This window comes from Bombina bombina, chromosome 12 (assembly GCF_027579735.1).
Source record: "Bombina bombina isolate aBomBom1 chromosome 12, aBomBom1.pri, whole genome shotgun sequence".
Classification (NCBI taxonomy): Eukaryota; Metazoa; Chordata; class Amphibia; order Anura; family Bombinatoridae; genus Bombina; species Bombina bombina.
Window position 1 is genome coordinate 452,385 of NC_069510.1, and position 134,404 is coordinate 586,788.

At 40.0% G+C, this 134,404-nt stretch overlaps 1 protein-coding gene and 2 long non-coding RNA genes across 3 annotated transcripts; 1 reads left to right on the forward strand and 2 right to left on the reverse strand.

Moving 5' to 3' along the window:
- Window positions 1-25,817: 25,817 nt before the first annotated feature.
- On the reverse strand, window positions 25,818-30,870 carry LOC128642785 (uncharacterized). The gene is made up of 3 exons (XR_008399709.1): window positions 30,790-30,870; window positions 28,992-29,046; window positions 25,818-26,136 (listed from the first exon to the last, which is right to left on the reverse strand). It is a non-coding gene; the product is annotated as an uncharacterized LOC128642785 (long non-coding RNA).
- Window positions 30,871-44,854: 13,984 nt separating this feature from the next.
- Window positions 44,855-92,566, reverse strand: LOC128643200 (uncharacterized). The gene is made up of 5 exons (XM_053696183.1): window positions 92,474-92,566; window positions 67,037-68,331; window positions 62,309-62,363; window positions 49,553-49,607; window positions 44,855-44,912 (listed from the first exon to the last, which is right to left on the reverse strand). The coding sequence occupies exons 2-4, from the start codon at window positions 67,785-67,787 to the stop codon at window positions 49,571-49,573; spliced, it is 843 nt and encodes a 280-aa protein (XP_053552158.1). The 5' UTR covers window positions 67,788-68,331; window positions 92,474-92,566; the 3' UTR covers window positions 44,855-44,912; window positions 49,553-49,570.
- A 2,118-nt stretch (window positions 92,567-94,684) lies between these two features.
- On the forward strand, window positions 94,685-109,345 carry LOC128642831 (uncharacterized). Its single transcript, XR_008399717.1, has 3 exons — window positions 94,685-94,812; window positions 107,706-107,861; window positions 108,677-109,345. It is a non-coding gene; the product is annotated as an uncharacterized LOC128642831 (long non-coding RNA).
- The last annotated feature ends 25,059 nt before the right edge of the window (window positions 109,346-134,404 follow it).

Genomic DNA, 134,404 nt, shown 5'->3' on the forward strand with positions numbered 1-134,404 from the left:
ACAATAAGTATGAGTACACATGTACAATACCCACAGTAAGTATAATAACTACACATGTACAATACCCACAATAAGTATGACTACACATGTACAATACCCACAGTAAGTATAATAACTACACACGTACAATAAGTATAATAACTACACATGTACAATACCCACAATAAGTATAACTACACCTGTACAATACCCACAATAAATATAATAACTACACATGTACAATACCCACAATAAGTATAACTACACCTGTACAAGACCCACAATAAGTATAACTACACCTGTACAATACCCACAATAAGTATAACTATACCTGTACAATACCCACAATAAGTATAACTACACCTGTACAATACCCACAATAAGTATAACTATGCCTGTACAATACCCACAATAAGTATAACTACGCCTGTACAATACCCACAATAAGTATAACTACACCTGTACAATACCCACAATAAGTATAATAACTACACATGTACAATACCCACAAAAAGTATAATAACTACACATGTACAATAATTATAATAACTACACATGTACAATACCCACAATAAGTACAATAACTACACCTGTACAATACCCACAATAAGTACAATAACTACACCTGTACAATACCCACAGTAAGTATAATGACTACACATGTACAATACCCACAGTAAGTATAATAACTACACACGTACAATACCCACAATAAATATAATAACTACACATGTACAATACCCACAATAAGTATGACTACACATGTACAATACCCACAGTAAGTATAATAACTACACACGTACAATACCCACAATAAGTATAATAACTACACAAGTACAATACCCACAATAAGTATGAGTACACATGTACAATACCCACAGTAAGTATAATAACTACACATGTACAATACCCACAATAAGTATGACTACACATGTACAATACCCACAGTAAGTATAATAACTACACACGTACAATAAGTATAATAACTACACATGTACAATACCCACAATAAGTACAATAACTACACCTGTACAATACCCACAATAAGTATAACAACACCTGTACAATACCCACAATAAGTATAATAACTACACCTGTACAATACCCACAATAAGTATAATAACTACACCTGTACAATACCCACAATAAGTATAATAACTACACCTGTACAATACCCACAATAAGTATAATAACTACACCTGTACAATACCCACAATAAGTATAATAACTACACCTGTACAATACCCACAATAAGTATAATAACTACACCTGTACAATACCCACAATAAGTATAATAACTACACCTGTACAATACCCACAATAAGTATAATAACTACACCTGTACAATACCCACAATAAGTATAATAACTACACCTGTACAATACCCACAATAAGTATAATAACTACACCTGTACAATACCCACAATAAGTATAATAACTACACCTGTACAATACCCACAATAAGTATAATAACTACACCTGTACAATACCCACAATAAGTATAATAACTACACCTGTACAATACCCACAATAAGTATAATAACTACACCTGTACAATACCCACAATAAGTATAATAACTACACCTGTACAATACCCACAATAAGTATAATAACTACACCTGTACAATACCCACAATAAGTATAATAACTACACCTGTACAATACCCACAATAAGTATAATAACTACACCTGTACAATACCCACAATAAGTATAATAACTACACCTGTACAATACCCACAATAAGTATAATAACTACACCTGTACAATACCCACAATAATTATAATAACTACACCTGTACAATACCCACAATAAGTATAATAACTACACCTGTACAATACCCACAATAAGTATAATAACTACACCTGTACAATACCCACAATAAGTATAATAACTACACCTGTACAATACCCACAATAAGTATAACTACACCTGTACAATACCCACAATAAGTATAATAACTACACCTGTACAATACCCACAATAAGTATAATAACTATACCTGTACAATACCCACAATAAGTATAATAACTATACCTGTACAATACCCACAATAAGTATAATAACTACACCTGTACAATACCCACAATAAGTATAATAACTACACCTGTACAATACCCACAATAAGTATAATAACTACACCTGTACAATACCCACAATAAGTATAATAACTACACCTGTACAATACCCACAATAAGTATAATAACTACACCTGTACAATACCCACAATAAGTATAATAACTACACCTGTACAATACCCACAATAAGTATAATAACTACACCTGTACAATACCCACAATAAGTATAATAAATACACCTGTACAATACCCACAATAAGTATAATAACTACACCTGTACAATACCCACAATAAGTATAATAACTACACCTGTACAATACCCACAATAATTATAATAACTACACATGTACAATACCCACAATAAGTATAATAACTACGCATGTACAAAGTACACTTTTTAGGAGATGACCATATTGCTTGTAAGGAAGAGAGCAGAAAAAAACAAGTCATTTTAACTACAAACAGAAATGAATTATTTTGCTGTTAGTTGTATTCTAGGCACACAAATTGTCTGTTTTACTGGCACAGACAGTAAATGACATCTCCTACTGGCCCAAATGCTTGAAATCCATACTCTATAAGTTATTATAGACTGAAAAGGAGTAAAAAATAAATAAAAAATACTCTAGTCAAAATTAAACTTTCATGATTCAGATAGGGCCTGTACTTTTAAACAACTTTCCAATTTACTTTTATCATCACATTTACTTTGTTCTCTTGGTATCCTTTGTTGAAAGCTAAACCTAGGTAGGCTTATGTGCTAATTTCTAAGCCCTTGAAGACCGCCTCTTATCTGAATGCATTTTACAGTTTTTCACAGCTAGAGGGCATTCGTTCATATGTGCCACATAGATAACATTGTACTCAAGCCCATGGAGTTACTTATAAGACTACACTGATTGGCTAAAATGCAAGTCTGTCAAAAGAACTGAAATAAGGCGGCAGTCTGTAGAGGCTTGTATACAAGGTAATCACAGAGGTAAAAAATTGTATTATAACTGTGTTAGTTAAGCAACACTGGGGAATGGGTAATAAATGGATTATCTATCGTATTAAACAATACAACATCTGGAGTAGACTGTCCCTATAAAAGGCTTTAAATCATGGGTTTGTATTTTACTAGCAAAAAAGTGTGTAATCACTGCTAAAAAAATAATAACATACAAACATAGCAGCTAAAACCGATAAATTATTACTCTTTGTCACTGGCATATTTCAATGTTGTGCTGCCTAGGAACTCAAAATTCAGCTGCCCTCCTCCCCAAGGTTTTAGGCCTTTTGACCATAACACTTTTTAGTGAGGGAGTAATGTGATTTTCCTTTATGGCATTTCTAAAATAAAAATATTCCCCTGCTCTGTGTATAATACTATCACTCACCTAGACTATATGATTGCTTGTCTGGCAGTTAAGATGGCTATGTGATTGCTTTGTGCGTGTTAAATACTACTCACTACCCGTCCTCACGCCACCTAAGATCCAACTATAACCTGCTCCTTGCATCTTCTAACATCATCTCTTCCCACACTAGACTGTAGGACTTCTCTCGTGCAGCACCAGACCTCTGGACAGCACTTTCTTGCACTGTCAGACTTTCCCCTAATTTGTCTTCTTTTAAACTCTCCCTAAAGACACCTTTGTTCAAGGAAGCCTAACAACCAACTCAGTAACTAATGAATTCCACTTAGATAATAATTACCCTTATCTAACTCTGTATTAACGTCATTCTCATCCTTGCAGCCTCACCTTTTTCTAACCCCCTACCCTTCTAGATGGTAAATTCCAACATAAATAGGGTCCTTAATTCCTCTTGTATTTGTTTGAGATATGTTGTCTTGCCTCTTACAAGTATTGTATCATTGTTTTACATTTATCAGTTGTACCCATGGACAGCACTGCAGAATTTGTTGGCGCTGGGTCAGTGGCGTATTTAGGTTTTGTGCTGCCCTAGGCACTCACAATTCTGCTACTCCAAAGTAAATTATCAGCAGGACTTACAAAACTCTTACATACACACATAAACAAACATGCATACACATACAGTCACAGACACATACACAGTGAGTTATACAGATACACACCGACACGTGCACACACACATATATATATATATATATATATATATATATATACAGGGAGTGCAGAATTATTAGGCAAATGAGTATTTTGACCACATCATCCTCTTTATGCATGTTGTCTTACTCCAAGCTGTATAGGCTCGAAAGCCTACTACCAATTAAGCATATTAGGTGATGTGCATCTCTGTAATGAGAAGGGGTGTGGTCTAATGACATCAACACCCTATATCAGGTGTGCATAATTATTAGGCAACTTCCTTTCCTTTGGCAAAATGGGTCAAAAGAAGGACTTGACAGGCTCAGAAAAGTCAAAAATAGTGAGATATCTTGCAGAGGGATGCAGCACTCTTGAAATTGCAAAGCTTCTGAAGCGTGATCATCGAACAATCAAGCGTTTCATTCAAAATAGTCAACAGGGTCGCAAGAAGCGTGTGGAAAAACCAAGGCGCAAAATAACTGCCCATGAACTGAGAAAAGTCAAGCGTGCAGCTGCCAAGATGCCACTTGCCACCAGTTTGGCCATATTTCAGAGCTGCAACATCACTGGAGTGCCCAAAAGCACAAGGTGTGCAATACTCAGAGACATGGCCAAGGTAAGAAAGGCTGAAAGACGACCACCACTGAACAAGACACACAAGCTGAAACGTCAAGACTGGGCCAAGAAATATCTCAAGACTGATTTTTCTAAGGTTTTATGGACTGATGAAATGAGAGTGAGTCTTGATGGGCCAGATGGATGGGCCCGTGGCTGGATTGGTAAAGGGCAGAGAGCTCCAGTCCGACTCAGACGCCAGCAAGGTGGAGGTGGAGTACTAGTTTGGGCTGGTATCATCAAAGATGAGCTTGTGGGGCCTTTTCGGGTTGAGGATGGAGTCAAGCTCAACTCCCAGTCCTACTGCCAGTTTCTGGAAGACACCTTCTTCAAGCAGTGGTACAGGAAGAAGTCTGCATCCTTCAAGAAAAGCATGATTTTCATGCAGGACAATGCTCCATCACACGCGTCCAAGTACTCCACAGCGTGGCTGGCAAGAAAGGGTATAAAAGAAGAAAATCTAATGACATGGCCTCCTTGTTCACCTGATCTGAACCCCATTGAGAACCTGTGGTCCATCATCAAATGTGAGATTTACAAGGAGGGAAAACAGTACACCTCTCTGAACAGTGTCTGGGAGGCTGTGGTTGCTGCTGCACGCAATGTTGATGGTGAACAGATCAAAACACTGACAGAATCCATGGATGGCAGGCTTTTGAGTGTCCTTGCAAAGAAAGGTGGCTATATTGGTCACTGATTTGTTTTTGTTTTGTTTTTGAATGTCAGAAATGTATATTTGTGAATGTTGAGATGTTATATTGGTTTCACTGGTAAAAATAAATAATTGAAATGGGTATATATTTGTTTTTTGTTAAGTTGCCTAATAATTATGCACAGTAATAGTCACCTGCACACACAGATATCCCCCTAAAATAGCTATAACTAAAAACAAACTAAAAACTACTTCCAAAACTATTCAGCTTTGATATTAATAAGTTTTTTGGGTTCATTGAGAACATGGTTGTTGTTCAATAATAAAATTAATCCTCAAAAATACAACTTGTCTAATAATTCTGCACTCCCTGTATATATATATATATATATATATATATATATATATATATATATATATATTTATACAGTATCCCACAAAAGTGAGTACACCCCTCACATTTTTGTAAATATTTTAATTATATCTTTTCATGTGACAACACTGAAGAAATGGCACTTTGCTACAATGTAAAGTAGTGAGTGTACAGCCTGTATAACTGTAAATTTGCTGTCCCCTCAAAATAACAACACACAGCCATTATTGTCTAAACTGTTTGCAACCAAAGTGAGTACACCCCAAAGTGGAAATGTCCAAATTGGGCCCAAAGTTTCAATATTTTGTGTGACTACCATTATTTTCAAGCTCTGCCTTAGCCCTCTTGGGCATGGAGTTCACCAGAGCTTCACAGGTTGCCACTGGAGTCCTCTTCCACTCCGCCATAACGACATCACAGAGCTGGTGGATGTTAGAGACCTTCCACTCCCCCACCTTCCATTTGAGGATGCCCCACAGATGCTCAATAGGGTTTAGGTCTGGACACATGCTTGGCCAGTCCATCACCTTTACCCTCAGCTTCTTTAGCAAGGCAGTGGTTGTCTTGGAGGTGTGTTTGGGGTCGTTATCATGTTGGAATACTACCCTGCGGCCCAGTCTCTGGAGTGAGGGGTTCATGCACTGCTTCAGTATGTCACAGTACATGGTGGCATTCATGGCTCCCTCAATGAACTGTAGCTCCCTATTGCCGGCAGCACTCATGCAGGCCTAGACCATGACACTCCCACCAACATGCTTGACTGTAGGCAAGACACACTTGTCTTCACTTGTCTTTGTACTCCTCACCTGGTTGCTACCACACATGCTTGACTGTATGCAAGACACACTTGTCTTTGTACTCCTCACCTGGTTGCTGCCACACATGCTTGACTGTATGCAAGACACACTTGGCTTTGTACTCCTCACCTGGTTGCTGCCACACACGCTTGACACCATCTGAATCAAATAAGTTTATCTTTGTCTCATCGGATCACAGGACATGGTTCCAGTAATCTATGTCCTTAGGCTTCTTGTCTTCAGCAAACCGTTTTCTGGCTTTCTGGTGCATAATCTTTAGAAGAGGCTTGTAAATATTCTTTTAAACTTCCTGAAAATAGTGGCTCATAGCATTTATATTTAGTGAGCATATAGTGTTTTAAAATAGTATGTCTCAAGAGGAGATATTAGATCTCGATCTATACTTTAAATCCCAGCTAATATCTATAATGAGTAATTTTATAATACAGGATTTCTTGTAGTAATTGTGCAGTATAGAAACCATGGATGGTGTCTCAACACTTAAATATGTAAGATAGCACAAGTTTGCAAGAATACCCCGATATAAACTGCAGTAATGAGATAGCAAAAAATAGATGAACACCGTAAGATTACTGGGAGTTCACGGAATGGAAAAATTACTCTTAACCAGTGTATTATCTGGTTTGGGTGATCTCTAGGAAAAGGCCACTGAAGGGAGAGAGAGAGTAACCGGCTCCGTAGGCAGCAGCAGGAGCTGACGCTGAATGACTGTGCAACTGAAGAGGATGACGTCATAGCGAGCCAATGGGGTTGGAATCCGGACGCTGTGCACAGCTGACAGGTTAGTCTGAAGTGAGTCAAACAGGCAGATGGCGGTAGACTCCAATCCAAAACAGAGGCTTAGAGGTGGCAAAGGGAACAGGCTGCTGAAGATAGTTGAATGCAGTAGAGTCCAATTCTGTTTATAGACCGGACGTCAGTGAGTAGAAGCAGGGCAGGATGAAGCAAATTAAATTTCAATACCAAGCCAGGTATTGAGGTAGGAGGACCCTTAAATATAACAGGTAAGAGGAAGCTAACGCCTCTTAAAGGCACACAACATTACAGTATGAGAGAGTGTGAGAGCGATAACACTAAATTTAACACACCTGCTCCCCATTCATACTTGAGACCTTGTAACACCAACGACTCACATGACATCGGGGAGGGAAAATGGCTAAATGGGCCAAATTTGGACATTTCCACTTTGGGGTGTACTCACTTTTGTTGCCAACGGTTTTGACATTAATGGCTGTGTGTTGAGTTATTTTTAGGGGACAGCAAATTTACACTGTTATACAGGCTGTACACTCACTACTTTACATTGTAACAAAGTGTCATTTCTTCAGTGTTGTCACATGAAAAGATATAATAAAATATTTACACTGTTATACAGGCTGTACACTCACTACTTTACATTGTAACAAAGTGTCATTTCTTCAGTGTTGTCACATGAAAAGATATAATAAAATATTTACAAAAATGTGAGGGGTGTACTCACTTTTGTGGGATACTGTATATATATATATATATATATATATATATATATATATATATATATATATATATATATATATATATATAATATAACACTTCTCAAACACAATACTGAGTGCTGAAAGCCAACATATCTAAAGGCAGTAGCTAGCTGAATAAATTACATTTTCAGTTTACCTCTAAACTGTAAGCTCCATGGGAAATATCTTATTATACCCCCTTAGAATGTAAGCTCCCTTGGCAAAATCTCCCATTATATACTTGTTTAATACTTCTAAAATTGCTGTACACTTCATAGAAATATAGCCACAACAAATCTGATGCGTCCAGGCCAAAATACGCCCCTGCGCTGGGTTAAAAATTCTCTCATCTCTCTGTTTTTTTACACACTCAGCTGGTAAGTATGGATAAATCATGTAAGAGGGTTTATACTCTAAAGGGGCAGTCAACACCAGAATGTTTGTTGTTTTAAAAGATAGATAATCCCTTAATTACCCATTCCCCAGTTTTGCATAACCAACACAGTTATAATAATACGTTATACCTCTGTAAGTACTTTGTATCTAAGCCTCTGCAGACTGCCCCTTATTTCAGGTATTTTGACAGACTTGCATTTTAAGCAATCAGTATATGCGTTTCATATAGATAACATTGAGCTCATGCACGTGAATTTACTGAGGAGTGAGCACTAACGCCCACTAGTGGTGAAAAACGGTCAAAATGCATTTAGATTAGAGACTGCCTTCAAGGTCTAAGAAATTAGCATATGAGCCTCCTAGGTTTAACTTTCAACTAAGAATACCAAAAGAACAAAGCAAAATTGGTGATAAAAGTAAATTGGAAATTTGTTTAAAATGACATGCCCTATCTGAATCATGAAAACATTTTTTGGACTTGACTGTCCCTTTACGATCAATCCTGTATCTGTTCTGTACACAATCAGCCGGTAAATAATATGTACACCCTCTTACATGATGTATCCTTAAGCTCACTCATCTCTCTGTCCTTTACCTAATCAGCCGGTAAGTAATGTATACACCCTCTTACATGGTTTATCCTTAAGCTCACTCATCTCTCTGTTCTTTACACAATCAGTCAGTAAGTAATGTATACACCCTCTTACATGGTTTATCCTTAAGCTCACTCATCTCTCTGTTCTTTACACAATCAGTCAGTAAGTAATGTATACACCCTCTTACATGGTTTATCCTTTAGCTCACTCATCTCTCTGTTATTTACACAATCAGAAAGTAATGTATACACCCTCTAACATGGTTTATCCTTAAGCTCACTCATCTCTCTGTTCTTTACACAATCAGCCGGTAAGTAATGTATACACCCTCTTACATGGTTTATCCTTAAGCTCACTCATCTCTCTGTTCTTTACACAATCAGCCGGTAAGTAATGTATACACCCTCTTACATGGTTTATCCTTAAGCTCACTCATCTCTCAGTTTTTTACACAATCAGTCAGTAAGTAATGTATACACCCTCTTACATGGTTTATCCTTAAACTCACTCATCTCTCTATTCTTTACACAGACAGTAAGTAATGTATACACCCTCTTACATGGTTTAGCCTAAAGCTCACTCATCTCTCTGTTCTGTACACAATCAGCCGGTAAGTAATGTATACACCCTCTTACATGGTTTAGCCTAAAGCTCACTCATCTCTCTGTTGTTTACCTAATCAGCCGGTAATAATGTATACACCCTCTTACATGGTTTATCCTTAAGCTCACTCATCTCTCTGTTCTTTACACAATCAGTCAGTAAGTAATGTATACACCCTCTTACATGGTTTATCCTTAAGCTCACTCATCTCTCTGATCTTTACACAGACAGTAAGTAATGTATACACCCTCTTACATGGTTTATCCTTAAGCTCACTCATCTCTCTGTTCTTTACACAATCAGTCAGTAAATAATGTATACACCCTCTTACATGGTTTATCCTTAAGCTCACAATCTCTCTGTTCTTTACACAATCAGTCAGTAAGTAATGTATACACCCTCTTACATGGTTTATCCTTAAGCTCACTCATCTCTCTGTTCTGTACACAATCAGTCAGTAAGTAATGTATACACCCTCTTACATGGTTTATCCTTAAGCTCACTCATCTCTCTGTTCTTTACACAATCAGTCGGTAAGTAATGTATACACCCTCTTACATGGTTTAGCCTAAAGCTCACTCATCTCTCTGTTGTTTACCTAATCAGCCGGTAAGTAATGTGTACACCCTCTTACATGGTTTATCCTTAAGCTCACTCATCTCTCTGTTCTGTACACAATCAGTCAGTAAGTAATGTATACACCCTCTTACATGGTTTATCCTTAAGCTCACTCATCTCTCTGTTCTTTACACAATCAGTCAGTAAGTAATGTATACACCCTCTTACATGGTTTATCCTTAAGCTCACTCATCTCTCTGTTCTGTACACAATCAGTCTGTAAGTAATGTATACACCCTCTTACATGGTTTATCCTTAAGCTCACTCATCTCTCTGTTCTTTACACAATCAGCCGGTAAGTAATGTATACACCCTGTTACATGGTTTATCCTTAAGCTCACTCATCTCTCTGTTCTGTACACAATCAGCCGGTGAGTAATGTATATACCCTTTTACATGGTTTATCCTTAAGCTCACTCATCTCTCTGTTATTTACACAATCAGAAAGTAATGTATACACCCTCTTACATGGTTTATCCTTAAGCTCACTCATCTCTCTGTTCTTTACACAATCAGTCGGTAAGTAATGTATACACCCTCTTACATGGTTTATCCTTAAGCTCACTCATCTCTCTGGTCTTTACACAATCAGCTGGTAAGTAATGTATACACCCTCTTACATGGTTTATCTTTAAGCTCACTCATCTCTCTGTTCTTTACACAATCAGCCGGTAAGTAATGTATACACCCTCTTACATGGTTTAGCCTAAAGCTCACTCATCTCTCTGTTGTTTACCTAATCAGCCGGTAATAATGTATACACCCTCTTACATGGTTTATCCTTAAGCTCACTCATCTCTCTGTTCTTTACACAATCAGTCAGTAAGTAATGTATACACCCTCTTACATGGTTTATCCTTAAGCTCACTCATCTCTCTGATCTTTACACAGACAGTAAGTAATGTATACACCCTCTTACATGGTTTATCCTTAAGCTCACTCATCTCTCTGTTCTTTACACAATCAGCCAGTGAGTAATGTATACACCCTCTTACATGGTTTATCCTTAAGCTCACTCATCTCTCTGTTCTTTACACAATCAGCCGGTAAGTAATGTATACACCCTCTTACATGGTTTAGCCTAAAGCTCACTCATCTCTCTGTTGTTTACCTAATCAGCCGGTAATAATGTATACACCCTCTTACATGGTTTATCCTTAAGCTCACTCATCTCTCTGTTCTTTACACAATCGGTCAGTAAGTAATTTATACACCCTCTTACATGGTTTAGCCTTAAACTCACTCATCTCTCTGTTCTTTACACAATCAGCCGGTAAGTAATGTATACACCCTCTTACATGGTTTAGCCTAAAGCTCACTCATCTCTCTGTTGTTTACCTAATCAGCCGGTAATAATGTATACACCCTCTTACATGGTTTATCCTTAAGCTCACTCATCTCTCTGTTCTTTACACAATCAGTCAGTAAGTAATTTATACACCCTCTTACATGATTTAGCCTTAAACTCACTCATCTCTCTGTTCTTTACACAATCAGCCGGTAAGTAATGTATACACCCTCTTACATGGTTTATCCTAAAGCTCACTCATCGCTCTGTTTTGTACACAATCAGTCAGTAAGTAATGTATACACCCTCTTACATGGTTTATCCTAAAGCTCACTCATCTCTCTGTTCTTTACACAGTCAGTAAGTAATGTATACACCCTCTTATATGGTTTATCCTTAAGCTCACAATCTCTCTGTTCTTTACACAATCAGTCAGTAAGTAATGTATACACCCTCTTACATGGTTTATCCTTAATCTCACTCATCTCTCTGTTCTTTACACAATCAGTCAGTAAGTAATGTATACACCCTCTTACATGGTTTATCCTTAAGCTCACTTATCTCTCTGTTCTTTACACAATCAGCCGGTAAGTAATGTATACACCCTCTTACATGGTTTATCCTTAAGTTCACTCATATCTCTGTTCTTTACACAATCAGTCAGTAAGTAATGTATACACCCTCTTACATGGTTTAGCCTTAAGCACCCTCTAACATGGTTTATCCTTAAGCTCACTCATCTCTCAGTTTTTTACACAATCAGTCAGTAAGTAATGTATACACCCTCTTACATGGTTTATCCTTAATCTCACTCATCTCTCTGTTCTTTACACAATCAGCCGGTGAGTAATGTATACACCCTCTTACATGGTTTATCCTTAAGCTCACTCATCTCTCTGATCTTTACACAGACAGTAAGTAATGTATACACCCTCTTACATGGTTTATCCTTAAGCTCACTCATCTCTCTGTTCTTTACACAATCAGCCAGTGAGTAATGTATACACCCTCTTACATGGTTTATCCTTAAGCTCACTCATCTCTCTGGTCTTTACACAATCAGCTGGTAAGTAATGTATACACCCTCTTACATGGTTTATCTTTAAGCTCACTCATCTCTCTGTTCTTTACACAATCAGCCGGTAAGTAATGTATACACCCTCTTACATGGTTTAGCCTAAAGCTCACTCATCTCTCTGTTGTTTACCTAATCAGCCGGTAATAATGTATACACCCTCTTACATGGTTTATCCTTAAGCTCACTCATCTCTCTGTTCTTTACACAATCAGTCAGTAAGTAATTTATACACCCTCTTACATGGTTTAGCCTTAAACTCACTCATCTCTCTGTTCTTTACACAATCAGCCGGTAAGTAATGTATACACCCTCTTACATGGTTTAGCCTAAAGCTCACTCATCTCTCTGTTCTTTACCTAATCAGCCGGTAATAATGTATACACCCTCTTACATGGTTTATCCTTAAGCTCACTCATCTCTCTGTTCTTTACACAATCAGTCAGTAAGTAATTTATACACCCTCTTACATGGTTTAGCCTTAAACTCACTCATCTCTCTGTTCTTTACACAATCAGCCGGTAAGTAATGTATACACCCTCTTACATGGTTTATCCTAAAGCTCACTCATCGCTCTGTTTTGTACACAATCAGTCAGTAAGTAATGTATACACCCTCTTACATGGTTTATCCTAAAGCTCACTCATCTCTCTGTTCTTTACACAGTCAGTAAGTAATGTATACACCCTCTTACATGGTTTATCCTTAATCTCACTCATCTCTCTGTTCTTTACACAATCAGTCAGTAAGTAATGTATACACCCTCTTACATGGTTTATCCTTAAGCTCACTTATCTCTCTGTTCTTTACACAATCAGTCAGTAAGTAATGTATACACCCTCTTACATGGTTTATCCTTAAGCTCACAATCTCTCTGTTCTTTACACAATCAGTCAGTAAGTAATGTATACACCCTCTTACATGGTTTATCCTTAATCTCACAATCTCTCTGTTCTTTACACAATCAGTCAGTAAGTAATGTATACACCCTCTTACATGGTTTATCCTTAAGCTCACTTATCTCTCTGTTCTTTACACAATCAGCCGGTAAGTAATGTATACACCCTCTTACATGGTTTATCCTTAAGTTCACTCATATCTCTGTTCTTTACACAATCAGTCAGTAAGTAATGTATACACCCTCTTACATGGTTTAGCCTTAAGCACCCTCTAACATGGTTTATCCTTAAGCTCACTCATCTCTCAGTTTTTTACACAATCAGTCAGTAAGTAATGTATACACCCTCTTACATGGTTTATCCTTAAGCTCACTCATCTCTCTGTTCTTTACACAATCAGTCAGTAAGTAATGTATACACCCTCTTACATGGTTTATCCTTAATCTCACTCATCTCTCTGTTCTTTACACAATCAGTCAGTAAGTAATGTATACACCCTCTTACATGGTTTATCCTTAAGCTCACTTATCTCTCTGTTCTTTACACAATCAGCCGGTAAGTAATGTATACACCCTCTTACATGGTTTATCCTAAAGCTCACTCATCGCTCTGTTTTGTACACAATCAGTCAGTAAGTAATGTATACACCCTGTCAGAGTATATGAATATTATGATGAATATTACATATGTGTACATATATATATATATATATATATATATATATATGTATATTTTATACACTGTATATGTTAGATGAGAACTCAGGATTAATTAAACATGAGTTTGTTGAACACAGCTTCTAATACACGTCTATCAGGATTGACGATCAGTAGAGCCTTTTTGAAACACAAACATTTCTTTTCTAAAGGAAATAGCTCAGTGACCCTATTCATTTGACTATATATGCAGATTTTATAACCTCAGAACATTTGGTGAGGTGAGAAAAGAATGTGTTCAAGGACCCCTTTGGAATTTGACACGTGTGATACAACAGTTCTATCTCACTGAATCTCTATTTGAAGACTTACTGCAAAAACCCCTCTTGGGGGAAGGTGACACAAATAAAATCAAATACACATCTGCACTGCTGGCTAAACAGGAAATATGCTGTTTTAAAGACTCTTACAACTCCTCATGGATTGACCCCATGTGGAGCAATAAAGGCCTTGGAAAACACAGACAAATGCTAAGGTGTGACTCTGGAAGTTCACGTAAGCAGACAGCAAATAAACATTTTTTTTTTCTCTCTCTGTTTAAATACATGCCCCAGAATGTATTAAATATAGAAATTTGGGAAATTGTCTAAATTCTATATTATTATTACATGGGTATTTGCTAAGCTTGGGAGGTAACTGTTTTAGTCAGTCAAAAATGTGTAATAACCTCTGTTTTTGCTTATATTTTTCAGACAGATAAATTCAGATATACATAGAAATGATATATATGTTTTGAAAACACAAAAGATCTTACTTAGCCTCTGTGTTTTTAAGAATATAAATAAATACTTATGGACCATACACATACTAATGATTGGATCATCTCTAATAATTATTTCTATTTTTATTGCAGACAACCATTGGTCATGAGCATCAATCTTAGAAAGAGACGGAATGCCGCATGAAATGAATTAAGTCATATCATATAAACATACAAATAAATGTTTATAAAGTTTCACATACATCTTTTAAAATATAGTGAGATGAAAATATGGAAGTTACTTTGATGTGATATGACTATGAGATATATATTTGATGTGATATAACTATGAAATATAAGTTATTTTAATATAATGTTAGATATGTGATGTTTCATATCAAAATGATCAGAAAATTCATTAAGATATAACTTATCCAAAACAAATATTATGAATAGTTGTCGCAGTAAATTATGATAAAAATTAATAACCATTTCATAGAAATACTGACTTAAGCTGTTTCAAATGTTGCTGTGTCTGTTTGTGCTGCCACCTGGTGTTATGTTGCGAGAACTACAGCCAGAAGGTTCTCTCTGGCTGTTAAAAATGAAATTTCCAAGGGCCAATCCGATTTAGACTTCCCAGATAACCAATGGGAAGGTCAGCTTCCGTAGTGCCACCCACATGATGTCATCAATGATTATATAATGGGAGTGTTGAATGCACAAGAGAGAGTTGTCTGTAACTTGTTGAAAATTAGTGATCTGATTTTGGCTGCGATATACCTAAAAAAAAAAAGTTCACTTCAGCAAGGAGCTTAAAACTTATCCTTGATTTGTGCAAAAAAAAACCTTCTTTCAAATGAGATGACCTAAAGACCGCTACGAATTGGATCTGTTGCAAAACATTGGGAACCGGATTGCTGTTTATTTGGGTGATGTATACAAGGGTTTTGTAAGATAAGTTATATGCATAGTCAATTTGTATTTAATAGATTTAAAGAAATAGTGTGTTTTAATTAGCATTTCACAGCCTATATATATATTGTTTAAATCTGCGTCTGATTGACCAAGTAACTCATCTATGCAAGTTCTGATATTGTCAGTTAATTTTGTATTAGGATAAATTGCAGTTAAATAGCAGAATATATATATTATCCTATTGTTTTATAAACACTGTTTAGAATTGTATTGCTTGGATGTTAAAGGTTTTTAGTCCCATTGTGTTAAATAAATAAGGCTGAATTGTGAAGGTATATTGTTCTGGGTTTTGTAAGAAGAATAGCATATCTTAAGAGTTGGTTCTAACGCATATAAACTTTTATTTAGTTTCCTTTTATTGCAAATATAGTTCAATATGTTTATGGATATTAACTAAATAAAAGAATTCAGATATTTATATTAATTGTATGGTCTAGTAGGTGCATGGTTGATAAGGGTTTCTATTTCTTTGTATTGTGTTTATAACCCTGCCATAAACTTATATATATTATTTGGATAGCACTACTAAGATTTTCATAAATATACTGACATAATAATTGGAGGCACTTTTTCTGAGATTTATTAATATTCCATCATAATTGATATAATATATTTGTAAGTAAATAGAAATTATTATAAAAGAGAAAAAAAAAAATTCATATTTCGATATTAATATTTTAAAGATATAATTTTTTTTTGAGAAGTTGAAATATTAATTTTCATGTTTCGAGATTGACATTAATATCTTGAAATATTATTAAAGATTAATTTTGAAAAATTAATAAAAATATTAATTTTTCATATTTCAAAATTAATCAAAAATATTAATTTTTCATATTTTCAAAGTTAATCAAAAATATTAATTTCTCATATTTTGGAATATTAATTTTTCATATTTCAAAATTAATAATATTTTTTTTGAAATATAAAAATTTTCCTTCTCTCTTTTTATTGGCAAAAATTGTATTAGCGTTTTAGTTTAACTAAGTACTAAACCAATATAATAATGTCTGTAGCCAGAAGTGACTCATTTAATTCTATACATAGCAATGAAATTGGTCCCATAACCATACCTATTACTAAAGGTCAGGTCCTTAAGAAAGATATCTTAAGTTACATTAAAGGGAAGTTAAATATTGCTGGTGAATTAAATGATTTTGTGGATATGCTTGAAACTAGGGCTAAAAATATTACCGTTAATAATAATATGTGGAATGAAGAGAATGAATTCTTCCAGGAATTATTAATGATTAATCAATGCAAAGATCCCAAAAAGCGAGAAAAACTAATACTAAAATCTTGGCCCCTTTTAATATGCATAATTGACGAAATGTCGTTTTGTGTCACAGACAAACGATTGCAAATACAGGAGCTAGAAAATAGTATTCGTTCCTCGCGCAGACGCGAAGAGGGTTTAAAAATAGCCAAAAATAAAATGGATGAATTTGCCCAAAACCTAGCCACCTTAGATAAGCACAATATGGACTTAATCGCGCAGATACAAGATTTAAATAAACAGCTTGCGCAAAGCCAGAGAGAGTTAAGCGATTTAAAAAGGTCATATCGCCATAATGAAAACCCCTATATTAGCAATGAGAATAATACAGATAATGCTAACTCCTTTAGCGAACGCGTCAGGGACGAGGTACGAAAATATATAGAACAACATAGACAAATGACCCCTAACGGGTCAGAAGTAGATTTCCCAAATAGACAATCCCCTCAGGATGTAAATCCAGAGGACAGCTGTAGCGCAGCTGATGCGGGGGAGGGAAACTCTAACAGAGAATCCCAAAATAAGTCTGATAAAGTCTATGATTCCCATAAAATAATCACCTTCGTACAACGCGCAGTACCTATATTCTCCAATAAGGGAACAACATCTGTAATTGATCATTTACAGGCTTTTGAAAATGCGTTAGCTATAATGAATGTTACAAGTGAGAAATTGAAAATTGAATTTCTGCCTTGGGTATTTGACAGTAAGCATCACAAATTCTTTGCTTCACTAAAGGATATGAATATTCATTCCTGGAATGGGGTAAAACAACAATGCAGAAAAGAATTCGGGCAATATCGCACTAAAACTGCCGCGAAAATAGCGGTATATGGTTTAAAGTGTCGTGCGAATCAGAGTCCAATCGAATTCCTTTCTGTATTGAAAAATGCGTACAGTATGGCTGAAGATAATCCCAAATTTGACGGCTCAGAATTTGTAAATTTATTTTTTGAAGCACTACCTACACCCATCAAAATTAACTTAGCTAGAGATTTTGATGAGGACTGCTCATTGGAATGGCTGATCAAAGAGAGTACAAAATTATACTCTATTCAGCAATCCAGTGAACAGGGGGTTAAAAAGGAGTCAAAACCCAAAATTGTGGCAGAAACTAGGGTGTCACCTAGCCCCCTCAATTTGGAGTCTAACAAGAGGACTTATGCAGAGGTGGCCAGTCAAAACAGGCCATCTCCACAGAGGTTTAATTCTGCCCCTCCCCCTACACAGGTTGAGGCGCAGGGAGACTATAACCAAAGTGGGGGACATAATCAGGTGAATAATTACTCACAAAGAGAATACTCACCAAATAATTGGTATCCGCGCAAGGGTAGATACAATAGACGGCGAAGATATTCTCAGGGTAACCAGACACCCCAGGTATATAATGCTCCCCAAAGTACTAATGCTGAACAAGCTGAACCCCAGGGGCAACCACGCCAGAATAGAAATAGTGGCCCTGATTCTGAGGGAACCCAATGGTCCAGGAATCAGTACAATGGGGCACCAAGAGATAGGCCCAGGGGTAGAGGTAACTTGTACAATCAGGTAGATATGCTGTTTACCCAATTAAATCGGTTGAGCGAACAAATCGCTAATATGAGTCAAAAATCTACGGCTCAGCAACCGAACAATACTTTTTTAGGGGTACAGCCAGTGGTCAGCAATGGACCACAGGCACAGTCATAAATACTGCAGTATCACCTGAAGGGGAGGGGAGAGATATACAAAATGTAGTAATAAATATCAATGATACTAATCATGTTATCTCCCCACAGACCGGAAACGGACAAATTAGCTGTGACAATGAGCGACATCAGCCGGGAAAAATTAACCAAACTTTTCCTCTGCAGTGTTCTCTTAACATTATTTCCACAGATGCAGTACACAAGAACCCAGCTGAACTTGTCATAGGGGAAACAGGTAGGTATGAAATTTCCTCTGCATCGAATGACGCAGCGGATCCAGGTAAAACGTGGCGAAGCCCACAGATGTACAAGAATGCAAATTTTATGTGTGAAATGATAGAAACTGCAGGAAGATATTATGTACTAGTTGAGCTGCAAGATTCAGTCTCCAACCCTATCAGGGGATTAATTGACACTGGGTCACAGGCAACTATCTTATCCCACAGATACTACACACAGCTAAATGAGCTAACACCCCACAAACCTAAAATAAAAGAATTTGACGGTTCTCTGATAGGTGTTGGGGGTGATTCCCTAAAAGTCTACGGTATTGCCTGTTAAAATTTAAATTGGGGAACAGGGTCATAAGACACCCTGTCATTATAGTGGATCTGCCAACTGATCGTTTAATTATTGGTAGTGATCTCCTGAAACGATTAAGCACCATAATTGATTGCATAAATAATGTAATTTGGTCTCAAGTTAAACGGCCTATCAATTATGAAAAATCTGGTATATCTCACGCCCGACATAGCTGTCACGTGGTGGAAGAGAAACCAGATGCTGTGGAGATTCATTTCAGGAATAACTCTGCACCTGAAATCACTATTCTACAAATAGACGATCAGACTCCTTTTAGTGGCTCTGATGGTAATACTTTTAAAATTTCGCCTGGAAAGATAGCGAATATTTCCCTAGATGGCGATGTATTAACCATATCACTCCACAAGGGGGATCATAAAATCCCTAAGGGGGGAGGCCACACTCAATACCTCACAGGGATTGAGAGAGTTAAAGAGGATCTATTTATCCCTATACAAGTGCATGACCTTGGTAAAACCGAGTATGCTAAAATAAACTTAAAACAGGAAGCTAGCTATATAAGCGAAGGTTTATTAGCGCAGATAGCTGAACCTAAAGTGATTAAATATCTTTCTCCCCAAGACCACAGTGTCAGCAACCTGGATGACAGGTCTGAAAGCTATAACATCACAGCTAAGTGCTTATTATCTATCTCTATAGGAAATAAGTCAGTGAAGCACCTGTTTTTAGTTTTAAATACTCCCCATAATCAAATATACATTGGCAATGATATCTTACATAGATATGCCATACAAATAGATTTGATTAATTCTTGCCTCTGGAGCAGGTTAAAGGGGGACCCTGAAGTATTTCAGGATGAAAATGCAGCCCTGAAATCAAACCAGCAATTGCCATATGCTGTGAATATGCAGGTATCTAGCGATGTTATAATTCCTGCTGGGGCTGATAAATTTCTTTTACCCTTACAGGTAAAGAGAGGTCAGAAATTAAAAACTTCTGAAACACTGATTTGCCTCTCCCATAGAATACAAAATCTGGGTGTCTCAGTAACCTACACTCCTATGGTGAATATTGGAACTGTTCCAATAAATATTATTGTGCATAACATGACCCCACAGGATATAACATTATCCAAGGGAACTACCATAGGATATGCACTGGAATCAAGCTATTACACTTTTGGATTCCAGAATAATGTAATTGGGCTAATACCTGAAGGATACCTAACTGAAGAACAACTAATAGAACAATCCTTTGCATCTATGCCAGAGGGTCTATTTAATATTCAGTCTATTTATCCCTTCAGCTCAGAGGAAGGCATCTGTAAAATTGAAGAAGCCTCTCTAGTGTTTGATCAGCCAATCAAACAGCAAGATTATCCCAATACCCAGAGTCATGGGAGCAATGTAAACTATAATCAAGGGGATCTCACCTCTAGACTGGAAGAAGCCTATGAAATAGGACAGCCTGAAATCTTTCCAGGATTTCAGCAAATAGTCGAAGAGCAAATATCCTTAGCCAATGGCTGTTCTAGCGATGATGAACGCCAACAGCTGCGAGAACTCCTGATGGAGTACAAGGATATTTTCGCTAAGGATTCTTATGACTGTGGTACCACAGACTTGCACATTGCAAGAATACAAACAGATCCTAATGCGCCACCTGTATTTGTCAAACAATACAGACTTCCCTTAGCCTCATATGACTCTCTTGCAGAGATCATAAGGAATTTGGAAGAAAGAGGTATTATCAGACAGGTGCACAGCTCTTATAATAATCCTATTCTAGGTGTCCTTAAGCCCAATGGACAATGGCGTTTGTGTGCTGACTTAAGACAGCTAAACAAACGAGTATACATGTCTGGCTGGCCTGTACCATACATTGACCAGTGCCTAGCACAAATGCAGGGATCCAAAATATTCACTGCCATTGATTGTGCACAGGGATATTGGACCATAAAGGTACATGAGGAGGACCAGTATAAGCTGGCATTCTCTTTCCAAAAGGTCCAATATGCATTCCAGAGACTTCCATTTGGATACATAAATTCTGGACATGAATTTGCTGTATTCATGCATAAGGCTATGCCTGACGCACTGGAAAGGGGGACCTTATCTTATGTTGATGATGTTTTAATCAAAAGCACAGACTTTGAAAAACACATCACAGAACTTAAACACGTCCTCAGCCAACTTAAAAGGGCAGGTGTCAAATTATCCCTGCAAAAAGCTCAATGGTGCCGCACTCGTGTAAACTTCTTGGGGCATGAAGTTACCTCTGACGGATTAAATCCCCAGAAGAAAAAGGTGGAAGCTATAGTGAATTCTAAAAACCCAACTAACCTAAAGGAATTGAGATCATTCCTGGGTATGACAAATTATTCTCGCAAATTCATTGATAATTATGCGGAATTAGCTAAACCACTACTGCTTCTTCTGAAGAAAGATGTGAAATGGCACTGGAGTGAGTCTCAAGAGACAGCCATCAGAGAGCTGAAGAGAAAACTCACTCAAGCACCTTGCTTAGCGTACCCTGAAGGTGGCAAACCTTTCTTCTTAGAGACAGGTTACACAGATATAAGCATGAGTGCTGTGTTATACCAAAAGCATGATAATTTGAACAAAGCCATTGCTTATGCGAGCAAAAATCTATCCCCAGTAGAAATAAAATTTAGCGATTGCGAAAAAGCCCTCTTATCTACTGTATGGGCTCTACAAAATTTCCGCAGCTATATACAGGGCGAGAAAATTATTGTAGAAACGGCCCACCAGCCTTTGCTATATTTGCAAAGTGAGAGAATAAGAGATGGGAATTTGTCTAATAGCCGCATAACAGCGTGGACTCTTTCCTTGCAAGGCTGGCCCTTAGAAATTCGCTACAAGCAGAATAAAAAGAATACAGTCGCACAAGGGCTCGCTGAGCTCCACGACTGTACTGCTAGAGATCCTGGGGAAGAATTATCAGAAGATGATTTTCTGGAAGAACAATTGCTTTCCCCATATAAAATGTACAATGAGGACCATTGTCAAACATTACCTTGGGTATATGTTGATGGTTGTTCTTACCATGCCACTATTGATAATGAGCGCAGATTAGTCGCTGGCATTGGTATAACTGGGGCAAACGGATTCTCAAATATATCTGTAGGTTTCAACATTGGACCAAGATCCAGTCAAGTTGCAGAACTAACTGCTGTTTTCAAAACCATTGAAATGGCTATTGAACATGGTATTCATGAATTTGTGATCATAACTGACTCAAATTATGTGCGTGACAGTTTTGTTGAATACCTGCCAACTTGGAAAAGAAATGGCATGCAGAAAAGCAATAACAAACCAGTCAAGCATGGCAAATTGTTCTGCGAGATTGATAATCTGGTAGTATCCAATGATTTAACCATACACTGGAAAAAGACCAAGGGTCATTCCAGAGTTTTAGGTCCTGATAAGGAAGGCAATGACCTTGCGGACTCATTAGCCAAACAAGGAGCCATAACTGGAGAACTCCTTAATATTGACCACTTAATGGGTGCAATTCAGGTAGAAGCCATTACCAGAAACCAGGCAAAACAACAGAGTGAGCCTAATTTGGTACAATGGAGTCAGGATTCTCCTAGTGAGGACCTGATCACTAGTCAAAAAGAAGACCCCATTATAGGCATCTTCTATAAACACATAGAAGATCCTGAAAGCAACCCCATCTCAAAAGATGATTGCATTGGCAAAGAAGATCTTAGAATCTTAATGAAATCTAGATCACAATTCAAGTTACAGGATGGTTTGTTAATTAGAACCTCCAAAACTGGCATCCAGCAGTGGGTAGTACCCACCAAGTTCAGAGGTCTAATGCTTCAACATGCCCATGATGCTCCCACATCTGGTCATCGCGGTGCCAAACTCACGTACGAAATATTGCGTGACTACGCTTTTTGGCCACACATGTTGAAAGATGTTCAAACCTACTGTCAAGGGTGTTTAATCTGTCCACAGTTCCAACCCACTGCCCCAACGCATAGAGCGCCATTGCAGAAAAGGGGGATGGTAATGCCATGGTCAGATATACAAATTGATTTTATTGGTCCGGTAACAAGGTCATCAAGAGGTAACAAGTACATGTTAACAGTGACATGCCTGTTCACTAAATGGGTAGAGTGCATTAGTGCACCTAACAATAGTGCTGAAACATGTGCAGCATTGCTCATCAACCATGTATTTTCCAGATTTGGTTTGCCCCAAAGAATCGAATCAGATCGGGGGACCCACTTCACTAGCGAAGTGATGACAAAAATGTGGAAAATACTAGGGGTTAAAAGAAAGCTCCATATTGCTTATAGAGCTGCCTCAAGTGGTGGTGTAGAGCGTTACAACCAATCCATTGTTAAAATCCTCAAAAAGTTTGTGAGTGAAACAGGTAAAGACTGGGATATAAAACTACCTCTAGTCTTAATGGCATTAAGAGCAACTCCAAGTAGTGCTACCAAGATGTCACCTTTTGAGCTGATGACTGGTAGAAGAATGGTTCTACCTCAGCATCTGCTGTACCGTACATCAGACCAAAATTTGATAAACGCTGCCAATACACATCAATATGTGGAAAACCTAAGGAGACACCTGCAACATGCCTTTGCATTTGCTCAAAGGAATTTAGAAAGAGCCGCAACTGCCACTAAAACCTATTATGATCTCAAAACATCCAAAAAGGAATATGAAATAAATGATAAAGTTTATCTTTATAACTTTGGAAGAGATCAGGTTAGGGAGAAGAAATTTCTTCCCTCATGGAAAGGTCCTTTTGTCATTACTGACAAAATATCTCCAGTGGCCTATAAAATACGGATCCCCAAAAATGAAGGTTTCATAGATAAATGGGTACATATAAATCAACTGCGGGCATGTCATCCCAGGTCCCAACTACAAGTCATAGAGGGAGAATGAAGTGTCATATCCCCAAATGCATTAAAGACATACTGTAATTTAAAGATGCCTAACTGATAAACATGAAAGCTCAAAATAACAAACTTTCTTCATAAGAGACTGTCTATGAGGTATACGGTTGATCCTCATCAAATACCACTGACTTTAAGCCAATTCAAATACATGTGTCCTACATCTATTTGAAGTTGGAAGGGGGATTTATGTCAGAGTATATGAATATTATGATGAATATTACATATGTGTACATATATATATATATATATATATATATATATATATATATATATATGTATATTTTATACACTGTATATGTTAGATGAGAACTCAGGATTAATTAAACATGAGTTTGTTGAACACAGCTTCTAATACACGTCTATCAGGATTGACGATCAGTAGAGCCTTTTTGAAACACAAACATTTCTTTTCTAAAGGAAATAGCTCAGTGACCCTATTCATTTGACTATATATGCAGATTTTATAACCTCAGAACATTTGGTGAGGTGAGAAAAGAATGTGTTCAAGGACCCCTTTGGAATTTGACACGTGTGATACAACAGTTCTATCTCACTGAATCTCTATTTGAAGACTTACTGCAAAAACCCCTCTTGGGGGAAGGTGACACAAATAAAATCAAATACACATCTGCACTGCTGGCTAAACAGGAAATATGCTGTTTTAAAGACTCTTACAACTCCTCATGGATTGACCCCATGTGGAGCAATAAAGGCCTTGGAAAACACAGACAAATGCTAAGGTGTGACTCTGGAAGTTCACGTAAGCAGACAGCAAATAAACATTTTTTTTTTCTCTCTCTGTTTAAATACATGCCCCAGAATGTATTAAATATAGAAATTTGGGAAATTGTCTAAATTCTATATTATTATTACATGGGTATTTGCTAAGCTTGGGAGGTAACTGTTTTAGTCAGTCAAAAATGTGTAATAACCTCTGTTTTTGCTTATATTTTTCAGACAGATAAATTCAGATATACATAGAAATGATATATATGTTTTGAAAACACAAAAGATCTTACTTAGCCTCTGTGTTTTTAAGAATATAAATAAATACTTATGGACCATACACATACTAATGATTGGATCATCTCTAATAATTATTTCTATTTTTATTGCAGACAACCATTGGTCATGAGCATCAATCTTAGAAAGAGACGGAATGCCGCATGAAATGAATTAAGTCATATCATATAAACATACAAATAAATGTTTATAAAGTTTCACATACATCTTTTAAAATATAGTGAGATGAAAATATGGAAGTTACTTTGATGTGATATGACTATGAGATATATATTTGATGTGATATAACTATGAAATATAAGTTATTTTAATATAATGTTAGATATGTGATGTTTCATATCAAAATGATCAGAAAATTCATTAAGATATAACTTATCCAAAACAAATATTATGAATAGTTGTCGCAGTAAATTATGATAAAAATTAATAACCATTTCATAGAAATACTGACTTAAGCTGTTTCAAATGTTGCTGTGTCTGTTTGTGCTGCCACCTGGTGTTATGTTGCGAGAACTACAGCCAGAAGGTTCTCTCTGGCTGTTAAAAATGAAATTTCCAAGGGCCAATCCGATTTAGACTTCCCAGATAACCAATGGGAAGGTCAGCTTCCGTAGTGCCACCCACATGATGTCATCAATGATTATATAATGGGAGTGTTGAATGCACAAGAGAGAGTTGTCTGTAACTTGTTGAAAATTAGTGATCTGATTTTGGCTGCGATATACCTAAAAAAAAAAGTTCACTTCAGCAAGGAGCTTAAAACTTATCCTTGATTTGTGCAAAAAAAAACCTTCTTTCAAATGAGATGACCTAAAGACCGCTACGAATTGGATCTGTTGCAAAACATTGGGAACCGGATTGCTGTTTATTTGGGTGATGTATACAAGGGTTTTGTAAGATAAGTTATATGCATAGTCAATTTGTATTTAATAGATTTAAAGAAATAGTGTGTTTTAATTAGCATTTCACAGCCTATATATATATTGTTTAAATCTGCGTCTGATTGACCAAGTAACTCATCTATGCAAGTTCTGATATTGTCAGTTAATTTTGTATTAGGATAAATTGCAGTTAAATAGCAGAATATATATATTATCCTATTGTTTTATAAACACTGTTTAGAATTGTATTGCTTGGATGTTAAAGGTTTTTAGTCCCATTGTGTTAAATAAATAAGGCTGAATTGTGAAGGTATATTGTTCTGGGTTTTGTAAGAAGAATAGCATATCTTAAGAGTTGGTTCTAACGCATATAAACTTTTATTTAGTTTCCTTTTATTGCAAATATAGTTCAATATGTTTATGGATATTAACTAAATAAAAGAATTCAGATATTTATATTAATTGTATGGTCTAGTAAGTGCATGGTTGATAAGGGTTTCTATTTCTTTGTATTGTGTTTATAACCCTGCCATAAACTTATATATATTATTTGGATAGCACTACTAAGATTTTCATAAATATACTGACAACCCTCTTACATGGGTTATCCTTAAACTCACTGATCTCTCTGTTCTTTACACAATCAGTCAGTAAGTAATGTATACACCCTCTTACATGGTTTATCCTTAAACTCACTGATCTCTCTGTTCTTTACACAATCAGTCAGTAAGTAATGTATACACCCTCTTACATGGGTTATCCTTAAACTCACTGATCTCTCTGTTCTTTACACAATCAGTCAGTAAGTAATGTATACACCCTCTTACATGGTTTATCCTTAAGCTCAAACATCTCTCTGTTCTTTACACAATCAGTCAGTAAGTAATTTATACACCCTCTTACATGGTTTATCCTTAAACTCACTGATCTCTCTGTTCTTTACACAATCAGCCGGTAAGTAATGTATACACCCTCTTACATTGTTTATCCTAAATCTCACTCATCGCTCTGTTCTGTACACAATCAGTCAGTAAGTAATGTATACACCCTCTTACATGGTTTATCCTTAAAGGGACAGTATACACTCATTTTCATATAACTGCATGTAAAAGACACTACTATAAAGAATAAGATGCACAGACACTGATATAAAAAATCCAGTATAAAACTGTTTAAAAACTTACTTAGAAGCTGTCAGTTTAGCTCTGTTAAAAAGGTAGATGGAAAGCCCAATGCAAGTGGGAAATAAGACCCTCCCCCCTCCCCCTTCTTTTGCATATGAAAAGACACTTTACACAAACAGGAGCAATCTGGAGAAGGTAGCTGACGGTATTCACATAAAACTTAGGGGCTTGTTAAGGAGTCTGAAAATCAGAGCAATGTTATTTAGACAGATTAGGGGTTAATAAGTGTAAGATTAGGGGTGTTTAGACTCAGGGTTCATGTTAGGTGTAAACATAAATTTTATTTCTCCATAGGAATCAATGGGGCTGTGTTAAGCAGTTTTACGCTTCTTTTTGGCAGGTGTTAGACTTTTTTTCAGCCGGCTCTTCCGGTTGATTCCAATGGGGAAATAGTGCATGAGCACGTTACACCAGCTCACCGCTAACGTAAGCAGCGCTGGTATTGGAGTTCGGTAATGAGCAAAATTTTGCTCAACGCTCACTTCTTGTCTGGTTTGTAAAAACTAGTAATACCAGTGCTGTCTGTAAGTGAGCGGTGAGCATAAACTGCTCGTTAGCACCGCATAGCCTCTAACGCAAAACTCGTAATCTAGCCGAGAGAGAGGAGTGAGTTTTAGTGACTCTGCTGCACAGAATAAGAAAATAGCCAAAGATGCTGTAGAGGCCGATGACTCTGTAGGGGCTGTACAGAGCATTTAATGGCCTGTGCCCAGTGTGCTGCAACCATGTAAAGAAGAGATTTACTTTACAGTATAAATATAAGATCACCTAATAAATATATTGTTTTATATAAAAGGTAGTCTATTTTTTCATGTACATATTACATATGGTTATATATAGGTGTTACAGAAGCATTAGTTATTCTGTTGTGAAGAGCTTATTTCCCAGCAGCAATGCCTGAACCAGCAAGCCAGCGCCTAAGAAGGGCTCCAAGAAAACTGTAACAAGTTTCATTTCATAAAGAGTTAACTCTTTTTTTTCAGCTTTTAGAAACTATTGTCTAATCACCTCTGGAGCCAGACTGCTAATTGATAAGATGAACTTGTAAACTTGTTATCTTAAGTACTGTAATCCTATTGTGGCCTGTCAAAGGACAGTGCTCTCTATCTAAATGTGTGATGGGGGATTTTGTGCTTCCCCCCCTCTCCCCCTGGGAGTGCCCTGTGTGCATGTAACCTTAATAAAAAGCAGGCTGGGCATCCCAGTCCTGAGTTCTTGTTTGACCCTCAATCGCAGCGTTGACTCGTTTTTGTGGGCAGAAGGGTATCCTAGCTGTACTGCAGCTAAGGGAGATTATTCTATATTTGCGAGACTCATATAGAATACTATGGAAAGCAGCTTCTCCCCTCTTTAGCAATAGGGATCCAGGCTACTAAGCGGTCCATCTCTCAGCGAGACTAAGGGTAACCGTAACAATAGGGTTGCTAGGTCTCCTTCACATCAATACTGGGCAAAGTGCCTGCAACTTGGGAAGGGAAGTAGGTGGGTTACACAATAGCCGTTTCTTAAACTTACCTATGCGCAACATAGGACTCAGTATGTGGTTTTACAAGTGCATCCCCCTGTTTGCCTGTAACAGGAAAACAAATAGAAGCAGTTATTTAATGAGCTGCATTATCAGCTATAAATACAATGTTGTTATTATATCCCCAGATTAGCTACCAGTAGCAATCAAAATAAATCAATTAACCATTGTATTTAATACACAAAAAAGCAATCACATAGCTGTCTTAACTGCCAGACATACACACAATGCAATCATATAGCCCAGGTGAGTGACAGTATTATACAGAGTAATCATTAATCAATTTTAGCAGCTATGTTTGTATACGTTATTCTTTTGTAAATTAAAAATATATGACAATCAGTAACTCACAGGGCAGAGATCCTTCTCTACCAGTCATAATCAGAACAGTGATTAAACACTTTTTTCTGCTGGTGAAATACAAAGCCATGATTTAAAGCCTTTTTAAGTATTAACATATAAACCGATTACTTTTCTTTCACTCCTTTTCAGTCTATAACATGTAGAGCATGGATTTAATCAATAAGGCCAGTAGGAGATGTGATTCTACATTCTGTGCCAGTAAAACAGACCATTTGTGTCCCTATAGTGCAATTAATACAAAAATAATTTATGTTCGTAGTTCTACTTACTTGTTTTTATCTGCTCTCTTCCTTACAGGATTTCATATTATTAAAGCTTTTTTTTTTTTTTACAAATATGACCATCTCCTAAAAAATGTGCTTTGTACATGCGTAGTTTACTTATTTCTGGTACTGCTTTTAAGAATAGTTATTAATATTATTTATTATTATCATTTATTTGTTTCCATTTATTTTCTGTAGATGTTAGTAGACAGCTCCTTGAAATACATATCTGCCCAATAGAACACAGTGCTACCCTAGTTATATACTGTGCTAGTCCTTCTTTATATCATGTGTTTTATCACAATGAGTTTAACTAACTACATATGAAACTGTCTTATGCAAATACAAATTATTACGGAGCCCCTCTGGTGTCATGCTAACAAAACAAAAAGCAAACACATGTAATACAGAGTGCTCATAAATAAAGTTACTACGGATAGTAATAATAAATATTTAAAAAATATCATTTTTATTTCATAAATGTGAAATATGGAAAAGCTTCAGTTCTTCTTGAATATGTAACTCTACCACACGGTGGCGCAATTGCTTATGTACACAAACGTATCTAGATGAAAGTAAGCAGCACAAATAGCGTTTCTATATACAATAGCGCCATCGTGTGGTCAATATTAGAATATGCTCTGCACAGTTGTACAGCTGAACACCACCTGCGCACGGAACTACATAAACAAACATTACTGCGGCTAATATATATCAAAGGGCAACTGTGTATTAATATGAAAACAATTTCTTTCTGTGTCTAATTACAAAAGTATAGAACAGGAATAACAATGTAGGATAGCTTAAAATGATTTCCATTTTGTTCAAACAAGGCTTATATAAAAGCAATAATAATCAAAACTGGTTAGTTACACGTAATATAGAATTCCACCACACGGTGGCGCAATTGCTTATGTACACGAACGTATCTACATGAAAGCAGTACAAATAGCGTTTCTATATACAATGGCGCCATCGTGTGGTCGATATTAGAATATGCTCTGCACAATTGTACAGCTGAACACCACCCGCGCACGGAACTACATAAACAAACATTACTGCGGCTAACACAGGCCGTGATTTATATAGAGCTCATGCAGATGCGTAGGTATCCCAAATGTACCAAAATACACATCCCAAAAATACCAGCGCTGTGAATCACCTGACGCCTACATATCCCAGCAGCACTAGGAATAGGAACTACATAGCCCAATAGCATCTGCGATGAAATCCAGCCGAAGCCTACAATATCCCAGAAGTATTAGCGATAGGAACTACATACCCCAAGCGTCTCTGCTGCAAAATCTTCAAAGCCTACATATCCCAGCAGCACTAGGAATAGGAACTACATAGCCCAATAGCATCTGCGGTGAAATCCAGCCGAAGCCTACAATATCCCAGAAGTATTAGCGATAGGAACTACATACCCCAAGCGTCTCTGCTGCAAAATCTTCAAAGCCTACATATCCCAGCAGCACTAGGAATAGGAACTACATAGCCCAATAGCATCTGCGGTGAAATCCAGCCGAAGCCTACATATCCCAGAAGTATTAGCGATAGGAACTACATACCCCAAGCGTCTCTGCTGCAAAATCTTCAAAGCCTACATATCCCAGCAGCACTAGGAATAGGAACTACATAGCCCAATAGCATCTGCGGTGAAATCCAGCCGAAGCCTACATATCCCAGAAGTATTAGCGATAGGAACTACATACCCCAAGCGTCTCTGCTGCAAAATCTTCAAAGCCTACATATCCCAGCAGCACTAGGAATAGGAACTACATAGCCCAATAGCATCTGCGGTGAAATCCAGCCGAAGCCTACATATCCCAGAAGTATTAGCGATTGGAACTTACATACCCCAAGCGTCTCTGCTGCAAAATCTTCAAAGCCTACATATCCCAGTAGCACTAGGAATAGGAACTACATAGCCCAATAGCATCTGCGGTGAAATCCAGCCGAAGCCTACATATCCCAGAAGTATTAGCGATAGGAACTACATACCCCAAGCGTCTCTGCTGCAAAATCTTCAAAGCCTACATATCCCAGCAGCACTAGGAAAAGGAACTACATAGCCCAATAGCATCTGCGGTGAAATCCAGCCGAAGCCTACATATCCCAGAAGTATTAGCGATAGGAACTACATACCCCAAGCGTCTCTGCTGCAAAATCTTCAAAGCCTACATATCCCAGCAGCACTAGGAATAGGAACTACATAGCCCAATAGCATCTGCGGTGAAATCCAGCCGAAGCCTACATATCCCAGAAGTATTAGCGATAGGAACTACATACCCCAAGCGTCTCTGCTGCAAAATCTTCAAAGCCTACATATCCCAGTAGCACTAGGAATAGGAACTACATAGCCCAATAGCATCTGCGGTGAAATCCAGCCGAAGCCTACATATCCCAGAAGTATTAGCGATAGGAACTACATACCCCAAGCGTCTCTGCTGCAAAATCTTCAAAGCCTACATATCCCAGCAGCACTAGGAATAGGAACTACATAGCCCAATAGCATCTGCGGTGAAATCCAGCCGAAGCCTACATATCCCAGAAGTATTAGCGATAGGAACTACATACCCCAAGCGTCTCTGCTGCAAAATCTTCAAAGCCTACATATCCCAGCAGCACTAGGAAAAGGAACTACATAGGTCTCTGCGATAAAATCTCACCGAAACCTACATAGATAGGAACTATATACGCCAATAGTCTCTACGGTGAAATCCTGCTGAAGCCTACATATCCCTGGGGCACCTGCAAGTAGAACTACATATCCCAACAGAACCTAGCATTATACGTCACATAGCTTACATATATCCCAGCATCACACATGTTAGGAACTACATTAGAAGGTCAGTGTCGCCGTCTAGTGGTTGACTGTATTAGTAATATATTTTGTAATCAAATCATTATATAACGGTTTTGCTTAGACTTTAAATAGCTCCATCTAGTGGATAAATATAACTACTGCATTACTTTTATCGGTTTTGCTAATTGAAATACTATTTTTAATATACTGCAAGATTTTTTTTAACAATATTTTAGATATTAAAAATTAATTAATTTAACATAGGTAGTATGAGATGTTTAAAAGCTTTGGAAAGTCAAATAAATAGGTTAGGGTTAAAAGAAAAAAACAATATGCATAAAAGCAAGCATCTCCTAGCCTACGTATCCCAGAATCAACCACATTATGAACTACATATCCCAGTAGAGCTTGTGGTGACATCCAGCTGTAGCATACATATTCCATAAACACTTGTGTTAAGTACTACATATGTATCCCAATATAACCTACAATTACATGAGACATTTGCCTACATATCCCAGTGTCACAGATGTTAGGAACTACATTTCCCATAAACAAATAAAAACTTTCTTGGCTAATGGCTCCCTCTACTGGATAACTTATTTATTAATTTATTTTGTATTTAATGTATCAACTTCAAATACAAACTTAATATCAAATTAATTATTCATTTTAAATAATAATTAAAATGGGTTAATTAGGCTATTAGGGCACTGTTCCGTCTCAGCTGTGCGCTTGCACAGATATTATTTAGCCACCGTAAAGGTACAAAACAACTGAGATGTGTGCACTCCCCCTGTCCAGTGTTTATGGACCACGTGTTATCAGCTGTTCTAGGGCATGCTCCCCCTCCCTCATTATTATACAGTGCTCTGGGGCCACGTGCTATAAACTAATCTACACACACACACTCCCTCCCTCTACTCATTGAGTTCTCAGGGGCCACAGGCTATAAGCTACTCTATTCACACCTTCTCCCCCTGCTCATTGTTATACAGTGCTCAGGGAACACGTGCTATAAGCTATTCTACAGGTTAAGGTTTTTAGGGTTAGCATATTACAATCAGGGTGAGGGTTAACAAGAACAGAGAGAGAAGTCAGTTAAAGGGTAAATCAGGTAAGAGGTTGTATACATTATTACCGGCTGTTTGAGTAAAGAACAAAGAGGTGAGTGAGATTAAAGATAAATCACATGAGAGGATGCATAAATTAACTTACTGGCTGATTGTGTACAGACTTGAGAGGTAAGTGAGCTTAAAGGGACATTATACAATAATTTTTTCTTTGCATAAATGTTTTGTAGATGATCTTTTTATATAGCCCATAAAGTTGTTTTTTTTTTAAATGTATAGTTTTGCTTATATTTTAAATAACATTGCTCTGATTTTCAGACTCCTAGCCAAGCCCCACAGTTTTATGAGAATACCGTCAGCTACCTTCTCCAGCTTGCTCCAGTTTGTGTAAAGGGTCTTTTCATATGCAAAAGAAGGGGGAGTGTATTATTTCCCACTTGCAGTGGGCTTTCCAACTACCTTTTCAACCGAGCTAAACTGAGAGCTTCTAAGTAAGTTTTTAAACAGTTTTATACTGGATTTTTTATATCAGTATCTGTAGTAGTGTCTATTACATGCCGTTATATGAAAATGAGTGTATGCTGTCCCTTTAAGGATAAACCATGTAAGAGGATGTATACATTACTTACCGGCTGATTGTGTAAAGAACAGAGAGATGAGTGAGCTTAGGGATAAACCATGTACGAGGGTGTATACATTACTTACTGATTGTGTAAATAACACAGATATAAGTGAGCTTAAGGATAAACCATGTAAGAGGGTGTATATATTACTTACTGGCTGATTGTGTACAGAACAGAGAGATGAGTGAGCTTAAGGATAAACCATATAAGAGGGTGTATACATTACTTACCGGCTGATTAGGTAAAGAACAGAGAGATGAGTGAGCTTAAGGATAAACCATGTAAGAGGGTGTATACATTACTTACCGGCTGATTAGGTAAAGAACAGAGAGATGAGTGAGCTTAAGGATAAACCATGTAAGAGGGTGTATACATTACTTACTGGCTGATTGTGTACAGAACAGAGAGATGAGTGAGCTTAAGGATAAACCATGTAAGAGGGTGTATACATTACTTACTGACTGATTGTGTACAGAACAGAGAGATGAGTGAGTTTAAGGATAAACAATGTGAGAGGGTGTATACATTACTTACAGACTGATTGTGTACAGAACAGAGAGATGAGTGAGCTTAAGGATAAACCATGTGAGAGGGTGTATACATTACTTACTGACTGATTGTGTACAGAACAGAGAGATGAGTGAGCTTAAGAATAAACCATGTAACAGGGTGTATACATTACTTATCAGCTGATTGTGTAAAGAACAGAAAGTTGAGTGAGCTTAAGGATAAACCATGTAAGAGGGTGTATACATTACTTACTGACTGATTGTGTAAAGAACAGAGAGATGAGTGAGCGTAAGGATAAACCATCTAAGAGGTTGTATACATTACTTAATGACTAATTGTGTAAAGAACAGAGAGATGAGTCAGCTTAAAGATAAACCATAGAAGAGGGTGTATACATTACTTATTGGCTGATTGTGTAAAGAACAGAGAGATGAGTGAGCTTAAGGATAAACCATGTACGAGGTTGTATACATTACTTACTGGCTGATTGTGTAAATAACAGAGAGATGAGTGAGCTTAAGGATAACCCATATAAGAGGGTGTATACATTACTTACTGGCTGATTGTGTAAAGAACAGAGAGATGGGTGAGCTTAAGGATAAACCATATAAGAGGGTGTATACATTACTTACCAGCTGATTGTGTAAAGAACAGAGAGATGAGTGAGTTTAAGGATAAACCATGTACGAGGTTGTATACATTACTTACTGGCTGATTGTGTAAATAACAGAGAGATGAGTGAGCTTAAGGATAACCCATATAAGAGGGTGTATACATTACTTACTGGCTGATTGTGTAAAGAACAGAGAGATGGGTGAGCTTAAGGATAAACCATATAAGAGGGTGTATACATTACTTACCAGCTGATTGTGTAAATAACAGAGAGATGAGTGAGCTTAAGGATAACCCATATAAGAGGGTGTATACATTACTTACTGGCTGATTGTGTACAGAACAGAGAGATAAGTAAGCTTAAGGATAAACCATGTGAGAGGGTGTATACATTACTTACTGGCTGATTGTGTACAGAACAGAGAGATGAGTGAGCTTAAGGATAAACCATGTAAGAGGGTGTATACATTACTTACTGACTGATTGTGTAAAGAACAGAGAGATGAGTGAGTTTAAGGATAAACAATGTGAGAGGGTGTATACATTACTTATCAGCTGATTGTGTAAAGAACAGAAAGTTGAGTGAGCTTAAGGATAAACCATGTAAGAGGGTGTATACATTACTTACTGACTGATTGTGTAAAGAACAGAGAGATGAGTGAGCGTAAGGATAAACCATCTAAGAGGTTGTATACATTACTTACTGACTAATTGTGTAAAGAACAGAGAGATGAGTGAGCTTAAAGATAAACCATATAAGAGGGTGTATACATTACTTATTGGCTGATTGTGTAAAGAACAGAGAGATGAGTGAGCTTAAGGATAAACCATCTAAGAGGTTGTACACATTACTTACTCACTAATTGTGTAAAGAACAGAGAGAAGAGTGAGCTTAAGGATAAACCATGTGAGAGGGTGTATACATTACTTACTGACTGATTGTGTAAAGAACAGAGAGATGAGTGAGCTTAAGGATAACCATGTAAGAGGGTGTATACATTACCTACCGGCTGATTGTGTAAAGAACAGAGAGATGAGTAAGCTTAAGGATAAACCATGTAAGAGGGTGTATACATTACTTACCGGCTGATTGTGTAAAGAACAGAGAGATGAGTGAATTTAAGGATAAACCATGTAAGAGGGTGTATACTTACTTACAGGATGATTGTGTAAAGAACAGAGAGATGAGTGAGATTAAGAATAAACCATCTAAGAGGGTGTATACATTATTCACCGGCTGTTTGAGTAAGGAACAGAGAGATGAATGAGCTTAAGAATAAACCATCTAAGAGGGTGTATACATTACTCACCGGCTGATTGTGTAAAGAACAGAGAGATGAATGAGCTTAAAGATAAACCATGTAAGAGGGTGTATACATTACTTACCGGCTGATTGTGTACAGAACAGAGAGATGAGTGAGCTTAAGGATAAACCATGTAAGATGGTGTATACATTACTTACCGGCTGATTGTGTAAAGAACAGAGAGATGAGTGAGCTTAAGAATAAACCATGTAACAGGGTGTATATATTACTTACCGGCCGATTGTGTACTGTTATGGTATAACCCGGATATCAAGGGTTAATACCTGATGAAAGGTTCCCTGAATTACGGGATCAGCAACACACAAACCCAGTTAATTCCCCACAAACACGAGACCAAGCTCCATCTTGAGGGTAAAACAGAATGTGTTTTATTGAGGGCTATATGCTCAGTATTTATGCAGGTCTCCCACCTGGTTGACACTTCCTAGGAGACCAGATGGGGGGTTGGAAGAGTATAGTACATTAGATAGAGGGAAGACGCCCTTTGTTACGGCACCCTCACGCATAAAAGGGTTAAACTGCCGTTTAGTAGATCTTCCCTTTCAGAGGCACAGCATACAGTAAATTTCCCCTCTCCCTCCCCCCAAGCATGAGTCAAAGCTCCATGGTGAGGGTCAAACAGATATCAGCAAGAGCTGTGTGTTTATTGTTCTTAAATACACATTTTTACACATTAGTACCACCCACAGGGTTTTGTAAAACAACCAATAAACACATACAATACTGTCAGACACTCCCACACAAAATCATCCCCTCTGCCTGTGATGCAATTACCTTACACAATGGGTGATGCAATTACCTTACACAATGGGTGATGCAGTTACCTTATACAATGGTTGATGCAGTTACCTTACACAATGGTTGATGTAATTATCATAGGCAGAGAAATACAGTTTTCCCACATTATTCATAACTTTAAAAGTATACATCACACATACATAAAACTTATATAATTTTAACCAGTATAACTTGGGGACAAACATATCCAAAATTCACTTGAATAGGTTCAGGGTTTTAAAAGTTAGGTTGAAGTCCTTTGTTATCAAATGAAGCATGGTTTTTCTGCCCAAAACCAGTTCCACAGAGTCTTCTATCCAGGAGATAATTTGGGCGTTTCAACATGGGGCCATAGTCTAAAGGCAGCAGGCCAGCAATCAGGCTCCTCCAATGCAATGTGGCGAGATTGGTCTTGTCACATCTCTCCCCTTTTCCAAACAGACTAACAGGGTATCTGACCTCCTGCCGGTCAGTGCCCTGGTTAGTCCAGCAGCCCACCCACAAAACACAATCAGCAGTACAGCCCACCCACAATAAATGGTTACTACACCTGGGTAGAGGAGAAACTTGTCCATGTCTAGGTGCCTCACCACGGCTGTGTGGGGGACTGGTAGGCTGCCTTTGTGGGTTGCTGAGTGGGCAGAGACCAGCGGTACTCTGCCCTGGTGCCAGCGCTACCACAGAAGTAGCCTGGTTGGAGCCTGGTTGTGGGAGGGGGAGACCGACTGTCTCCCCTTTGGCTAAACAGCCCTGTTGCTGGGGGACAGGACCGACCTTCCCTACCCCCTGTGCAGTGAGTGCAGAGACCACGGTCCCATCTGCATGGTTGTGGGGCTTACTGTCTCCCCTCGGTATGTCAAGCTGCCACTGGGGAATGCAGCCTGGGCTCCCAATTCCCTGTACATTGCTCTGCTGCTGGGGGACAGAACTGACTGTCTCTGCCCCCTGTAACTCAGCCTGCCGCTGGGGAATGGAGTCTGGGCTCCCAATTCCCTGCATATTCCTCTGCTGCTGGGGGACAGGACCAACTGTCTCTGCCCCCTGTAACTCAGCCTGCCACTGGGGAATGGAGTCTGAGCTCCCAATTCCCTGCAATTCACTCTGCTGCTGGGGACAGGACCAACTGTCTCTGCCCCCTGTAACTCAGCCTGCCGCTGGGGAATGGAGTCTGGGCTCCCAATTCCCTGCAATTCACTCTGCTGCTGGGGGACAGGACCAACTGTCTCTGCCCCCTGTAACTCAGCCTGCCGCTGGGGAATGGAGTCTGGGCTCCCAATTCCCTGCAATTCACTCTGCTGCTGGGGGACAGGACCAACTGTGTCTGCCCCCTGTAACTCAGCCTGCCGCTGGGGAATGGAGTCTGGGCTCCCAATTCCATGCAATTCACTCTGCTGCTGGGAGACAGGACCGACTATCTCTGCCCCCTGTAACTCAGCCTGCCGCTGGGGAATGGAGTCTGGGCTCCCAATTCCCTGCAGGACTGGTGGAGAGACCTCGGTCCCATCTCCACCGGCAACCTGAGGTTCTTCCCAGTAAATCGCCACAATATCTTCCCAGCTGAATGGGTCTGGATCTGGGTCTGTCACTTTGCTGTCCTGCTGAGCCTTCCCAATGGAGTGGAAGAGATCTTGGTAGTCCTGCTCCAGTTCCCACTCCAGGGTTGCTAGATGAGCCAGGTCTGGCTCTACCTTGGGGGTCATCCCAGTCATGCCTAGCCTCCCTTTCATAGAAAATGTCCTGAAGTCTGGTCTGCGCAGGGCTCCCGAAGTCAGGCTCTGCAAAGGACTCCCATAACAAGCCAGGACCATCAAACTCCTCTCCCTCTGGCTTGTCATTCTCGGCTGTCCAGGGTATATACTGTGCCATATACCACCAGAGCGCCTGGTAGGCATCCTCCAGCCATAGCTCCTGCCATACCCGGTGCTCTAGTTCCTTCACCCATTCTTCCAGGGGCTGCTCTCCCAGGAAGGGCATCCGCAGGGCCACTTGCTTCTGCAACCGCTGCTCTTCACTGGGGAGACTCTTACCCTGCTGGTATTGTACATTATCCAGGGCCTGGTACCAGATGCCTTTCCTTAATGCATCCCGGCCATCCAGGTCCTCCTCCTCATATAACACTGCTGGTTCCATTCTGTTGCTTTTAGGGTCACTGTACTGGGACATGCGTTGCCCCCAACTTGTAAGTCCATGGAATGGTGTCTCCTGTAGCTGTCCTTCTGGCTGTGGGAACGATCCCACAGCTGCCACCAATTGTTACGGCACCCCCAAGCATAAAAGGGTTAAACCGCCGTTTAGTAGATCTTCCCTTTCAGAGGCACAGCATACAGTAAATTTCCCCTCTCCCTCCCCCCAAGCATGAGTCAAAGCTCCATGGTGAGGGTCAAACAGATATCAGCAAGAGCTGTGTGTTTATTGTTCTTAAATACACATTTTTACACATTAGTACCACCCACAGGGTTTTGTAAAACAACCAATAAACACATACAATACTCTCAGACACTCCCACACAAAATCCTCCCCTCTGCCTGATGCAATTACCTTACACAATGGGTGATGCAGTTACCTTACACAATCGTTGATTTAATTATCATAGGCAGAGAAACACAGTTTTCCCACATTATTCATAACTTTAGAAGTATACATCACACATACATAAAACTTATGTCATTTTAACCAGTATATCTTGGGGACAAACATATCCAAAATTCACTTGAATAGGTTCAGGGGTTTAAAAGTTAGGTTGAAGTCCTTTGTTACCAAATGAAGCATGGCTTTTCTGCCCAAAACCAGTTCCACAGAGTCTTCTATCCAGGAGATAATTTGGGCGTTTCAACATGGGGCCATAGTCTAAAGGCAGCAGGCCGGCAACCATGCTCCTCCAATGCAATGTGGCGAGATTGGTCTCGTCACACCCTTTTACAGGATACAATAGAATTACATTACTTAATCAAAGAAACAATTAAACACAAGAAAACAATGGATTACTCCCTGGCACCTGGCAGTCTGATCTCTGGAGGTGATTAAACAATGTGAACACTTATCACCTAAACTTAATTACAGTAACCAATAGCTGATGCCAGGAAACCTGTCTTCAGAAAATAGTTTCTCAAAACTGAACAAAGTTAACCCTTCCAGTACTGACAGAGGGGTCTGTTACATGGCTCCCTCCTGGTGGGACACTCCGGCAGACCTGGCTTGACCCTTTGGCAGGTCAACTTGGGGATGACCGGACTAGGAGGTGGTAGAAATGTCAGTTTGCCGGGACAATCCATCTGCATTCCCGTTATGAGAGAGAATTCCTGTCCGTATAAATAAGGGTTCAACTTCTTCAGTGCCCAGACCAGGGCTAAACAGTCCTTCAAGTTTTTGTTTTCAGAGATGCTTCTTTCCAGTTGGAGACAAATCTCATCGGCTTCTTTACGAGTTTTTTGTACCTGCTCTTTATAGGTATCCACAAGCCCTTCATACTGACATAGGGTGCCCTTGAGTTGCTGCACCTCACTATGAGCCAGGGTCAGCTTTTCCTCCAGTGTCGCTAAGTTTGTCTTTACGGTTTCATGTTCCACTCTGAAGCTGGTGTTTTCTGCGGTCTGTCGGTGCAGCTTGTCTAGCAGAGATTCCCGTTCTAAACACGCTTTTTCCTCTGCGCTCCTCTTCTCTCCCGCTAGCACTGTTACGTGATTGTTTAACGTGACCATTTCATCCTCTACTTGACTCTTCTCCTTCATCAGCGCGTTGTAACGGGACTTCCAGGTATAAATAGCGGATAGAGATTTACTGAGCTCAGCGTCCTGGAGCTTAGCAGCAGGTGGGTCGGTCTCGGCGGCACGGATCTGGGCACGGGTAGTCACAGGGTTAACATCGGCGGGACCCATGGGAGCGTAGGCAGAAACAAAGGGGGCCAAGTCATTTCCAAGGAGAACATCAGCTGATAAGTCCTTCATGACCCCCACATTCACATGTCTAGAGCCCACTCCCCAATCCAAATGTACCGGGGCAACAGGAAGGCTGAACACAGCGCCCCCTGCTACCCTCACAGCCCAAAGTCTCAAATGACTCAAGCACCAGTGGTATAAATTAGGTGTGCAAAGCTGGAGGAGCCACTGCTCAAAGACTCCCAAATATCCAAATCAAAGAAAGTCCAGCCGCACCACAGTAGTTTATCTTTCAAGCTTTATTAGTACCTGGAGGTAAAAACATGACGTTTCGGGATATGATTAAGGGCTACTGAGCCCGAAACGTCATGTTTTTACCTCCAGGTACTAATAAAGCTTGAAAGATAAACTACTGTGGTGCGGCTGCTACCCTCACAGCCACAGTGTCTCTGGTGTGCTGGTTCTCAGACACCAAGTTCTTTTGAAGCAAGGTCATGGTAGCACCAGTATCCAGTAGACCACTGACCTTCCCATTCACTTTAACCAGTTGCTGGTGCTGTTGCCGGTTATCCTGGTGGGCACCTTGCACGGGGTCTGCTTCATGTAGGATGCCCCAGCATTCTTCCTCCTCTATGCAATGGGCAACATGCTGAGGGTTACGTGGGTTTCCGCCAGCGGGTCTCCTCCAGGACTGTGCTTGGTTCGCTGTGTTTAGGGGACACTCTGGTCTTTTGTGCCCTAGTTGCTTACATCCAAAGCACAGAATAGGCTGTAAGTAGTCCCGTGAGTTGAACGGGGCTGTCTGCGGATAGTTTGTGGCTGGAGGCGGTGTGGTAGAGCGGTGCGCCAGGGGTTGGTAACTGGTAGCTGCTGGGGTGACTGTGGGTCGGTACTCCACTCTGGAAGGGATCTTAGTGGTAGCACTGTCCAGTGCGGGTATCCGTATACTCATCTGCCAGGCGAGCAGCTTCATGCAGGGTGGAGGGTTTACGGTCCCGAACCCACTCTCTAACTCCTGCGGATAACTTATCAAAGCAATGTTCCAACAGGAATAGCTGCAGCACCTCTTCCCCAGATACAGGTTGGCACTCCGCCATCCAGTGAGCTGCTGTGCGGTGCACCTTACACGCCCACCCGACGTAGGAATCTCCAGCTAGTTTAGCAGTGTCTCTGAACCGTCTCCTGTATGCCTCCGGTGTAATCGCATACCTGGAGAGCAGAGCCTCTTTTACAGCATTATAATCCCCGACTTCCTCATCTGGAATGGCCCAAAAGCCTCACTGGCCCAGCCGGATAATTTTCCAGATAATATTGTGACCCAGTCCTCTGCGGGTACCTTGTGTAGGGCACATTGCCTCTCAAAATCCGCAAGGTACCCATCAATCTCTCCTTCTGTTTCCATGAAGTTTTTAAAAGCTGCAAAATATACTTTTCTCTTTTACACTGGGGTTGCTGTGACTTGGGCTGCTGCAGCGCCGCTTTGGCGAAGTAGGTTGGCGTCCACAGCTGCTATGACCCGGTCGATAATTTCGGCAGTCGGGTTGAGGCCATAATGTGCCAGTCTTATTTTAACCGCCCGGTCAAAGCTTGCTTCTTCGGGAGTTCTGTCTGATATGCTGGGCTCATTGGTTCCTTCGGTCCCTGGTACTCCGTCCATTTCGGTCAGTATTGTAATAATCTCCCTCTTCCTGAGGTTACTGGCCTGTCGGCCCCGTTGTTCTAGCAGGTCTTTAAGGGTGGCTCTTTTCAGCCTTTCATACGGTATTCTCATTAGGTCTGGATGTGTACTTGCTCTTCTGGGCGATGAGGACCATCCCGTCGCTTGCCACTAATTGTTATGGTATAACCCGGATATCAAGGGTTAATACCTGATGAAAGATGCCCTGAATACGGGATCAGCAACACACGAACCCAGTTAATTCCCCCCAAACACGAGACCAAGCTCCATCTTGAGGGTAAAACAGAATGTGTTTTATTAAGGGCTATATGCCCAGTATTTATGCAGGTCTCCCACCTGGTTGACACTCCCTAGGAGACCAGATGGGGGGTTGGAAGAGTATAGTACATTAGATAGAGGGAAGACACCATTTTACAGGATACAATAGAATTACATTACTTAACCAAAGAAACAATTAAACACAAGAAAACAATGGATTCCTCCCTGGCAGTCTGATCTCTGGAGGTGATTAAAAAATGTGAATACTTATCACCTAAACTTAATTACAGTAAACAATAGCTGATGCCAGGAAACCTGTCTTCAGAAAATAGTTTCTCAAAAATGAACAAAGTTAACCCTTCCAGTACTGACAGAGGGGTCTGTCACATGTACAGAACAGAGAGATAAGTGAGCTTAAGGATAAACCATGTAAGAGGGTGTATACATTACTTACAGGCTGATTGTGTAAATAACAGAGAGATGAGTGAGCTTAAGGATAAACCATGTAAGAGGGTGTATACATTACTTACCGGCTGATTATGTAAAGAACTGAGAGAGAAATGAGCTTAAGGATAAACCATGTAAGAGGGTGTATACACTACTTACTGACTGATTGTGTAAAGAAGAGAGAGATGAGTGAGCTTAAGGCTAAACCATATAAGAGGGTGTATACATTACAGAGAGATGAGTAAGGTTAAGGATAAACCATGTAAGAGGGTGTATACATTACTTACCGGCTGTTTGAGTAAAGAACAGAGAGATGAGTGAGCTTAAGAATAAACCATCTAAGAGGGAGTATACACTACTTATTGACTGATTGTGTAAAGAACAGAGAGATGAGTGAGCTTAAGGATAAACCATGTAAGAGGGTGTATACATTACTTACCGGCTGATTGTGTAAAGACCAGAGAGATGAGTGAGCTTAAGGATAAACCATGTAAGAGGGTGTATACATTACTTACCGGCTGATTGTGTAAAGACCAGAGAGATGAGTGAGCTTAAGGATAAACCATGTAAGAGGGTGTATACATTACTTACTGATCGATTGTGTAAAGAACTGAGAGAGGAATGAGCTTAGGGATAAACCATGTAAGAGGGTGTATACATTACTTACTGACTGATTGTGTAAAGAACTGAGAGAGGAATGAGCTTAGGGATAAACCATGTAAGAGGGTGTATACATTACTTACTGACTGATTGTGTAAAGACCAGAGAGATGAGTGAGCTTAAGGATAAACCATGTAAGAGGGTGTATACATTACTTACTGGCTGATGGTGTAAAGAACTGAGAGAGGAATGAGCTTAGGGATAAACCGTGTAAGAGGGTGTATACCTTACTTACTGGCTAACTGAGTAAAAAACAGAGAGAGGACTGAGTTTTAGTGACTCTGCTGCACAGAATAAGAAAATAGCCAAAGATGCTGTAGAGGCCGATGACTCTGTAGGGGCTGTACAGAGCATTTAATGGCCTGTGCCCAGTGTGCTGCAAGAGATTTACTTTACAGTATAAATATAAGATCACCTAATAAATATATTGTTTTATATAAAAGGTAGTCTATTTTTTCATGTACATATTACATATGGTTATATATAGGGTTGCTAGGTCTCCTTCACATCAATACTGGGCAAAGTGCCTGCAACTTGGGAAGGGAAGTAGGTGGGTTACACAATAGCCGTTTCTTAAACTTACCTATGCGCAACATAGGACTCAGTATGTGGTTTTACAAGTGCATCCCCCTGTTTGCCTGTAACAGGAAAACAAATAGAAGCAGTTATTTAATGAGCTGCATTATCAGCTATAAATACAATGTTGTTATTATATCCCCAGATTAGCTACCAGTAGCAATCAAAATAAATCAATTAACCATTGTATTTAATACACAAAAAAGCAATCACATAGCTGTCTTAACTGCCAGACATACACACAATGCAATCATATAGCCCAGGTGAGTGACAGTATTATACACAGAGTAATCATTAATCAATTTTAGCAGCTATGTTTGTATACGTTATTCTTTTGTAAATTAAAAATATATGACAATCAGTAACTCACAGGGCAGAGATCCTTCTCTACCAGTCATAATCAGAACAGTGATTAAACACTTTTTTCTGCTGGTGAAATACAAAGCCATGATTTAAAGCCTTTTTAAGTATTAACATATAAACCGATTACTTTTCTTTGACTCCTTTTCAGTCTATAACATGTAGAGCATGGATTTAATCAATAAGGCCAGTAGGAGATGTGATTCTACATTCTGTGCCAGTAAAACAGACCATTTGTGTCCCTATAGTGCAATTAATACAAAAATCATTTCTGTTCGTAGTTCTACTCTGCTCTTCCTTACAGGATTTCATATTATTAAAGCATTTCTTTTTTTACAAATATGGCCATCTCCTAAAAACTGTGCTTTGTACATGCGTAGTTTACTTACTTCTGGTACTGCTTTTAAGAATAGTTATTAATATTATTTATTATTAGCATTTATTTGTTTCCATTTATTTCCTGTAGATGTTAGTAGACAGCTCCTTGAAATACATATCTGACTAGGCTTACCATAATTTTTAGAGGTGAAACTGGGACCACCTGGCGCTGTGTCAGTGGGGGTGTGGTCAGGGGCGTGGTCAAGGGGGCGTGGTAATTACCGGTCCTTTTAAAGTAGTAGCTTTTATGTGCGTAATGTTTTACATGGTTTATCCTTAAGCTCACTCATGGTTTATCCTTAAGTTTATCCTTACATGGTTTATCCTTAAGCTCACTCATCTCTCTGTTCTTTACACAATCAGTCAGTAAGTAATATATACACCCTCTTAGATGGTTTATCCTTAAGCTCACTCATCTCTCTGTTCTGTACACAATCAGTCAGTAAGTAATGTATACACCCTCTTACATGGTTTATCCTTAAGCTCACTCATCTCTCTGTTCTTTACACAATCAGTCGGTAAGTAATGTATACACCCTCTTACATGGTTTATCCTTAAGCTCACTCATCTCTCTGTTCTGTACACAATCAGTCAGTAAGTAATGTATACACCCTCTTACATGGTTTATCCTTAAGCTCACTCATCTCTCTGTTCTTTACACAATCAGTCGGTAAGTAATGTATACACCCTATTACATGGTTTATCCTTAAGCTCACTCATCTCTCTGTTCTTTACACAATCAGTCAGTAAGTAATGTATACACCCTCTTACATGGTTTATCCTTAAGCTCACTCATCTCTCTGTTATTTACACAATCAGAAAGTAATGTATACACCCTCTTACATGGTTTATCCTTAAGCACCCTCTAACATGGTTTATCCTTAAGCTCACTCATCTCTCTGTTCTTTACACAATCAGCCGGTGAGTAATGTATACACCCTCTTACATGGTTTATCCTTAAGCTCACTCATCTCTCTGTTCTTTACACAATCAGTCAGTAAGTAATGTACACACCCTCTTACATGGTTTATCCTTAAGCTCACTCATCTCTCTGTTCTTTACACAATCAGCCGGTAAGTAATGTATACACCCTCTTACATGGTTTATCCTTAAGCTCACTCATCTCTCTGTTCTTTACACAATCAGCCGGTAAGTAATGTATACACCCTCTTACATGGTTTATCCTTAAGCTCACTCATCTCTCTGTTCTTTACACAATCAGCCGGTAAGTAATGTATACACCCTCTTACATGGTTTATCCTTAAGCTCACTCATCTCTCTGTTCTTTACACATCAGTCAGTAAGTAATGTATACACCCTCTTACATGGTTTAGCCTTAAACTCACTCATCTCTCTGTTCTTTACACAATAAGTCAGTAAGTAATGTATACACCCTCTTAGATGGTTTATCCTTAAGCTCACTCATCTCTCTGGTCTTTACACAATCAGCTGGTAAGTAATGTATACACCCTCTTACATGGTTTATCTTTAAGCTCACTCATCTCTCTGTTCTTTACACAATCAGCCGGTAAGTAATGTATACACCCTCTTACATGGTTTAGCCTAAAGCTCACTCATCTCTCTGTTGTTTACCTAATCAGCCGGTAATAATGTATACACCCTCTTACATGGTTTATCCTTAAGCTCACTCATCTCTCTGTTCTTTACACAATCAGCCGGTAAGTAATGTATATACCCTCTTACATGGTTTATCCTTAATCTCACTTATCTCTCTGATCTTTACACAATCAGACGGTGAGTAATGTATACACCCTCTTACATGGTTTATCCTAAATCTCACTCATCGCTCTGTTCTTTACACAGTCAGTAAGTAATGTATATACCCTCTTACATGGTTTATCCTTAAGCTCACTCATCTCTCTGTTATTTACACAATCAGAAAGTAATGTATACACCCTCTTACATGGTTTATCCTTAAGCACCCTCTAACATGGTTTATCCTTAAGCTCACTCATCTCTCTGTTCTTTACACAATCAGCCGGTAAGTAATGTATACACCCTCTTACATGGTTTATCCTTAAGCTCACTCATCTCTCTGTTCTTTACACAATCAGTCGGTAAGTAATGTATACACCCTCTTACATGGTTTAGCCTAAAGCTCACTCATCTCTCTGTTCTTTACCTAATCAGCCGGTAATAATGTATACACCCTCTTACATGGTTTATCCTTAAGCTCACTCATCTCTCTGTTCTTTGCACAATCAGTCAGTAAGTAATTTATACACCCTCTTACATGGTTTATCCTTAAACTCACTGATCTCTCTGTTCTTTACACAATCAGCCGGTAAGTAATGTATACACCCTCTTACATGGTTTATCCTAAATCTCACTCATCGCTCTGTTCTGTACACAATCAGTCAGTAAGTAATGTATATACCCTCTTACATGGTTTATCCTAAAGCTCACTCATCTCTCTGTTATTTACACAATCAGAAAGTAATGTATACACCCTCTTACATGGTTTATCCTTAAGCACCCTCTAACATGGTTTATCCTTAAGCTCACTCATCTCTCTGTTCTTTACACAATCAGCCGGTAAGTAATGTATACACCCTCTTACATGGTTTAGCCTAAAGCTCACTCATCTCTCTGTTCTTTACCTAATCAGCCGGTAATAATGTATACACCCTCTTACATGGTTTATCCTTAAGCTCACTCATCTCTCTGTTCTTTGCACAATCAGTCAGTAAGTAATTTATACACCCTCTTACATGGTTTATCCTTAAACTCACTGATCTCTCTGTTCTTTACACAATCAGCCGGTAAGTAATGTATACACCCTCTTACATGGTTTATCCTAAATCTCACTCATCGCTCTGTTCTGTACACAATCAGTCAGTAAGTAATGTATATACCCTCTTACATGGTTTATCCTAAAGCTCACTCATCTCTCTGTTCTTTACACAATCAGTCAGTAAGTAATGTATACACCCTCTTATATGGTTTATCCTTAAGCTCACTCATCTCTCTGTTCTTTACACAATCAGCCTGTAAGTAAGTATACACCCTCTTACATGGTTTATCCTAAATCTCACTCATCGCTCTGTTCTTTACCTAATCAGCCGGTAATAATGTATACACCCTCTTACATGGTTTATCCTTAAGCTCACTGATCTCTCTGTTCTTTACACAATCAGTCAGTAAGTAATGTATACACCCTCTTACATGGTTTATCCTTAAGCTCACTCATCTCTCTGTTCTTTACACAATCAGCCGGTAAGTAATGTATACACCCTCTTACATGGTTTATCCTTAAGCTCACTCATCTCTCTGTTCTTTACACAATCATCTGATAAGTAATGTATACACCCTCTTACATGGTTTATCCTTAAAGGGACAGTATACACTCATTTTCATATAACTGCATGTAAAAGACACTACTATAAAGAATAAGATGCACAGACACTGATATAAAAAATCCAGTATAAAACTGTTTAAAAACTTACTTAGAAGCTATCAGTTTAGCTCTGTTAAAAAGGCAGCTGGAAAGCCCACTGCAAGTGGGAAATAAGACCCTCCCCCTTCTTTTGCATCTGAAAAGACACTTTACACAAACAGGAGCAAGCTGGAGAAGGTAGCTGACGGTATTCACATAAAACTTAGGGGCTTGGTAAGGAGTCTGAAAATCAGAGCAATGTTATTTAGACAGATTAGGGGTTAATAAGTGTAAGATTAGGGGTGTTTAGACTCAGGGTTCATGATAGGTGTAAACATAAATTTTATTTCAACATAGGAATTAATGGGGCTGTGTTAAGCAGTATAAATATAAGATCACCTAATAAATATATTGTTTTATATAAAAGGTAGTCTATTTTTTCATGTACATATTACATATGGTTATATATAGGGTTGCTAGGTCTCCTTCACATCAATACTGGGCAAAGTGCCTGCAACTTGGGAAGGGAAGTAGGTGGGTTACACAATAGCCGTTTCTTAAACTTACCTATGCGCAACATAGGACTCAGTATGTGGTTTTACATGTGCATCCCCCTGTTTGCCTGTAACAGGAAAACAAATAGAAGCAGTTATTTAATGAGCTGCATTATCAGCTATAAATACAATGTTGTTATTATATCCCCCAGATTAGCTACCAGTAGCAATCAAAATAAATCAATTAACCATTGTATTTAATACACAAAAAAGCAATCACATAGCTGTCTTAACTGCCAGACATACACACTAGCCCAAGTGAGTGACAGTATTATACACAGAGTAATCATTAATCAATTTTAGCAGCTATGTTTGTATACGTTATTCTTTTGTAAATTAAAAATATATGACAATCAGTAACTCACAGGGCAGTGATCCTTCTCTACCAGTCATAATCAGAACAGTGATTAAACACTTTTTTCTGCTGGTGAAATACAAAGCCATGATTTAAAGCCTTTTTAAGTATTAACATATAAACTGATTACTTTTCTTTGACTCCTTTTCAGTCTATAACATGTAGAGCATGGATTTAATCAATAAGGCCAGTAGGAGATGTGATTCTACATTCTGTGCCAGTAAAACAGACCATTTGTGTCCCTATAGTGCAATTAATACAAAAATCATTTCTGTTCGTAGTTCTACTTACTTGTTTTTATCTGCTCTCTTCCTTACAGGATTTCATATTATTAAAGCTTTTTTTTTTTTTTTTACAAATATGACCATCTCCTAAAAAATGTGCTTTGTACATGCGTAGTTTACTTATTTCTGGTACTGCTTTTAAGAATAGTTATTAATATTATTTATTATTATCATTTATTTGTTTCCATTTATTTTCTGTAGATGTTAGTAGACAGCTCCTTGAAATACATATCTGCCCAATAGAACACAGTGCTACCCTAGTTATATACTGTGCTAGTCCTTCTTTATATCATGTGTTTTATCACAATGAGTTTAACTAACTACATATGAAACTGTCTTATGCAAATACAAATTATTACGGAGCCCCTCTGGTGTCATGCTAACAAAACAAAAAGCAAACACATGTAATACAGAGTGCTCATAAATAAAGTTACTACGGATAGTAATAATAAATATTTAAAAAATATCATTTTTATTTCATAAATGTGAAATATGGAAAAGCTTCAGTTCTTCTTGAATATGTAACTCTACCACACGGTGGCGCAATTGCTTATGTACACAAACGTATCTAGATGAAAGTAAGCAGCACAAATAGCGTTTCTATATACAATAGCGCCATCGTGTGGTCAATATTAGAATATGCTCTGCACAGTTGTACAGCTGAACACCACCTGCGCACGGAACTACATAAACAAACATTACTGCGGCTAATATATATCAAAGGGCAACTGTGTATTAATATGAAAACAATTTCTTTCTGGGTCTAATTACAAAAGTATAGAACAGGAATAACAATGTAGGATAGCTTAAAATGATTTCCATTTTGTTCAAACAAGGCTTATATAAAAGCAATAATAATCAAAACTGGTTAGTTACACGTAATATAGAATTCCACCACACGGTGGCGCAATTGCTTATGTACACGAACGTATCTACATGAAAGCAGTACAAATAGCGTTTCTATATACAATGGCGCCATCGTGTGGTCGATATTAGAATATGCTCTGCACAGTTGTACAGCTGAACACCACCCGCGCACGGAACTACATAAACAAACATTACTGCGGCTAACACAGGCCGTGATTTATATAGAGCTCATGCAGATGCGTAGGTATCCCAAATGTACCAAAATACACATCCCAAAAATACCAGCGCTGTGAATCACCTGACGCCTACATATCCCAGCAGCACTAGGAATAGGAACTACATAGCCCAATAGCATCTGCGATGAAATCCAGCCGAAGCCTACAATATCCCAGAAGTATTAGCGATAGGAACTACATACCCCAAGCGTCTCTGCTGCAAAATCTTCAAAGCCTACATATCCCAGCAGCACTAGGAATAGGAACTACATAGCCCAATAGCATCTGCGGTGAAATCCAGCCGAAGCCTACAATATCCCAGAAGTATTAGCGATAGGAACTACATACCCCAAGCGTCTCTGCTGCAAAATCTTCAAAGCCTACATATCCCAGCAGCACTAGGAATAGGAACTACATAGCCCAATAGCATCTGCGGTGAAATCCAGCCGAAGCCTACATATCCCAGAAGTATTAGCGATAGGAACTACATACCCCAAGCGTCTCTGCTGCAAAATCTTCAAAGCCTACATATCCCAGCAGCACTAGGAATAGGAACTACATAGCCCAATAGCATCTGCGGTGAAATCCAGCCGAAGCCTACATATCCCAGAAGTATTAGCGATAGGAACTACATACCCAAAGCGTCTCTGCTGCAAAATCTTCAAAGCCTACATATCCCAGCAGCACTAGGAATAGGAACTACATAGCCCAATAGCATCTGCGGTGAAATCCAGCCGAAGCCTACAATATCCCAGAAGTATTAGCGATAGGAACTACATACCCCAAGCGTCTCTGCTGCAAAATCTTCAAAGCCTACATATCCCAGCAGCACTAGGAATTAGGAACTACATAGCCCAATAGCATCTGCGGTGAAATCCAGCCGAAGCCTACATATCCCAGAAGTATTAGCGATAGGAACTACATACCCCAAGCGTCTCTGCTGCAAAATCTTCAAAGCCTACATATCCCAGCAGCACTAGTAATAGGAACTACATAGCCCAATAGCATCTGCGGTGAAATCCAGCCGAAGCCTACATATCCCAGAAGTATTAGCGATAGGAACTACATACCCCAAGCGTCTCTGCTGCAAAATCTTCAAAGCCTACATATCCCAGTAGCACTAGGAATAGGAACTACATAGCCCAATAGCATCTGCGGTGAAATCCAGCCGAAGCCTACATATCCCAGAAGTATTAGCGATAGGAACTACATACCCCAAGCGTCTCTGCTGCAAAATCTTCAAAGCCTACATATCCCAGCAGCACTAGGAATAGGAACTACATAGCCCAATAGCATCTGCGGTGAAATCCAGCCGAAGCCTACATATCCCAGAAGTATTAGCGATAGGAACTACATACCCCAAGCGTCTCTGCTGCAAAATCTTCAAAGCCTACATATCCCAGCAGCACTAGGAAAAGGAACTACATAGGTCTCTGCGATAAAATCTCACCGAAACCTACATAGATAGGAACTATATACGCCTTTAGTCTCTACGGTGAAATCCTGCTGAAGCCTACATATCCCTGGGGCACCTGCAAGTAGAACTACATATCCCAACAGAACCTAGCATTATACGTCACATAGCTTACATATATCCCAGCATCACACATGTTAGGAACTACATTAGAAGGTCAGTGTCGCCGTCTAGTGGTTGACTGTATTAGTAATATATTTTGTAATCAAATCATTATATAACGGTTTTGCTTAGACTTTAAATAGCTCCATCTAGTGGATAAATATAACTACTGCATTACTTTATCGGTTTTGCTAATTGAAATACTATTTTTAATATACTGCAAGATTTTTTTTAACAATATTTTAGATATTAAAAATTAATTAATTTAACATAGGTAGTATGAGATGTTTAAAAGCTTTGGAAAGTCAAATAAATAGGTTAGGGTTAAAAGAAAAAAACAATATGCATAAAAGCAAGCATCTCCTAGCCTACGTATCCCAGAATCAACCACATTATGAACTACATATCCCAGTAGAGCTTGTGGTGACATCCAGCTGTAGCATACATATTCCATAAACACTTGTGTTAAGTACTACATATGTATCCCAATATAACCTACAATTACATGAGACATTTGCCTACATATCCCAGTGTCACAGATGTTAGGAACTACATTTCCCATAAACAAATAAAAACTTTCTTGGCTAATGGCTCCCTCTACTGGATAACTTATTTATTAATTTATTTTGTATTTAATGTATCAACTTCAAATACAAACTTAATATCAAATTAATTATTCATTTTAAATAATAATTAAAATGGGTTAATTAGGCTATTAGGGCACTGTTCCGTCTCAGCTGTGCGCTTGCACAGATATTATTTAGCCACCGTAAAGGTACAAAACAACTGAGATGTGTGCACTCCCCCTGTCCAGTGTTTATGGACCACGTGTTATCAGCTGTTCTAGGGCATGCTCCCCCTCCCTCATTATTATACAGTGCTCTGGGGCCACGTGCTATAAACTAATCTACACACACACACTCCCTCCCTCTACTCATTGAGTTCTCAGGGGCCACAGGCTATAAGCTACTCTATTCACACCTTCTCCCCCTGCTCATTGTTATACAGTGCTCAGGGAACACGTGCTATAAGCTATTCTACAGGTTAAGGTTTTTAGGGTTAGCATATTACAATCAGGGTGAGGGTTAACAAGAACAGAGAGAGAAGTCAGTTAAAGGGTAAATCAGGTAAGAGGTTGTATACATTATTACCGGCTGTTTGAGTAAAGAACAAAGAGGTGAGTGAGATTAAAGATAAATCACATGAGAGGATGCATAAATTAACTTACTGGCTGATTGTGTACAGACTTGAGAGGTAAGTGAGCTTAAAGGGACATTATACAATAATTTTTTCTTTGCATAAATGTTTTGTAGATGATCTTTTTATATAGCCCATAAAGTTTTTTTTTTTTAAATGTATAGTTTTGCTTATATTTTAAATAACATTGCTCTGATTTTCAGACTCCTAGCCAAGCCCCACAGTTTTATGAGAATACCGTCAGCTACCTTCTCCAGCTTGCTCCAGTTTGTGTAAAGGGTCTTTTCATATGCAAAAGAAGGGGGAGTGTATTATTTCCCACTTGCAGTGGGCTTTCCAACTACCTTTTCAACCGAGCTAAACTGAGAGCTTCTAAGTAAGTTTTTAAACAGTTTTATACTGGATTTTTTATATCAGTATCTGTAGTAGTGTCTATTACATGCCGTTATATGAAAATGAGTGTATGCTGTCCCTTTAAGGATAAACCATGTAAGAGGATGTATACATTACTTACCAGCTGATTGTGTAAATAACAGAGATATGAGTGAGCTTAAGGATAAACCATGTAAGAGGGTGTATATATTACTTACTGGCTGATTGTGTAAGGAACAGAGAGATGAGTGAGCTTAAGGATAAACCATATAAGAGGGTGTATACATTACTTACCGGCTGATTAGGTAAAGAACAGAGAGATGAGTGAGCTTAAGGATAAACCATGTAAGAGGGTGTATACATTACTTACTGGCTGATTGTGTACAGAACAGAGAGATGAGTGAGCTTAAGGATAAACCATCTAAGAGGGTGTATACATTACTTACTGACTGATTGTGTACAGAACAGAGAGATGAGTGAGCTTAAGGATAAACCATGTAAGAGGGTGTATACATTACTTACCAGCTGATTGTGTGAAGAACAGAAAGTTGAGTGAGCTTAAGGATAAAACCATGTAACAGGGTGTATACATTACTTACTGACTGTTTAAAGAACAGAGAGATGAGTGAGCGTAAGGATAAACCATGTAAGAGGGTATATACATTACTTACTGGCTGATTGTGTAAAGAACAGAGAGATGAGTGACCTTAAGGATAAACCATGTAACAGGGTGTATACATTACTTACTGACTGATTGTGTAAAGAACAGAGAGATGAGTGAGCTTAAGGATAAAACCATGTAACAGGGTGTATACATTACTTACTGACTGATTGTGTAAAGAACAGAGAGATGAGTGAGCGTAAGGATAAACCATCTAAGAGGTTGTATACATTACTTACTGACTAATTGTGTAAAGAACAGAGAGATGAGTGAGCTTAAAGATAAACCATATAAGAGGGTGTATACATTACTTACTGGCTGATTGTGTACAGAACAGAGAGATGAGTGGGCTTAAGGATAAACCATATAAGAGGGTGTATACATTACTTACCGGCTGATTGTGTACAGAACAGAGAGATGAGTGAGCTTTAGGATAAACCATGTAAGAGGGTGTATTCATTACTTACCGGCTGATTGTGTAAAGAACAGAGAGATGAGTGAGCTTAAGGATAAACCATCTAAGAGGTTGTATACATTACTTACTGACTAATTGTGTAAAGAACAGAGAGATGAGTGAGCTTAAGGATAAACCATGTAAGAGGGTGTACACATTACTTACTGGCTGATTGTGTAAATAACAGAGAGATGAGTGAGCTTAAGGATAAACCATGTAAGAGGGTGTATACATTACTTACCGGCTGATTGTGTAAAGAACTGAGAGAGGAATGAGCTTAAGGATAAACCATGTAAGAGGGTGTATACATTACTTACCGGCTGATTGTGTAAAGAACAGAGAGATGAGTGAGCTTAAGAATAAACCATGTAACAGGGTGCATATATTACTTACCGGCCGATTGTGTACTGTTATGGTATAACTCGGATATCAAGGGTTAATACCTGATGAAAGATGCCCTGAATACGGGATCAGCAACACACAAACCCAGTTAATTCCCCACAAACACGAGACCAAGCTCCATCTTGAGGGTAAAACAGAATGTGTTTTATTGAGGGCTATATGCTCAGTATTTATGCAGGTCTCCCACCTGGTTGACACTTCCTAGGAGGCCAGATGGGGGGTTGGAAGAGTATAGTACATTAGATAGAGGGAAGACGCCCTTTGTTACGGCACCCTCACGCATAAAAGGGTTAAACTGCCGTTTAGTAGATCTTCCCTTTCAGAGGCACAGCATACAGTAAATTTCCCCTCTCCCTCCCCCCAAGCATGAGTCAAAGCTCCATGGTGAGGGTCAAACAGATATCAGCAAGAGCTGTGTGTTTATTGTTCTCAAATACACATTTTTACACATTAGTACCACCCACAGGGTTTTGTAAAACAACCAATAAACACATACAATACTGTCAGACACTCCCACACAAAATCATCCCCTCTGCCTGTGATGCAATTACCTTACACAATGGGTGATGCAATTACCTTACACAATGGGTGATGCAATTACCTTACACAATGGGCGATGCAATTACCTTACACAATGGTTGATGCAATTACCTTACACAATGGTTGATGCAGTTACCTTACACAATGGTTGATGTAATTATCATAGGCAGAGAAATACAGTTTTCCCACATTATTCATAACTTTAAAAGTATACATCACACATACATAAAACTTATATCATTTTAACCAGTATAACTTGCGGACAAACATATCCAAAATTCACTTGAATAGGTTCAGGGTATTAAAAGTTAGGTTGAAGTCCTTTGTTATCAAATGAAGCATGGTTTTTCTGCCCAAAACCAGTTCCACAGAGTCTTCTATCCAGGAGATCATTTGGGCGTTTCAACATGGGGCCATAGTCTAAAGGCAGCAGGCCAGCAATCAGGCTCCTCCAATGCAATGTGGCGAGATTGGTCTTGTCACATCTCTCCCCTTTTCCAAACAGACTAACAGGGTATCTGACCTCCTGCCGGTCAGTGCCCTGGTTAGTCCAGCAGCCCAACCACAAAACACAATCAGCAGTACAGCCCACCCACAATAAATGGTTACTACACCTGGGTAGAGGAGAAACTTGTCCATCTCTAGGTGCCTCACCACGGCTGTGTGGGGGACTGGTAGGCTTCCTTGGTGGGTTGCTGAGTGGGCAGAGACCAGCGGTACTCTGCCCTGGTGCCAGCGCTACCACAGAAGTAGCCTGGTTGGAGCCTGGTTGTGGGAGGGGGAGACCGACTGTCTCCCCTTTGGCTAAACAGCCCTGTTGCTGGGGGACAGGACCGACCTTCCCTACCCCCTGTGCAGTGAGTGCAGAGACCACGGTCCCATCTGCATGGTTGTGGGGCTTACTGTCTCCCCTGGGTATGTCAAGCTGCCACTGGGGAATGGAGCCTGGGCTCCCAATTCCCTGTACATTGCTCTGCTGCTGGGGGACAGAACCGACTGTCTCTGCCCCCTGTAACTCAGCCTGACACTGGGGAATGGAGTCTGGGCTCCCAATTCCCTGCAATTCACTCTGCTGGTGGGGGACAGGACCAACTGTCTCTGCCCCCTGTAACTCAGCCTGCCACTGGGGAATGGAGTCTGGGCTCCCAATTCCCTGCAATTCACTCTGCTGCTGGGGGACAGGACCGACTGTCTCTGCCCCCTGTAACTCAGCCTGCCGCTGGGGAATGGAGTCTGGGCTCCCAATTCCCTGGAATTCACTCTGCTGCTGGGGGACAGGACCGACTGTCTCTGCCCCCTGTAACTCAGCCTGCCGCTGGGGAATGGAGTCTGGGCTCCCAATTCCCTGGAATTCACTCTGCTGCTGGGGGACAGGACCGACTGTCTCTGCCCCCTGTAACTCAGCCTGCCGCTGGGGAATGGAGTCTGGGCTCCCAATTCCCTGCAGGACTGGTGGAGAGAACTCTGTCCCATCTCCACCGGCAACCTGGGGTTCTTCCCAGTAAATCGCCACAATATCTTCCCAGCTGAATGGGTCTAGATCTGGGTCTGTCACTTTGCTGTCCTGCTGAGCCTTCCCAATGGAGTGGAAGAGATCTTGGTAGTCCTGCTCCAGTTCCCACTCCAGGGTTGCTAGGTGAGCCAGGTCTGGCTCTACCTTGGGGGTCATCCCAGTCATGCCTAGCCTCCCTTTCATAGAAAATGTCCTGAAGTCTGGTCTGCGCAGGGCTCCCAAAGTCAGGCTCTGCAAAGGACTCCCATAACAAGCCAGGACCATCAAACTCCTCTCCCTCTGGCTTGTCATTCTCGGCTGTCCAGGGTATATACTGTGCCATATACCACCAGAGCGCCTGGTAGGCATCCTCCAGCCATAGCTCCTGCCATACCCGGTGCTCTAGTTCCTTCACCCATTCCTCCAGGGGCTGCTCTCCCAGGAAGGGCATCCGCAGGGCCACTTGCTTCTGCAACCGCTGCTCTTCACTGGGGAGACTCTTACCCTGCTGGTATTGTACATTATCCAGGGCCTGGTACCAGATGCCTTTCCTTAATGCATCCCGGCCATCCAGGTCCTCCTCCTCATATAACACTGCTGGTTCCATTATGTTGCTTTTAGGGTCACTGTACTGGGACATGCGTTGCCCCCAACTTGTAAATCCATGGAATGGTGTCTCCTGTAGCTGTCCTTCTGGCTGTGGGAACGATCCCACCACTGCCATTAATTGTTACGGCACCCCCAAGCATAAAAGGGTTAAACCGCCGTTTAGTAGATCTTCCCTTTCAGAGGCACAGCATACAGTAAATTTCCCCTCTCCCTCCCCCCAAGCATGAGTCAAAGCTCCATGGTGAGGGTCAAACAGATATCAGCAAGAGCTGTGTGTTTATTGTTCTTAAATACACATTTTTACACATTAGTACCACCCACAGGGTTTTGTAAAACAACCAATAAACACATACAATACTCTCAGACACTCCCACACAAAATCCTCCCCTCTGCCTGATGCAATTACCTTACACAATGGGTGATGCAATTACCGTACACAATGGTTGATGCAGTTACCTTACACAATGGTTGATACAATTACCTTACACAATGGTTGATGCAGTTACCTTACACAATCGTTGATTTAATTATCATAGGCAGAGAAACACAGTTTTCCCACATTATTCATAACTTTAGAAGTATACATCACACATACATAACTTATGTCATTTTAACCAGTATATCTTGGGGACAAACATATCCAAAATTCACTTGAATAGGTTCAGGGGTTTAAAAGTTAGGTTGAAGTCCTTTGTTACCAAATGAAGCATGGCTTTTCTGCCCAAAACCAGTTCCACAGAGTCTTCTATCCAGGAGATAATTTGGGCGTTTCAACATGGGGCCATAGTCTAAAGGCAGCAGGCCGGCAACCATGCTCCTCCAATGCAATGTTGCAAGATTGGTCTCGTCACACCCTTTTACAGGATACAATAGAATTACATTACTTAATCAAAGAAACAATTAAACACAAGAAAACAATGGATTCCTCCCTGGCACCTGGCAGTCTGATCTCTGGAGGTGATTAAACAATGTGAACACTTATCACCTAAACTTAATTACAGTAACCAATAGCTGATGCCAGGAAACCTGTCTTCAGAAAATAGTTTCTCAAAACTGAACAAAGTTAACCCTTCCAGTACTGACAGAGGGGTCTGTCACATGGCTCCCTCCTGGTGGGACACTCCGGCAGACCTGGCTTGACCCTTTGGCAGGTCAACTTGGGGATGACCGGACTAGGAGGTGGTAGGAATGTCAGTTTGCCGGGACAATCCATCTGCATTCCCGTTATGAGAGAGAATTCCTGTCCGTATAAATAAGGGTTCAACTTCTTCAGTGCCCAGACCAGGGCTAAACAGTCCTTCAAGTTTTTGTTTTCAGAGACGCTTCTTTCCAGTTGGAGACAAATCTCATCGGCTTCTTTACGAGTTTTTTGTACCTGCTCTTTATAGGTATCCACAAGCCCTTCATACTGACATAGGGTGCCCTTGAGTTGCTGCACCTCACTATGAGCCAGCGTCAGCTTTTCCTCCAGTGTCGTTAAGTTTGTCTTTACGGTTTCATGTTCCACTCTGAAGCTGGTGTTTTCTGCGGTCTGTCGGTGCAGCTTGTCTAGCAGAGATTCCCGTTCTAAACACGCTTTTTCCTCTGCGCTCCTCTTCTCTCCCGCTAGCACTGTTACGTGATTGTTTAACGTGACCATTTCATCCTCTACTTGACTCTTCTCCTTCATCAGCGCGTTGTAACGGGACTTCCAGGTATAAATAGCGGATAGAGATTTACTGAGCTCAGCGTCCTGGAGCTTAGCAGCAGGTGGGTCGGTCTCGGCGGCACGGATTTGGGCACGGGTAGTCACAGTGTTAACATCAGCGGGACCCATGGGAGCGTAGGCAGAAACAAAGGGGGCCAAGTCATTTCCAAGGAGAACATCAGCTGGTAAGTCCTTCATGACCCCCACATTCACATGTCTAGAGCCCACTCCCCAATCCAAATGTACCGGGGCAACAGGTAGGCTGAACACAGCGCCCCCTGCTACCCTCACAGCCACAGTGTCTCTGGTGTGCTGGTTCTCAGACACCAAGTTCTTTTGAAGCAAGGTCATGGTAGCACCAGTATCCAGTAGACCACTGACCTTCCCATTCACTTTAACCAGTTGCCGGTGCTGTTGCCGGTTATCCTGGTGGGCACCTTACACGGGGTCTGCTTCATGTAGGATGCCCCAGCATTCTTCCTCCTCTATGCAATGGGCAGCAGGCTGAGGGTGAGTGTATACTGTCCCTTTAAGCTCACTCACATAGAAACATATATATTGACGGCAGATAAGAGCCATAGGGCCAGCAAGTCTGCCTGATATTACCTAACAGTATAAACTTATCTAGTTTGTAGGATAGCCTTATGCTTGTCCCATGCATTTTTATAGTCCCCCACAGTGTTTGTCATTACTACCTCTTGAGGAAGTTTATTCCATAAATCAATCACTCTTTCTGTAAAGAAGCTTCCTCAAATTACTCCTGAATCTACTACCCTTTAGCTTGAGCTCATGACCCCTTGTTCTTGAATTTTTCATTTTATGTAAAAATACCCACAGCCTCAGTTTTACTAAGCCCTTTAACAATAGAAACACCTATCTGTTCTTTGCACAATCAGCTGGTGAGTAATGTATACACCCTCTTACATGGTTTATCCTTAAGCTCACTCATCTCTCTGTTCTTTACACAATCAGCTGATAAGTAATGTATACACCCTCTTACATGGTTTATCCTTAAAGGGACAGTATACACTCATTTTCATATAACTGCATGTAAAAGACACTACTATAAAGAATAAGATGCACAGACACTGATATAAAAAATCCAGTATAAAACTGTTTAAAAACTTACTTAGAAGCTGTCAGTTTAGCTCTGTTAAAAAGGCAGCTGGAAAGCCCACTGCAAGTGGGAAATAAGACCCTCCCCCTTCTTTTGCATATGAAAAGACACTTTACACAAACAGGAGCAAGCTGGAGAAGGTAGCTGACGGTATTCACATAAAACTTAGGGGCTTGGTAAGGAGTCTGAAAATCAGAGCAATGTTATTTAGACAGATTAGGGGTTAATAAGTGTAAGATTAGGGGTGTTTAGACTCAGGGTTCATGTTAGGTGTAAACATAAATTTTATTTCAACATAGGAATTAATGGGGCTGTGTTAAGCAGTTTTACGCTTCTTTTTGGCAGGTGTTAGACTTTTTTTCAGCTGGCTCTTCCGGTTGATTCCAATGGGGAAATCGTGCATGAGCACGTTACACCAGCTCACCGCTAACGTAAGCAGCGCTGGTATTGGAGTGCGGTAATGAGCAAAATTTTGCTCAACGCTCACTTCTTGTCTGGTTTGTAAAAACTAGTAATACCAGTGCTGTCTGTAAGTGAGCGGTGAGCATAAACTGCTCGTTAGCACCGCATAGCCTCTAACGCAAAACTCGTAATCTAGCCGAGAGAGAGGAGTGAGTTTTAGTGACTCTGCTGCACAGAATAAGAAAATAGCCAAAGATGCTGTAGAGGCCGATGACTCTGTAGGGGCTGTACAGAGCATTTAATGGCCTGTGCCCAGTGTGCTGCAACCATGTAAAGAAGAGATTTACTTTACAGTATAAATATAAGATCACCTAATAAATATATTGTTTTATATAAAAGGTAGCCTATTTTTTCATGTACATATTACATATGGTTATATATAGGGTTGCTAGGTCTCCTTCACATCAATACTGGGCAAAGTGCCTGCAACTTGGGAAGGGAAGTAGGTGGGTTACACAATAGCCGTTTCTTAAACTTACCTATGCGCAACATAGGACTCAGTATGTGGTTTTACAAGTGCATCCCCCTGTTTGCCTGTAACAGGAAAACAAATAGAAGCAGTTATTTAATGAGCTGCATTATCAGCTATAAATACAATGTTGTTATTATATCCCCAGATTAGCTACCAGTAGCAATCAAAATAAATCAATTAACCATTGTATTTAATACACAAAAAAGCAATCACATAGCTGTCTTAACTGCCAGACATACACACAATGCAATCATATAGCCCAAGTGAGTGACAGTATTATACACAGAGTAATCATTAATCAATTTTAGCAGCTATGTTTGTATACGTTATTCTTTTGTAAATTAAAAATATATGACAATCAGTAACTCACAGGGCAGTGATCCTTCTCTACCAGTCATAATCAGAACAGTGATTAAACACTTAAGGGGTTACATTTTTTAGTTTCATTCAGTCAACCTGACACCAACCCTCCCAAATACCATCTTATCTATATAATAACGACACAACACTCAGAGTTGGGAGAAAAAACCACCTCCCCAACAGGGGGAGGGGTTGCTTTATTAAATAAATAAATAACCCTAAACCTGATTAACCACCAAGCTGGCAAGAAGATCTTGTCCTAATTAACCCTCTAAGGGGTGTGGCCGCCCTGGAAATGAGGACGCCCTCATTCCGCCTACTTCTCCGCCCAAGGAAGATCGACCAGCGAGCCGACCTATCCCTAGCCCCTCGGCGACTAGGGTCCTACACGCCCACTGTACCTTCCTTCTATGATGTTACCGGCCAATTATATTGTTATGCCACACCCCTTTCCGCCACCCCAAAGAGGACAAGGTACTCTTGCCCCACTAAACATAACTGGAAGCCAGTAACAATATTAAAATTAATTAAAACTTCTAAGCACTAAAAATACCTGCACACATCAAAATAAGATTGCACTCTGGAGGCAATCTAAATGAGAACCCAAATGATAAAAACAGAGATAGATGTGGCGCTAAAGGCAGCACGGTATATACTAAAGATACGGCAAGAAAAATACCTAATATTGATAATAACTGTTATACATAAATATGATAAAAATGATGATAAAAAACAATGATAAAAAACAAACAGCGGACTCAAAAGTTATTAATAAAATCTCAGAATCTTTATATTTGAAATTAATACTTTATGTTTGAAATTGATACTTTGTTAAAATCAATCGATAGCAAAAGTTAAAGGTACATAGGAATACACATAAAAAATGATATACAATAACACTAAATGAAATCCAACAATAATTCTAAATCAAATCCTTTTTTATTGTTGGATTTCTATATTTGACAAACATTTGCTAAGTGGACATTTCAGCCTAACCCACATTGATTTACGCTTAAGGGAAATCAGCTCCTCTTTTTTAGATAGTACCAGTTTTTTATTATTAAATTAAACCACCGGTGGTTCATTTAGTGTTATTGTATATCATTTTTTATGTGTATTCCTATGTACCTTTAACTTTTGCTATCGATTGATTTTAACAAAGTATCAATTTCAAACATAAAGTATTAATTTCAAATATAAAGATTCTGAGATTTTATTAATAACTTTTGAGTCCGCTGTTTGTTTTTTATCATCATTTTTATCATATTTATGTATAACAGTTATTATCAATATTAGGTATTTTTCTTGCCGTATCTTTAGTATATACCGTGCTGCCTTTAGCGCCACATCTATCTCTGTTTTTATAACTGGAAGCCAGGACCTGCCGAATATTTTCCAGGAACAAATCATTACCTGCATCAGATAAATGCACCTGATCCTTCCTAAACAAACCTGCATAATCAATACGAATATTGTCATGTAACACTACCTTCCCACCTGAAGCCAAAACCTCTTTGCAAACATCCCTATTTAGTTTTCTCTTTACACGAAAACCGGCCTTCCTAGTAGCCATATGCCTCCATATGTTCCTGGATATAATGTTTGACCATATAATGGTCACACCATTAAACTGTGTTCTCAGCCATCTAACATCAGAAACCATAATATCAGCAAGATCTCCCATCGGCATAGTTCCTACATCATTTCCACCTAAATGAAGTAGAATCACATGAGGTCTCCCCCATCTCCTTCTGGCTTCGCCAATCTGCTCGGGCAATTGGGACCACAGCATGCCCCTCCTGCCCAGCCACCTAATCGACACTTTGTTAGTCGGCAGTCCCAACTGCTGACCTCCCGCCCGGGATGCTGCCCGTATGGCCGCCCAATGAACATAAGAATGTCCAACTATCCAAATCCTTCGGCATCCCGTGTCCTGACCTGAAAAAACATCAACCAACAATAAGGTCCTGGCTTCCTCAAAGAAACACCAAAAAACACATCACTAACCATAGAACCACAAACCTACTGCACTTTAACCTACTACTGCTTCAGGGGCCTAATGTATTTCTTATACTGCCCGGAAGACCAACGGCCCAGGACCTTGATCTCCCTCTCAGAACAACCCCCCATGGCTGCATCAGTGGCAGACCCAATGCGAAAAGAATGAGGAGCTACCACCGCTGGATCCCACCCCAAACTACAAACTACCTTCCATAATACTGCTCTAAACTGAAACTGGGATAAAAAAGACCCGTCCTCATGTACCAAAAACAGCCCCCCTACTCTCGGCCTAATTTGCCTAAATTTCTTACAAAGCAAAACTGGGCATATTGATGGCTCCACCTGCGATAGCAAATTGAGCCATCTACCCTTTCCTACCTGATCCGTTTTTGATCTAGCCACAAAGACTAGGACCGCCTGGTCCACTAACCTAACATGTACATCCAATAAACCCAAACCCGTATTAGTTTTGGATCGCGCCACTAATTCACTAAAGCTGAGAGCAGCAAAGTACGCAAGCGAAAATGCTAATGAAAACAATAGTACCTCAAAACTAGAGTCACATACCACCTCAAGCTGTTGTATCAGCTGCGCTAGCCTCGCCCTAGTGGTAGGCTCCCTCTCATCTCTTCTCTTAACCCCTAACCTGCGTACCCCTTTCAACGCAGCCCTAGCCAAAAATTCTCTAGAAACATCCTCCACCCCATACAATTTAGAGAAAAATGCTACAGCCGCTGCTTTTCCACCTTTAGCGCCAGGAGATAAACCTGCCCGATCTAAGGAGCCCAACCACATAATAAAGAACTGTACCGAAGGTGTCCTCCATGTGGTACCAACAGACTGTAAAAATTTACCCCACTCACGCCAAGCCACGTCCTAGGAGCCAGCGAGCCCTTCAGAAGCCTTAACGCAGCACCCCAGAACACGCCACCTGTCAGAAATATGTGGGACACCCGTTACCCTAAACCTCCACGTTTGCTGCCCGTACCCAAACTTAGCCCCCCTTAAAAAACGCCCTTAAGCAATATCTATCTCAATCCGAACCCCTTAGCTATCACCCCAACAAAAACCGCAAACGCGCCTAACAACGACCCCAAGCCAAAAAACCGACTAGCAAAAAACATTCCCCCCTGGCAGAGAATTAACGTAGCGCCCGATAAGCACCCGGCGAACACCTCACCAATACCTTGTACTGATCCTCAACCCTGCAACTTTGCCAAATGGCAACTCAAAGAATTGATAGCCACTGGCATATCAACCTCATCAACTACAACTTCCCTACCAACAATATTGAACTCGACAAACCAGACCAAGTCCAAACGTTACTGATTCCCACTTGGGCACCAACAACAACTGCCCAACAGAACTTCCCAACTATAACTCAAGCTCGCCTGTAAAACTCCTGCTGCTACTTTTTTCGCAACCACCTAAGTGCCCGAAGGCATACCCCGAGGTTCCTCTGCCCAAGCATTCTTCCCAGCGGAACCCTGACCAAATTGTTGTTTTCCCGTATAACTGTCTCTCTTCCTACTGCAATCATTGCCTGGATGGGTACCACTGCAATAAATACACACATGCCTAAAAAGACATTGAGTACCCCTGTCGCATAGTTTCTCCTGGAAACGCCAGCATTCCCTGCCCCCTCTCTTTCGAAAGGGACGGTTTTGCTGACCAGGGCTAAATGATTTCACCGGCCCAGACCCCGTATTATCTAAGAGATCCAGATTGGACCATAGGTCCATCTCCTTCATCCCAAAAGTTAAAACTGAGTTTGCCTCCAACATTCTTCTAAATTGCGCATCGTACTGTCGCCACGCGGTACCTTTTCCCCTTTCATGGATGTCGTCAATGACCTCCATATACTTAAGGATGTTAACAGCCTGATCTGGATTGGCTTCTATGTAACAAGAAGCCAATACCCTAAAACACCTCATCCATTCCTGGTATGTTTCTGGCCTATGTATCTTCTTATTCCCCGTACCATCTTCCGCCATCTCCCTAACCTGATACGCAGCCCTAGACAGCTCAAAGATTTTAACGTAGCGCCCTTCCCTGATTTTTTTCGCAATCCTAGGCTTTAAATGCGAATGCAGCGAACGAACTATGCAAGGATAAGTGTCAGCTGTACTCGCTACGCCGCCTTTCTTCCCTTTCTTACCTCCCCCAGGGGCTGCAACCGCCCCAGTATCAGCTATCTCCTTATCGCCAGTTGCTGCGCCGCGCACCCCCACAGTTTTAGTTTTTTTGTCAACCAACTTCCTTATTTTTCTAAACAACTTGCGATGCCCCTCATCTCTTAGCCCCGTGGAACTGTCTGAGTCCCCTGAGCTAGATGAATCGTCCCCCCCTGAGTGTTGTGCAATAGCAGGCTCACCATTTCCTGATGTCGCAACCGTCCCGGCCTGCGTGGAACCAGAGGAACCTTCAACCACCTTCTCTCCTGCTGATGAGACTACCCCAGCTCTCTGTCCGCCTTGCGCCGCACTGCCACCAGCAACTCCAATCTCCTGCGCTTCACGAACAGCAACAGCAACCTGTGGTACAAAATGAAAAGTGGGAGCAACACAGGGAGAAACAAGCTGCCCAGGGAGCCCCCCAGTCGCACCTCCTAACCCCCCAGATCCTGCAGACTGCCCCCCTGACAGATGCCTTGATATGAGCCTTTTCCTTAAACTTGCCATTAAATCCAAATGCCCCACTTTTCTAACAGATTTCACATGTACCGGTGTACAAACTGGCCCTAATGGCCCTTTATTTGCCGCCTGAATCCTATCAGATTTCCTATAAGGCTTATTTCTGCCTTTATTATTATTCTCATTCATCCCCTTCTTGTTTCCCTTTGCCCTGCGAGTGACTGGCCCCCCGGCCCTCCCATTCCCCCCTGCGGCTCCACCTACCTGCAACAAGCCGCCCGCAGGGACCTGATGTCCCAAGGGCACAGAACCACCCGCGACCGCTCCAGCTCCCTCCATCGCCGCAATCAAACTTGACTGCGCAGGGGGTCCCAAGATGGCGAACGGACGTGCGGTGGGCGGAGCTAGAGCGGGCGCGCGCAACTGAGGATCCACTGCTGAAGAATCCCCACGAGGCTCTGGAAAACATGGCGCCTGAGGCCTACCCACCATCCCCCTCTGCCCGGAGACAAAGGGGGGGATGGCGATGCGCTCCTGCTCCCCGGGGAAAAACGCATCTCCGGGGAGTACATTAAGGCATCGGCAACAGATTGGTGAGCTACAGCCGGGTTCCGGTGAGGAACCGGCTGCCCCACCAACCCCCCAGCAAGAGAAGTGCTAGCTAGGGAAAGCGTGGCTACACTAGGGACAGAGAAAATAACGGAGGAAGGAAAAGAAACCGGAGCATGAGAGGAAGCAAGAGGGGAAGCAGAAGACACGGAAACGTTAGGGAAAAGGGTAGGAGCTGTAAAAACAGCAGAGGAAGAAACCGGTAGAGAGATAGAATATACAGGGCTAAAGGGAGTAGGAAAAGAAGAGACAACAGACACAGGCACAGAACCAGCAAGTTCAGAAACAACAGGGATTACAGACAAAGGCAGTGACATTTCACCACTATCAGTAACCACACTCTTCTTCTTCTTTGCAGGGACATCCTCTTCTTCCACCAATCTTCGCGGGACCTTCGCAGACCGCTTGGACCTCTCCATGGTGTAACCTGCAAGACAAAAAACAGGTTAGTGGTTTACTTTCAGTTCTGCAGCTCTAATTATTAGCTCTGAATCTCCACCCTCTCAAGTTCCCCCCTCCCTGCTCTGCAGGGAACACTCCCCTCTTGTAACCCTATACCTGCTTTCCTTCCTTCCAAAAAATTACCCCTTAAGCTGTTACATCCCTAATTAGGTATTCCACTTTCCTTTTTTCTGCTGGTGAAATACAAAGCCATGATTTAAAGACTTTTTAAGTATTAACATATAAACCAATTACTTTTCTTTGACTCCTTTTCAGTCTATAACATGTAGAGCATGGATTTAATCAATAAGGCCAGTAGGAGATGTGATTCTACATTCTGTGCCAGTAAAACAGACCATTTGTGTCCCTATAGTGCAATTAATACAAAAATCATTTCTGTTCGTAGTTCTACTTACTTGTTTTTATCTGCTCTCTTCCTTACAGGATTTCATATTATTAAAGCTTTTTTTTTTTTTTACAAATATGACCATCTCCTAAAAAAATGTGCTTTGTACATGCGTAGTTTACTTATTTCTGGTACTGCTTTTAAGAATAGTTATTAATATTATTTATTATTATCATTTATTTGTTTCCATTTATTTTCTGTAGATGTTAGTAGACAGCTCCTTGAAATACATATCTGCCCAATAGAACACAGTGCTACCCTAGTTATATACTGTGCTAGTCCTTCTTTATATCATGTGTTTTATCACAATGAGTTTAACTAACTACATATGAAACTGTCTTATGCAAATACAAATTATTACGGAGCCCCTCTGGTGTCATGCTAACAAAACAAAAAGCAAACACATGTAAAACAGAGTGCTCATAAATAAAGTTACTACGGATAGTAATAATAAATATTTAAAAAATATCATTTTTATTTCATAAATGTGAAATATGGAAAAGCTTCAGTTCTTCTTGAATATGTAACTCTACCACACGGTGGCGCAATTGCTTATGTACACAAACGTATCTAGATGAAAGTAAGCAGCACAAATAGCGTTTCTATATACAATAGCGCCATTGTGTGGTCAATATTAGAATATGCTCTGCACAGTTGTACAGCTGAACACCACCTGCGCACGGAACTACATAAACAAACATTACTGCGGCTAATATATATCAAAGGGCAACTGTGTATTAATATGAAAACAATTTCTTTCTGGGTCTAATTACAAAAGTATAGAACAGGAATAACAATGTAGGATAGCTTAAAATGATTTCCATTTTGTTCAAACAAGGCTTATATAAAAGCAATAATAATCAAAACTGGTTAGTTACACGTAATATAGAATTTCACCACACGGTGGCGCAATTGCTTATGTACACGAACGTATCTACATGAAAGCAGTACAAATAGCGTTTCTATATACAATGGCGCCATCGTGTGGTCGATATTAGAATATGCTCTGCACAGTTGTACAGCTGAACACCACCCGCGCACGGAACTACATAAACAAACATTACTGCGGCTAACACGAGCCGTGATCTATATAGAGCTCATGCTGATGCGTAGGTATCCCAAATGTACCAAAATACACATCCCAAAAATACCAGCGCTGTGAATCACCTGACGCCTACATATCCCAGCCGCACTTAGGAATAGGAACTACATAGCCCAATAGCATCTGCGGTGAAATCCAGCCGAAGCCTACATATCCCAGAAGTATTAGCGATAGGAACTACATACCCCAAGCGTCTCTGCTGCAAAATCTTCAAAGCCTACATATCCCAGCAGCACTAGGAATAGGAACTACATAGCCCAATAGCATATGCGGTGAAATCCAGCCGAAGCCTACATATCCCAGAGGTATTAGCGATAGGAACTACATACCCCAAGCGTCTCTGCTGCAAAATCTTCAAAGCCTACATATCCCAGCAGCACTAGGAATAGGAACTACATAAACAAACATTACTGCGGCTAACACGGGCCGTGATCTATATAGAGCTCATGCTGATGCGTAGGTATCCCAAATGTACCAAAATACACATCCCAAAAATACCAGCGCTGTGAGTCACCTGACGCCTACATATCCCAGCAGCACTAGGAATAGGAACTACATAGCCCAATAGCATCTGCGGTGAAATCCAGCCGAAGCCTACATATCCCAGAAGTATTAGCGATAGGAACTACATACCCCAAGCGTCTCTGCTGCAAAATCTTCAAAGCCTACATATCCCAGCAGCACTAGGAATAGGAACTACATAAACAAACATTACTGCGGCTAACACGGGCCGTGATTTATATAGAGCTCATGCAGATGCGTAGGTATCCCAAATGTACCAAAATACACATCCCAAAAATACCAGCGCTGTGAATCACCTGACGCCTACATATCCCAGCCGCACTTAGGAATAGGAACTACATAGCCCAATAGCATCTGCGGTGAAATCCAGCCGAAGCCTACATATCCCAGAAGTATTAGCGATAGGAACTACATACCCCAAGCGTCTCTGCTGCAAAATCTTCAAAGCCTACATATCCCAGCAGCACTAGGAATAGGAACTACCAATAGCATCTGCGGTGAAATCCAGCCGAAGCCTACATATCCCAGAAGTATTAGCGATAGGAACTACATACCCCAAGCGTCTCTGCTGCAAAATCTTTAAAGCCTACATATCCCAGCAGCACTAGGAATAGGAACTACATAGCCCAATAGCATCTGCGGTGAAATCCAGCCGAAGCCTACATATCCCAGAAGTATTAGCGATAGGAACTACATACCCCAAGCGTCTCTGCTGCAAAATCTTCAAAGCCTACATATCCCAGCAGCACTAGGAAAAGGAACTACATAGGTCTCTGCGATAAAATCTCACCGAAACCTACATAGATAGGAACTATATACGCCAATAGTCTCTACGGTGAAATCCTGCTGAAGCCTACATATCCCTGGGGCACCTGCAAGTAGAACTACATATCCCAACAGAACCTAGCATTATACGTCACATAGCTTACATATATCCCAGCATCACACATGTTAGGAACTACATTAGAAGGTCAGTGTCGCCGTCTAGTGGTTGACTGTATTAGTAATATATTTTGTAATCAAATAATTATATAACGGTTTTGCTTAGACTTTAAATAGCTCCATCTAGTGGATAAATATAACTACTGCATTACTTTATCGGTTTTGCTAATTGAAATACTATTTTTAATATACTGCAAGATTTTTTTTTTTAACAATATTTTAGATAAATATTAAACATTAATTAATTTAACATAGGTAGTATGAGATGTTTAAAAGCTTTGGAAAGTCAAATAAATAGGTTAGGGTTAAAAGAAAAAAAACAATATGCATAAAAGCAAGCATCTCCTAGCCTACATATCCCAGAATCAACCACATTATGAACTACATATCCCAGTAGAGCTTGTGGTGAGATCAGGTTGTAGTCTACACATCCCATGAGCACTTCCATTAAGTACTACACATCCCAATAGAGCTTGTGGTGACATCCAGCTGTAGCATACATATTCCATAAACACTTGTGTTAAGTACTACATATCCCAATATAACCTACAATTACATGAGACATTTGCCTACATATCCCAGTGTCACAGATGTTAGGAACTACATTTCCCATAAACAAATAAAAACTTTCTTGGCTAATGGCTCCCTCTACTGGATAACTTATTTATTAATTTATTTTGTATTTAATGTATCAACTTCAAATACAAACTTAATATTAAATTAATTATTCATTTTAAATAATAATTAAAATGGGTTAATTAGGCTATTAGGGCACTGTTCCGTCTCAGCTGTGCGCTTGCACAGATATTATTTAGCCACCGTAAAGGTACAAAACAACTGAGATGTGTGCACTCCCCCTGTCCAGTGTTTATGGACCACGTGTTATCAGCTGTTCTAGGGTATGCTCCCCCTCCCTCATTATTATACAGTGCTCTGGGGCCACGTGCTATAAACTAATCTACACACACTCCCTCCCTCTACTCATTGAGTTCTCAGGGGCCACAGGCTATAAGCTACTCTATTCACACCTTCTCCCCCTGCTCATTGTTATACAGTGCTCAGGGAACACGTGCTATAAGCTATTCTACAGGTTAAGGTTTTTAGGGTTAGCATATTACAATCAGGGTGAGGGTTAACAAGAACAGAGAGAGAAGTCAGTTAAAGGGTAAATCAGGTAAGAGGTTGTATACATTATTACCGGCTGTTTGAGTAAAGAACAAAGAGGTGAGTGAGCTTAAAGATAAATCACATGAGAGGATGCATAAATTAACTTACTGGCTGATTGTGTACAGACTTGAGAGGTAAGTGAGCTTAAAGGGACATTATACAATAATTTTTTCTTTGCATAAATGTTTTGTAGATGATCTTTTTATATAGCCCATAAAGTTGTTGTTTTTTAAATATATAGTTTTGCTTATATTTTAAATAATATTGCTCTGATTTTCAGACTCCTAGCCAAGCCCCACAGTTTTATGAGAATACCGTCAGCTACCTTCTCCAGCTTGCTCCAGTTTGTGTAAAGGGTCTTTTCATATGCAAAAGAAGGGGGAGTGTCTTATTTCCCACTTGCAGTGGGCTTTCCAACTACCTTTTCAACCGAGCTAAACTGAGAGCTTCTAAGTAAGTTTTTAAACAGTTTTATACTGGATTTTTTATATCAGTATCTGTAGTAGTGTCTATTACATGCCGTTATATGAAAATGAGTGTATACTGTCCCTTTAAGGATAAACCATGTAAGAGGATGTATACATTACTTACTGGCTGATTGTGTAAAGAACAGAGAGATGAGTGAGCTTAGGGATAAACCATGTACGAGGGTGTATACATTACTTACTGATTGTGTAAATAACACAGATATGAGTGAGCTTAAGGATAAACCATGTAAGAGGGTGTATACATTACTTACTGGCTGATTGTGTACAGAACAGAGACATGAGTGAGCTTAAGGATAAACTATGTAAGAGGGTGTATACATTACTTACCGGCTGATTGTGTAAAGAACAGAGAGATGAGTGAGCTTAGGGATAAACCATGTACGAGTGGGTATATACTTTACTTACTGATTGTGTAAATAACAGAGATATGAGTGAGCTTAAGGATAAACCATGTAAGAGGGTGTATACATTACTTACTGGCTGATTGTGTACAGAACAGAGAGATGAGTGAGCTTAAGGATAAACCATGTAACAGGGTGTATACATTACTTACCGGCTGATTGTGTACAGAACAGAGAGATGAGTGAGCTTAAGGATAACCCATATAAGAGGGTGTATACATTACTTACCGGCTGATTGTGTAAAGAACAGAGAGATGAGTGAGCTTAAGGATAAACCATATAAGAGGGTGTATACATTACTTACCTGCTGATTAGGTAAAGAACAGAGAGATGAGTGAGTTTAAGGATAAACAATGTGAGAGGGTGTATACATTACTTACTGACTGTGTAAAGAACAGAGAGATGAGTGAGCTTAAGGATAAACCATCTAAGAGGGTGTATACATTACTTACTGGCTGATTGTGTACAGAACAGAGAGATGAGTGAGCTTAAGGATAAACCATGTAAGATGGTGTATACATTACTTACTGGCTGATTGTGTAAATAACAGAGAGATGAGTGAGCTTAACGATAAACCATGTAAGAGGTTGTATACATTATTTACTGGCTGATTGTGTAAATAACAGAGAGATGAGTGAGCTTAAGGATAACCCATATAAGAGGGTGTATACATTACTTACCGGCTGATTGTGTAAAGAACAGAGAGATGGGTGAGCTTAAGGATAAACCATATAAGAGGGTGTATACATTACTTACCAGCTGATTGTGTAAAGAACAGAGAGATGAGTGAGTTTAAGGATAAACCATGTGAGAGGGTGTATACATTACTTACTGACTGATTGTGTAAAGAACAGAGAGATAAGTGAGCTTAAGGATAAACCATGTAAGAGGGTGTATACATTACTTACCGTCTGATTGTGTACAGAACAGAGAGATGAGTGAGCTTAAGGATAAACCATGTAAGAGGGTGTATACATTACTTACCGGCTGATTGTGTAAAGAACAGAGAGATGAGTGAGCTTAAGGATAAACCATGTAAGAGGGTGTATACATTACTTACCGTCTGATTGTGTACAGAACAGAGAGATAAGTGAGCTTAAGGATAAACCATGTAAGAGGGTGTATACATTACTTACTGACTGATTGTGTAAAGAACAGAGAGATGAGTGAGCTTAAGGATAAACCATGTAAGAGGGTGTATACATTACTTACTGACTGATTGTGTAAAGAACAGAGAGATAAGTGAGCTTAAGGATAAACCATGTAAGAGTTTGCATACATTACTTACTGACTGATTGTGTACAGAACAGAGAGATGAGTGAGCTTAAGGATAAACCATGTAAGAGGGTGTATACATTACTTACTGACTGATTGTGTAAAGAACAGAGAGATGAGTGAGCTTAAGGATAAACCATGTAAGTGGGTGTATACATTACTTACTGGCTGATTGTGTAAATAACAGAGAGATGAGTGAGCTTAAGGATAACCCATATAAGAGGGTGTATACATTACTTACCGGCTGATTGTGTAAAGAACAGAGAGATGGGTGAGCTTAAGGATAAACCATATAAGAGGGTGTATACATTACTTACCAGCTGATTGTGTAAAGAACAGAGAGATGAGTGAGTTTAAGGATAAACCATGTGAGAGGGTGTATACATTACTTACTGACTGATTGTGTAAAGAACAGAGAGATAAGTGAGCTTAAGGATAAACCATGTAAGAGGGTGTATACATTACTTACTGACTGATTGTGTAAAGAACCGAGAGATGAGTGAGCTTAAGGATAAACCATGTAAGAGGGTGTATACATTACTTACCGGCTGATTGTGTAAAGAACAGAGAGATGAGTGAGTTTAAGGATAAACCATGTAAGAGGGTGTATACTTACTTACAGGCTGATTGTGTAAAGAACAGAGAGAGGAATGAGCTTAAGGATAAACCATGTAAGAGGGTGTATACATTACTCACCGGCTGTTTGAGTAAGGAACAGAGAGATGAATGAGCTTAAGAATAAACCATCTAAGAGGGTGTATACATTACTTACCGGCTGATTGTGTAAAGAACAGAGAGAAGAATGAGCTTAAAGATAAACCATGTAAGAGGGTGTATACATTACTTACTGGCTGATTGTGTAAAGAACAGAGAGATGAGTGAGCTTAAGGATAAACCATCTAAGAGGTTGTATACATTACTTACTGACTAATTGTGTAAAGAACAGAGAGATGAGTGAGCTTAAAGATAAACCATGTAAGAGGGTGTACACATTACTTACTGGCTGATTGTGTAAAGAACAGAGAGATGAGTGAGATTAAGAATAAACCATCTAAGAGGGTGTATACATTACTCACCGGCTGTTTGAGTAAAGAACAGAGAGATGAATGAGCTTAAGAATAAACCATCTAAGAGGGTGTATACATTACTCACCGGCTGATTGTGTAAAGAACAGAGAGATGAGTGAGCTTAAGGATAAACCATGTAAGAGGGTGTACACATTACTCACCGTCTGATTGTGTAAAGAACAGAGAGATGAGTGAGCTTAAGGATAAACCATGTAAGAGGGTGTATATATTACTTACTGGCTGATTGTGTAAATAACAGAGAGATGAGTGAGCTTAAGGATAAACCATGTACGAGGGTGTATACATTACTTACTGATTGTGTAAATAACAGAGAGATGAGTGAGCTTAAGGATAAACCATATAAGAGGGTGTATACATTACTTAATGACTGATTGTCTAAAGAACAGAGAGATGAGTTAGCTTAAGGATAAACCATGTAAGAGGGTGTATATATTACTTACTGACTGATTGTCTAAAGAACAGAGAGATGAGTGAGCTTTAGGCTAAACCATGTAAGAGGGTGTATACATTACTTACTGACTGATTGTGTAAAGAACAGAGAGATGAGTGAGCTTAAGTATAAACCATGTAAGAGGGTGTATACATTACTTACTGACTGATTGTGTAAAGAACAGAGAGATGAGTGAGCTAAAGGATAAACCATGTAAGAGGGTGTATATATTACTTACTGACTGATTGTGTACAGAACAGAGAGATGAGTTAGCTTAAGGATAAACCATGTAAGAGGGTGTATATATTACTTACTGACTGATTGTGTACAGAACAGAGAGATGAGTGAGCTTAAGGATAAACTATGTAAGAGGGTGTATACATTACTCACCGGCTGTTTGAGTAAAGAACAGAGAGATGAATGATCTTAAGAATAAACCATCTAAGAGGGTGTATACATTACTTATCAGCTGATTGTGTAAAGAACAGAGAGTTGAGTGAGCTTAAGGATAAACCATCTAAGAGGTTGTATACATTACTTACTGACTAATTGTGTAAAGAACAGAGAGATGAGTGAGCTTAAAGATAAACCATGTTAGAGGGTGTATACATTACTTTCTGATTGTGTAAATAACAGAGAGATGAGTGAGCTAAAGGATAAACCATGTAAGAGGGTGTATACATTACTTACTGACTGATTGTGTAAAGAACAGAGAGATGAGTGAGCTTAAGGATAAACCATATAAGAGGGTGTATACATTACTTACCAGCTGATTGTGTAAAGAGCAGAGAGATGAGTGAGCTTAAGGATAAAGCATGTCATAGGGTGTATACATTACTTACCGGCTCATTGTGTAAAGAACAGAGAGATGAGTGAGCTTAAGGATAAACCATGTAAGAGGGTGTATACATTACTTACCGGCTGATTGTGTACAGAACAGAGAGATTGTGAGCTTAAGGATAAACCATGTAAGAGGGTGTATACATTACTTACCGGCTGATTGTGTAAAGAACAGAGAGATGAGTGAGCTTTAGGATAAACCATGTAAGAGGGTGTATACATTACTTACTGGCTGATTGTGTAAAGAACAGAGAGATGAGTGAGTTTAAGGATAAACCATCTAAGAGGTTGTATACATTACTTACTGACTAATTGTGTAAAGAACAGAGAGATGAGTGAGCTTAAGGATAAACCATGTAAGAGGGTGTATACATTACTTACTGATTGTGTAAATAACAGAGAGATGAGTGAGCTTAAGGATAAACCATATAAGAGGGTGTATACATTACTTACTGACTGATTGTCTAAAGAACAGAGAGATGAGTTAGCTTAAGGATAAACCATGTAAGAGGGTGTATATATTACTTACTGACTGATTGTGTAAAGAACAGAGAGATGAGTGAGCTTAAAGATAAACCATGTAAGAGGGTGTATACATTACTTACTGACTGATTGTCTAAAGAACAGAGAGATGAGTTAGCTTAAGGATAAACCATGTAAGAGGGTGTATATATTACTTACTGACTGATTGTGTACAGAACAGAGAGATGAGTTAGCTTAAGGATAAACCATGTAAGAGGGTGTATATATTACTTACTGACTGATTGTGTACAGAACAGAGAGATGAGTGAGCTTAAGGATAAACTATGTAAGAGGGTGTATACATTACTCACCGGCTGATTGTGTAAAGAACAGAGAGATGAGTGAGCTTAAGGATAAAACCATGTAAGAGGGTGTATACTTACTTACAGGCTGATTGTGTAAAGAACAGAGAGATGAGTGAGATTAAGAATAAACCATCTAAGAGGGTGTATACATTACTTACTGGCTGATTGTGTAAATAACAGAGAGATGAGTGAGCTTAAGGATAAACCATGTAAGAGGGTGTATACATTACTTACTGACTGATTGTGTACAGAACAGAGAGATGAGTGAGCTTAAGGATAAACCATGTAAGAGGGTGTATACATTACTTACTGACTAATTGTGTAAGAAACAGAGAGATTGTGATCTTAAGGATAAACCATGTAAGAGGGTGTATACATTACTTATCAGCTGATTGTGTAAAGAACAGAGAGTTGAGTGAGCTTAAGGATAAACCATGTAAGAGGGTGTATACATTACTTACTGACTAATTGTGTAAAGAACAGAGAGATGAGTGAGCTTAAAGATAAACCATGTAAGAGGGTGTACACATTACTTACTGGCTGATTGTGTAAAGAACAGAGAGATGAGTGAGCTTTAGGCTAAACCATGTAAGAGGGTGTATACATTACTTACTGGCTGATTGTGTAAAGAACAGAGAGATGAGTGAGCTTTAGGATAAACCATGTAAGAGGGTGTATACATTACTTACTGATCGATTGTGTAAAGAACTGAGAGAGGAATGAGCTTAGGGATAAACCATGTAAGAGGGTGTATACATTACTTACTGACTGATTGTGTAAAGAACAGAGAGATGAGTGAGTTTAAGGATAAACCATCTAAGAGGTTGTACACATTACTTACTGGCTGATTGTGTAAAGAACAGAGAGATGAGTGAGCTTTAGGCTAAACCATGTAAGAGGGTGTATACATTACTTACTGACTGATTGTGTAAAGAACAGAGAGATGAGTGAGCTTAAGGATAAACCATGTAAGAGGGTGTATACATTACTTACTGGCTGATTGTGTAAATAACAGAGAGATGAGTGAGCTTAAGGATAACCCATGTAAGAGGGTGTATACATTACTTACTGGCTGATTGTGTAAAGAACAGAGAGATGAGTGAGCTTTAGGCTAAACCATGTAAGAGGGTGTATACATTACTTACTGGCTGATTGTGTAAAGAACAGAGAGATGAGTGAGTTTAAGGATAAACCATCTAAGAGGTTGTATACATTACTTACTGACTAATTGTGTAAAGAACAGAGAGATGAGTGAGCTTAAAGATAAACCATGTAAGAGGGTGTACACATTACTTACTGGCTGATTGTGTAAAGAACAGAGAGATGAGTGAGCTTTAGGCTAAACCATGTAAGAGGGTGTATACATTACTTACTGACTGATTGTGTAAAGAACAGAGAGATGAGTGAGCTTAAAGATAAACCATGTAAGAGGGTGTACACATTACTTACTGGCTGATTGTGTAAAGAACAGAGAGATGAGTGAGCTTTAGGCTAAACCATGTAAGAGGGTGTATACATTACTTACTGGCTGATTGTGTAAAGAACAGAGAGATGAGTGAGCTTTAGGCTAAACCATGTAAGAGGGTGTATACATTACTTACTGGCTGATTGTGTAAAGAACAGAGAGATGAGTGAGTTTAAGGATAAACCATGTAAGAGGGTGTATACTTACTTACAGGCTGATTGTGTAAAGAACAGAGAGATGAGTGAGCTTAAGAATAAACCATGTAAGAGGGTGTATACATTACTTACCGGCTGATTGTGTAAAGAACAGAGAGATGAGTGAGCTTAAGGATAAACCATGTAAGAGGGTGTATACATTACTTACTGACTGATTGTGTAAAGAACAGAGAGATGAGTGAGCTTTAGGATAAACCATGTAAGAGGGTGTATACATTACTCACCGGCTGATTGTGTAAAGAACAGAGAGATGAGTGAACTTAAGGATAAACTATGTAAGAGGGTGTATATATTACTTACTGGCTGATTGTGTAAATAACAGAGAGATGAGTGAGCTTAAGGATAAACTATGTAAGAGGGTGTATACATTACTTACCGGCTGATTGTGTAAAGAACAGAGAGATGAGTGAGCTTAGGGATAAACCATGTACGAGGGTGTATACATTACTTACTGATTTTGTAAATAACAGAGAGATGAGTGAGCTTAAGGATAAACCATGTAAGAGGGTGTATACATTACTTACTGACTGATTGTGTAAAGAACAGAGAGATGAGTTAGCTTAAGGATAAACCATGTAAGAGGGTGTATACATTACTTACTGACTGATTGTGTAAAGAACAGAGAGATGAGTTAGCTTAAGGATAAACCATGTAAGAGGGTGTATATATTACTTACTGACTGATTGTGTACAGAACAGAGAGATGAGTGAGCTTAAGGATAAACTATGTAAGAGGGTGTATACATTACTTACCGGCTGATTGTGTAAAGAACAGAGAGATGAGTGAGCTTAGGGATAAACCATGTACGAGGGTGTATGCATTACTTACTGATTGTGTAAATAACAGAGAGATGAGTAAGCTTAAGGATAAGCCATGTAAGAGGGTGTATATATTACTTACTGACTGATTGTGTAAAGAACAGAGAGATGAGTGAGCTTAAGGATAAACCATCTAAGAGGGTGTATATATTACTTACTGACTGATTGTGTAAAGAACAGAGAGATGAGTGAGCTTAAGGATAAACCATGTAAGAGGGTGTACACATTACTTACTGACTGATTGTGTAAAGAACTGAGAGATGAGTGAGCTTAAGGATAAACCATGTAAGAGGGTGTATACATTACTTACTGAGTGATTGTGTAAAGAACAGAGAGATGAGTGAGCTTAAGGATAAACCATATAAGAGGGTGTATACATTACTTACTGGCTGATTGTGTAAAGAACAGAGAAATGAGTGAGTTTAAGGATAAACCATGTAAGAGGGTGTATACATTACTTACAGGCTGATTGTGTAAAGAACAGAGAGATGAATGAGCTTAAGAATAAACCATCTAAGAGGGTGTATACATTACTCACCGGCTGATTGTGTAAAGAACAGAGAGATGAGTGAGCTTAAGGATAAACCATGTAAGAGGGTGTACACATTACTTACTGGCTGATTGTGTAAATAACAGAGAGATGAGTGAGCTTAAGGATAAACTATGTAAGAGGGTGTATACATTACTTACCGGCTGATTGTGTAAAGAACAGAGAGATGAGTGAGCTTAGGGATAAACCATGTACGAGGGTTAAACATTACTTACTGATTGTGTATATAACAGAGAGATGAGTGAGCTTAAGGATAAACCATATAAGAGGGTGTATACATTACTTACTGACTGATTGTGTAAAGAACAGAGAGATGAGTTAGCTTAAGGATAAACCATGTAAGAGGGTGTATATATTACTTACTGACTGATTGTGTAAAGAACAGAGAGATGAGTGAGCTTAAGGATAAACCATCTAAGAGGGTGTATACATTACTCACCGGCTGATTGTGTAAAGAACAGAGAGATGAGTGAGCTTAAGGATAAACCATATAAGAGGGTGTATACATTACTTACTGACTGATTGTGTAAAGAACAGAGAGATGAGTTAGCTTAAGGATAAACCATGTAAGAGGGTGTATACATTACTTACTGACTGATTGTGTAAAGAACAGAGAGATGAGTGAGCTTAAGGATAAACCATGTAAGAGGGTGTATACATTACTTATCAGCTGATTGTGTAAAGAACAGAGAGTTGAGTGAGCTTAAGGATAAAACCATGTAACAGGGTGTATACATTACTTACTGACTGATTGTTTAAAGAACAGAGAGATGAGTGAGCGTAAGGATAAACCATGTAAGAAGGTATATACATTACTTACTGGCTGATTGTGTAAAGAACAGAGCGATTAGTGAGTTTAAGGATAAACAATGTGAGAGGGTGTATACATTACTTACTGACTGATTGTGTAAAGAACAGAGACATGAGTGAGCTTAAGGATAAACCATGTAACAGGGTGTATACATTACTTACTGGCTGATTGTGTACAGAACAGAGAGATGAGTGAGCTTAAGGATAAACCATATAAGAGAGTGTATACATTACTTACCGGCTGATTAGGTAAAGAACAGAGAGATGAGTGAGCTTAAGGATAAACCATGTAAGAGGGTGTACACATTACTTACTGGCTGATTGTGTAAATAACAGAGAGATGAGTGAGCTTAAGGATAAACCATGTAAGAGGGTGTACACATTACTTACTGGCTGATTGTGTAAATAACAGAGAGATGAGTGAGCTTAAGGATAAACCATGTAAGAGGGTGTATACATTACTTACCGGCTGATTGTGTAAAGAACTGAGAGAGGAATGAGCTTAAGGATAAACCATGTAAGAGGGTGTATACATTACTTACCGGCTGATTTTGTAAAGAACAGAGAGATGAGTGAGCTTAAGAATAAACCATGTAACAGGGTGTATATATTACTTACCGGCCGATTGTGTACTGTTATGGTATAACCCGGACATCAAGGGTTAATACCTGATGAAAGATGCCCTGAATACGGGATCAGCAACACACAAACCCAGTTAATTCCCCACAAACACGAGACCAAGCTCCATCTTGAGGGTAAAACAGAATGTGTTTTATTGAGGGCTATATGCTCAGTATTTATGCAGGTCTCCCACCTGGTTGACACTTCCTAGGAGACCAGATGGGGGGTTGGAAGAGTATAGTACATTAGATAGAGGGAAGACGCCCTTTGTTACGGCACCCTCACACATAAAAGGGTTAAACTGCCGTTTAGTAGATCTTCCCTTTCAGAGGCACAGCATACAGTAAATTTCCCCTCTCCCTCCCCCCAAGCATGAGTCAAAGCTCCATGGTGAGGGTCAAACAGATATCAGCAAGAGCTGTGTGTTTATTGTTCTTAAATACACATTTTTACACATTATTACCACCCACAGGGTTTTGTAAAACAACCAATAAACACATACAATACTGTCAGACACTCCCACACAAAATCATCCCCTCTGCCTGTGATGCAATTACCTTACACAATGGGTGATGCAATTACCTTACACAATGGGTGATGCAATTACCTTACACAATGGTTGATGCAGTTACCTTATACAATGGTTGATGCAGTTACCTTACACAATGGTTGATGTAATTATCATAGGCAGAGAAATACAGTTTTCCCACATTATTCATAACTTTAAAAGTATATGTTACAAACTGCTATTTGTAACCGGCCCTTTAAATGAAAAATTGCCCTGCTTCCATGGATCGTGGAGAAGCCTATTTGCCAGCCTCCTTCCTCATGACTATGGCCCCTGGAAGATTGTGCCCCTGAAAACATATTAACTTTTATTGGGTGTGTATGGCCCTTTAAGAACCGTCTGGGGACATATTGTGACTTTGGTGAACAATGCCCCTTTAAGACTATGTCCCCAGACCTGTAAAATAACTTGTCCCTGGCTTTCTCCCACTTGGTTCAGTAAATAGGGCTTACTGAACCAAGTACCACACAGGCAGAGTGTTCCACAGAAAGGGAGCACTGTTACAAAAGCATTCGTTTTCATTTTGTGCCATTAAGTGCTATGTGACAGACCCTTCGGTCAGAACTAAAGAGTTAAATTTTGTTCAGCTTCAAGAAACTATTCTAAATACAAGTTCGCTGGGATCAGCTCTAATTAAGTTTAGGGATAAACATTCCCATTGTCTAATCAGACTGCTAGTAGTGATAAGGTGGACTGCATTGTTTTCTTGTGTGTAATGTTATCTGCTGTTGTGGCCTGTCAAAGGGCGTTGTCTCTATCTAAATGTATCAAATGTGTGATTGGGGATTTTATGCCTCCCCCTGAGAGTGTCTTTTTTTTTGCATGTAACCTCAATAAAAAGCAGGCTGTGTGTTCCAGCACATCAGACCTTTTCTGACCCTCTAACTTGCAGCTTTGACTCATGTTTGTAGGGGACAGCTGTAATCACTACAGGGATTGCTATGCTCTATATACTCCCTTAGCTACTGAGCTCCTGTAAGAGCTCTTGTTCCTGATCCTGCTTCGCTCTAAAGAAGGAAGAGGTTCACCTACTGGAGCCTGGTCGTAGGTCCAGAGCGCAGAGCAGACGGCGAGATACCAGCCCAGCAGCGGTGGTTCGTAGAGTCTGCATTACGTATGGTGGCTACGCAGTAGTCTATAGTGTCTACGGTGCTGAAGATCCGTTGGTGAGCGCTAGGAGCATCCTTTTCTAAGGTCCAACTTCCAGCCAGCCTGGAGGCAACCGTAAGATTTGGCGGCAGCGGTGGGATGGCGTCCTAGCGCAAGGAGCAGCACCCCAACAGCACTGGTATCGTAGGAGAGTTATTGAGGGCAACGCTAGCCACTGCGCAGCGTCCCTACCTACAGCAGCATGGAGCTGGCAAGATACTGGTCAGAACCCTGTGAAGAGCACCTCAACCGGATCCGTCGCTATGAGGGCGCTGATTTCGTTCCAGAGGTAAAGAGGCGGCTAGTCCGATATGGTCCAGACCCTGTGCAGGAGGTAGTCAGTCGCATCATCCGGGAATTGAATACGGAGAACGAAGCGGCACGAGCCTTTGAGCGCCAACTGTGGAGTTTGAGGGTATGGACACCTGGTCTCTCTCCTCAGCCGCAGCATGTTCCACAGGGAGAGGAGAGCAGCGACCTCCCTCCCCAACGGCAGTATACAGTGCAGAGGGAAGAGACAACCGGTCTCCTTCCCCAACCAGAGATACCAGAGGCAGCAGGCCTCATAGACTGGTCCTGGGAGGACCCCCAGCAGGCAGATGGAGATGGGACCGCAGTCTCTCTACCGGCCCTACAGGGATGCTGGGCAGGCGGCCCAGATCCCCAGCGACAGACCCAGCTACAGGGAGGGGAGAGCATCGACCTCCCTCCCCAGCCGGAGTATGCCTTCCAGGGAGAGGAGACAACCGGTCTCTCTGCCCAGCCGCAGCATGTTCCACAGGGAGCGGAGAGCATCGACCTCCCTTCCCAACGGCCGCTGGAGTATCAGGAGGAAGAGGTAAGCCAATCTCCCCCTCCCCAGCTAACTCCTAACTTGGGCCCAGGGTTAACAGTGGAGATGTTAACCCCCACTGACCCCCACGTTCCCTTTGCCACCGGGCAGGACTATGCCCCAATTCCCCCAGCAGAAGAGCTGGCATCAGGACAGAGCGCTGCTGGCCTCTGCCCTACAGACCCCCTTGTTACAGGACTGGCCTGCAAACCCCTCACCCCAGCAGAAGCGCTGGCACCAGGGCAGAGTGCCGCTGGCCTCTGCCCCCCAAGTACCACCAGCTATTTGCCCAGCTGCGCCAGGAAGGCCGAGGATGCTACACTTTCATCCTACAACCTAGAACCTACAGGCCAGTACTACTTATTGTGGGGGGGCTACTTTGCTGTTAATGTTTATTTGTGGGTGGGTTGCGAGACTAACTTAGGCACTGACCGACAGAAGGACAGGTGCCTGATTAGTCTCCCTCCAAAAGGGGAGATATGTTACAAACTGCTATTTGTAACTGGCCCTTTAAATGAAAAATTGCCCTGCTTCCATGGATCGTGGAGAAGCCTATTTGCCAGCCTCCTTCCTCATGACTATGGCCCCTGGAAGATTGTGCCCCTGAAAACCTATTAACTTTTATTGGGTGTGTATGGCCCTTTAAGAACCGTCTGGGGACATATTGTGACTTTGGTGAACAATGCCCCTTTAAGACTATGTCCCCAGACCTGTAAAATAACTTGTCCCTGGCGTTCTCCCACTTGGTTCAGTAAATAGGGCTTACTGAACCAAGTACCACACAGGCAGAGTGTTCCACAGAAAGGGAGCACTGTTACAAAAGCATTCGTTTTCATTTTGTGCCATTAAGTGCTATGTGACAGATCCTTCGGTCAGAACTAAAGAGTTAAATTTTGTTCAGCTTCAAGAAACTATTCTAAATACAAGTTTGCTGGGATCAGCTCTAATTAAGTTTAGGGATAAACATTCCCATTGTCTAATCAGACTGCTAGTAGTGATAAGGTGGACTGCATTGTTTTCTTGTGTGTAATGTTATCTGCTGTTGTGGCCTGTCAAAGGGCGTTGTCTCTATCTAAATGTATCAAATGTGTGATTGGGGATTTTATGCCTCCCCCTGAGAGTGTCTTTTTTTTGCATGTAACCTCAATAAAAAGCAGGCTGTGTGTTCCAGCACATCAGACCTTTTCTGACCCTCTAACTTGCAGCTTTGACTCATGTTTGTAGGGGACAGCTGTAATCACTACAGGGAATGCTATGCTCTATATACTCCCTTAGCTACTGAGCTCCTGTAAGAGCTCTTGTTCCTGATCCTGCTTCGCTCTAAAGAAGGAAGAGGTTCACCTACTGGAGCCTGGTCGTAGGTCCAGGGCGCAGAGCAGACGGCGAGATACCAGCCCAGCAGCGGTGGTTCGTAGAGTCTGCATTACATATGGTGGCTACGCAGTAGTCTATAGTGTCTAAGGTGCTGAAGATCCGTTGGTGAGCGCTAGGAGCATCCTTTTCTACGGTCCAACTTCCAGCCAGCCTGGAGGCAACCGTAACAGTATACATCACACATACATAAAACATATAATTTTAACCAGTATAACTTGGGGACAAACATATCCAAAATTCACTTGAATAGGTTCAGGGTTTTAAAGGTTAGGTTGAAGTCCTTTGTTATCAAATGAAGCATGGTTTTTCTGCCCAAAACCAGTTCCACAGAGTCTTCTATCCAGGAGATAATTTGGGCGTTTCAACATGGGGCCATAGTCTAAAGGCAGCAGGCCAGCAATCAGGCTCCTCCAATGCAATGTGGCGAGATTGGTCTTGTCACATCTCTCCCCTTTTCCAAACAGACTAACAGGGTATCTGACCTCCTGCCGGTCAGTGCCCTGGTTAGTCCAGCAGCCCACCCACAAAACACAATCAGCAGTACAGCCCACCCACAATAAATGGTTACTACACCTGGGTAGAGGAGAAACTTGTCCATGTCTAGGTGCCTCACCACGGCTGTGTGGGGGACTGGTAGGCTGCCTTGGTGGGTTGCTGAGTGGGCAGAGACCAGCGGTACTCTGCCCTGGTGCCAGCGCTACCACAGAAGTAGCCTGGTTGGAGCCTGGTTGTGGGAGGGGGGAGACCGACTGTCTCCCCTTTGGCTAAACAGCCCTGTTGCTGGGGGACAGGACCGAACTTCCCTACCCCCTGTGCAGTGAGTGCAGAAACCACGGTCCCATCTGCATGGTTGTGGGGCTTACTGTCTCCCCTGGGTATGTCAAGCTGCCACTGGGGAATGGAGCCTGGGCTCCCAATTCCCTGTACATTGCTCTGCTGCTGGGGGACAGAACCCCTGTAACTCAGCCTGACACTGGGGAATGGAGTCTGGGCTCCCAATTCCCTGCAATTCACTCTGCTGGTGGGGGACAGGACCAACTGTCTCTGCCCCCTGTAACTCAGCCTGCCACTGGGGAATGGAGTCTGGGCTCCCAATTCCCTGCAATTCACTCTGCTGCTGGGGGACAGGACCGACTGTCTCTGCCCCCTGTAACTCAGCCTGCCGCTGGGGAATGGAGTCTGGGCTCCCAATTCCCTGCATTTTCCTCTGCTGCTGGGGGACAGGACCAACTGTCTCTGCCCCCTGTAACTCAGCCTGCCACTGGGGAATGGAGTCTGGGCTCCCAATTCCCTGCAATTCACTCTGCTGCTGGGGACAGGACCAACTGTCTCTGCCCCCTGTAACTCAGCCTGCCGCTGGGGAATGGAGTCTGGGCTCCCAATTCCCTGCAATTCACTCTGCTGCTGGGGACAGGACCAACTGTCTCTGCCCCCTGTAACTCAGCCTGCCGCTGGGGAATGGAGTCTGGGCTCCCAATTCCCTGCAATTCACTCTGCTGCTGGGGGACAGGACCAACTGTCTCTGCCCCCTGTAACTCAGCCTGCCGCTGGGGAATGGAGTCTGGGCTCCCAATTCCCTGCAATTCACTCTGCTGCTGGGGGACAGGACCAACTGTCTCTGCCCCCTGTAACTCACCCTGCCGCTGGGGAATGGAGTCTGGGCTCCCAATTCCCTGCAATTCACTCTGCTGCTGGGGGACAGGACCAACTGTCTCTGCCCCCTGTAACTCAGCCTGCCGCTGGGGAATGGAGTCTGGGCTCCCAATTCCCTGCAATTCACTCTGCTGCTGAGGGACAGGACCGACTGTCTCTGCCCCCTGTAACTCAGCCTGCTGCTGGGGAATGGGGTCTGGGCTCCAAATTCCCTGCAGGACTGGTGGAGAGACCTCGGTCCCATCTCCACCGGAAACCTGGGGTTCTTCCCAGTAAATCGCCACAATATCTTCCCAGCTGAATGGGTCTGGATCTGGGTCTGTCACTTTGCTGTCCTGCTGAGCCTTCCCAATGGAGTTGAAGAGATCTTGGTAGTCCTGCTCCAGTTCCCACTCCAGGGTAGCTACCTTGGGGGTCATCCCAGTCATGCCTAGCCTCCCTTTCATAGAAAATGTCCTGAAGTCTGGTCTGCGCAGGGCTCCAGAAGTCAGGCTCTGCAAAGGACTCCCATAACAAGCCAGGACCATCAAACTCCTCTCCCTCTGGCTTGTCATTTTCGGCTGTCCAGGGTATATACTGTGCCATATACCACCCGAGCGCCTGGTAGGCATCCTCCAGCCATAGCTCCTGCCATACCCGGTGCTCTAGTTCCTTCACCCATTCCTCTAGGGGCTGCTCTCCCAGGAAGGGCATCCGCAGGGCCACTTGCTTCTGCAACCGCTGCTCTTCACTGGGGAGACTCTTACCCTGCTGGTATTGTACATTATCCAGGGCCTGGTACCAGATGCCTTTCCTTAATGCATCCCGGCCATCCAGGTCCTCCTCCTCATATAACACTGCTGGTTCCATTCTGTTGCTTTTAGGGTCACTGTACTGGGACATGCGTTGCCCCCAATTTGTAAATCCATGGAATGGTGTCTCCTGTAGCTGTCCTTCTGGCTGTGGGAACGATCCCACCACTGCCACCAATTGTTACGGCACCCCCAAGCATAAAAGGGTTAAACCGCCGTTTAGTAGATCTTCCCTTTCAGAGGCACAGCATACAGTAAATTTCCCCTCTCCCTCCCCCCAAGCATGAGTCAAAGCTCCATGGTGAGGGTCAAACAGATATCAGCAAGAGCTGTGTGTTTATTGTTCTTAAATACACATTTTTACACATTAGTACCACCCACAGGGTTTTGTAAAACAACCAATAAACACATACAATACTCCCAGACACTCCCACACAAAATCCTCCCCTCTGCCTGATGCAATTACCTTACACAATGGGTGATGCAATTACCGTACACAATGGTTGATGCAGTTACCTTACACAATGGTTGATACAATTACCTTACACAATGGTTGATGCAGTTACCTTACACAATCGTTGATGTAATTATCATAGGCAGAGAAACACAGTTTTCCCACATTATTCATAACTTTAGAAGTATACATCACACATACATAACTTATGTCATTTTAACCAGTATATCTTGGGGACAAACATATCCAAAATTCACTTGAATAGGTTCAGGGGTTTAAAAGTTAGGTTGAAGTCCTTTGTTACCAAATGAAGCATGGCTTTTCTGCCCAAAACCAGTTCCACAGAGTCTTCTATCCAGGAGATAATTTGGGCGTTTCAACATGGGGCCATAGTCTAAAGGCAGCAGGCCGGCAACCATGCTCCTCCAATGCAATGTTGCAAGATTGGTCTCGTCACACCCTTTTACAGGATACAATAGAATTACATTACTTAATCAAAGAAACAATTAAACACAAGAAAACAATGGATTCCTCCCTGGCACCTGGCAGTCTGATCTCTGGAGGTGATTAAACAATGTGAACACTTATCACCTAAACTTAATTACAGTAACCAATAGCTGATGCCAGGAAACCTGTCTTCAGAAAATAGTTTCTCAAAACTGAACAAAGTTAACCCTTCCAGTACTGACAGAGGGGTCTGTCACATGGCTCCCTCCTGGTGGGACACTCCGGCAGACCTGGCTTGACCCTTTGGCAGGTCAACTTGGGGAGGTGGTAGGAATGTCAGTTTGCCGGGACAATCCATCTGTATTCCCGTTATGAGAGAGAATTCCTGTCCGTATAAATAAGGGTTCAACTTCTTCAGTGCCCAGACCAGGGCTAAATAGTCCTTCAAGTTTTTGTTTTCAGAGACGCTTCTTTCCAGTTGGAGACAAATCTCATCGGCTTCTTTACGAGTTTTTTGTACCTGCTCTTTATAGGTATCCACAAGCCCTTCATACTGACATAGGGTGCCCTTGAGTTGCTGCACCTCACTATGAGCCAGCGTCAGCTTTTCCTCCAGTGTCGCTAAGTTTGTCTTTACGGTTTCATGTTCCACTCTGAAGCTGGTGTTTTCTGCGGTCTGTCGGTGCAGCTTGTCTAGCAGAGATTCCCGTTCTAAACACGCTTTTTCCTCTGCGCTCCTCTTCTCTCCCGCTAGCACTGTTACGTGATTGTTTAACGTGACCATTTCATCCTCTACTTGACTCTTCTCCATCAGCGCGTTGTAACGAGACTTCCACGTATAAATAGCGGATAGAGATTTACTGAGCTCAGCGTCCTGGAGCTTAGCAGCAGGTGGGTCGGTCTCGGCGGCACGGATCTGGGCACGGGTAGTCACAGGGTTAACATCGGCGGGACCCATGGGAGCGTAGGCAGAAACAAAGGGGGCCAAGTCATTTCCAAGGAGAACATCAGCTGGTAAGTCCTTCATGACCCCCACATTCACATGTCTAGAGCCCACTCCCCAATCCAAATGTACCGGGGCAACAGGTAGGCTGAACACAGCGCCCCCTGCTACCCTCACAGCCACAGTGTCTCTGGTGTGCTGGTTCTCAGACACCAAGTTCTTTTGAAGCAAGGTCATGGTAGCACCAGTATCCAGTAGACCACTGACCTTCCCATTCACTTTAACCAGTTGCCGGTGCTGTTGCCGGTTATCCTGGTGGGCACCTTGCACGGGGTCTGCTTCATGTAGGATGCCCCAGCATTCTTCCTCCTCTATGCAATGGGCAGCAGGCTGAGGGTCAGTGTATACTGTCCCTTTAAGCTTACTCACATAGAAACATATATATTGACGGCAGATAAGAGCCATAGGGCCAGCAAGTCTGCCTGATATTACCTAATAGTATAAACTTATCTAGTTTGTAGGATAGCCTTATGCTTGTCCCATGCATTTTTATAGTCCCCCACAGTGTTTGTCATTACTACCTCTTGAGGAAGTTTATTCCATAAATCAATCACTCTTTCTGTAAAGAAGCAACCTCAAATTACTCCTGAATCTACTACCCTTTAGCTTGAGCTCATGACCCCTTGTTCTTGAATTTTTCATTTTATGTAAAATACTCACTGTCTCAGTTTTACTAAGCCCTTTAACAATAGAAACACCTCTCTGTTCTTTGCACAATCAGCTGGTGAGTAATGTATACACCCTCTTACATGGTTTATCCTTAAGCTCACTCATCTCTCTGTTCTTTACACAATCAGCTGATAAGTAATGTATACACCCTCTTACATGGTTTATCCTTAAAGGGACAGTATACACTCATTTTCATATAACTGCATGTAAAAGACACTACTATAAAGAATAAGATGCACAGACACTGATATAAAAAATCCAGTATAAAACTGTTTAAAAACTTACTTAGAAGCTATCAGTTTAGCTCTGTTAAAAAGGCAAGTGGAAAGCCCACTGCAAGTGGGAAATAAGACCCTCCCCCCTCCCCCTTCTTTTGCATATGAAAAGACACTTTACACAAACAGGAGCAAGCTGATGAAGGTAGCTGACGGTATTCACATAAAACTTAGGGGCTTGGTAAGGAGTCTGAAAATCAGAGCAATGTTATTTAGACAGATTAGGGGTTAATAAGTGTAAGATTAGGGGTGTTTAGACTCAGGGTTCATGTTAGGTGTAAACATAAATTTTATTTCTCCATAGGAATCAATGGGGCTGTGTTAAGCAGTTTTACGCTTGTTTTTGGCAGGTGTTAGACTTTTTTTCAGCCGGCTCTTCCGGTTGATTCCAATGGGGAAATCGTGCATGAGCACGTTACACCAGCTCACCGCTAACGTAAGCAGCGCTGGTATTGGAGTGCGGTAATGAGCAAAATTTTGCTCAACGCTCACTTCTTGTCTGGTTTGTAAAAACTAGTAATACCAGTGCTGTCTGTAAGTGAGCGGTGAGCATAAACTGCTTGTTAGCACCGCATAGCCTCTAACGCAAAACTCGTAATCTAGCCGAGAGAGAGGAGTGAGTTTTAGTGACTCTGCTGCACAGAATAAGAAAATAGCCAAAGATGCTGGAGAGGCCGATGACTCTGTAGGGGCTGTACAGAGCATTTAATGGCCTGTGCCCAGTGTGCTGCAACCATGTAAAGAAGAGATTTACTTTACAGTATAAATATAAGATCACCTAATAAATATATTGTTTTATATAAAAGGTAGTCTATTTTTTCATGTACATATTACATATGGTTATATATAGGGTTGCTAGGTCTCCTTCACATCAATACTGGGCAAAGTGCCTGCAACTTGGGAAGGGAAGTAGGTGGGTTACACAATAGCCGTTTCTTAAACTTACCTATGCGCAACATAGGACTCAGTATGTGGTTTTACAAGTGCATCCCCCTGTTTGCCTGTAACAGGAAAACAAATAGAAGCAGTTATTTAATGAGCTGCATTATCAGCTATAAATACAATGTTGTTATTATATCCCCAGATTAGCTACCAGTAGCAATCAAAATAAATCAATTAACCATTGTATTTCATACACCAAAAAGCAATCACATAGCTGTCTTAACTGCCAGACATACACACAATGCAATCATATAGCCCAAATGAGTGACAGTATTATACACAGAGTAATCATTAATCAATTTTAGCAGCTATGTTTGTATACGTTATTCTTTTGTAAATTAAAAATATATGACAATCAGTAACTCACAGGGCAGTGATCCTTCTCTACCAGTCATAATCAGAACAGTGATTAAACACCTTTTACTGCTGGTGAAATACAAAGCCATGATTTAAAGCCTTTTTAAGTATTAACATATAAACTGATTACTTTTCTTTGACTCCTTTTCAGTCTATAACATGTAGAGCATGGATTTAATCAATAAGGCCAGTAGGAGATGTGATTCTACATTCTGTGCCAGTAAAACAGACCATTTGTGTCCCTATAGTGCAATTAATACAAAAATCATTTCTGTTCGTAGTTCTACTTACTTGTTTTTATCTGCTCTCTTCCTTACAGGATTTCATATTATTAAAGCTTTTTTTTTTTTTTACAAATATGGCCATCTCCTAAAAAAAATGTGCTTTGTACATTCATAGTTTACTTATTTCTGGTACTGCTTTTAAGAATAGTTATTAATATTATTTATTATTATCATTTATTTGTTTCCATTTATTTTCTGTAGATGTTAGTAGACAGCTCCTTGAAATACATATCTGCCCAATAGAACACAGTGCTACCCTAGTTATATACTGTGCTAGTCCTTCTTTATATCATGTGTTTTATCACAATGAGTTTAACTAACTACATATGAAACTGTCTTATGCAAATACAAATTATTACGGAGCCCCTCTGGTGTCATGCTAACAAAACAAAAAGCAAACACATGTAATACAGAGTGCTCATAAATAAAGTTACTACGGATAGTAATAATAAATATTTAAAAAATATCATTTTTATTTCATAAATGTGAAATATGGAAAAGCTTCAGTTCTTCTTGAATATGTAACTCTACCACACGGTGGCGCAATTGCTTATGTACACAAACGTATCTAGATGAAAGTAAGCAGCACAAATAGCGTTTCTATATACAATAGCGCCATCGTGTGGTCAATATTAGAATATGCTCTGCACAGTTGTACAGCTGAACACCACCTGCGCACGGAACTACATAAACAAACATTACTGCGGCTAATATATATCAAAGGGCAACTGTGTATTAATATGAAAACAATTTCTTTCTGGGTCTAATTACAAAAGTATAGAACAGGAATAACGATGTAGGATAGCTTAAAATGATTTCCATTTTGTTCAAACAAGGCTTATATAAAAGCAATAATAATCAAAACTGGTTAGTTACACGTAATATAGAATTTCACCACACGGTGGCGCAATTGCTTATGTACACGAACGTATCTACATGAAAGTAAGCAGTACAAATAGCGTTTCTATATACAATGGCGCCATCGTGTGGTCGATATTAGAATATGCTCTGCACAGTTGTACAGCTGAACACCACCCGCGCACGGAACTACATAAACAAACATTACTGCGGCTAACACGGGCCGTGATCTATATAGAGCTCATGCTGATGCGTAGGTATCCCAAATGTACCAAAATATACATCCCAAAAATACCAGCGCTGAGTCACCTGACGCCTACATATCCCAGCAGCACTAGGAATAGGAACTACATAGCCCAATAGCATCTGCGGTGAAATCCAGCCGAAGCCTACATATCCCAGAAGTATTAGCGATAGGAACTACATACCCCAAGCGTCTCTGCTGCAAAATCTTCAAAGCCTACATATCCCAGCAGCACTAGGAATAGGAACTACATAGCCCAATAGCATCTGCGGTGAAATCCAGCCGAAGCCTACATATCCCAGAAGTATTAGCGATAGGAACTACATACCCCAAGCGTCTCTGCTGCAAAATCTTCAAAGCCTACATATCCCAGCAGCACTAGGAAAAGGAACTACATAGGTCTCTGCGATAAAATCTCACCGAAACCTACATAGATAGGAACTATATACGCCTTTAGTCTCTACGGTGAAATCCTGCTGAAGCCTACATATCCCTGGGGCACCTGCAAGTAGAACTACATATCCCAACAGAACCTAGCATTATACGTCACATAGCTTACATATATCCCAGCATCACACATGTTAGGAACTACATTAGAAGGTCAGTGTCGCCGTCTAGTGGTTGACTGTATTAGTAATATATTTTGTAATCAAATCATTATATAACGGTTTTGCTTAGACTTTAAATAGCTCCATCTAGTGGATAAATATAACTACTGCATTACTTTATCGGTTTTGCTAATTGAAATACTATTTTTAATATACTGCAAGATTTTTTTTTAACAATATTTTAGATAAATATTAAAAATTAATTAATTTAACATAGGTAGTATGAGATGTTTAAAAGCTTTGGAAAGTCAAATAAATAGGTTAGGGTTAAAAGAAAAAAACAATATGCATAAAAGCAAGCATCTCCTAGCCTACATATCCCAGAATCAACCACATTATGAACTACATATCCCAGTAGAGCTTGTGGTGAGATCAGGTTGTAGTCTACACATCCCATGAGCACTTCCATTAAGTACTACACATCCCAATAGAGCTTGTGGTGACATCCAGCTGTAGCATACATATTCCATAAACACTTGTGTTAAGTACTACATATCCCAATATAACCTACAATTACATGAGACATTTGCCTACATATCCCAGTGTCACAGATGTTAGGAACTACATTTCCCATAAACAAATAAAAACTTTCTTGGCTAATGGCTCCCTCTACTGGATAACTTATTTATTAATTTATTTTGTATTTAATGTATCAACTTCAAATACAAACTTAATATCAAATTAATTATTCATTTTAAATAATAATTAAAATGGGTTAATTAGGCTATTAGGGCACTGTTCCGTCTCAGCTGTGCGCTTGCACAGATATTATTTAGCCACCGTAAAGGTACAAAACAACTGAGATGTGTGCACTCCCCCTGTCCAGTGTTTATGGACCACGTGTTATCAGCTGTTCTAGGGCATGCTCCCCCTCCCTCATTATTATACAGTGCTCTGGGGCCACGTGCTATAAACTAATCTACACACACTCCCTCCCTCTACTCATTGAGTTCTCAGGGGCCACAGGCTATAAGCTACTCTATTCACACCTTCTCCCCCTGCTCATTGTTATACAGTGCTCAGGGAACACGTGCTATAAGCTATTCTACAGGTTAAGGTTTTTAGGGTTAGCATATTACAATCAGGGTGAGGGTTAACAAGAACAGAGAGAGAAGTCAGTTAAAGGGTAAATCAGGTAAGAGGTTGTATACATTATTACCGGCTGTTTGAGTAAAGAACAAAGAGGTGAGTGAGCTTAAAGATAAATCACATGAGAGGATGTATAAATTACTTACTGGCTGATTGTGTACAGACTTGAGAGGTAAGTGAGCTTAAAGGGACATTATACACTCATTTTTTCTTTGCATAAATGTGTTGTAGATGATCTTTTTATATAGCCCATAAAGTTTTTTTTTTTTTATAAATGTATAGTTTTGCTTATATTTTAAATAACATTGCTCTGATTTTCAGACTCCTAGCCAAGCCCCACAGTTTTATGAGAATACCGTCAGCTACCTTCTCCAGCTTGCTCCAGTTTGTGTAAAGGGTCTTTTCATATGCAAAAGAAGGGGGAGTGTCTTATTTCCCACTTGCAGTGGGCTTTCCAACTACCTTTTCAACCGAGCTAAACTGAGAGCTTCTAAGTAAGTTTTTAAACAGTTTTATACTGGATTTTTTATATCAGTATCTGTAGTAGTGTCTATTACATGCCGTTATATGAAAATGAGTGTATACTGTCCCTTTAAGGATAAACCATGTAAGAGGATGTATACATTACTTACTGGCTGATTGTGTACAGAACAGATAGATGAGTGAGCTTAAGGATAAACTATGTAAGAGGGTGTATACATTACTTACCGGCTGATTGTGTAAAGAACAGAGAGATGAGTGAGCTTAGGGATAAACCATGTAAGAGGGTGTATACATTACTTACTGATTGTGTAAATAACAGAGATATGAGTGAGCTTAAGGATAAACCATGTAAGAGGGTGTATACATTACTTACCTGCTGATTGTGTACAGAACAGAGAGATGAGTGAGCTTTAGGATAAACCATGTAAGAGGGTGTATACATTACTTACTGGCTGATTGTGTAAAGAACAGAGAGATGAGTGAGCTTAAGGATAAACCATCTAAGATGTTGTATACATTACTTACTGACTAATTGTGTAAAGAACAGAGAGATGAGTGAGCTTAAAGATAAACCATGTGAGAGGGTGTATACATTACTTACTGACTGATTGTGTAAAGAAGAGAGATGAATGAGCTTAAGAATAAACCATCTAAGAGGGTGTATACATTACTCACCGGCTGATTGTGTAAAGAACAGAGAGATGAATGAGCTTAAAGATAAACCATGTAAGAGGGTGTATACATTACTTACCGGCTGATTGTGTAAAGAACAGAGAGATGAGTGAGCTTAAGGATAAACCATCTAAGAGGTTGTATACATTACTTACTGACTGATTGTGTACAGAACAGAGAGATGAGTGAGCTTAAGGATAAACCATGTAAGAGGGTGTACACATTACTTACTGGCTGATTGTGTAAATAACAGAGAGATGAGTGAGCTTAAGGATAAACCATGTAAGAGGGTGTATACATTACTTATCGGCTGATTGTGTAAAGAACTGAGAGAGGAATGAGCTTAAGGATAAACCTTGTAAGAGGGTGTATACATTACTTACCGGCTGATTGTGTAATGAACAGAGAGATGAGTGAGCTTAAGAATAAACCATGTAACAGGGTGTATATATTACTTACCGGCTGATTGTTTACTGTTATGGTATAACCCGGATATCAAGGGTTAATACCTGATGAAAGATACCCTGAATATGGGATCAGCAACACACAAACCCAGTTAATTCCCCACAAACACGAGACCAAGCTCCATCTTGAGGGTAAAACAGAATGTGTTTTATTGAGGGCTATATGCTCAGTATTTATGCAGGTCTCCCACCCGGTTGACACTTCCTAGGAGACCAGATGGGGGGTTGGAAGAGTATAGTACATTAGATAGAGGGAAGACGCCCTTTGTTACGGCACCCTCACGCATAAAAGGGTTAAATTGCCGTTTAGTAGATCTTCCCTTTCAGAGGCACAGCATACAGTAAATTTCCCCTCTCCCTCCCCCCAAGCATGAGTCAAAGCTCCATGGTGAGGGTCAAACAGATATCAGCAAGAGCTGTGTGTTTATTGTTCTTAAATACACATTTTTACACATTATTACCACCCACAGGGTTTTGTAAAACAACCAATAAACACATACAATACTGTCAGACACTCCCACACAAAATCATTCCCTCTGCCTGTGATGCAATTACCTTACACAATGGGTGATGCAATTACCTTACACAATGGGTGATGCAATTACCTTACACAATGGTTTATGCAGTTACCTTATACAATGGTTGATGCAGTTACCTTACACAATGGTTGATGCAATTATCATAGGCAGAGAAATACAGTTTTACCACATTATTCATAACTTTAAAAGTATACATCACACATACATAAAACTTATATCATTTTAACCAGTATAACTTGGGGACAAACATATCCAAAATTCACTTGAATAGGTTCAGGGTTTTAAAAGTTAGGTTGAAGTCCTTTGTTATCAAATGAAGCATGGTTTTTCTGCCCAAAACCAGTTCCACAGAGTCTTCTATCCAGGAGATAATTTGGGCGTTTCAACATGGGGCCATAGTCTAAAGGCAGCAGGCCAGCAATCAGGCTCCTCCAATGCAATGTGGCGAGATTGGTCTTGTCACATCTCTCCCCTTTTCCAAACAGACTAACAGGGTATCTGACCTCCTGCCAGTCAGTGCCCTGGTTAGTCCAGCAGCCCACCCACAAAACACAATCAGCAGTACAGCCCACCCACAATAAATGGTTACTACACCTGGGTAGAGGAGAAACTTGTCCATGTCTAGGTGCCTCACCACGGCTGTGTGGGGGACTGGTAGGCTGCCTTTGTGGGTTGCTGAGTGGGCAGAGACCAGCGGTACTCTGCCCTGGTGCCAGCGCTACCACAGAAGTAGCCTGGTTGGAGCCTGGTTGTGGGAGGGGGAGACCAAATGTCTCCCCTTTGGCTAAACAGCCCTGTTGCTGGGGGACAGGACCGACCTTCCCTACCCCCTGTGCAGTGAGTGCAGAGACCACGGTCCCATCTGCATGGTTGTGGGGCTTACTGTCTCCCCTGGGTATGTCAAGCTGCCACTGGGGAATGGAGCCTGGGCTCCCAATTCCCTGTACATTGCTTTGCTGCTGGGGGACAGAACCGACTGTCTCTGCCCCCTGTAACTCAGCCTGACACTGGGGAATGGAGTCTGGGCTAGAACTCTCATATACACAAAAATATATTGATTCTAAAATGGTCCCTAGAGGACTCAGATTAAAAAAAAAAAGATTGCACTTTTGAACTTAGTGAGGAATTGTCCACAGAATGGTATAGCATTTTAGAAAATGCATCACTAGGTCTACTTAAAGTATTAATTAAATCTAGAGATTGCTCACTGATTAAAATAAAAAACGAAATCGAGGTATTCAAAGAAAAATTGAAACCATTTAATAATGACAAAGAATTCAAAACTAAACAACAAATTATGATGAAAAATATCACTGAATTTAAACAGATGTTATTAGAAGGTAAAAATAATAAACTCAATAGAGATATAGAAGACTACAAAAACATAAATGTAAATGAGAATATCCCTAAACCTATATCTACTATTGAGGATGACAATGATATCATCCCTTGTTCTTCTTCTACAATAGTTACAACTGAAAAAACTAATACCAATACTATGGTATCTATTTTCAGCAAACACAAAATAGGGAAAGAAAATAAACCTGTGTACAATAAAGAACAAAATAATGCACATACTGCCTATAGCTCTAACAAAATAAGAACTACTAATTATTCAAACAGACCCTATATTTACAATAATCGACCAACATTTGATCATACTCCAAATAGGAGACAAACAAATAGAAACTTTCAACACTCCAGTCATAATAGGAGATTTTATAATGATAGAAATGACTATGACTATAGAGTACAAAACCAACACCATGGTCACACATATAGAAATAATGATCGCAATGATAGACACAATGGAAATAGATTCAATGAGGACACATATTTCAGACCACAGTACAACAGACGGAACAATATGGAACCAAATACATCACACTACACAAATTCTAATTATAGAGATAGAACTAATACTAACAATTGGAGGATCCCCTCTCCAATAATTTTGAACCACTAAGAGACATTCAAGAATGGTCAGAAAATGGTCAGACACACATACAAATAATGGTCATTTTTTAGGCACAACCCCACAACACACAGGACATCAAAAAAATATTTCCATTTGGGGAACACCAAAATGGAAAAGAGAAAGAGAGAGCGAAGAGGGAGAAAATCCACAAAAAAGACTCAGATAAACAATTCACATACCAATCAGAATACAGGGATATTTAACCTTAGTAAACACACACTAAGTGTAGAAGAAGAATCTGTTTTAAAAAAGGGTCTCACATTTGCACCAACTTGTAAAATGAACAAGTTTGAAACTCTCATAAATGTTAATCAATATGTCTGCAAATTAACTCTTAAAAAGTACTTTCTATCTACTCCCCTCACCAGAACAATTAACAAACCAAGTAATTATCTACATTCCAATTTGAAGGAAAAGTCCACTTTTTACCCAACGCATGATAAGGGAGATTTCATTAAAAGTTTTGAATGTAAAGTCAAAGAGGATCTAGATAAATTAGATACTAATATTAAAGTTAAAGAAAATTTGAAACCTGAAGAACGCAAGACATTAAAATTATTACAAGAAAATAAGGAAATTATAATCAAACAAGCAGACAAGGGTGGAGGTATTGTAATTATGGATGTACAATATTATCTGGAAGAAGCCTACAGACTTCTGCTTGACAATACCACATATGCTAAACTCAAACATAACCCAATTGATTCTCAAAAAAAGAAGTTAAATACTCTATTAGATAAAGCAAAAACATTAGGAGTTCTAACAGATTCAGAATTCAATTTTTTTACAAATCAACCATCCTAAAAATCCCACATTTTATTTTTTGCCCAAAATTCACAAACACCTTAATAAACCTCCTGGACGTCCTATTGGAATTGATTCAATATCTTCAAATCTTTCACAATATGTAGATTACTTTCTTCAAAATTACGTTATACAGTTACCGTCATACCTAAAAGATTCCACCCATTTTTTAAACATACTGAACGAGATTGAATGGAAAAACAATTACACTATGGTAACGTGTGACGTTAATTCTTTATATACCAATATTGATCATCATTTAGGATTAAAAGCTATTGCCCACTATTTAGATAAAGATGAAAACTTACTGTATGAACAAAATAAATTCATTTTAGATAGCATAGAATTTATTCTCAAGAATAATAGTTTCATGTTCAACAATGAATTCTTCCTCCAGACCAGGGGGACAGCAATGGGCACAAGGTTCGCTCCCAGCTATGCCAATTTATTTATGGGGTTTTTTGAAGAGTCTTTTTTATCCAGTGGCCAATGGGGAGCGAACCTTGTGCTCTATAAAAGATATATTGACGATATCTTCCTGGTCTGGAGAGGAGACCATGAAATTCTAGAAATATTCCTGGAAGATATCAATACCAATAATTTAGGTCTCACTTTCTCATATGAATACAGTATGAAATCACTTCATTTTCTGGATATTGAGGTGGAGATTGTGGAAAATATGATCAAAACTAAAACATATTTTAAAACCATTGATTCGAATAATTTTATTCAGCAAAACAGTTGCCACCTCAATAAGTGGAAGGAAAATATTCCCAAAAGTCAGCTACTCAGGATCAGAAAAACTGTTCAGATTTAGAATCATATGATTTACAATCAAATATCCTATTAAACAGATTTACTGAGAAAGGTTATAACCAGAAAAAAATCAAAAACACTATGTTATCGATTAGAGAAATTGATAGATCCAGTTTATTAAAAAACAATACTAACAAAAATAGAAACAAAAATAAAAATTCATATGAGACAAATACTACTTCCACTAGTCAAATTTTTGTTCCATTTATCACAGAATATAATGCTCAACATAACGAGATTAGAGCCATTTTAAACAAACACTGGCACTATATTGAAAAAGATCCTATATTAGGTACAAAAGTTAAAAAGCATCCTGACCTTGTATTCAAAAAGGCAAGAAATCTAAAGAGTTATTTGGCACCTAGTGAATTCAAAGGAACTAATACCAATTACATTGATAGAGATTTAAGAAAAGAAAAAATATATTTGGCTTTTTTCCTTGCATTAAATGCAAATCCTGCAAACATAGTAATAAAACTAAAAAGATCACATCTACTGAGAAACTATTCACTTTTCATATAAAGGATACTATTAAATGCAGTGACTCTAATGTAATTTACTGTATAAAATGTTCTTGTGATTTATTTTACATCGGCCAAACTAGCAGAATATTAAGGGATCGTATGCGAGAACACATTTTGAACATAGAGCATGCAAATACCAAAACAATACTCTACAAACACTTTGCTGAAGTCCACCATGGGGATTTAAACTGTTTTCATTTTTGGGGTATAAAAAAAGTAAAAATGAATCATAGAGGTGGCAATATGGAAAAGATGCTTCTCAAAAAAGAAGCAGAGTTAATTTTTAAATTCAAAACAATATATCCACTAGGATTAAATAGCTCATTTGATTTAAACTCAATTATATAAACATAAACATTACATTTAACATCTAACATGTAAAATTAATCTTATCACTAATTACATTTTTTTAGAAATACGTAATAAACAATTATGTTTTTTCTGACCACTTCTAGTTAATCTTGAATTATCATCACTTCAATCATTTTTACAAAATTATTACACTTCCTTTATTATTAAATTGTCCCCTCTAATCAAAGATGTTGAATATATGACATTATGTAGTAAATTTCTCCTAAAGTTTAACCAATTCTATATAAACAGGTAAACTATACCTAATAGAGTATAAGTCAAGTATTTAATGTATATTTTTTCGCTTGATTTTTTAGCCATTCAAAACATACACATTTGGGTATGTTTATACAGATATAATAATCTTTTATATATTGTGCTTTTTTTTATATATTGTGCATTTTTATAAACCACAACTTATATAACTGAAAAATACTATACAATATATCCACTTATGATTCTATTTATATTCATATCTATGTGTATATATATGCGTTAAATATCTCATATCCTAATTGATACACCCACAAACTCTCCCTATATAAGGCTCCTTGTCACATCCTGTAAGCATCTTGATAAAGGCAGGTAACTCTGCCGAAACGCGTAGATTTGCTTACAGTCACTAAGAGAAACATACCTATTCTCTCACCCTGCACATCACAGGTTCATTTTGAGCTCTACAATTCAAGCAGAGCAAGATATATGAATAATTCCTGTGTGCGGCGTTCACAAGTTTAAATAGCCACAGAGCTTCATTTTACCTCACCTGGTTCTACGGCGGCACAAACAACAGGTTCATTTCTAGCTCATACACAATACCTGAGCTTGATATATGAATAATCCCTGTGTGCTTGCAGGTTACCTCTGGTTCTAGCTATAACATCACTATCTACCTAAAGGACTGCTGAATAAAGAGCACCTTACAAAGAATTTCTATCCACTTGGAGTTCAGAAAGAAAAAGACGGACACTTGTCTTTATTTCATCTACATTGTTGCTTTTTAAAAATCAGCCGAATTGCTTTTCTCCCACGGGAGAGATTGGAGGACAGCGATCTGTTACTTGCAAGTATCTTTTTATACTGTTACGAAAAATATTTGACACTTTGTCTTTTCCTTTTTGATATACCGGTATACACATTTTTTCAAATATAACGCTACACTATAATCGTTGGATACGATTGGATCAGTACAACTAGTCACATGACGTGACGTCATCATCCACGGATCACACGCTTCATAGCCTCTAACGGACACAAACATAAGCTGCTGGTTTGTTGTTATTCATCACTGATTTATCATTTTATTTCCTACTTTTCACTCTCATAAAGTGCCCTTAAGATTGGTCTGCTATATATTAGCACATTTATTGCAAAATCAAGTTTCTGTGTATTGTTGTTTTTAACTTAGCAACCGCTATTTTTAAATGTTATGAATTTCTTATAGGTCAATATTTTATTTCCTTGATGCCGGCATCTTAGACTTATATGAGTCTCCTGAATTTGATTTTATCATATGTTATATGTTTATTTTGTACACCTTGTTGACATTTATTTATTTTATATTAAATTGACATTTTTTTCGTCACTATCAGTATCTTTTTTCACATATATATATTCAACATCTTGATTAATTTTGTTATCAATTTTGTTATTATATTATTATAACAATCTATTAACTATAGGTTTGCTCCTCCCAGAGCGCTTATCCCACACCTCCCCACTTTCTATTTTAACTCCAATTAGATTCTCCAAGCAGACTGATGTTTCACAGTCAAAAAAGTTTTTTTTTTTTTTAAATTTACACTACTGTTACACCAGATATGAGTGGTGGCACTGGGCAAGTGGGCCTGGCACACAGGCTGGCAGGCAGGCAACTGCAATTAGATTACACAAGCAGACTGATGTTTCACAGTCAAAAAAGTTTTTTTTTTAAAATTTACACTACTGTTACAACAGATATGAGTGGTGGCACTGGGCAAGTGGGCCTGGCACACACGCTGGCAGGCAGGCAACTGCAATTAGATTACACAAGCAGACTGATGTTTCACAGTCAAAAAAGTTTTTTTTTTAAAATTTACACTACTGTTACAACAGATATGAGTGGTGGCACTGGGCAAGTGGGCCTGGCACACACGCTGGCAGGCAGGCAACTGCAATTAGATTACACAAGCAGACTGATGTTTCACAGTCAAAAAAAGATTTTTTTTTTAAATTTACACTACTGTTACAACAGATATGAGTGGTGGCACTGGGCAAGTGGGCACAGTATACGCTGTGAGCCTTGCACACACTCTGGCAGGCAGGCAACTGCAATTAGATTACACTAGCAGACTGATGTTTCACAGTCAAAAAAGTTTTTTTTTTTTTTTTAAATTTACACTACTGTTACACCAGATATGAGTGGTGGCACTGGGCAAGTGGGCATGGCACACATGCTGGCAGGCAGGCAACTGCAATTAGATTACACAAGCAGACTGATGTTTCACAGTCAAAAAAGTTTTTTGTTTTTTTTTAATTTACACTACTGGTACACCAGATATGAGTGGTGGCACTGGGCAAGTGGGCCTGGCACACACGCTGGCAGGCAGGCAGGCAACTGCAATTAGATTACACTGGCAGACTGATGCTTCACAGTCAAAAAAGTTTTTTTTTTTTAATTTACACTACTGTTACACCAGATATGAGTGGTGGCACTGGGCAAGTGGGCCTGGCACACACGCTGGCAGGCAGGCAGGCAGGCAACTGCAATTAGATTACACAAGCAGACTGATGTTTCACAGTCAAAAAAGTTTTTTTTTTTTAATTTACACTACTGTTACAACAGATATGAGTGGTGGCACTGGGCAAGTGGGCACAGTATACGCTATGAGCCTGGCACACACGCTGGCAGGCAGGCAACTGCAATTAGATTACACTAGCAGACTGATGTTTCACAGTCAAAAAATTTTTTTTTTTTAAATTTACACTACTGTTACAACAGATATGAGTGTTGGCACTGGGCAAGTGGCTTGGCAGGCAAGCAACTGCAATTAGATTACACAGGAAAAAAATTATGTTCTAGCCCTAAAAAGGGCTTTTTGGGGTGCTGTCCTTATAGCAGAGACCATATGAGACTTTCAGGACTGTAGTGGACACTGAATACACTAGCCTAGCTATCAATTTCCCTATAAAATCACCAGCAGCTACACTGTCCCTCCTCTCACTAACAATGCAGCTTCCGAATGAATCTAAAATGGCTGCTGTCCAGGAGCTGGGAGGGTCTGGGAGGGAGTGTCTGCTGCTGATTGGCTGGAATGTGTCTGCAGACTGTGAGATACAGGGTCAAAGTTTACTCAATGATGACGAATAGGGGGCGGATTGAACATTGCATATGTTCGCCCGCCACGGCGAACGCGAACAAGCTATGTTCGCGACATCACTAGTGTTGGTATCACTTCACTGTAGACATCCCCTAAGCTACTATTTTTAGAAAGGTTGTATATTCCTGACATGCAAGTTCTGATTGTCACATTGTTGTTGTTGAAATGAGGCATTAGCTCACTGTATAATTTTTGAACTGTCTTGATCTATCAATACCATTTGTCTCCATTTTATGTGTCAATGTATAAAAAAAAAACCTCAATAAAAAATGTTTAAAAAATAAATAAAAGATATTTGTATTAATATTAAATATTAAAATATATTTATTTGACAATGTTACTGTTAATGAATTGTCTAGTCCATATGTTGATGTAATGAATGGGATAGAGCATGCAATTACAATCAAATATATAATTTCATGCTATCATCATCAAGAATCTTTAATTATCCTTCTCTCTTAAAGGGACATGAAATTCCAAATGTGTAATTGGATTCATTTCCATGATTCAAATCCAGACTGTGATTTTAAAAACCTTTCAAATATACTTATTTTAGCTAATTTGCTTCATTGTCTTAGAATCTTTTTTTAAAGGAGCAACTATGCACTACTGGGAGTTATCTAAAGACATCTGTTGAACCAATGAAATCAGGCAATTTTGTGCATCAACCAATTAGCAGGTTACTCCCAGTAATGCACTGCTGCTCCTGAGCCTACCTAGATATGCTTTTCAACTAAGGATACCAATAGACTGAAGCAATTTAGATAATAGAAGCAAATTGGAAAGTTGTTTAAAATCACATGTTGTGTCTAAATCATAAAATAAAAATGTTGTGTTTCATGTCCCTTTAACGATAAGAATCAAATATCAAAGCATATGAGATATTTATAAAATCTGCACATATGTAAAAATGTGTTAGTGTTGTCTAAATGTAGCCAAAAAATGTCAAGCACTACCCAGGGGCAGAATACAAAATGGCCATGACCCTAAGATTACATTAAAATGAAGATATCAAGAATCGAAGGAATATCTTAAAATACTCATAAATTGAGATTTGTATTACAATGGAATCCCAACTCTGATTTGTGATTCTTATTTTAAAATAACAAGAAAATAGAATTATAGTATCCATATTAATATAGATCAATGTGAATGGATTAGGTAATATTATGTCCAAGTTTGTAAGACAAAGGTAAATTAAAATGAGACATACTACACTCTGACGAACACGGGCTTGAGGTTCCAGCACCAACATCCATATCTGTAAAATATTCAATCAGGATTGGATATCATTAATACAAATCAGGCCATGCACACGAACAATCAGATCTCTTTTTTCTAATTGACAAAGTAAAATTATATTTGTATTCACGTGAGTTCATTGTTTTCAAAATTAATTTATAAATAAAGAGATCATGTATCATGTTATAGCCTTTCTAATGTAGAAGATTGTAAATAAGGCTATTGTATTCTTCACATATATACTAATTAACGTATACATTTGACCAACATGTCAAAAGTAATGCCACTATTACAGCAAACACATGTTCACGCCTCTGCACAATTATATCTTTCGTGATCATTGCGCAATGATTCAAAGCGTAATTGCTCATCCGTGATTCAGAATTGATTTGGATATAGTAGTGTGATGAGTATAATTTCTAAAGACTTCAAATATATTTGCAATTGGGTGTATTATGATATTCCAATCTGATATTTGTAAACATTGAATGATAACAATTAATATTTATAACTTTCGTATGACTCATATTTACCTGGTTCAGCCTCTCTACTTCCTTCTCCCAGGTCACCGATTGGAGAAGCAGCTGCACTGGGCTCCGGTTCTTGAGTGTCATATCCAGCAACTGGGGAAGGAGAAGAAGTTGAGGAGCGTGCGGATGCAAATATGCTGGGGAAACGGAGATTGAGGAGGGTGCATAAAGTCTCCTCATAAGTTTGCAGGTATAGTTTCCGTGGGGGTGGATCCTGCTTTCCATCCCTCTGTCAGGGCACAGGTAAAAACATATTTATATATATATGTATGTCAATAGGACAGGGAAATGTGTTTATGTATGAAACCATATTTTTATCAGATATTACTGGAATAAGGTTTAAATTCTGATGTCAGGATTTGACTCAGAAACCCCCACAAATTGAATATACATCTCCAGGCTGAACTACAGACAGCATGTCCCAAGAAACAAAAGGGAAACATTTGCTTCTTAATTAGGAAGTGCAAAACTCTGTACCCCATGCTATGAGTAAGGATGAGGTGTCTGGAATACCCTCTTGAAGCTGGTCAAAATCATAGGGAAACAGTTTTTATGCACATAAGTGTTAATTGCTCCTAAACATCAAATACACGTCTGCATTGCTAGCTAAACAGAAAATATGTTGTATTGTGACTTTTACAACTACTCATGGATTGACCCCATGATATGTGGGTGGGGCAGTGAAGGCCTTAGCCAACAAACAAATGCTATGGTGTGAACTTAAAATTACTGAAAGCAGTGTGGGTTGAAGAATTAACATTTACAACCCCTGTATAACACAGATAAAAAAAAATTAAATACATTTTACAAAGGAAATAATACCAATAGCTTCATGTATGTTTGGAATGATTCAAATAGCCCATATATGTATATATATATATTGAAATAGTAAGTTTTATATTAAATAAATAATTGCTGCAGTTAATAGATATATGAAAAATAGATTCAAACTGTAATAATCCCATGGTCTAATCATATATATAACATAATTTTTCTATTTTTCAGATGGAGTGCCTGCATGGGATACCTGAATCATGTTATATGATTATATACTAGATGGTTATGAAAGTTTAAATACGGCTCTGAAAACATATTAGATATATAAATGCCATAAATTTCAGAATAGTTGACAGTATTAAATTGCTTTAATATGGTATGATGCTTGGTGCACATGATATTTGATATCAAAATGATCAGAGAGGTGATACAAAATTGCCTCATCTATGATTGATATTATGAGGGGTTCATGCAAGAAATTATGACAGATATTACATAGTTTAAAGAACTATTTTTTTTTTTACTGTCTAGAAATATTGCATGTATTGCTGTGCTGTGCTGTCTGCTGCCACCCAGTGTTATGATGCGAGAATTGCAGCCATTAGATGATTGGATGTTGCAAGGATACATTTCCTTGACAACATATATTCCCAAATGAACCAATCCATGTTCAGTTGCAAAGAACCAATCCGAGACAAGGCTTCCGTGGGGCATTTCCAATACTCACCAATGATAGAGAACGATCAAAAAAGGGGAGGGGTGAAATCAGATGATTTAACCCCAAGCATAGAGACTGAGAGGGAGGCTGCTGGCTAATCCTGGAGGAATAACTACTGTGGTTATTATTAAAGCACACGGCTACTCTTGGACTCCATATGCAATATCCCTAATTTTGAAATTCTGAGGTGAAATTGAATCTGTTGAGAAACATTGGAAACTGGACATCGATTGGTTTATTTGGTAATGTATACAAGGTTATTGGTAAGATAAGTTATATGCATAGTCACTACAGTTAAATTATAATAAGCAGATTTAAGGAAATAGTTTATATTTCAAGTTAGCATTTCATAGCCTATGTATTGTTAAACTAATCCCAATCTTAAATTGTTTATCTATGCACATATATAATAATAATTCAGAAGTGTATATTGTATTATTGTTTAAATTTGTATCTGGTAGACTAAGTAACTTATCTGTGAAAGTTCTGATGTTTTAAATCAATATTGTATTAGGATTGTATTGCTTGGATGTTAAAAGTTAAAGGTTTTAGCCCCATTGTGTTAACTGAATGAAAGGCTATGTAAATAAGGCTGATTTTTAAGGTACATTTTTCTGGGTTTTGTAAGAAGGATAGCATATCTTAACAGTTGTTTTTAACGTGTATAATAGTGTTTCATATTATGGTATTGCAAATATATTTCAAAATGTTCATGGATATTAACTAAATAAAAGAATTCAGGTATTTATATTAATTGTATGGTTTCTAGTAGATGCATGTTGGTTAAGGGTTCTATTTTTAAGGATAATTATTAAATGTATTGTGTTATAACCCTGCCATAAGCTGATATATTATTTGGAGAGCACTACTTAGATTTTCATAAATATACTGACACCTCCGACTGCTTTTACCCACTCCCTCATGAGGTGGACTTTCTTGCGAAGCCGCAACCTCATATTCCCGAATCTCTGCATGATTTGATGTCTGGATGTCACACACCGCATTAACATCTTGGGTGATAGACAACCAGAGGGCCCTCATAATTTTTGGCTTCGTCGACTTCTTCTTGTTCCCAAACAGCTGCGGATAAAACTCCTCGACCGTGTTGACCAATGAAGCACTTTCTGCCCGTGTGAACCTGGGAGATGTCATGCCTGCTAGTACTTATAACAATAAATATAATATATAAATATATATCTGCCAGCAGGCATTAGATAACTGACAAAAATGTCAACGTGTAATGGACATTTATATGGTGAAGTAAACATGATATGCACCATGGGACATGGTATCTGTACATCTGATTGGATAAAATATTGAAATTTTGTTATCATGTCTGTGAGGCCATACTGACTCAAGTTATGTTTGTGTGATAAACTCTGATTGGCCAATCATTAATGTTTCATGGATTCATATCTTTATAACTTCCATACACATACCTCCTGGGGGTGCTGTTACTACATTTGGCAGGTAGACTTATTTGTAATTTATGGGACTGTTATGCATATATGTGTAAAGAGAGAAGCATATATGTAATCCCAAAAGCACTCCAAGTCGATCATGGATAAAATAATTTCTTTATTGATAAAGTCCAATAAAAGAGTATAAGAGCCCAAGGGAAACAGTGCAACATGAAAGTAAAAACAAAATGTGCGTGACACCCACGGCTTACATGTTTCGGCCCAGAGCCGTAATCATAGCCTCAGGTGTTATACAAATGTGTGCCATTTAAAAAAGGTAACATAAGATCTGATAGGCTGTACAACCTAGAAAAAAACAACACGCCTACTTCGACTATTTAGTCAATAAGAATTTAACTCTATGTCTGCCTGCTGAGTAAAGGATGTGAACACAGACATACATAAATGAATAAATATGCAGACTCAAACATGATTAAAGATGTATCAGGGCATATAGACCAATAACCTCAAAGAGCACATTTTGAACAACAAATGTATGGTCGTTATAACCAAATGACAAAAGTATATATATATAGATACATATATGGGTTTACACTAATACCTAAGTTTATATAAAGAGTGTAGCATAGGGCACATATACAATATGAGAAGCATTTAAAGGAGAATATATAGATGTTTTGAACTGTTTCCCTTATTGGACTTTATCAATAAAGGAATTGTTTTATCCATGATTGACTTGAAATGCTTTTGGGATTACATATATGCTTCTCTCTTTGCTTGTATCCAGTTTTTGTATCCCACTCTCCTTTTCTCCTCAACAACTGCAAGTACCGGGTGAAGATTGCCTTGGAGACACCCCCCCCACACACACTACGCTCAACGCATTGTCCTGTCAATCACACAGCCTCTGGCCGAGAACCGCGGATAGAGGCGGAAGGATAGGAGATCAGCAGGGAACGCTGCTGTCAGATGTTGTTCCGGTTTGCTCAAATGAGCTCCTCCAACCTTCGATGCATTCTAGTACACCTCTGACCGCTGCAAGGACTTTGAGTCTTCAGGAAGGGGGTGAGTGTGTCTGCCACTAAAGTCCTGGCTACCGGAGATGGTTATTATTACGCTCTACATATAGGGGTTTACCACACTCTGTTTTCTCTATGCGTATATGTGTGACACAGATTTAATATACGTGATCCGTTAAATATTAATACATTAAATTTACATTTGATCTCGATTTGTTTTTTTACTCACGATAGTAAATATAATCCAGTCACATTAGTAAATGTTTTACACATTTGATGTTTAATATTGATTAGCTTATTTAATATAAATATAATATAAACATTGTATGCATTCATTGTTTAGTAAAGAAATATCGTGACTCATTGGGGAGTATTGACTTAGCTCTATTAAATGTCTTTAGAATCCCAACAATGCACACCGATTGCGTGCTAGTGCGTGACATTAGAATCAAATTTTTAAAGATGCGAATCTCGTGTTGCAAGATACGTTTACCACGCTTTATTTCTGAAATGCGTAATTTGTATTTATAATGGACGTAACTTTGATAAAGATGTTTAAAAATATTAAAATCAAGGTTTGTTCATTATTCGTAAATAAAAATCGATCTTGTATTGGTCTGAACTGCTCACATATATTTTTTTTTTTGGCATCGGCGTCTTTATTTTTAAAGGGACATTACCCACAAATATTTTCTTTCATGATCCAGATAGAGAATACAGTTTTAAACATTAAAATGTAACTCAATCTATTTAGCTTATTCTTTACATATCCTTTACAGAAGAAATAGCAATGTACATGGTTGAGCCAATCTCAACAAGGCATCTCTGTGCAGCCACCAATCTTCAACTACTGAGCATATCTAGATATGGTTGTAAAGGAAAGTATATCAAAAGAATGAAGGTAATTAGATAATAGAAGTACATTTTAATGGTTAAAATTATATTTTCTATAGGAATCATGGAAAAAACGCTTTTTAATTAATGTCCCTTTAATGAGCTGATATGCAATATTTAAATTTATCTAAAGACATCTGTCTAAACATTGTAAATATGCATTGTTGCCCACCCACAAATAAGTAGATATTTCACAGTATTGCTTTGCTGATCATAAGCCTATGCATCTCGTTTGTGAAAACTTAGGATAACATGAGAATAAACCATATATTATTATTAAAGTCCTTTTTTTTTCTATGTCTGAATCATGGAAGATTAGATTATTTTGTCATTTCCCTTTCAATAAAAATGAAATAGCCATCACAAGCTAAAAACTACAACTAAGTTCTTTTTCAAAAATATGCAGTCATGTGTGAATATTAAAAAATATATTTAAATATATGTTTTTAGATACATATAAAAGGGACATTAAAGACAAAAACATAATTTATGCTTACCTGATAAATTTATTTCTCTTGTGGTGTATCCAGTCCACGGGTCATCCATTACTTGTGGGATATTCTCCTTCCCAACAGGAAGCTGCAAGAGGATCACCCACAGCAGAGCTGTCTATATAGCTCCTCCCCTAACTGCCACTACCAGTCATTCGACCGAAGACAAGCAAGAGAAAGGAGAAACTATAGGGTGCAGTGGTGACTGTAGTTTAAAAATAAAAAACACCTGCCTTAAAATGACAGGGCGGGCCGTGGACTGGATACACCACAAGAGAAATAAATTTATCAGGTAAGCATAAATTATGTTTTCTCTTGTAAGGAGTATCCAGTCCACGGATCATCCATTACTTGTGGGATACCAATACCAAAGCTATAGGACACGGATGAAGGGAGGGACAAGGCAGGCGCTTAAACGGAAGGCACCACTGCCTGCAAGACCTTTCTCCCAAAAATAGCCTCCGAAGAAGCTACCGCTCTAGTAGAATGAGCTGTAATCCTTTCAGGAGGCTGCTGGCCAGCAGTCTCATAAGCTAAGCGTATTATACTCCTTAGCCAAAAGAAAGAGAGGTTGCCGAAGCCTTTTGGCCTCTCCTCTGTCCAGAGTAGACAACAAACAATGCAGATGTTTGACGAAAATCTTTAGTAGCTTGTAAATATAACTTTAAAGCACGAACCATGTCAAGATTGTGTAAAAGACGTTCCTTCTTTGAAGAAGGATTAGGACACAGTGACGGTACAACAATCTCCTGATTGATATTTTTATTAGATACCACCTTAGGTAAAAAAACAGGTTTGGTACGTAACACTACCTTATCTGCATGAAAAATGAGATAAGGGGAATCACATTGTAAAGCAGATAACTCCGAAACTCTTCGAGCCGAGGAGATAGCTACTAAAAACAGAACCTTCCAGGATAAGAGCTTAATATCTATGGAATGCAAAGGTTCAAACGGAACCCCTTGAAGAACCTTAAGAACTAAATTTAAACTCCAAGGCGGAGCAACAGGTTTAAACACAGGCTTGATTCTGACTAAAGCCTGACAAAACGCCTGCACGTCTGGAACCTCAGCCAGACGTTTGTGCAAAAGAATAGACAGAGCAGAAATCTGTCCTTTTAAGGAACTAGCTGACAAACCCTTCTCCAATCCTTCTTGGAGAAAATATAATATCCTAGGAATCCTGACCTTACTCCATGAGTAACCCTTGGATTCACACCTATGAAGATATTTACACCATATCTTATGATAGATTTTCCTGGTGACAGGCTTTCGCGCCTGTATTAAGGTATCAATGACCGACTCAGAGAAACCACGCTTTGATCAAATCAAGCATTCAATCTCCAAGCAGTCAGCCGCAGAGAAATTAGTAAAATCAGTACATTTGGTACATATTCTAAGAGGGGGTTCCACAATGGCTTCTAAACATAATGAACAAGGAGTTTCCTCTATGTCAGACATGTTTAAACAGACTAGCAATGAGACCAGCAAGCTTGGAAAACACTTTGATAAATGTAAACAAGCAAAAAATAAAAACGGTACTGTGCCTTTAAGAGAAACAAATTTTGTCAGAAATTGAAAAACAGTGATAAAAAGCAGTAAATCTTACGATTCATCTCTTCTTCAACTTTCTGCCTGAGGCTAAAACAGTACAACTCCTGTACCATTTGAAAATAATAATAAACTTTTGATTGAAGATAAACTACATAACTTCACCACATCTCTCTAGCTACTTCCTATCGTGTCGAGAGCTGCAAGAGAATGACTGGTAGTGGCAGTTAGGGGAGGAGCTATATAGACAGCTCTGCTGTGGGTGATCCTCTTGCAGCTTCCTGTTGGGAAGGAGAATATCCCACAAGTAATGGATGATCCGTGGACTGGATACACCTTACAAGAGAAAGATATTTAACCCTTTGAGTGCTAATGATGGCTCTGAGCCGTCACAGAGTTTCCCACTCTGGTGCTAATGACGGCTCAGAGCCGTCACTAGCACTCTCCCAACTTGAGGGAGATATGGGGGCTGCCATCCGCTCCTACCCCGGCGATCGGTGCTGCATAATGAAAGCATCGCCGGGGCTTCCGTTTTGCGTGGTGACGTCACGCGCAATAAACGTGATGCGCAACATTATTTAACATTAACAATGTTAAATATAGGAGCAGGGGGCATGCTGCTTAGAAGCCTGTATCTCAGGCATCTAAGCAGATACAGACCCCCAAGACCCACTGTTGGAAAGGTAATCGTCTAACCTTTCCAATGGTGTAAGTCTTGGGGATCTGAAATAAATAAAAAACAAGTTTAAATTTTTTTTAAAAATATTAAATAAAAAACCCTTTAAGAAAACCTTAGCACCCAGGTTGGAAAGTGCTTAGCACTCAAAGGGTTAATTTTATACACTACTAATTATTGCATATTCGATCCCGTTATATGAATATACGTTTGAAATGTGTGAGAACCTTGTTTGTAAAATGTCCACTTATCTCCATCCTTTCATGGAGCTTTTAAATGATTCAGTGCATACTCTTAAAGGGACAGTATACTATAATATTTAGAGGAATTAATGTGTTTAAAATTCATTATTAATTTTATTATATATATAATGCATGAAATTAAATGGTTCATGTTGGTCTATGAATTATTATTGTGAAGCGAAAAACACAAATATGTGTATTAGCTTGGATAGAGTGGCATCTATTTATCAAGCCATCAACCGCAAATATGCTGGAATTCCACAGCGTATTTGTGGCAAGCCTGATTCCCCTTAGTTATCAACGCCTACAGACCAGCAAAAGTAGAATTTTGTGACGTAATATACGATCCGCCGAACTCAGTCCGACACAGATTGATGCTTACGTCATTACAGATGTTGCAAATGCAAATTCAGCACAATCTGACTACTTTTGCTAGTTATCAAATTTCTACCAGGTACACTCGCCACTATTCCGGCCCAGTGTACCTGGTTTTCAAACCGCTGCCCTGGAGGCGGCGGATGCCATAGGAATCAATGGGAGTCTGAAAGCAGCGAAAGCTCATGTTCGCTGCTGCCCGATATCCCATTGATTCCTATGATAACGTTTACACCTAACACCCTAACATGTACCCGAAACACCCCTAATCTGCCCCCCTACACCGCCGCCACCTACATTATACTTATTAACCCCTAATCTGCCGCCCCTGACACCGCCGCCACCTACATTATACTTATTAACCCCTAATCTGCCCCCCTACACTGCCGCCACCTACATTATACTTATTGACCCCTAATCTGCCGCCCCGGACACCACCGCCACCTACATTATACTTATTGTTACGGTTACCCTTAGTCTCGCTGAGAGATGGACCGCTTAGTAGCCTGGATCCCTATTGCTAAAGAGGGGAGAAGCTGCTTTCCATAGTATTCTATATGAGTCTCGCAAATATAGAATAATCTCCCTTAGCTGCAGTACAGCTAGGATACCCTTCTGCCCACAAAAACGAGTCAACGCTGCGATTGAGGGTCAAACAAGAACTCAGGACTGGGATGCCCAGCCTGCTTTTTATTAAGGTTACATGCACACAGGGCACTCCCAGGGGGAGAGGGGGGGAAGCACAAAATCCCCCATCACACATTTAGATAGAGAACACTGTCCTTTGACAGGCCACAATAGGATTACAGTACTTAAGATAACAAGTTTACAAGTTCATCTTATCAATTAGCAGTCTGGCTCCAGAGGTGATTAGACAATAGTTTCTAAAAGCTGAAAAAAAAAAGAGTTAACTCTTTATGAAATGATACTTGTTACGGTTTTCTTGGAGCCCTTCTTAGGCGCTGGCTTGCTGGTTCAGGCATTGCTGCTGGGAAATAAGCTCTTCACAACAAAATAACTAATGCTTCTGTAACAGTGCTCCCTTTCTGTGGAACACTCTGGCAGACACGGTCTGACCCCTTTTCGGGGCAGACTAAGGCTGTCCAGACCGCTGGTTATGCGGGGCTGAGGTCGGTTTGTCTGGACAACCCGTCGGCGTTGCCATTCTGTTTCCCAGGTCTGTAAGTAATGGTGAAATTGAAGGGTTGCAACGATAAGCTCCAACGTAATAGCCTGCCGTTATCTCCAGAGACCCGGTTCAGCCACACCAACGGGTTATGGTCGGTGACCAGAGTGAACTCCTGACCATATAAATAGGGAGTCAATTTCTTTAATGCCCACACCAAAGCCAAACACTCCTTTTCGACCGCTGCATAGCTGACTTCGCGGGGCAGGAGCTTCCGGCTGATGTAGGCAACTGGATGCTCCCCTCCATCTTCGCCTACTTGGCTGAGGACGGCTCCCAGCCCGAACATGGAAGCATCTGTATGGACGATAAAACGTTTGTTGAGGGCTGGGGCCGCCAAGACAGGAGCGTTAATTAGAGCATTTTTGAGAGCCTGGAAAGCCGTTTCACAGTGGGGAGACCACAGGACCTGTCGAGGTAAGTTCTTCTTGGTCAAGTCAGTCAGGGGTTTGGCAAGTGTGCTGTAGTCTGGTACGAACCGTCTATAGTACCCTGCCGTGCCCAGGAAGGCTAGGACCTGAGTCTTAGTGATGGGGGTGGGCCAATTGGCGACAGCTTCTATTTTGGCCGGCTCTGGTCGCTGCTTTCCACACCCCACCCGGTGACCCAGGTACTGTACCTCGGCCATCCCAAAGTGGCATTTTTCTGGCTTCAGAGTCAGGCCAGCAGCCCGGATCTGATCCAGAACCATTCCCACATGAGCTAAGTGGTCCTCCCAGGACTCACTGTGGATCGCTATGTCGTCCAGGTAGGCGCAAGCAAAACTCTGGAAGCCATCCAGGAGCCTATCCACCAAGCGCTGGAATGTAGCTGGGGCATTCTTCATCCCAAACGGCATTACCCTAAACTGATATAAGCCGAATGGGGTGACGAATGCCGACTTGGGGATAGCCTCCGGGGCCAGGGGAATCTGCCAGTAACCTTTGCAGAGGTCAATAGTGGTCAGGTAATTTCCCCTGGCTATACGATCGAGTAGCTCGTCTACCCTGGGCATAGGGTAAGCGTCCGTCACGGTATTTTCATTGAGCCTCCGATAGTCTACGCAGAACCGGGTGGTCCCATCTTTCTTGGGCACCAAGACAACTGGGGAGGCCCAGGGACTATCGGAGGGCTCAATTACCCTGAGCTGGAGCATCTCATCGATCTCCTTCTTCATTCCTGTCCTAACTGCTTCGGGGATTCGGTATGGAGCCTGGCGCAAGGGAGCTTGTCCCGGAGTATCTACCTGGTGGGTGGTTAAAGTAGTGTACCCTGGCTTCGGGGAGAAGGTGAGGTGTTTGGACTGGAGGAGTTGGTTGAGCTGCTCCCTTTCAGTGGGGCTAAGTCGGTCCCCTATCTGAACCTGCGCCACTATACCTGTGGGGAGGCTCTTTTCTAATAGGTCTGGAATGGGTAAACTGTCGGGGTCTTCCTGAGGGGAACAACATACAGCCGTCACGTTCTCTGGTCGCTCAAAATATTCCTTGAGCATGTTTACATGGAATGTCTTTCTAAGATTGTTGTCGTGGCAGCTAGCTATCACATAAGTGGTGTCTCCCCTTTTCTCTACGATCTGGTAGGGACCCTGCCAGGACGCCTGCAATTTGTCTGTCTTCACCGGCTTAAGTACTAACACCTTTTGTCCTATGGTGAAGATTCTCTTTCGGGCCCCCCGATCGTACCATACTTTCTGTCTTCTCTGGGCCAACTGGAGATTAGCCCGCACGGATTTGGCTAATTGCTCCATTCGGTCCCTGAGTTCCAGCACGTATGGCACAATTGGGACACCGTCAGCCTCCATCTCTCCCTCCCAGTGCTCCCGGATCAGGTTTAGGGGTCCCCGTACCTTTCTTCCGTAGAGCAACTCGAAGGGAGAGAACTCTGTCGTTTCCTGGGGCACCTCCCGATAAGCAAATAGGAGGTGCGGCAGGAAGCGTTCCCAGTCTCGGTATTCCTGAGTGAACGTCTTGAGCATTTGCTTGAGGGTCCCATTGAACCTCTCACACAGCCCGTTCGTCTGGGGGTGGTATGGGGAGCTCAGGAGGGACTTAATTTTGCAAACCTGCCAGAGTTGTTGGGTCAATTCAGCCGTAAATTGGGTGCCTCGGTCGGATAGGATTTCTTTTGGAAATCCTACCCGGGAGAACACCTGTACTAGTGCATTCGCTACCGTATCCGCTTGTATGTTGGATAGGGCGACAGCCTCTGGGTACCTGGTAGCGTAGTCCACTACGGTAAGAATGTATCGCTTACCGGAGGGACTAGGGGTAGCCAGTGGTCCCACTAGGTCAATAGCAACCCGGCTGAAGGGTTCCTCTACAATGGGCATATTTACTAGCTGGGCTTTAGGGTGATCGCCTCGCCTTCCTACTCGTTGACACACATCGCAGGTGTTACAGTAAGTTCTAACGTCAGCGTGCACCCCTGGCCAAAAGAATGTGTGAGTAATGCGGTGTAGGGTACGGGTAACGGCTAGGTGGCCTGCTAAGGGGATGTCGTGGCCTATTTTGAGGATTTCTTGACGGTATTTGTGGGGCACTACCAGCTGTCGCCTACGCTGTCCCCTTTTCTCTGTCCAGCGGTATAGTTTCCCTTTTTCCCATAAGAATGTTTCGTTATCTGCCCCGCCCCCTCCGGTTTCTGCTCGTTCCCGGTACTTTTGTAAGGTCGGGTCAGTCTTAGACTCTGCCTCGAAAGCATCTGGGGTGTCCCAGGGTATGGGGCCTAACCTGTCAGGCAAGGTCGGGGTAGGTCTTACCTGTGTCTCCCGCACTGGTGAGAGCTCTCGCTCCGTCCGGGCTTGGGCCCGTGTAGTCACTGGGTCCGCCTCGTTGTTGCATACTGGAGCATAGGCAGAAGTCATGGGGCCCAAATCGTTGCCCAGTAGTACTTCGGCAGGTAAATTATCCATTAGGCCCACGTTCACAGCCCCCTTCCCCGCTCCCCAATCAAGATGCACTTTAGCTGTTGGAATTTTGTACACATCCCCCCCCGCCACTCTAACGGCCACAGTCTGTCCGGATCGCTTGTGCTCTGGCACCAAATGACTCTGTACCAGCGTGATAGTAGCCCCTGTGTCTCGCAATCCCTCGGTAGATCGCCCCTCGAGCCATACCCTCTGCCGATGGTGCTGGCGGTTATCTGAGGCAGCATATACAGGGTCTGCCTCGTGAAGCGGCCCCACATATCCCTCCATAGGGGCCTCTTGGTTAACACAGAGGGCCCGGGCCGGACGATAGGACCCAGAGGGGTAATTGTAATTCCTGGGTGTCTGGTGCGTATTAAGGGGGCAGCTAGCCATGAAATGCCCTGGTTGCTTGCATCGGTGGCAAGTCGGTCTGGGACGCTCAGAGCTGTTATTGGGTGGTCCTGAGTGTCGGACGGGCCCTGTGGGCACCGGGGCTCGGAATTCAGCACGAGGGGGTGCACGGTAAACCTCTCTGGGTTCGATCCGTGCTGGAGCTCGGTAGTTCATGGGTTCGTGAAGACGGGAGTCATAATGTTCATCGGCCAATTTGGCTGCTTCTTCTAAGGTAGAAGGCCGCCTGTCTCGCAGCCATTCCTTCCCTTGCTGTTCCATGCCATTATAAAAATGTTCTAAGAGAAACAATTGTAAAATTTCCTCCCCAGTCACCGCTTTACTTCCGCTCAGCCAGTGATTTGCCGCTCTCCGCATTCGGTGCGCCCATTCCATATGGGTATCGTTAGGCTTCTTTTCCGTGCCCCGAAACTGTCGGCGATACGTGTCCGGAGTTACAGCGTACCGTTGCAACAGTGTCTCCTTAACTAGCTCATACTGTGTCACTTCCTCAGCACCCAGAGTACGAAAGGCTTCCAGGGCTCGCCCGGATAGTTTCCCAGACAATATCGTGGGCCACTCTCTGTTGGGAATCTGGTGCAGGGCACATTGCCTTTCGAAGTCCGCCAAATATTCATCAATCCCTGTCTCGCTCTCTAGGAAGGGTCGAAATGCCGCATAGGGTATCTTGGGCCTCCCAGCATTTTCGACAGGGATGATTACCTGCGGGGCTTCAGCATTGCGGTGTGCGTTCGCTAGGTTGAGTTCGTGGGCTCGAGTCTCTCGTATATCCTCGTCCGCCTCCGCCATCAACTGCTGTACCAATTCCATGGAGGGGTTCGGCCCGTATAATGAGAGCCTTTCCCGAACAATCCTGGTTTTTTCGTCACTAATCGTGGTCGGTGTTTCCGCCATTGTGAAGCTCTGATCCAGTTCGGTCAATTCTGCGATCAGCTCTCTCCTTGGCCGGTTGCTGGCGTACCCCCCTCTGCTTTCAAGTAAATCCTTTAGGGTTGTACGCTTCAATTTTTCGTAAGCGCTCTCCATCCGTTCTGTACCTCTCCTAGGAAATCCAGGAAAATCCCGCCGCTGCCGCCAAATGTTACGGTTACCCTTAGTCTCGCTGAGAGATGGACCGCTTAGTAGCCTGGATCCCTATTGCTAAAGAGGGGAGAAGCTGCTTTCCATAGTATTCTATATGAGTCTCGCAAATATAGAATAATCTCCCTTAGCTGCAGTACAGCTAGGATACCCTTCTGCCCACAAAAACGAGTCAACGCTGCGATTGAGGGTCAAACAAGAACTCAGGACTGGGATGCCCAGCCTGCTTTTTATTAAGGTTACATGCACACAGGGCACTCCCAGGGGGAGAGGGGGGGAAGCACAAAATCCCCCATCACACATTTAGATAGAGAACACTGTCCTTTGACAGGCCACAATAGGATTACAGTACTTAAGATAACAAGTTTACAAGTTCATCTTATCAATTAGCAGTCTGGCTCCAGAGGTGATTAGACAATAGTTTCTAAAAGCTGAAAAAAAAAAGAGTTAACTCTTTATGAAATGATACTTGTTACGGTTTTCTTGGAGCCCTTCTTAGGCGCTGGCTTGCTGGTTCAGGCATTGCTGCTGGGAAATAAGCTCTTCACAACAAAATAACTAATGCTTCTGTAACACTTATTAACCCCTAATCTGCCCCCCCTACATCGCCGCCACCTACATTATACTTATTAACCCCTAATCTGCCGCCCCTGACACCGTCACCACCTACATTATACTTATTAACCCTTAACCTGCCCCCCTACATCGCCGCCACCTACATTATACATAACCCCTAATCTGCCACCCCTGACACCGCCGCCACCTACATTATACTTATTAACCCCTAATCTGCCGCCCCTGACACCGCCGCCACCTACATTATACTTAACCCCTAATCTGCCGCCCCTGACACCGCCGCCACCTACATTATACTTATTAACCCCTAATCTGCCACCCCTGACACCGCCGCCACCTACATTATACTTATTGACCCCTAATATGCCCCCCTACATTGCCGCCACCTACATTATACTTATTAACCCCTAATCTGCCGCCCCTGACACCGTCACCACCTACATTATACTTATTAACCCTTAACCTGCCCCACTACATCGCCGCCACCTACATTATACTTAACCCCTTATCTGCCACCCCTGACACCGCCGCCACCTACATTATACTTATTGTTACGGTTGCCTCCAGGCTGGCTGGAAGTTGGACCGTAGAAAAGGATGCTCCTAGCGCTCACCAAAGGATCATCAGCACCGTATACAACATAGACTACTGCGTAGCCACCATAAGTAATGCTGACTCTACGAACCACCGCTGCTGGGCTGGTATCTCGCCGTCTGCTCTGCGCCCTGGACCTACGACCAGGCTCCAGTAGGTGAACCTCTTCCTTCTGTAGCGTGAAGCAGAATCAGGAACAAGAGCTCTTACAAGAGCTCAGTAGCTAAGGGAGTATGAAGAGCATAGCAATCCCTGTAGTGATTATAGCTGTCCCCTACAAACAAGTAGCTGCAAGTTAGAGGGTCAGAAAAGGTCTGATGTGCTGGAACACACAGCCTGCTTTTTATTGAGGTTACATGCAAAAAAGGACACTCTCAGGGGGAGGCATAAAATCCCCAATCACACATTTGATACATTTAGATAGAGAGACAACGCCCTTTGACAGGCCATAGTAGAATTACATTACTTCAGCAGATAAAAAGTTACACACAAGAAAACAATGCAGTCCATCTTATCAACAGCAGTCTGACTCTGGAGGTAATTAGACAATGGAAATGTTTATCACTAAACTTAATTAGAGCTGATGCCAGCAAACTTGTATTTAGAAACTAGCTTCTTGAAGCTGAACAAAGTTAACTCTTTAGTTCTGACCGAAGGGTCTGTCACATAGCACTTAATGGCACACAATGAAAACTAATGCTTTTGTAACAGTGCTCCCTTTCTGTGGAACACTCTGCCTGTGTGGTACTTGGTTCAGTAAGCCCTATTTACTGAACCAAGTGGGAGAAAGCCAGGGACAAGTTATTTTACGGGTCTGGGGGCATAGTCTTAAAGGGGCATTGTTCACCAAAGTCACAATATGTCCCCCAGACGGTTCTTAAAGGGCCATACACACCCAATAAAAGTTAAGACGTTTTCAGGGGCACAATCTTCCAGGGGCCATAGTCATGAGGAAGGAGGCTGGCAAATAGGCTTCTCCACAATCCAGGGAAGCAGGGCAATTTTCCATTTAAAGGGCCAGTTACAAATAGCAGTTTGTAACACTTATTAACCCCTAATCTGCCCCCCTATACCGCCGCCACCTACATTATACTTATTAACCCCTAATCTGCCGCCCCTGACACCGCCGCCACCTACATTATACTTATTAACCCCTAATCTGCCGCCCCTGACACCGCCGCCACCTACATCATACTTATTAACCCCTAATATGCCCCCCTACATTGCCGCCACCTACATTATACTTATTAACCCCTAATCTGCCACCCCTGACACCGCCGCCACCTACATTATACTTATTATCCCCTAATCTGCCCCCCCCACATCGCCGCCACCTACATTATACTTATTAACCCCTAATCTGCCGCCCCTGACACCGCCGTCACCTACATTATACTTATTAACCCCTAATCTGCCCCCCCTACATCGCCACCACCTACATTATACTTATTAACCCCTAATCTGCCACCCCTGACACCGCCACCACCTACATTATACTTATTAACCCCTAATCTGCCCCCCCTACATTGCCGCCACCTACATTATACTTATTAACCCCTAATCTGCCGCCCATGACACCGCCGCCACCTACATTACACTTATTAACCCCTAATCTACCCCCCCACATCACCGCCAACTACCTACATTTATTAATCCCTAATCTGCCGCCCCCAACGTCGCCACCACTATTTTAAATTTATTAACCCCTAAACCTAAGTCTAACCCTAACCCTAACACCCCCTAATTTAAATATAATTGAAATAAATCTAAATAAATATTCCTATCATTAACTAAATTATTCCTATTTAAAACTAAATACTTACCTATAAAATAAACCCTAAGATAGCTACAATATAACTAATAGTTACATTGTATCTAGCCTAGGGTTTATTTTTATTTTACAGGCAAGTTTGTATTTATTTTAAAGGATTACTTTCTGTTATAATTTTTAAGCCAAACAAATTTAATAAACATTAATTAAAACCTACTGACCTATATTTTCTCCAAAACGAAGTTTCATAACGTTCTAAAAGTTATATCTTTTATTCGCCGATGATGTCACGTTATCCTGCCCACTATTTTCAGCACTGCATGTTCAAAATACTTAAACCAATAACTTTGTGTTTAAAGCTCCATTTTGAAACCTAGGTATTGTAAATGGATTGGTACAGAGCAAAGGATACCCACGGAGTGGGTTTGGAAAACAATTAAATTTGCAGACAAGATTTCTGATATACGGTAGAGATATGTTAATGAAATGCTATTGATAAAAAGCGTATTTGGGGTAGTTAGTTAGTAACAGGCATAGAAAATATTTACTTACAGTGGCCCTTTAACTAGGTAGAATAGTTACTAAATAGTTATTAACTATTTACTAACTACCTAGTTAAAATAAATACAAATTGACCCGTAAAATAAAACCTAACCTACGTTACAATTACACCTAACACTACACTATAATTAAATTAATTCACTAAATTAAATACAATTAAATAAAATGAAATAAAAGTATCTAAAGTACAAAAAAAAACCCCACTAAATTACAGAAAATAATAAACAAATTACAAGATTTTTAAACTAATTACACCTAATCTAATCCCCCATACAAAATAAAAAGCCCCCCAAAATAAAAAAGCCCTACCCTACACTAAATTATAAATAGCCCTTAAAAGGGCTTTTTGCGGGGCAATGCCCCAAAGTAATCAGCTCTTTTACCTGTAAAAAAAAGTACAAATGCCCCCCCCGAACATTAAAACCCACCAACCACACAACCAACCCTACTCTAAAACCCACCCAATACCCCCTTAAAAAACCTAACACTAACCCCTTGAAGATCACGTTACTGGGAGAAGTCTTCACCCAACCGGGCCGAAGTTGCATCCTATAGCTGCACATTTAAGCTAGGACATGCTACATATCTGTTTGGAGCTAAAACTAGACATTTGCAGAAAGACAATTAAATGGTTAAAGCGCATCCTAGAGCTGCACATTTAAGCTAGGACATGCTACATATGCGTTTGGAGCTAAAACTAGACATTTGCTAAAAGAGAAATAAATGGTTAAATTGCATCCTTTAGCTGCACATTTAAGCTAGGACATGCTACATATCTGTTTGGAGCTAAAACTAGACATTTGCAGAAAGACAATTAAATGGTTAAAGTGCATCCTATAGCTGTACATTTTGCACATTACACAAACACAACTGTTTTTGAACATTACAGAGGCAATTTTCTAACTTCTGAATCTAGCTGTGCACAAGTACTCACCAACAAGCCACCCATGGGGAAACTGTCTGCCCTCAAACTGCCACCACAGGGACGACTGCCTGAGGATACGGGCATCATGAAAAGCCCCACCAAAATTCGCACACACATTCATAATCCGCATCCATGCGTCGCAAACGAACTGCACGTTGAGACTATGAAAGTGTTTGCGATTTCGGAAGGGCTGGTCATCTGCTGGTGCATGCAGCACAATGTGGGTGCAATCTATTGCTCCCAAGGCATTGGGCATTCGAGCTATTGCATAGAATTCCCTCTTCAGGCGCCTCCAATCGCCATCATTTTGAGGGAATCCTATGTAAAGCTTACAAACTCATACCATGGCGTCCAGAAAATTGTCAAAAACCACAGAGAAGGTACCCTGAGACAGCCCATGCATGTACCCCTCTCCGGATTGAAAAATTCCAGAGGCCAGGACGTGTATACAACTTAGCATCTTGGTCATGCCAGGGATTGCAGTCCACATACGTCTGCATGGCTCCATATGAGGTTTAAGTACATCATAAAGGCTAATGAGCTGTTCGTGATTGAGCCTATACTTGTCATAAACCTCGAAGTTGCTCATGTTATCCAAGGTGGGCCTCACCCTTTAAACACGAGGACCTCTAATCAGACGAGCCCTACTTCTCTCTTGGAGATGCCGAGCACGCCTGATTCTATTGAACACCACTCGTGCAACAGCACCAGCAGCAACTAACTGCGGATCATCCATATTTGCCAAGCCAAGCAGCACAAAGCTAAACAGCAGAGCAAACACACAAGGAGTAACAAGGTATGCAAAAATACAAAACCGATTTGATACAATGTCGATCATAAGGGACGCTTTGACCATATTGTTTGGGGGATTCATAGTGCAATATGTCCAATGGTAGTGAGTTTGTAATGATTGCTTATTGTATACACTTGATTGTATCTGAGTGGCGCGAATGCTTTCAAAGTGAGCGGATTTTCTTGTGTTTGATGAAATTTACTTCCCCCCCAATGAATCGTAATGTGAAAGTGTAAAATGTAACATATACAGTGCATCTTCATAAAGTTTGTTCATATGCTTAATAAATACTTATTAAACGCGATCTTATAGTAAAAAGCACACGTCCAGGCTAACATGAATGAAAGCGCATACTTGTGTATAATGTGTGCATAGACATGGCATAGAATCTGATCCATCAATGTTGCTGTAATATTGTTTCAAAATGATAAAGTAACGGGTGACATCTGTAATATTCTATATATAAGTGATTGGCGAGATGTCAATATTTTACGTGTCCCATTGAAATCGCAATAATAATGAAGATCTTCCAACCCTCTCGTTTACGTATATGTAGTATTGAGTGAGAAACTGCTGAAAGGGGCGGTACAGTCCTAATGCTGGAATCTGTATGGTTGAAGCTTAGAATTATGTCATCATATTAGCAACCTGCCTGTCTAGTTTGCAAATCTTCATTCTCTTGTTGTAGTTTGCAACATTCTTATTGTGTGCTAATTAAAAAGATAAATGTGTGCTTTGTATTGAGTAAATCGGGATATTAAAGGGACACTAAACCCATATTTTCTGTTTTGTGATTCCGAGAGAGAATCCAATGTTAACCAACCTGCCAATGTACTGTAGTTGTATGATGTAAATGTGTTCATTGTTTATATGTGTTTTTTTGCATGAATATCAATGCACATGTATGAGTCAATGACAAAAGGCATGTATGTGCATCCATCAATCATCATCTGGTGAGCCTATCTAGATATGCTGTACATCCAAGCGTATGATTTTAATAAATGAAATGCTATAATAGACGTAAATGAGACGTGTTTACAATTGGCTACTGCTTGTGAATAATGAAATGTTAAATAATAATTTTCTGTCCTTTAAATATGATTTAATTTTTAAAACCGATTTTGTATTGTTGATGATAGAATTGATGGTGATTTCTAGTTGATGTAATGTCATTTCCTTTAACAATGTTATGTTGTAGTGATGTTCACACAAGTAAAACCCATAACTCCATAGGGAAATAGTAATTTCTTGACGCAAGAATGAATGAATTAGCGCTACAATTCTAACGCTGGTATTACAAGTTTTAAATTAAATTTTTTTTTCGTGTGTTAGGTAAATCTGCCGGTCGTGTGCACGAGCACGTATTCCCTATAGAAGTCAATGGAGAAGTGAAATTTCAAGAGAAATAAAATCCAAAACTTGTGAAAAAGTAGCTAAATAGTGTTAAATTCATAATAAAAAATATGTTTTGTGTAGGTAATGTGCTGTATATTGTTTTTATCTATCGATTTGTGTATGTATATGATAATATTTGTAGTTAGATGTAGCTAGATGAGTGTATGTTCCCGTATGTCTATGTAAGTCAATGTAAAATGGGTTTGTGTGCATTTTTTTTCAAACACCCGAGATCTCGTAATTTTGATCCGTTATATTTTGACATGAAAATTTTTAATATAAAAAATAAATATTGTTAAGTGTTTGTATTAGTGTAAATGTACTTTGTGTAATGTTTTTGTTATCGATATATCATTAAAGGGACACTGAACCCAATTTTATTCTTTTCTGATTCAGATAGAGCATGCAATTTTAAGCAACTTTCTAATTTACTCCTAATATCAATTTTTCTTCATTCTCTTGGTATGTTTATTTGAAAAGCAAGAATGTAAGTTTAGATGCCAGCCCATTTTTGGTGAACAACCAGGGTTGTCCTTGCTGATTGGACAGCACCAATAAACAAGGGCTGTCCATGGTTCTGAACCAAACATTTACTGGCTCCTTAGCTTAGATGCCTTCTTTTTCAAATAAAGATAGCAAGAGAATGAAGAAAAATTGATAATAGAAGTAAATTAGTTAATTCAAATTGCATGCTCTATCTGAATCATGAAAGAAAAAAATTGGGTTCAGTGTCCCTTTAACTACTGGGTCTGGGTAAGCGGTATGTATTTGAGCATAGATGGTGATAATTGTGGCGCTATGGAAACTTGTAATAGCAGCGGTATGGAAAATGAAGAGTTATGAGGCTTTTTCCCTTATAACGCAAAACTCGTAATCTAGCCGTTTGTCTCCGTATCTTTAGTGCAATAATACAAACTTCTGTCACTATCAATATAGTTAGAAGGGTAATGTGTCCGTGTGATATCAACACTGAGTTACCTTAGATAATTTGTACCTTTGGAACCAGGCATCCGAATGTCTTCTGACAAGCATAGCAGTCCTCTTGCTGTAAAGGAGTTGTACTCCGACTGCAGTCTTACCCCACGTGACCGATGGCGTCTGACATCACGGATAAGCACCGCTCTTGGGTTTCTTCCTCTGTATGAGATCCGAGCTGTTAGAAAGTTAGTTGTTTCTGACTTACATTCGTGATACTGTGTCTTAGTACGTTCTTTGTGTGTACAGGTCCTGCTCTTAGTGCATAGCATGCATGGGACAAAAGTAACTTCAAATCAGAATTGCAGCAAATTAATAACCCAGGTTATCTGTTAAAGTGCTCCAGTGGATAGTTCTAAAAAATACAAATGTTATGCCTTAACTTCCGACGCGTTTCACCCTCAGGAAGGGCTTTATCAAGGATAAGTTAGACATGTGTGCAAGACTTTTAAATGTCCTTACATCTTCTTATTGGTCAGAACTTAATTGCACTTGTTTAAGGTGGATCAGTCAGTAGGATTTTTTCTACCTTAATTCCGATTGGCTGATAGAATTCTATGGGTGAAGACGTCTCACGGTAGGGTGATCTTCAGGGGGTTAGTGTTAGGTTTTTTTAAGGGGGGATTGGGTAGGTTTTAGAGTAGGGTTGGTTTGTGGGTGGTGGGTTTTAATGTTAAGGGGTATTTGTATTTTTTTTACAGGTAGTTTAAAAATCTTGTAATTATTGTATTATTTTCTGTAATTTAGTGGGGTTTTTTTTGTACTTTAGATAATTTTATTTAATTGTAATTAATTGTATTTAGTTTAGTTAATTCATTTAATGATAGTGTAGTGTTAGGTGTAATTGTAACTTAGGTTAGGATTTATTTTACAGGTAAATTTGTATTTATTTTAGCTAGGTAGTTATTAAATAGTTAATAACTATTTAATAACTAGTGTACCTAGTTAAAATAAATACAAAGTTGCCTGTGTTTAAACGTGTGTATGATTCATGTTGGTTTTAACAAGTAAATATGCTTTGAAGAAAGGAGTCAGGGAAAGAAGATAAGCAATGACAGGCAACATAATTATGAATATGAAATACAAGGACAAAAAAAAGGTAACTGTTAGTTTTGGTGTGTAAAAGGTAACTGTTAGTTTTGGTGTGTAAAAGGTAACTGTTAGTTTTGGTGTGTAAAAGGTACACTGTTAGTTTTGGTGTGTAAAAGGTACACTGTTAGTTTTGGTGTGTAAAAGGTAACTGTTAGTTTTGGTGTGTAAAAGGTACACTGTTAGTTTTGGTGTGTAAAAGGTAACTGTTAGTTTTGGTGTGTAAAAGGTACACTGTTAGTTTTGGTGTGTAAAAGGTACACTGTTAGTTTTGGTGTGTAAAAGGTAACTGTTAGTTTTGGTGTGTAAAAGGTAACTGTTAGTTTTGGTGTGTAAAAGGTAACTGTTAGTTTTGGTGTGTAAAAGGTAACTGTTAGTTTTGGTGTGTAAAAGGTAACTGTTAGTTTTGGTGTGTAAAAGGTAACTGTTAGTTTTGGTGTGTAAAAGGTAACTGTTAGTTTTGGTGTGTAAAAGGTACACTGTTAGTTTTGGTGTGTAAAAGGTAACTGTTAGTTTTGGTGTGTAAAAGGTAACTGTTAGTTTTGGTGTGTAAAAGGTACACTGTTAGTTTTGGTGTGTAAAAGGTAACTGTTAGTTTTGGTGTGTAAAAGGTAACTGTTAGTTTTGGTGTGTAAAAGGTACACTGTTAGTTTTGGTGTGTAAAAGGTACACTGTTAGTTTTGGTGTGTAAAAGGTAACTGTTAGTTTTGGTGTGTAAAAGGTACACTGTTAGTTTTGGTGTGTAAAAGGTAACTGTTAGTTTTGATGTGTAAAAGGTAACTGTTAGTTTTGGTGTGTAAAAGGTAACTGTTAGTTTTGGTGTGTAAAAGGTAACTGTTAGTTTTGGTGTGTAAAAGGTAACTGTTAGTTTTGGTGTGTAAAAGGTAACTGTTAGTTTTGGTGTGTAAAAGGTAACTGTTAGTTTTGGTGTGTAAAAGGTAACTGTTAGTTTTGGTGTGTAAAAGGTACACTGTTAGTTTTGGTGTGTAAAAGGTAACTGTTAGTTTTGGTGTGTAAAAGGTACACTGTTAGTTTTGGTGTGTAAAAGGTAACTGTTAGTTTTGGTGTGTAAAAGGTACACTGTTAGTTTTGGTGTGTAAAAGGTAACTGTTAGTTTTGGTGTGTAAAAGGTACACTGTTAGTTTTGGTGTGTAAAAGGTACACTGTTAGTTTTGGTGTGTAAAAGGTACACTGTTAGTTTTGGTGTGTAAAAGGTACACTGTTAGTTTTGGTGTGTAAAAGGTACACTGTTAGTTTTGGTGTGTAAAAGGTACACTGTTAGTTTTGGTGTGTAAAAGGTAACTGTTAGTTTTGGTGTGTAAAAGGTAACTGTTAGTTTTGGTGTGTAAAAGGTACACTGTTAGTTTTGGTGTGTAAAAGGTACACTGTTAGTTTTGGTGTGTAAAAGGTAACTGTTAGTTTTGGTGTGTAAAAGGTACACTGTTAGTTTTTGTGTGTAAAAGGTACACTGTTAGTTTTGGTGTGTAAAAGGTAACTGTTAGTTTTGGTGTGTAAAAGGTACACTGTTAGTTTTGGTGTGTAAAAGGTACACTGTTAGTTTTGGTGTGTAAAAGGTAACTGTTAGTTTTGGTGTGTAAAAGGTAACTGTTAGTTTTGGTGTGTAAAAGGTAACTGTTAGTTTTGGTGTGTAAAAGGTACACTGTTAGTTTTGGTGTGTAAAAGGTACACTGTTAGTTTTGGTGTGTAAAAGGTAACTGTTAGTTTTGGTGTGTAAAAGGTAACTGTTAGTTTTGGTGTGTAAAAGGTACACTGTTAGTTTTGGTGTGTAAAAGGTACACTGTTAGTTTTGGTGTGTAAAAGGTACACTGTTAGTTTTGGTGTGTAAAAGGTAACTGTTAGTTTTGGTGTGTAAAAGGTAACTGTTAGTTTTGGTGTGTAAAAGGTACACTGTTAGTTTTGGTGTGTAAAAGGTAACTGTTAGTTTTGGTGTGTAAAAGGTACACTGTTAGTTTTGGTGTGTAAAAGGTAACTGTTAGTTTTGGTGTGTAAAAGGTAACTGTTAGTTTTGGTGTGTAAAAGGTACACTGTTAGTTTTGGTGTGTAAAAGGTAACTGTTAGTTTTGGTGTGTAAAAGGTACACTGTTAGTTTTGGTGTGTAAAAGGTACACTGTTAGTTTTGGTGTGTAAAAGGTACACTGTTAGTTTTGGTGTGTAAAAGGTACACTATTAGTTTTGGTGTGTAAAAGGTAACTGTTAGTTTTGGTGTGTAAAAGGTAACTGTTAGTTTTGGTGTGTAAAAGGTACACTGTTAGTTTTGGTGTGTAAAAGGTACACTGTTAGTTTTGGTGTGTAAAAGGTACACTGTTAGTTTTGGTGTGTAAAAGGTACACTGTTACTACTTACGGCAAAATCAAAAGGCCACTTCTCTCTGCTTATCCTCCTTGATCTGTCCGCAGCCTTTGACACTGTCGACCACCCTCTTTTGCTCCAAACCCTCCAATCCTTCGGCATCTGTGACACAGCCCTTTTGTGGCTCTCTTCCTACCTGTCAAACCTGTGTAATTGTAACTTAGGTTAGGTTTTATTTTCCAGGTCAATTTGTATTTATTTTAACTAGGCAGTTATTAAATAGTTAATAACTATTTAATAATAATTGTACCAAGTTAAAATAAATACAAAGTTGCCTGTAAAATAAAAATAAACCCTAAGATAGCTACAAAGTAACTATTAGTTATATTGCAGCTAGTTTAGGGTTTATTTTATAGGTAAGTATTTAGTTTTAAATAGGAATAAGTTAGTTAATTGTAGTAATTTTATTTAGATTTATTTAAATTATATTTAAGTTAGGGGGTGTTAGGTTAGGGTTAGACTTAGGTTTAGGGGTTAATATGTTTATTATAGTGGTGACGACGTTGGGGGCGGCAGATTAGGGGTTAATAAATGTAGTTAGGTTGCGGCGACATTGGTGGCGGTAGATTAGGGGTTAATAAATAAAATGTAGGGTTCGGCGATGTTGGGGGCAGCAGATTAGGGGTTCATAAGTATAATGTAGGTGGCGGCGGTGTCCGGAGAGGCAGATTAGGGGTTAATAATATAATGTAGGTGTCGGCGATGTCGGGGGCGGCAGATTAGGGGTTAATAAGTGTAAGATTAGGGGTGTTTAGACTCGGGGTTCATGTTAGGGTGTTAGGTGTAGACATAAAATGTATTTCCCCATAGGAATCAATGGGGCTGCGTTAGAAGCTGAATGCTGCTTTTTTGCAGGTGTTAGGTTTTTTTTCAGCCGGCTCTCCCCATTGATTCCTATGGGGAAATCGTGCACGAGCACGTTTTAGCAGCTCACCGCTAACGTAAGCAGCGCTGGTATTGAGGTGAGATGTAGAGCTAAATTTTGCTCTTCGCTCACTTTTTTGCGGTTAACGCCAGGTTTGTAAAAACCCGTAATACCAGCGCTATCTGCAAGTGAGCGGTGAGCATAAACTGCTCGTTAGCACCGCACCCCTGTTAACGCAAAACTCGTAATCTAGGTGAAAGTTAGGGGCAGCTGTTAATTTTTCACCTATTATAGAATATTCTTTTTAGAGATACCAGTGTTTTTGAATCATTTTTTTAATCATGCCATGATCTGTGTGGTAATCAGTTATGAAAGGCACTCTAATGATGTCTGTGATTTCTTTGGTTTTCTCTTTATAGTTTAATAATGATTTTCTTTCTACATTCTTTGCTTTATTGATGGCTTCATTAATTTTCATTTCTTTATACCTCTCTCATTAAATTTCTCAGCTAGTAGTGCTACCTGTCCTTCAAAGTCGTCAATTCTGGAGCAGTTTTTTCTAATATGGAGGCACTGTCCTAGAGGTATATTCTCTTTCCACGCATTTAAATGGCAGCTATCTGTGTGTATGTAGTTATTGGAGTCCACACTTTTAAAGTGTGTTTTTGTCTCCAATTTGTTTTTGTCTCCATAATTTCTAAATCTAGGAAGATAGCTGAACTTTTACTGTAATTATATGTGAAGTGCAGATTTATTTAGGTTATTGTTAATATTTTCAAACATCTGGATCAGGTCTGATTCTGGTCCTTTCTATATAATCAGAAGGTCATCTATGTAGCACTTATAGAGTACGAGGTTTGCACCATAGCTATTATCTCTAAAGAAATTTTCTTCCCAACTACCCATGAATAAGTTAGCATAGCTAGGTGCAATCCTCGTACCCATCACTGTGCCTTAAATGTACACATAAAAATATTATATATATATATATATATATATATATATATATATATATATATATATATATATATATACTTAAAGTAGACATGTGCACCGCTAAAAAATTCGGTTCGTTTTCGGTTCAGATCGATT

Bases quoted from the DNA above. Each gene is read 5' to 3' on its own strand.
- LOC128643200 (XM_053696183.1), bottom strand. From the start codon at position 67,787: ATGGTGGGTAGGCCTCAGGCGCCATGTTTTCCAGAGCCTCGTGGGGAT. The intron at 62,364-67,036 runs GTGAGCCTGCTA...TTCCTGTTACAG, and splicing joins GGTTGCGACATCAGGAAATG to GCAAACAGGGGGATGCACTT. The intron at 49,608-62,308 runs GTAAGTTTAAGA...TTCCTGTTACAG, and splicing joins GAGTCCTATGTTGCGCATAG to GCAAACAGGGGGATGCACAT.